Below are 112,763 nucleotides of genomic sequence, written 5' to 3'. Positions count from 1 at the left end.
TGTTGTTCCTCCTGATAGACCTCGGGGATGCGCTCATATCCACCATGAACTTGCGGTCGCTTGTACTGATTTCTCGTGGGCCAGGTGATAGTTGGGGAGGGACCGCGCTCTCAGGGGGCACCCCGAGCATCCTCCCAGCCTTCTGCTGAGGGCTTCCTTTGGAAGCTGTCAGAGGGCTCTGCAGACTCCCTTCTTCAAGAAGGCATTCGACCTCATCCATTTCATCGTCGCCTTCCTCTCCCAACGCAGAGTCTCCTGAATCCTCAGGAATCACCATGTTCAAGGCAGCACTTTCCTTCAACCAACAGACTTTGTCTTACCCTTGGAGAAGTTGCCCTGGTCTTTCGGCTTCCTGCCTCTCACAGTCTTTTTAATCTTTTTACTCCTTTGGAAGTTCTCCTTACACACCTCCCCAGTCTCCTCTTTCATGCTCTCTTCATCTGGACCTAATTTCCTACTCAGGATGGGTGTTTTCCCATGACCTCTTGGTTTTGCAGTCTGGCGATGTCTCTGTACCCCTGGAGGGCATAACATAAACCCTTAAAAGCATAACATGCATGCAGAAAATCATGCGCTTCATAAGTGTGCTGGCAAGACGAATTTTCACAAAGAAAGTACAACAAGGTAAGCAGCGACCAGAGGTCACATCGGAGCTATAGCTGCTGGCCTAGGCCACAGCCACAGCAACTCAGGATCCAAGCCGAATCTGCAACCCACACCACAGCTCATGGCAGGGCCAGATCCTTCACGCAATGATCAACGCCCGGCATTGAACCTGCAACCTCGTGGTTCCTAGGGTTTCTGATGTGCCACAATGCAAACGCCCAGAACAGTTTTTCTCCTTTTTTTTTTTTTTTGTTGTTGTTGTTGTCTTTTTAGGGCCGCACCTGCAGCACATGGAAATTCCCAGGCTAGGGCACGGCAATGCTTGGTCCTTAACCCACTGAGCAAGGCCAGGATGGAACCCGCATCCCCATGGATAGTAGTTGGGTTCATTTACCACTGAGCCAGGATGAGAACTCTGGGAACTGCTTTTTTTTTTTTTAAAATAAACTTTTGTGTGTGTGTGTGTCTTTTTAGGGCTGCATCCACAGCATATATCCACAGCATATAGAAGTTTCCAGGCTAGGGGTTAAATCAGAGCTGTAGCTGCTGGCCTTCAGCAATGCCACGGCAACACTGGATCGTTAACACCCTTGAGCTAGTTGGGGGATTGAACCTTCGTCCTCATGGATACCAGTCAGATTCATTTCTGTTGAGGCCTGACAACAACTCCTCAAGTGTGTGTTCTGATCGGGACTTTCTTCTTGACCAAACGTGAGTCAGCCTCCTCTGAGGCCTGCAGGGGAGCAAAATTGGCCACCCCAATAGGTGCCTCTTAGGCATGGGGATTATTTTGAGCTGAAAACAGCCCAGGCCCAAAAGACTCAGGGAGCACTTTCCTTCAACCAACAGACTTTGTCTTACCCTTGGAGAAGTTCTCAGGGAGAACCTTTGAACTTCTCCCCCTAACTGCCTACAGAGTGTAGCTTGGGGGTCTGTGGTAACAGCAAAATATTAGAAACAATCCATCTGTCAGGGCCTAAATACATGATTCTGAGTCGTAGACCCACTGGAAGGGATGCAACTCTATTGAAAAAGTGAGGATGCTCTTTCTGATTTGGAGAAATTTCCAGGATTCACTGTTGGGAGAACAAAATGATGCGGGTGGTACAAATCCAAGGAACACAGGCGACAATGCATTGTGACTGCAGGACCCCCTGTTTGTATGGGTGGTGAGGACACAATGACTGGGGGGAAAGAACCAAGGGCAGGGCGTTCCCTGGTGGTTCAGCAGGTGAAGGAGCTGGCATCACTGCCGTGGCACAGGTTCCCTGGCCCTGGGAACTTTCCTCAGCTCAGAGAAAGATAGTGAAAGAAGGAAGGCAGGGGAAAAATAGGAAAGATAGAAAGAGGAGTTCCCATGGTGGCCCAGCAGTAACAAACCCGCCTAGTATGCCTGAGGATTCAGGTTCGATCCCTGGCCTTGCTCAGTGGGTTAAGGATCTGAGAAATGCTGAGGGCTGTGGTGTAGGTTGCAGTTTTGGCTTGGATCTGGGGTTGCTGTGGCTGTGGTGTAGGCCGGTGGCTGTAGCTCTGATTCAACCAACCAGCCTGGGAATCTACCCATGAGGTTGCGGGTTTGATTCCTATGCCTTGGGTGTGGCCCACAAAAGCCAAAAAAGGAAAGAGAGAAAGGTAGGTAGGTGGGTGGGAGTGAGGCCTGTCAAACTTGTATATTTTTTTTGGCAGCACCCATGGCATAATGGAAGTTCCTGGGTCAGGGATCGAATCCCAGCCACAGTTGTGGCAATGCCCCATCCTTAACCCACTGGGCCTCGAGAGAACTCCCCTGTCAACTTTTACCTTTTAAAAATTATCTAGGAGTTCCCGTCGTGGCTCAGTGGTTAACGAATCTGACTAGGAACCATGAGGTTGCAGGTTTGATCCCTGGTCTTGCTCAGGGGGTCAAGGATCCGGTGTTGCCATGAGCTGTGGTGTAGGTTGCAGACGCGGCTCAGATTCTGCGTTGCTGTGGCGCTGGCGTAGGCCAGCGGCTACAGCTCTGACTGGACCCCTAGACTGGGAACCTCCATATGCCGCGGGAGAGACCCAAGAAACGGCAAAGAGAGAAAAAAAAAAAGTTTTATTGAAGTGTAGTTGATTTAAAATGTGATACTTTCTGCTGTACAACAAAGTGATTCAGTTATACAGGTAGACACATTAGCTTTTTTTCTGGATCCTTTTCCCATCAAAACCATGGCAGAATATTGGGTGAGTGTCCTGTGCCAGGCGGCAGGTCCCCTGTGGCCAGTTGTTCCATACACCACCGTGGGCATCTGCCAACCCCAAACCCCCACTCCATCCCCTCCCCCTCCCCTGGGGTAACCCTGTGTTTTCAAAGCCTGTGGGTCTATATAACTTATTTATTGTGATGCGTATCAGTCTGTATTTAATTTTATTATTCTTATTTATTTGGCTGTGCCCATGGCATGTGGAAGTTCCTGGGCCAGAACATGAACCCGTGCCACCTCATTGACCCAAGCAGAGTGGCAGTCCAAGCCACTGCAGTGACAATGCCAGGTCCCTAACCCTCTGTGCCAGCAGAGCACTCCCAGTCTCTATTTCATTTAATGATGCATTTCTGTATCCTACTGGGGGACCCTAAGATCCTTTTGACAGATGTTATTCTTTTTTTTCTTTCTTTTTTTTTTGGCTTTTTTTGGCTTTTTTTTAGGGCCGCACCCATGGCATATGGAAGTTCCCAGGCTAGGGGTCTAGTTAGAGCTCCAGCTGCCAGCCTGTGCCACAGCCACAGCAACATGGGATCCAAGTCACGTCTTTGACCTACACCACAGCTCATGGCAACACTGGATCCCCAACCCACTGAGCGAGGCCAGGGATCGAACCTGCATCCTCGTGGATACTAGTCAGATGTGTTTCCACTGCACCCCACTGGGAACTCCAATGCTGTTTTTGAATTCACCCATCCAAAGAGCAGTTCAGTGTTTGGCAGGGGCTACTGCTCAAAAACAGTTTTCTCAATCAGTTCACTAAAAAAATGAATGATGAGGTTTCTTTTTTTTTTGGTCTTTTTGCTATTTCTTGGGCTGCTCCCGAGGCATATGGAGATTCCCAGGCTAGGGGTCCAATCGGAGCTGTAGCCACCGGCCTACGCCAGAGCCACAGCAACGCAGGATCCGAGCCGCGTCTGCAACCTACACCACAGCTCACGGCAACGCCGGATCGTTAACCCACTGAGCAAGGGCAGGGATCGAACCCGCAAACTCATGGTTCCTAGTCGGATTCGTTAACCACTGCGCCACGACGGGAACTCCTGATGGGGTTTCTTATGGGAGACTAAGCTCCATCTGACCACAGCAACAAAGGCAGGGAGGAGTTCCCTTGTGGCTCAGTGGGTTAAGGACCTGGCATTGTCACTGCTGTGGATCAGGGGGTTTGATCCCTGGCCCAGGAACTTCTGCAAGTAGCGGGCACCGCCAAACAAACAAACAAACAAACAAAAACCAAAAAACAAAGGCAGGGAGACAGTTCTGCCAGACAAAGGCACTCACAGACAGACCACTGGGCAGTGGAAATAAATGCCCGGATAAAAAATCCACGATGCCCAGTTACATTAGACCTTCAAGGAAGCAATGGATCATCTTGGACTCAAAGAATCCTTATATGGTAGAGGCTCAAACAGTGAATAATTTCCGCAGTTCATTCTGAACGCGAGGTAAAACCGAGGTCCAAAGAATCCATCAACATAATGCAACATGTTCACCAATAAAAGGAAACAAAGCAGGCACAGGATCACCTTGTCACTGAATTGATCCCCTGGACCCACGCCCGGGGCCCGACCCAGGGGCTGACTCCTTGTCTCAGCCAGGCAGGTTCTATTTTTTTTTTTTTAATTAAAATATAGTGGATGGACAACGTTGTGCCAACTTCTGCTGTACAGCAAAGTGACCCAGTCATATATATAAATTCTTTTTCTCGTATTATCTTCCATTAGCTTCTATCCCCAGAAACTGGATCAAGTTCCCTGCAGGGAGATCCTTTTCCCACTTGGATTTGAGCCTATAAGGAAGCAGTGCTGAGACTGGAACAGCACAAATTTCATTCAACGGCCAGAGAAGGGAGAAGCAGGAACTTAATTTGCCAATCAGCCTCTCAACCCAATTCAGGTGGAGACTCTAATTCTGGCGGAGACACTGGGTATCTAGGAGGGTGGAGGGGAAAGGGAGGGGATTGGGAAGAGAGGGAGGGATAGTCATCGCTTCTCTGATGTGGTTTGGACCCCAAAGGGAGGCACCTCTCCTTTCCAGTCCTTGTAAGGGCTTGTTCTGGTGGTCGTCATGGCAACCATCCCGGGTCAGGGCGCCGGTGGGTGTGTCGCTTAGCAGCATCCTCATGTGTTATCATGAGTGCATATGAGCTCCAGGTCTACTGGAGGTCAAATCACAGGCTAGCTTGTTCTCATCAGTTCTTGTTTTCTCTTTGCAGCCTCCTCCGGAAACTTCCGTAGGAGCAATTGGTTTCTGTTGAAGAGAGGGGCAGGGGTGTCCCTCTGGGGCACCAGCCTTGGTAAAAACCTCCGTATGCCTGGTATAAGCATCTGTCCTAAAAAACCCCCCAAATGTGGTCACAGTGAAACCAAAACGCCTCAGCCTCAAAGGCAGCCTAAACCCAGCTTGGGAGCTGAACCCACAGATTTTGTTGTTTTGGCTTTCTAGGGCGGCACCTGCGACACAGGGAGCTCCCCAGGCTAGAGGTCAAATTGGCACTGCAGCTGCCAGCCTACACCACAGCCACAGCAACACAGGATCCGAGCCACGACTGCGACCTACACCACAGCTCAGGGCAACGTTGGATCCTTACCAGGGATCAAACCCACCACCTCATGGTTCGTAATCGGACTTGTTTTCACTGTGCCACAACGGGAACTCCCTGGACCCATGGTGTTTTTTTTTGTTTTTGTTTTTTTTTAATTCGAATCACTCACCTGATGTCTGGACCTACTGAAGCTGGACCTACTGAAGCTCAGGTTCTTTGTGTCTCCGCACAGAAGGAATTGAGTGAGAGACCAAGGGATAGGCAAGAAATCGATTTATGAAGACAGGATGCTTGTGAGGGATACAGGCGGGCAGGCAAGGGGGCTCTGGCCCGAGGATCGGGTGGGCTACAGTTTTATGATCCAAGGAACATGGGGGAGAGGGAAAGTCCACCTTCCTCACTCTTCGGGTAGAAGGCAGAGGTCAGGCTTACAACACCAGCTCCTTCTTCGTTTTGGGTAAGAACATACTTGACCTTGTGAGGTGCAACGAGGACGGTCGTGGTGCTGGTTCCAATCAGCAGAGGGGTGGTAACTTGTGCTAGATTATGTTGCATCATCTCGGGGTTCCCTATAAGGAGGGGCTCCTCCTCTGGAAGGTCCGCTTTCCCTTTCCTTCCTGTCCCGGGTCCTAAGGATGAGTATCTTGCTGAACTTGAAGACGGGCCTCATTTTATCTGTCCCTGGACACCTGAGGCCTTTTTGGTTTTATAGTCAGGCAAGCTGCTTCATTCCACAACATTCTCCTGGCTGTCGTGAGGCGTTAGGAGGATGATGATGGCTTTAGGGCAGCACCCATGGCATGTGGAGGGTCCCAGGGGAGGGGTTGAATCAGAGCTGTAGCTGCCAGGCTACACCCCAGCCACAGCCACAGCCACGCAGGATCTGAGCCTCGTCTGCACCCTACACGTGGCCATGGCCGTGGCTGCGGCATAGGCCAGTGGCTACAGCTCTGATTGGACCCCTAGCCTGGGAACCTCCATATGCCACGGGGGCGGCACCCCCCCAAAAAAGACCAAAAAAAAGAGCCTGACCATCAGAGATCTTTAATCACAAAATGCAGCAGGCAGCAGACAGCAGCCAGTCCTTGAACCTCCTCTCTGGTGGCTGCCTTCCGTCTTATCCATTTGCCTCCTGCCCACCATGCTGTTAGGTCCTTTTTTTCCCTAAGCAAATGTGATCTTCCTTCTCTTCTAAAGGTTCAGGCTCCCCACACAAGTGTTATCTTGGGAGCCCAGCCAGGTTTGCACTGCAACACCCTTTCCAGCTCACAGGGCACATCTTGTTACCTTCCTTTCCACAGCAGTTCTGTGCTTTTAGCTTCGCGTCCCCATGCCAGGCTATGCTCTGAGGATTTTCCTGGATATCTGCATCAGCGGGGAAATCGATGCTAAGCGGATGTAACAAAGAATCCCCACGTCCCAGGGGCGGGATAAGATAGACCTTTCTTTCTGGGCTTGCAGGGCAAGTGTGTGGTTGATGCCCGGCCTGCAGGGGGCTCTGTTCCGCAAGCACTTCCAGGGACGCAGGCTGGTGGGGTGTCTGCTCTCCACAACCGCTAACACCCCTTGTCCCAAGGTGGCCACGACCGTTGTCAGGCACCCCAGGCAGCAAGAAGATGGAAGGAAAAACATGGAGAGGATGCAGTTTTCCTAGGAGATCACAACCCATAAATCACAGCGATCATTCCACTGACACCCCATCCTCTAAACGTGGTCATGTGCCCACAGCAGCTGCAAGGGAGGGTGATGGAAATTGTCCCTCCGTGGCCCCCACGTGCCCAGGGAAAATTCAGAGTGTGCTGCCACTCACCTAGAGACCGGAGGAGAGTGGCTGGCAGTCTCCATGGTTACTGCCAAAAGGCGGTGTTTTCCTGAGCAAAAGAGCTGTTGAGGCCACGGTTTGTGGGCCTAGAAGGCAGAACTAACCCCAATCAGCTTTCAAACTAGCAAACGTGTTCTCCCTGCTCAAGGAGGGAAAAAAAGGCCTTCCCTGGGGGCAACATGGATGAAATAACAGGCAGCCCTCCTGGAAGGCTCCTGCCTGGAGCTTCTTGGCAAGAAACCTTCCCGCCTTGATCAGCAGGTCCCTGCTCGCTTTGTGGACCAGCTCACTCCTCAGGCAGGAGATGAAGGGGTTCAGCGGGGCCCACACGATGGTGCTGAAGAAAGCAAGCCCCTTGGTGAGCTTCCACCGCCCTGCCTGGGCGGGGCTCAGGACCAGGAGGAGGCAGCTCCCGAGGCTGAGGGAGGCCCGAGGCTGTGGGAGGAGCAGGTGGAGGAGGCCTTGGGGCGGCCCCCTGGCGGAGGCGGGCGGCCGATGGTGCAGCTGCTGATGCGGCCTTGGGACAGGCGGGTGACCGCCAGGGCGCCGGCCAGGGGGCGCACGGCCGCCAGGAAGGACCGGAGCTGCAGGGGCCTGGTGTCTGCACACACCAGCTGCAGCAAGGGCGTGCTGTCACAGAAGACGTGTCACAGGAGCAGCTGGGGCCCCAGAAGGGCAGGGAGAACAGCCAGGCGCTGGGCTCCGCGAGGACGCGGAGGCGGCCGACCCAGCAGCGCATCCGAGGCCGGGGCAGAGCCGGGGGCTCAGGAGGGCCGGGGACCGCAGGGGCCGGCGGCTGGCCAGGTGGTGGTCCGCGGACATGACCGCCCGCAGCAGGGACTCGGCGGTGCCCAGGACGAAGGAGAGCTCCGTCTGGGCGAAGCATCTGGCTCTGGAGATGGTCCCTTGTCCGGTGACCAGGGGGACGCGCACCTGCGGGGCGATGGCGGAGGTGAAGCCCACCTCCAGCCGCCAGAAGTGGGGAGGAAGGAATCCATCGGGGAGGCGAGGCGGCGGTCAGCCAGGGTCAAGGTGACCACGAGCAGGTTGCCCAGGAGAGTCAGCAGGTAAGTGACCCGAGCTCAGCGCAGAGCAGGAGCTGGGGTGCCCGCAGGCGGGTGACCCCCAAGAGCACAAACGCCAGCAGTGCGGTGCGGTTGGCGGCGCAGCCTGGCCCGGGGGTCCCGTCTGGGAAGGCAGCCGAGCGTGGGGGTTCGGTGTGCCCACTCGGGAGTCAGGGCAACCTGCTTTGGTCCTGGCTCTGCGGCTTGGCCTGGCTGGGGCTCAGCACTTCATCAGGAAGGCAGGGATGCTAAGAGGACCCATCCCTTGGGGTGGTGGTGAAGAAGAAATGAATGACAACCTGGAACAGGGCCTGGCGGATGATAACTCCCTCCCGGATGCTGGCTATTATCTGTATATAATGGACAAAGCATCGTTTCCTTGCATCAGAAAAATTTTCCTCTTGCCCCTACCCAGTTTGCCGGGTAAATTCTTTGATAATCCGCTGAGGGGTGAGTCCTGTTCTTTGGTGGGCTGTTATTTTGGATTGAACGAGTTACTACAGGTGGGAACCAGGAACGAGTAATAGAGAGAATTGGGGGTTTGCTTGTATTTATGAATTGTAAGATAACATCCATTTCCAGACGTGCATATGTCATCCCTGAACATTCAGTGCCTTTTCTCAAATGGAACAGACAATTGCCACCAGCACCCGGATCGAGACACAGAATAGGACCTCATGCCCCTTCTTGGCAGAATGCCCTCTCCCAAAGGTGTGCACAGGGAAGGGATAGGGGAGGGGAGAGACGAGGGGGTGTTGGGCAGCTGGAAGAGTCTTGACAGTTCTGAGCTCCCAGGAACTACTGTATCACATCGATACTCTCAGCCTCCCATGGCTGCTCGATGCCTCCTCTGTCCTCACCTGAAACACACTCACGCCTAGACCAGCTCTGGCCCAGGAGCGAGATAACCTGCATCACAAACCCAAGCCCCAGGTGTCCTTTCAGATTTTCTAGGAGTCACATGAATAGACTGAAGAAACAGAAACAGGTGCAGGGGATGTGAGGAACAGGTTTTATCTGACCCCGTGGGTATAAGCGTTATCATTTCCACCTGCCATCACTGTGAAAAGGCCGTAGGTGAACTGTGTTACATTCCTGTTTATTTGTTTGCTTATGTGTTTGTGGTCTCTGTGTTCAGACTCTGGTGTGAGTTCACACTCACAGCCCAGACCCTTGCAGAGCAGGCACGGTTCGAGGGCCCAGTGTCGGCAGGCGGCTCAGGGCTCCCGCATGGGGACCGCTGTGGCTTCCATCCCCCCACCACCTCCTTCAGGCTGCAGTCAAACTCTATTTCTCTTAGAACCAGGAAGCGCTCCCCTGACCTCAGTTCCTTCTCCAAAGCCTCTTCAGCATCCCCTCGTGCTCTGTCCCCAATTTCCCAGAAGATGGTGGGACTGGCATCCAGACGACAGGCAGTGAGGTTTTTACCTGGCATTTACAGTCGTCTTTGTCACAAAGGGTCCACGTCTGTATCTAGAATTTTCTTGGAGAGGCATATGGCATGAAGCAGAGATAAAGGAGAAGGTGACCCACACAATGAGCCAAAGCGACAGAGACAAGGACAGGCCCTGGAGAGGAAAAGAGAGAAACACAGTCAATGCAGACAGATGCTGAAGGAAGGAGAAAGGCAGGGAGGGTCCAGGTTGGGGCAGAGAAGCCGATGAAGACCAGGAAAGACAGAGAACTGGAGACGAAGGAAAGAAAGAGCTAGGAGCTGACAGATAGAGCAAGAAAAAGAAGGTGCAGAGAGAGAACGGAAAAGAAAAAACACGTAGAATGAGTCAGGGATCAGAGAGAGCCCATGAGCAAAAAAGATTTTGAAAACCTAAGGGGTTCTTGGATGGCGCTGGTAAGAACGCGGCTCCCTTGGTCCCCTCGGGTCACTGTCATTTCAGATACGGGGTCACAGCTCAGATGGGACATGTGAGGAAGGCTTTGTCCTCCCCAGTTCTTACCCGGGGAGTTCCCAAGAGGTAGGTGGGTCAGGCCTCTGGGACCCAGGAAACTCTGCAAACTTCAAATCATTCTTTTTTTTTTTTTTTTTTTTTGCCATTTCTAGGGCCGCTCCTGGGGCATATGGAGGTTCCCAGGCTAGGTGTCTAATCGGAGCTGTAGCCATCAGCCTACACCAGAGCCACAGCAACCTGTGACCCAAGCCGCATCTGCAACCTACACCACAGCTCATGGCAACGCCGGATCCTTAACCCCCCAAGCAAGGCCAGGGATCAAACTGAAACCTCATGGTTCCTAGTTGGACTTGTTTCCGCTGAGCCACGGCGGGGACTCCTCCACCAGTTCATTTTCTGTCCTTCCTCTTCCTCTTGAGCAGCGAAGCAAGAATCAGCCCCACTGGACTCACGCAGTTGATGACTGTTCATTCCTGGTGTCCCCAGGTTTAGCCCTGTCATAGTCACCGTCATGCTGACATTTGTGAAGTATCTGCTCTAGTGGGTCTCGGTGAATTTGTTTCCTGCCGGGATCCCCCTTCTTTTGCTGAGAAGATCTCAGCCATCTCTTTGTGAAGTTTCTCTGGCTAGTGTGTGAGAAACCCCTGGCCGTCTCGGTCATTCCCTCCTTTCTCCAGGATGCTCCATTTTAGCTGCTAAAGGATGCTAAGGTCTGATGTTTGTGTTTGGGAAACAGAGATGGAAAAGCCAGAGGTGTTCCAGACAAAAAGTCACACAAGGTGTAAATTGTATGGACGCGTTCATCCAGTCCTGGTGTTGAATTCTCGTTGGTCTTTGGTCAGCAGGGACACAAAGCGACCAGGTTTTCCGTGAGAGTCCTAGAATTTCTTACCCAGCCCGCTGGTATGGTCCAAAAGGTATCAGAAACCTCTCAGTCCAGAACGTCAAGTCCTTTCTATGAATCTTCTTGAAGATAAAGCTTTTTTTTTGGGGGGGGGGGTGGCCACGTTTGTGGCACATGTGGGACTTCCCAGGCCAGGGATGGAACCTGTGCCACAGCGGTGACCTGAGTCATAGCATTGACAATGCCAGATCCTTAACCCCCTAGACCATGTGGAAACTCCAAAGATGAAGCATGTTTGCAAAAGCACAAATGACAGAAGACTTCAAGTGCCATGATTAAATATCTGATTGCAGGAGTTCCCGTCATGCTGCAGCAGAAATGAATCCGTCTAGGAACCATGAGGTTGCAGGTTTGATCCCTGGCCTCGCTCAGTGGGTTAAGGATCCGGCATTGTCGTGAGCTGTGGTGTAGTTTACCGATGTGGCTCAGATCTGGCCTTGCTGGGTCTGTGGTGTAGGCCCACAGCTACAGCTCTGATTGGATCCCTAGCCTGGAAACTTCCATATGGCACAGGTGCGGCCCTAAAAAGCAAAAAAAAAAGAAAAAAGAAAAAAGAAAAATGTTCATGTAAGAGTCAGCTACTACATGTAAGTCCCTTTTGATAGTTTGTGCTCAGTGTCACTTGATGCGTGTCATGGTCTTGTCACCCCTTCACCACCACCTGCCATTCCCCTGCCGCCACCACCACCCTGCCCCTCTCCCCTTCCTGCTCCTGGGCTTCCTTCCCTGAGGAGCGGGGCTCCTCTGCTCTGACATCCAGGTCCCCTGCTCTGCCTGTGTGCTCAGCTCTCCAGCAAACAGAGCTGCTTGGAGAAGGGGCCCAGGTCACCCTCCCCTTTGTCTCCTCCCTCCCTTCCTGCAAGGCTGGGTGCAGGCAGGATGCTTGTTGAATGCTTTTGTTGCCTGACTTCACAGCAGAGGTTTTAAGCTCCCCTTCTCCTGGGTGGGGTGCAGCTGGGCTTGGGGGTTGCCCACCCTGGAGCGTCTCAGGCCACGTGCAGACTGTGGAGAGTTGAGTAGAGTAAGAAGACTGGGAGGGAGCCGGGTTGTGAGCTGGGTCCCTGGTCTTGCAGCCCCCACTTCTCAGGGTCCTTGCTGATCAAAGGAACTCAAGTGTCCACAGAAATAATCGATAAACAATCTGTCATAAGAATAGGAAAGAGGGAGCTCCTGGTGTGGCGCAGCAGAAATGAATCTGACTAGTATCCATGAGGATGCAGGTTCGATCCCTGGCCTCTCTCAAAGGGTTAAGGATCTGGCATGGCTGTCAGCCGGCCATGGGGTAAGTCGCAGAGACAGCTCAGGTCCTGTGTTGGCTGTGGCTGTGGTGTAGGCTGGCAGCTGTAGCTCTGATTGGACCCCTAGCCTGGGAACCTCCATGTGCTGTGGGTGCAGCCCTGAAAAAAAAATAAAGAAATAAAAAGGAAAAAAGAACAGGAAAGCGTTGGAGTTCTCTTGTGACCAAGTGGGCTAAGGATCTGGCATTTTCACCACTGTGTCATGGTGTTGGATCCTGGCCTGGGAACTTCCACATGCCAGGAGTGCAGCCAAACAAACAAACATAGGAAAGAGTTTCCTTTGAGCCAAACTGAGGACCATAGCAGGGGAGACAGCCTTCCAGTAGCTCTGAGGACCTGCTCCATGGAAGCATCGTTTTCAGCATAATCTTCTACCTTGTTAAAATATAGGTTAGACATCAACCATGACCGGGTAGTTTCCTTCAGGATTTCAAAAAAGACAGACTTAGTCCTCAGACAGCGAGACAGCGGGACCCTCGGGTCCGGGTGGGAAGGAAACCTTATCGTTTAGTGAGTGTTGCCATGGAGCCCATAAGCCGGGAGTTGTTCATCCTCATCCTCCAAACAGACCTCCTTGACCTCAGTGGTGAGAGCAGATGTGCCGTGAGGGTCTGACCGGCTGTCGTAGCTGCACACAACGTTCAGGCTGAAGCCTGTACCAGCCACCCTGACGTCCCCACACCTCAGTATGTGAACACCTTCTCCATCACGAGCACTGGCAAGTCTTAGAGCCATGTGACCCAGCAATTCCTCTGCTGAGGATCTTCCTGAAAGCCCTGAAAGCACACCCTGGAAGAGACACTTGTCTCTTCACGTTTAGAGTAGTGTAAGTCACGTGAGATAAAATGTGGAGCAGCCCACGTGCCCACTGACCAAAGAATGGATAAGCCAAACGTCGTATGTGTAAATGACAGAGCATCATTCAGCATCAACAAGGCAGGGAATCTCACACACGCTACAACGTGGAGAAACCCAGTGGACACTTTACTAACTGAAACAGCCCTGACGGGAAAGGATGAATATTGAAGGATTTCCTTCAGTGCAGCACCGGGAGGGGTCAGATTCATGGAGACAGAGTGTAGGGTGGAATTGCCAGAAACAGGGAAAGGAGAAGGGGCATTGTGGGCAAGTGGGTACAGAGGTTCCGTTTTGCAAGATGCAGAAAGTCCTGGAGTTTGGTGGCACAAAAGGTGAGCATACTTAACAGGACTGAACTGCCTACTTGAAGATGATGAAAATGGCCACTTTTGAGTTCCTGTCGTGGCCCAGTGGTTAACAAATCTGACTAGGGACCATGAGGTTGGAGGTTCCATCCCTGGCCTTGCTCAGTGAGTTGAGATCCAGCGTTGCCGTGAGCTGCGGTGTAGGTCGCAGACGTGGCTCTGATCCCACATTGCTGTGGCTGTGGTGTAGACCGGCAGCTACAGCTCGGATTCCACCCCTAGCCTGGGAACCTCCTTATGCCCCAGGAGTAGCCCTAGAAAAGGCAAAAAGCCAAAAATAAATAAATAAATAAATAAATAAACAAACAAACAAATAAATAAATAATAAAATAAAGTGGCCACTTTTATGTACTGTGTATTTTAGCCCAGTACAAAGAAATCTCAGAACCCATCCTCTGAGAGTAACCACAGACATGTCAAGGGCTGATAGCAACACTCCAGATGCTCCCACCCACCCAGCCCCAGCCCCAGCCCCACCCCCACCCCAACAACCCAGGGGTTAAGCCTTGTCCTTGGGGCTCAGGGACTCCCTGCTTCCCTCTTTGGAGATGTGTCAGCTCCAGCCCCACACAACTTAACCTCAGCTTCCCTGAGAGATCCCTGCTCCAGGCTCTGCTCCAAGGATCCAGTAAGTCTTGGGTATGCCCTCTCTTGGAGGAGACTGTGCGTGGGCTTCAGCGTCTCCTAAAGAGACTGCCATCGCAGGATGCAGCTGGGTCAGTCTGGCTCAGCCTGAGGGTGGGAAGACCCATTGTGCACATGAAAGTAGAAGGAGCTGGGAGCTGTTGTGTTTGTGTGAGAAGTGGAGGGAGTTGGCTCAGTGTCTGGATTCTAAGACTCGTTTTTTTGGACCTGTGCTCAAACAGCGGTAAAAATGACCCTTATATAGGGTTTATGACATGAGAACCACTGACTTCAGTTTCCTGTGTACAGTTGGAGGTCTGTGGTTTCCACCTCTGCGGATTCCCGGAACACTGTAACTGAGGGACTGACCTGAGCATCTGTGGCTTTTAGTATCTGTGGAGGGGGGCTGATGGTGATGCATACGAAATCAACACTGGGCTTGCTCACACCATGATGCTGGCTCAGAGAACACATTACTGGTATTAATTGAACATATGGTGGTAGGAGTTGCTGTTGTGGCTCAGCAGAAAGGAATCTTACTAGCATCCATGAGGTTCCAGGTTCGCTCCCTGGCCTCACTCAGTGGGGTAAGGATCCGGTGTTGCCGTGAGCTGTGGTGTAGGTACCAGACGTGGCTTGGATCCCTGGTTGCTCTGGTTGCATAAAATTAACCGTCTCCACCATTGTAGGTGTACAGTTCTGTACCATTAAGTACATTTCCATTGTCCTGCGACCAGTCTCAGAACCCTTCTCTTCTTGTGCTCATTTAACAATAACTCCCCGTTGCCCCCTCACCTCAGCTCCTGGCAAACCACCGATTGACTTTTCTGTCTATGAATTTGATTCTCTGGGTATCTCATAGAAGTGGAATCATGCACTGTCTGTCTTTGTGTGACTGGCTCATGTCACTTAGCACATTGTCCTCAAGGGTCCTCCATGGTGTAGCAGGGGTCAGCCATTGCTGTTTTCTCAGGCTGAATCATATTCCACTGTCTGTATGGAGCACATTGTGTCTGTCCATTCCTTTGGGGATGGACATAGGACATGCTTCCATGTCTGAGCTACTGTGAATAGTATTGGTATAAACATGGACGTCCAGTTATCACTTTGAGATGCTGTTTTGAGTTCCTTTGGGTCTATGCCCAGAAGTTGAATTGCTGGACCATAGGGTAAATCCATTTTCAATATTTGAGGAATGACCATATTTTATGCATAGTATCTCCTCCCTTCTCCATTTTGCTTTCCTACTCACAGTGCCCAAGGGCTCGTCCGTAGTATCTGAACCAGAAGAACACAGACACCCAGAGAATGAAATGACTTCTCCAAGGGCACAGAGGTATTGGTGGAGCCAAGATTCTTTTTTAAAACTCTTTAATTTTTAAATGTTTTCTTAGTCTTTTTAGGGCCGTATCCACAGCATGTGGAGGGTCCCAGGCTAGGGGTCGAATCAGAAGTGTAGTTGCCAGCCTACACCACAGCCACATCAAAGCAGGATCCAAGCCACATCTGCGACCTATACCAGAACTCAGGGCCATGCCGGATCCTTAACCCACCAAGTGATTCTGAGGGTTGAACCTGCATCCTCACGGATGCTATTCAGATTCGTTTCCAGTGAGCACGGAAGCTCTGAACCAAGATTTTTTTTTTTTTGTCTTTTTGCCATTTCTTGGGCCACTCCAGCAGCATATGGAGGTTCCCAGGCTAGGTGTCTAATCAGACCTGTAGCCACCGGCCTATGCCAGAGCCACAGCAACACAGGATCCGAGCTGCGTCTATAACCTACACCACAGCTCACGGCAACGCCGGATCTTTTAACCCACTGATCAAGGCCAGGGATCGAACCTGCAACCTCATGGTTCCTAGTCGGATTCGTTAACCACTGAGCCACAACAGGAACTCCTGAACCAAGATTTTAACCAGAGTTCCCTGGTTCTTTGAATATTTGCTCATAACCAAAGTGCTAATCATGGACTTTGGAGTGTCATGGGCAGAGGCTTCCTGAAGATGAAGAATGAAGGGTTGTTCCTTTTCCTGCAGGCAGTTGGGAGACAGACCAGCGTGGTTTGATGCCTTGACTGAGCTGGGCTGGAGTCTGTCCCATGTCATTCTGCCTGAACTCACAGTTCCAACTCCATGTCACTCTGCAAGCAGTGACTCAGAAAGCGGTCCGTTTTCAGGATCCTTGGTGTAGAAAGATGTGGAGTCTTAAGTTCTCTGATCACCCAGCCCCTTAGAAGTCACTTCATACATAACATGGAGGGAATGGAATAATGATGAAAATTTCCCCAGTTTTAAAACTAGAAAATAGAAGGACAAACCAGACAAGCTAATGCATAGCAGAGGTAGATTTGAACTAGAAGAGCTGGTTGATCTCAATTCTAGAATCATCAATTCTAAGGGAGCTCCCCTTGTGGCTCAGTGGAAATGAACCTAACTAGCATCCATGGGGACGCAGGTTCGATCCCTGGCCTCACTTGTTGGATTAAGGATCCGGCGTTGCTGTGGCTGTGGTGTAGGCCAGCAGTGTAGCTCAGATTCTACCCCTAGCCTGGGACCCTCCATATGCCGTGGGTGTGGCCCTAAAAAGACAACGGAGAAAGAAAAATAAAAATAATAGAATCTTCAATTCTCAAATCAGCACCTTATACCAATTAAGCAGCTGCTGTGTGTGCCAGGCACTGTATCAGAAGCTTTTACAGCTTTCCCACTGTGCCTCAGCAGGTTAAGATCCCAGCCAGTGTCTGTGAGGATGTGGGTTGGATCCCTGGCCTTGAGATGAGGGTTAAAAATCTGGCATTGCCATGAGCTGTGGTGTAGGCTGCAGTATCAGCTCTGATCTGCTGTTGCTGTGGCTGTGGTGTAGGCAGGCAGCCACAGCCCTGATTGGAACCTTAGCCTGGGAACTTAACTATATATGCCCTGGGTACAGCCCTAAAGAACACAAAAAAAGAAGCTTTTGTTTCTGAAGGGACAGAAATCTTTTCTCTCTTTTGCTTCTGAAGCTTTTGCTCTCACTTTTTTTCCTTTTTTCTTTCTTTTTTTTTGCCTTTTGACGTTTTAGGGCCGAACCTTCGGCCTATGGAGATTTCTAGGCTAGGGGTCTAATCAGAGCTGTAGCTGCCAGCCTATGCCAGAGCCACAGCAAAGCCAGATCCGAGCCGTGTCCATGGCCTACCACAGCCCACGGCAATGCCAGATCCTGAATCCACTGAGTGAGGCCAGGGATGGAACCCACAACCTCATGGTTCCCAGTCGGATTTCTTTCCATTGCGCCACAACAGGAACTCCTGCTTTTGCTTCTGAAGGGACAGAAAACTTTTCTTTGCCTGGTCTAATAATTACATTTCCCTAAGAGATGGACAAATGTAGTCTGGTATCTAGAGGAGGCCCATAAAAACTCTGAGGCTCAAAGGCAGTCGGGCACCTGGGGTTTATATGCTACCCAGAGCCAAGGAGAAAGGGTGGAGTTCTAGGGGTTCAAAGGGGAGGGAGACAGCGCCTAGGAGGATGGGAGGAGCAAAGCTTTGCTGCTCCGGGAAGTCTTTCCAAAATAACAAGTTATCTCTGATAATAGCTCTCTTCTTGGCATTGGCTCCGATCGGCCCCCTAGCCTCGGAACTTTCATATGTTGCAGGTGCCTAAAAGGAAAAACAAATAAAGAAACAACAAAAAAACCCCCAAAAACCTTGCACTGAGGGTAACCACAGTGCAACACTGCAGGTGATCCTGCTCACCCAGCCCCACCCCCAGCCCCACCCCCAGCCCCATGCCAACAACCCAAGGTTAATTGAGTCTAGTCTTTTGTGCTCGGTAATTTCCTGCTTTCGTTTTTGGAGATGTGTCAGCTCCAGGCCCGCACAGCTTAACCTCAGCCTCCCTGTGTAATCCAGTGCTCCAGGCTCTGCTCCAAGAATCCGGTGAGTCTTGGCATCCCCTTCTTCTGGAGGAGACTGGGTGCTCGGTTCAGCTTCTCCTGGATATTTTTTGTTCTTGTCTCTTTGGGGCCGCACCTGCGGCATAGGGACGTTCCCAGGCTAGGGGTGGAATCTGAACTGCAACTACCAGCCTTTTGCCATAGCCACAGCACCGCCGGATCCTAAACCCACTGAGCAAGGCCAGGGATCAAACCCCCATCCTCCTGGATACCAGTTGGGTGCGTTGCCGCCTAGCCACAGTGGAACTCCTTAGCTCTTCCTAAAGAGACCTCTGCCATCCCAGGGTGCAGCTGGGTCAGCCTGGCTCAGCCTGAGGGTGGAAAGACCCATTTTGCACACGAGAACGTAAGGAGCTGGCAGGTGTGAGGGTTTGTGTGGGAAGAGGTGGGGGTGGGGAGATTACATCCGTGTCCAGAGGCTCTAAGACTAGTGTTTAGGTTTGTGTTCCGACAACAGGAAAAATTGCCCTTATGTAAGGTGTATGACCTGGGGACCACTGACTTCAGACTCCTGTCTACTATCTGGCGCACTGTGTCTGCAGATACAAGGATGACGTGAGGGACTTGGAAGCATCCTGGATTTGGTATCCGTGAAGGATGACTGTGTGGTGATTTATATTAAATCCCCTTGGGGTTTGTTACAGCCAGTAACTCTGTGAAGCTGGCTCTATTGTTTATCATTGGCAGTGGCAATTTTAAAATTGGTGATAAAATACACAACAAAATCTATTTAACTATTTAAAAATTTTTCAAGTTTTATGGAAGTATAGGTGATTTCCTTCCTTCTTTCCTTTCTTTCATTTGTTCTTTTGCTTTCTAGTGCCACATCCGCCGCATATGGAAGTTCCCCCACTAGGGGTCAAATCAGAGCTACAGCTGCCAGCCTACACCACAGCCACAGCAGCGTGGGATCCAAGCTCACAGCAATGCCAGATCCCTAACCCACTGAGCGAGGCCGAGGCCAGGGATGGAGCCCACATCCTCATGGATGTTAGTCAGATTCGTTTCCCCTGCACCTCAGCGGGAATCCCCAATGATAGCTGATTTTCAGTGTTGTGATCATTTCTGCTTTACAGCAAAGGGGTTCAGGTATAAGACCATGGAATGCTTCATGACTGTGTGTGTCATCCTGGCGCAGGGGCCATGCTAATCTTCTTTGCAAGATTCCAGTTTTAGCAGAGGTGCTGCTGAGGCCAGCACCCATGCTAAGCAGTTTTAAGTGTGCAGGTCACTAAGTTGACGTACGTTTACATATTTGCTGAGCAGCCAATCTCCAGACGCTTTTCATCCTGTAAACCTGAAACCGTGTCCCCATTGGACAAGGGCTTCTCATTGTCTCCTCACCCCAGCTCCGTTTGACTTTGCGTCTCTAAGGATCTAACTCCTTTGGGTACTTCATGGCGGTGGAAACACACAGTATTTGTCTTTTGGTGCCAGGCTCCTGTCACTTGGCACAATGTCCTCAAGCTTCCTCCAGGTTGTAGCACAGGTCAGATATTGCTGTCTTTGTGTTCCCTTCATGGCCCAGTGGTTAACGAACCTGAGTAGGATCCATGAGGATTCGGGTTCAAGTCCCTGGCTTTGCTTGGTGGGTTAAGGATCAGGTGTTGCCATGAGCTTTGGTGTAGGTCACGCATGTGGCTTGGATCCCTGTTGCTGTGGCTGTGGTGTAGGCTTGTGGCTGCAGCTCTGATTCCATCCCGAGCCTGGCAACCTCCATTGCTGAGGGTGCAGCCCCAAAAAGTAAAAAAAAAAGAAAAAAATAAAAAGGAAATGGTGTCTTTTGAAGGCTGACTACTTTCCCACTGTCTTTTTTAAAAAAATTTTTTATTACTCAAATGTATTTATCACATCTGTGGTTGTATAATGGTCATTACAATCCAGTTTCACAGGATTTCCATCCCACAACCCAAGCACATCCCTCCACCTCCCAAACTGTCTCCTCCGGAAGACCATAAGTTTTTCAATGTCTGTGAGTCAGCATCTGTTCAGCAAAGAGGTTCAGTCTGTCCTTTTTTTCAGATTCCACATGTCAGTGAAAGCATTTGATGTTGGTATCTCATTGTATGGCTGACTTCACTTAGCATGATAATTTCTAGGTCCATCCATGTTGCAAAAAATGCCAGTATTTCATTCCTTTTAATGGCTGAATAATATTCCATTGTGTATATGTACCACATCTTCTTGATCCACTCCTCTGTTGATGGACACTTAGGTTGTTTCCATGTCTTGGCTATTGCAAATAGTGCTGCAGTGAACAGAGTACATGTGTCTTTGCGAGTCCTGGTTTTCTCTGGACAGATGCCCAGGAGTGGGATTGCTGGATCAAATGGTCGTTCTCTGTTTAGTTTTCTGAGGAATCTCCATACCGCTTTCCACAGTGGTTGCACCCATTTACAATGCCACCACCAGTGTACTAGGGTTCCTTTCTCTCCACACCCTCTCCAGCCCTTATTGTTTGTCGACTTTTGGATGATGGCCATTCTGGCTGGTGTAAGGTGGTACCTCATCGTGGTTTTGATTTGCATTTCTCTAATAATGAGTGATGTTGAACACCTTTGCATATGTTTTTTGGCCATCTGTATGTCTTCTTTGGAGAACTGTCTGTTTAGCTCTTCTGCCTATTTTTTTGATAGGCTTGTTTGTTGTTTTGGTATGGAGCTACAGAAGGTGTTCATAAATTTTGGAGATGAATCCCTTGTCAGTTGATTCATTTGCAGACATATTCTCCCATTCTGTGGGTTGTCTTTTTGTTTTGTTTAGGGTTTCCTTTGCTGTGTAGAAACTTGAAGTTTGATTAGGTCCCATTTGTTTATTTTAGTTTTTATTGTCGATACTCTAATAAGAGGTGGATCTGAGAAGATGTTGCTGTCGTTTATGTGGGAGAGTTTTTGGCCTATGTTTTCCTCTAAGAGTTTTATAGTGTGTGGTCTTATATCTAGATCTTTAATCCATTTGGAGTTTATGTTTGTGGATGGTGTTAGGGAGTGTTCTAATCTCATTCTTTTCCACATGGCTGTCCAGTTTTCCCAGCAGCACTTATTGAACAAGCTGTCCTTTCTCCATTGTATATCCTTGCCTCCTTTGTCCTAGATGAGTTGGCTGTAGGTGCGTGGGTTGAATTCTGGGCTTTCTATCCTGTTGCACTGATCTCTATGTCTGTCTTTGTGCCAGTACCATGCGGATTTGATGATTGTTGCTTTGTAGTATAGCCTGAAGTCCGGGAGCCTGATTCCTCCAGCCCCATTTTTCTTTCTCAGGATGTCTTTGGCTCTTCTGGGTCTTTTGTGCTTCCAAAGAAACTTTAAAATATTTTGTTTGAGTTCTGTGAAAAATGTCCTTGGTACTTTGATAGCGATTGAATCTGTAGACTGCCTTAGATAGTATAGTCATTTTGCTAATATTAACTGTTCCAAACCAAGAGCATGGTATACCTTTCCATCTATTTGCATCATCTTTGATTTCTTTCATCAGTGGCTTATAGTTTTCAGAGTATAGGTCTTTTGTCTCCTAGGTATTTTATTCTTTTGGATGTGATGGTAATGGGATTGCTTCCCTAATTTCTTTTTCTGCTCTTTCATTGTTAGTGTATAGAAATGCCGTCGATTTCTGTGGATTAATTTTGTATCCTGTGACCTTGCCAGATTCATGGATGAGCTCTAACAGTTTTCTGGTAGCGTCTTTGGGATTCTCTAGGTATAGTATCATGTCATCTGCAAATAGTGATAGTTTTTTGGATTTCTTTCGAATTTGGATGCCTTTTACTCCAATTTGGATTCCTTTTATTTCTTTTACTTCTCTGATTGCTGTGGCTAGGACTTCCAGAACTATGTTGAAGAGTAGTGGCGAGAGCGGACATCCTTGTCTTGTTCCTGATCTCAGTGGCTATCCCACTGTCTTTCTCCTTTCCTTTATGGATGGACATCTGAGTTGCTTCCGTGTTTCAGCATTTGTGACTAATGCTACTGTGAACAGGGGTGTCCACGGCTCTCTGAGACCATCTTTTCCGTTATTGGAGGGTATCCCCAGAGGGGGAGTGTTGGATTATATGGGAAAGCATTTTTAGTTTTGGAGGAACCCCCGTCTTTTCTCCACAGAAGCTGCTCCATTTACACTCATCCTAACAGTGCACGAGATTGGTCAGAAGCATTTGAAAAAGAGGCAAACGGGGGTGCTGAGCAGTACATGACGTGTTCAAAGGCACAGGTGTGGGGGCGGAGCCGAGATGCGAATCAGCGTTTCCTGGCTCTTGGAAAGCTTGCTCTTCACCACTGGGCTGAGCTTGGGCTTTGGAGGCTCCGTGGGCGGGAGCTTCCTGAAGATGACTGTGTTCACTGGGTCAGCCTGGCCCTCAGAGCTGGGTAGTGGGGAGACATTGTGTGCCCCAAAGATTAGGAGACAGAATCCTGTCACTTCTGATTGAGAGTGAAGGTGGGACCCTTTCCTGCAGGCAGCTGGGAGACAGACCAGTGTGGTTTGATGCCTTGACTGAGCTGGGCTAGAGTCTGTCCCATCTCCTTCTGCCTGAACTCACAGTTCCAACTCCATGTCACTCTGCAAGCAGTGACACAGAAAGTGGTGTAGAAACCTGTGGAGTCTTATGTTCTCTGATCACCCAGCCCCTTAAAAGTCACTTTGCACATAGCAAGGAAGGGAGGGGATAAGGATGGTAACAATTTCCCCTGTTTTACGGTGGAAAGGAGGACGAAGATGGCACATAGTTTGTACACAATCAGACAAGCTGATGCACAGCAGAGCTGAATTGGAACCAGCAAATCTGGTTGACTTCAGTTCTAAAATCATCATTCTTAGCCACTCAGCTTAGGCGAATTAAGCAGTGGCTGTGTGTGCCAGGCACTGTTTTAGAAGCTTTTGCTCCTGAAGGGGCAGGAATCTTGGCTTTCTAGATTCTTTGTCTGGTCTGATCATGACATTTACTTAGCAGATGACCAAATTTAGTTTGTTAGGTACAGGAGGCCCATAGAAACTCAGAGGCTCAAAGACAGTCAGGCACCTGAGGCTTATATGCTCACTTCCTGAGCTTAAGGAGAAGGGGGTGGGCATCTGGGGGTTCACAGGCGAGGGAGACAGCCCCCAGGAAGCTGGGAGGAGAAATGCTTGGGAAGCAGATGTTTGCCCATTTATTTAGAGATGTTTTTCTGAGACAAACGTTTATCTCCAGAAACAGCTCTCTTCCTGGCATGGGCTGTCTGTCGAAGTTATTGAGCAGTTTAAGGGAGAGGCAAGAGCTGTTCCTGAGTCTTCTGGGTCTTCATTGCCTTCAGCTCCAAACAGTGCACATGTGAAGTGGTGCATTTTGGGGGAGACATAATTCTCTCCCCCCACTGCTCCCCAAGGAGCCCTTCCCGTAACTTTGAACCATGTGGAAGATCTTCCTTAGATTTGAAGAAACCAAAGCTCAGAGATGGAGGACGTGTCCCGTGTACCCCTTTATCTGCTGATCCCATAACCCCGTTTCCCCATGGAGTCAGACTCCCAGGGTCAAGTGTGAATGGACATTCCTGTGGACTTTGGGTCTTATTTCTCTGCAGATTGGTACCTCCTCAACTCTGTCCGGGATGCTGGGTCAGCATGTTCACCCATTTGGTGAGAAACTGGTCCAAAGGCGGCCACTGGAGCCCAGGGACGAGTCTGAGATTCCCACATCTCATCCCAACAGCTTTGACCTAGTGGTCTTTGGTGTGAACACCTAGAGGGGTGGTGTGTACATCCTGGCAGGCGTAGCAGGCGTGTATGTAGCTGGACCTGCAATCATCATCTCCTTCTTGGTCGTTGCCTTATTTGCCGTGTTGTCTGGATTCTGCTTTGCTGAGTTTGGGGCCCGGGTACCCCGCTCTGGTTCTGAGTATTTCTACAGCTATGTGACAATGGGACAACTGTATGCCTTCATCACTGGCTGGACCCTCATACTGCATTTCGTTCTTGGTGAGATGCCGGGAGCGGGGCATGCTGTGGGCTTAAGACCAGGGACCTGGGAGAGAGAACCGGGGTCTTCACTCATTCATCAGCCCTTTGTCATTGACCTTGTAGAGGGAGTCAGGTGGTTGTGGCAGAATCCCCCCCACCTGCATTCTCCTTGGCTCTATCCTGTTGTCCTAAAATGACTGGACCCAAAACCTAGAAGCGGGGGGGAAGTGTAGGGAGTGGGTGCGAGGGAGGCACATCCCACAGGCTCACCTCTCAGCATTTAAAGGCTTTGCTCAGCTGTTGTCTTCCTGGGATTTCCCTGTACCAGTCGAGTGGGATTTCAGCCCTCATCTCCCAGCCCTGTTGGTCCTACTTTCCTGTGCTTTTTTTCATTTCTTTACTTTTTTTTCCCTTTTCCTGGGCCGGACGCACGGCATATGGAGGTTCCGAGGCTAGGGGTCAAATCAGAGCTGTAGCCACAGGAAAGCGGGATCCAAGCTGAGTCTGCAATCTATACCACAGCTCATGGCAACCCTGGATCCTTTACCCACTGAGTGAGGCCAGGGATCCAACCCGAAAGCTCAAGGTTCCTAGTTGGTTTTGCTAACCACTGAGCCACAACAGGAAATCCCCCTGTTTTCTTTTCTTGCATAACTTCCATCTCCTCCTAACATATTACATAGCCCATTTAGTCACCCGGTTCAGCTCCCCTGAGCCCATGAAGAGAAACTTTGAGACGGGGCATTTTGTCTGTTTCTTTTCCCCTCAAATCCACTCCAGGGTGTTCGTAGGGGTTCAGTTACTGTCTCTCTCTCTCTCTCTTTTTTTTTTGTCTTTTTGCTATTTCTTTGGGCCGCTCCTGCGGCATATGGAGGTTCCCAGGCTAGGGGTTGAATCGGACCATAGCCACTGGCCTACGCCAGAGCCACAGCAACGCGGGATCCGAGCCGCGTCTGCAACCTACGCCACAGCTCACGGCAACGCCGGATCGTTAACCCACTGAGCAAGGGCAGGGACCGAACCCGCAACCTCATGGTTCCTAGTCGGATTCGTTAACCACTGCGCCACGATGGGAACTCCAAGTTACTGTCTCTTCATCAATCTTCCTTCTGCCACTGCAGCCACCGCCTACTTGACCAGGGCCTGGAGCTACAACTTTGACAGCCTGATCGGGAACCACATCTCACAGGTGTTAGAGGGAACTTTCTCTGAGCATATGCCCTGTTCCTGGCCCCATACCCAGACTTTGTTGCGCTGGTGCTGGTGCTGCTGATGGCTGGTAAGAAGGGGTCAGAGCTAAGCTGGGGAGCATGGACTGTGAATGGGGAAGCTGGGGTGGGAAGGGCTTGTGTCCCAGGATGGTTGGGGGATTAGGACTGTAGAGAAACGGGACAGGAAAGCAAAAGCTTAGACCTTTCTTTTAGACCTTTGCAGCACTGATGTTTGCCCATGGGTGGGGGCTGTCCTGTGCTCCCCAAATTGCATTTTTCTTTTTCGTTCTTTCTTTCTTTCTTTTTTTTTTTTTAGCACAGCTGCATGGGTGACATATGGAAGTTCCTGAGGCTAGGATTTGAATCCAAGGCACATGTATGACCTACACCACAGCTCGTGGCAACACTGGATCCTGAACCCGCTGAATGAGGCCAGGGATCCAACCTGCATCCTCCAGAGGCAAGGCTGGGTACTTCACCTGCTGATCCATAATGGGAACTCCTTTAAAATCATTGTTGGATGTTGACTAGCATCCCTAGAGTTTGCTCCCAACTGTGACAGTCAGAATGTATCCAGATATGGGCACATCTCCCTCAGGGGACAAAATCTCCCCAGCTCAGAATCACTGATAAAATGACAAGTTTCCTCAGCTATATTGAGAACAAGGATATTCTTTGAAAGAAAAGGAGATTCTCAGAGGAAGAACTAATGTGCTATTTGTCTCAGCTTTATTGAAATATCATTCACATACCACATTCTCTTAGTTTATGTTATACAGCATGACTATTTGATAGATGTATGTATTGTGAGATGATTGCCACGATAAGAAATGAACCCTCTTGGAGTGTACAAATCCGTGGCACTTAGGACATTCATAGTGTTGCACAACTGACATCTCCCTCTACTTCCAAATATTTTCATCTCCCACAAAGGCAGCCCTACACCCACTGAGCATCACTGTCCATCCCAGACCCCACCTCAGGTCCCCAACCCTAAGCCCTTGACCACCGCTAGTCCACTTTCAGTCTCTGCAGATTTAATTATTTCGGAGGTTTCACACTTTCCATCTTTCCCACAGGGCTACTGATTCTGGGAGTTCAGGTGACAGAACTGGTTGCCAATGTGTCCATAGGCTTCAATGTTTTCTTGCTCAGGTTCATGATCCTCTCTGGCTTCATTAAGGGAGACCTGCACAACTGGCAGCTCACAGAACAGGACTACAAACTGGCTGCATCTGGATCCAATGACACCTCTAGGTTAGGAGGGTCCTTTTGCCCCTAGTCCTGCTTAGAGGGGGCTGCAGATCTGGGAATACAGTGGGAACGGAAGAGACCTGGCCTGATGGATCCAGAAGATGGGGTCCTGGAGCCCAGGTCCTGGGGCATTAACAAAGGAGTCCAGTAGAGATGTCTGAACAGCCTCCCCCATGCTCTTCCTCATCCTTTCTCTCACCACAGCCTGGGCCCTCTGGGTTCTGGAGGGTTTGTGCCCTTTGGCTTCGAAGGGATTCTCCGAGGAGCAGCAATGCCTTTCTACTCATACTTTGGTCTTAATGCCATCATCACTACAGGTAACATGGTCATTTGGGCTGCCCTTGAGCAATGGGGTTGGCAGTTGACGAGGCTGCTTTTGGAGGTGGGAGGGGGAAGAATATTGAATGATTTCACAGCTGTGTGTTTTCCTGACCTGATGCTCCCACCATCCTGCAGGGAGAGAAACCCCCAACCCTCAGCGTTCCATCCCTTGGAGCATAGGGATCTTCATCTCCATCTGCTTTTTGGCCTATTCTGGTGTCTCAGCAGCTCTCACCCTCATGGTGCCCTACTACCAGATTCATCCTTACAGTCCGTTGCCACAGGCTTTTCACCATGTTGGCTGGGCTCCTGCCGGATACTTTGTGGCTGTTGTCATCCTGTGTGCTCTTTTTTACAGGTCAGTGTCAAAGCTTTCTCTCCATGTACCGTCAGATGCTCAGGCATCCTCTTTCTTGGGATTGAGGGAGGAGAGGGAAAGACACCTCACCCCATGTGGGACCAGGAAGCAGAAACCAGAGCTGTCCTGCTTCTCTACATCCTCACACGTGTTCCCATTATTGTCTTTTCCAGCCTCCTGCTTGTCATGTTGAGCATGTCTCGGTTGATTTGTGAAATGGCAGAGGATGGGCTCCTTTTCCGGGGACTTGGCAAAATCTATACCCGAAGAGGCACCCCCATCGTGGCCATCCTGGTTTCTGCAACTCTTTCAGGTCCATAAACACAACCCAGTCCTTCTTCGATCAATTTCTTTAGCTTGGATATATCCAGTGGCTTCTCACTCCCACCCCAAACCCTTGTTCTAGGGATCCTGGCAGTACTTTTCGAAATCTTTCATCTTGTGGAACTCCTGTCAGTTGGGGCCCTGTTTGTTTACTTCCTGGTGACTTTTTCTGTCCTGGTCCTCAGGTGAGACTCCACTACACCTTGACTGGGGGTCTTGGACTCATGGAGGTTGACAGTATGATCCCCTCCTGCTGCTTCCTAAATGTCCTGCTGGGCTTGAGTCAGGAAAGCAGTGGACTAGGCTGTCTGATGCTGGATGAATAGGCGCAGCTGTTCATATTACCTTTATACCTCTAATGCAGGTACCAGCCAGACCAGAACTTCAGCAAGAAGGAGAAAGTAGAGGATGAAACTGAGATGGAGCCTATAGTTGGAGCAAGTCCTTTGGAATCTGTGCCTGAAGCAGGAACCTCAAACCCTCTAAAGAGTCTGTGGGACCCTGTCAGCACCATCCCAACTCTGAAATCTGGCCAGATTGTCTATGGATGCGCCTTCCTGCTGGGTGAGCACGGGGACTTCTCTTTGGTCACCTTCTGAGATGGACAGGATGGGCAGGGAGTGGGCGGGCTGGCAGCTGAGGAGTCTTGCAGATGTGATGGCCCTTCCTGGGGTGGGCAGTGTGGGGGAGGGGTGACCCGAGGTCTTGACCCATTTGGCCTCTGGAGTTGAGCCTGCTGTCCTCCCCCTTGACCCTTGCAGTTCTCCTGCTGACCATCCTGAGCCTGCTTCTGGCCCTGTGGCCCAGCCAAGTGTTCTCTGGAGACCCCGGGTTCACAGCAGGGGCTGTGCTGCTGCTGCTGCTCATTGCGGGGATCACTGCCATCATTTGGAGGCAGCCCCAGAACCCCTCTCCTCTTCCCTTCAGGGTAGGTGACCTTATGTGCCCAGCTGTCCAGGCTGAGGGGGTGAAGTCAGCATGCTTTGAGGTGAAGCCTCCTTTGCTGGACCAGGGAAGAGGGGACTTGCTCAAACCCATGGACCTTCCCTGGTCCCACCCAGTGCTTCCCCCACACCCCTCAGTCTCAGTGGGCCCTGCATGCACAGCCTGAGGAGGACTGGGGTCTCCCTGCCCACGTGGGGAAGGGGCCTCCCTCTCTGACGTGGGTGCTGTGTTCAGGGATTCACTGGCTTTGCCCCCAGGTCCCTGCTCTGCCCGTGCTCCCAGTGCTGAGCATCTTTGTGAATGTCTACCTGATGATGCAGCTGTCCTCTGTGATTTGGGCCCAGTTTGGCATCTGGAATGCCATGGGTGAGTGGCTTTCTGGGATGAAGAAGCCTCTAGAGTGACTGAACCCAATACCCTTCCTAATGACCTCTCCCAACAAAGTGTGTCAGATGCCATAATAGGGGACCTTCTGGGCATTTGTAAGCGGGGAGAGGGCCTACTTTGCTTCTCATGGTCTCATTTCCCTGCTAGGACTGGCCATATACTTTGGATATGGGATCTGACACAGCCTGGAGGAGAAGAGGGATCCACAGCCACCAGCCTCCAGCTCCCAGACTCTGCATGAACACACCCCTGCTGCTGAATCCTCTTAACCACAGGGAATAGATGATGTATGTTTCTCTCCAAATACTGCATCTGTTTTCTTGTTCAAGCGACACCGTTATCCTCTATGGGGTATGAGTGGATTGCATTTAGAGCCCTGTTTCATTGAGCCCCGTTTTCACTTTAGTATTGTATAATTTTTTTCTTGGTCTTTTGCCTTTTCTAGGGCCATTTCCCGCGGCATGTGGAGGTTCCCAGGCTAGGAGTAGAATCAGAGCTGTAATCTCCAGCCTATGCCAGAGCCACAGCAACGCGGGATCCGAGCCATGTCTGCAACCTACACCACAGCTCATGGCAATGCCCGATCCTTAACCCACTGAGCAAGGCCAGGGATCAACACGGCAACCTCATGGTTCCTAGTTGGATTTGTTAACCACTGCGCCACCTCGGGAACTCCTATTCGTGTTTATTCCTATTGCCTTGGGAGACAACCTAATAAAACATTTGTGTGTTTCATGTCAGAGAATATTTTTCCTAGGTTGTCTTCTAGGAGTTTTATGTTGCCTTGTCTTATTGTTGAAGTCTTTAAGTTATTTTGAGTTTCTTCTTGTGCATGGTATGAGGGTGTGTTCTAGTGTCATTGATTTACATGCAGCTGTCTAGTTTTCCCTGTACCACTTGCTGAAAAGACTGTCTTTACCCCTTTTTATTGTATTTTCAATTGAAAACTGAGGGTTTTTTTTTAGCTTTTTAGAGCCACACCTGCAGCATATGGAGGTTCCTAGGCTAGAGGTCGAATCAGAGCTACAACTGCCGGCCTATGCCACAGCCAGAGCAACTCGGGGCCCGAGGCATGTCTGAGACCTACACCACAGCTCACACTCCGCCAGATCCCTGACCCACTGAGTGAGGCCATGTATGGAACCCTCATCTCTCCTGGATCCCAGTTGGATCTGTCTCCGCTGAGCCACAACAGGAATTCCTAGAGCAAGATGTTGAGTGTTGGGATAGTGCCGACACAATACACAGTGGGTCTGTGGGCACTCCTTTTTCCCGTTTTATATTCTTGCCTCCTTTGTTGAAGATCAGTTGACCTTAGGAGTCTGAGGCCCTAAAAAGGAAAAAAAAAAGGAAAACCCCCAATCATCTTGGATAACACAGGGTTGCCTCAAATCTTCAATTTGCAAAAAAAAAGAAAGAAAGAAAGAAAGAAATGCAGTGTCTTCCAAGCCCAGTAAAGCAAGGTATGCCTGTACACATATATGTTCATGTGTTTATGTGTAATTAATACCCATCAAATAGGTACATGCAATTTAAGTACTAAAAAGACACGTGTTACTCTTCCCTGTTCATCTGGAATTCACTGTATCGCGGCATCGTGTGTGTTTCTTTGCTGTGTCTCTCACCCCTCGGTCTCTGTGTATGCTCTCTGCATTCTCATTTCCTCTTAGAGAGACATTGAGTGCATTGGGTTAGGGGTTATCCCAATGACCTGCTTGTCCTGAATTCCCCCTTTAAGGGCCTGTCTCCAAATACAGACACACTCTGAGGTATGAGGGTTCAGTTTGCAGAACAAAGGACCCTAAATGCCCAAGTGCCCAGCTGGATTGGAGGGAAGACAGGATGCTGGGAAATCGGGGTGGGGAAAGAAGGGCCTGAGGGAAAACTAGGAACAAACACATGTGGGCAGAACACATCCCAGGTTTTGCCTTGATGAACTATATCCGAGAGAAAGTGCCTTACACCAAACACGTGAAACTGGCATGTCATCACTGCTCTTCTAAAGCTTTGGCCAGTTGCCCTGAGCTGCTTCCCTGTCTGGATCCCGAACAGTTATCAGCCCCTTGGGGACAGAATCCTGAGTCTCCACCATGGCCTGGTGTCAATTCCGTCACTCAGGAAGGTTCAACCAATATTTGCAAGGGATCGACTATATAGGAGACTCCTACAGAGGAAGTGGAGGACGCTTAGGACCTGGACTTGCTTCAAGCTTACAAGGTTCTTTCTCTCACTTACAGATGTGACTCTGAAGCTTAGCGAGAGCCTCCATGGGTTGCCCCATAGAGAGGGGGTCAGTCCGGGCAGTGTACCTCCAGAACCAGAGCCCTTCTCTCTACTCTTAAACGACCCTTCCCTTCCTTCCTGTGGGTCTTCCACGCCCTCGTCCAGTGCCTAGACATCACCTAATAGCCAGAAGAAGGACAGAAAAACTCCCTGAGGGATCGTTGGCTTGGATGAAGAGCTCAGATTCCTTTCTCACTCAGAACTCCTTCTAGTGGCTCAGATTGAAACCTTTGCATGATAGGAGTTCCCCTTATGATGCAGTTATTAACTATATTAAATATTTTACAATTGAAAATAAAATGCAATACCACTAGACATGCTCTAGAAGAGCTAGAATGAAAACGATGGGGGAAAAAAACAAAAGAAACAAGTGTTGGTTTGGAATGTGGAGTGTGGATATTCTGCTGTTGGAAATAGAAAGGGGTGTCACCTCTTCTAGGTATGTTCCCAACACAGTTTGACCCAAATATGCACGACGACACATCTACTAGAGGTTCATCTCAGTTCTCCTTGTGGCGGCTCCCCACTGGAGCCGACCTAAAAGCCCATGGAGACTGGACGGGGTCAGTTCTTTGTGAGGGATGGACGTGATTTCTTCCAGCTTCGATGGGATACAAGTGCCCAAAACCCTGGGTAATTTTTAGGTGGAGACTGTGATGAGCTGAAGTTATACCTGCCTGCAGGGAGTCTGGGCCCTCTCAGTTCCCTGCAACAGCCCTACAGAGGGACCTGCAAACCCAAGATACGTGAAAGAGGCCAGACCCCGCGTCCATCTACACTGGGTCCATTTACAGAGCACCCGACGTGAGACAACATCAATTTCTGCTGCTGGATCAGGACGGAGGTCCTCCTAGGAGGAGTGGGGACTGGATTGGCAGTGGGGGGAGGGGAGGTTCCAGGGTGGGGGCAGTATTTCTGCTTGGCTTCTTTTTTGTGTGTGTGTGGTCTTTTTAGGGCCACACCCTCACATACGGAGGTTCCCAGGGTAGGGAGTCTAATCAGAGCCTCAGGGGCCGGCCTACGCCACAGCCACAGCAAGGCCAGATCCGAGCCGCATCTGCGACTACACCACAGCTGAAGGTCATGCTGGATCCTTACTGCACTGAGCAAGGCCAGGATGGAACCCGCAACCTCGTGGTTCCTGGTTGGATTCGTTTCCATTTCGCCATGATGGGAACTCCTTCCCTGCTTGTCCTAATGTGAGTACATTCATTTGGGAAAATTCATCAACCTCTATCCTATGACATGTGCATTTGTCTTTGTATGTTCTAGTCAAAAAAACTTCATTTAGATTTTTTTTTGACTACACCTGTGACATGCAGAAGTTCCTGGGTCAGGGATCAGTCCTAAGTCATAGCTGTGACAATGCTGGACCCTTAACCACTAGGCCACCAGGGGACTCCCTAGATTTATTTCTCATTGAGGTGAGATATATTTTTTTATCTTTTAAATATATGTCTTTTCAAACTTTTATTTTAATTTTTTTTTACTGTGCAAATGAAATTTTATTTATTTATTTATTTATTTTTTGCTATTTGTTTTTATTTGCCTTATGCTTTTTGTTCCCCACTTCTTGCACTATAGTCTTATTTTGGGTTATTTTAATTTTTTGATTTCATTTTTATCATATAATTGATTTATAGTTTTTCAAGTGTACAGCAAAAATTCAGTTAAATATATACACACAGATATATAGGTCTTCTATGTATACAATATATGTGTGTATGTATACACACATATGTGGATGTGTATATATTTATATACATACATATATTTTTATATTTGAGCCAAACTGAGGACTATAGCAGGGGAGATATCGTTCAAATGGCTCTGAGGAACTGTTCCCCTGAGGCATGGTTTTGAGCACATTCTCACACCTCCTCTGACCTAAGGATATACATCAAACTTGGCAGGATATACTCCTTCAGGGTTTGAAAGAGACAGGTTTTGTATATATACAGCAGCACAGCAGGAGCATGGTGTCTGGGAAGGGAATGTTACCACTCCTTATCTTTGTGGTTTTGTGGTTTTCTTCTTAGGACCTCCCCTGGTGCACATGGAAGCTTCCAGGCTAGGGGCTGAATGGGAGCTGCACCTGCCAGCCTACCCTACAGACCCAGCAAGGCCAGATCCCAGCCAGACCTGTGACCTAAGCTGCAGATTTTGGCAATGCTGGATCCTTAACCCACTGAGTTAAGGCAGGGATGGAACTTGCCTCCTCATGGACACAATGTCTTGTTCTTAACCCACTGAGCCACACTGGGAACTCAACACCCCTTATCTGTGAGAGAGGGTTAACCTGGAACCATAAAGAGGGAGGGATTCATCCTTATTTATGAAAAAGATATTCTTGGGGGGAGGAGGAGGGAGTGGGATGGCCTGGGCATGTGGGGTTACTCTTGCATTTGGAATGGATAAGCAATGAGATGCTGCTGTGTAGCCCTGGGCACTCCATCTGGTCACTTGTGACAGAGCATGATGGAGGATAATGTGAGAAAAAGAATGAATACATACACAGACACATGTGCGTGTGTGTGCGTGCGTGTGTGTGTGTGTGTGTGTGTGTGTGAATGGGTCTCTGCTATTTGGAAAACTGACAGAGCACTGTAACCAGTTATAATAGAAAAGATGAAAATCATTATTTAAAAAAAAGGCATTCTTTACTTCAATGCTTAAAGCAGATCTGCCAGGAGGGTTGGCAGGATGAGTTCCCACAAAGTTCAGGCAGAAACACGTATGAGCCAAAATGACGTCTCCACCCTTGAGTGGTGAACGTTGTCTCCACTGCAAACGCATGATACTCTCCAACCCATCAGGTCCAGCAATTCTCCTTCTGAGGACTCACCCAGAAAAACCGAAGGCACCCTCCAGAAGAATTCTCTGTACAGCCTTGTTCATGGCAGCGTTGCTCACGAGAGCTAGAACACGCAGCACCCAAGTGCGCACGGACCAACGAAGGGCTGTGAGAGGTCGTGTGTACACACAGCAGCGTGTTGTTCAGCGTTAAGAAGGAAGGGAATGCTAACACATGCCGCACTGTGTGTCTACCTTACAGACGTCCTGCTAAGTAAGGTGAGCATTCCTGCAAAGGAGAACTTGGAATGACTCCACTTAAGTATTGTAAGAGGCACTTGGAGCGGTCAGATGCCTAGAGACAAAAAGTGGTAGGGAGATTGCGAGGAACCGGGAGAGGAGATGGGGGTTGTTGGTGAGTGGGTAAAGTTTCAGTTGTGCAAGAGGCAAAACCTTCTGGAGTTTGGTGGCAGAAAATGTGAACACAGTTTATTTTTTTAGGCTTTTTTTTTTTTTTTGCCATTTCTTGGGCCGCTCCTGCGGCATATGGAGCCTCCCAGGCTAGGGGTCTAATCGTAACTGAAGCTGCCAGCCTTTGCCAGGGCCACAGCAAGGCGGGATCCTAGCCACATCTGCCACTACACCACAGCTCACCGCAATGCCGGATCCTTAACGCACTGAGCAAGGCCAGGGATCGAACCCGCAACCTCATGGTTCCTAGTCGGATTCATTAACCACTGCGCCACGACAGGAACTCCCTGCACATACTTTAATATGACTGTACCGGACACCTAAAGTGGATGAAATCTTCATTATATTTTACAACTGGAGAAACTGTCTCAGAACCATGCCCCCCTGAGGGCAACCACAGACATGTCAAGGGCTGACAGCAACACTCCAGATGCTCCCACCCACCCAGTACCAGCCCCAGCCCCACCCCCACCCAACAACCCAGGGGTTAAGCCTAGTCCTTGGTGCTCAGGGACTCCCTCCTTCCCTCTTTGGAGATGTGGCAGCTCCAGCCCCACAGAGCTTAACCTCAGCTTCCCTGACGGATCCCTGCTCCAGGTTCTGCTCCATGGGTCCAGTAAGTCTTGGGTATTCCCTCTCCTGGAAGAGTCTGGGTGCTGGGTTCATCGGCTCCTAAAGAGACTCTGCCATCGCAGGGTGCAGCTGGGTCAGCCTGGCTCAGCCTGAGGGTGGGAAGACCCATTGTACACTTGAAAGCAGAAGGGGCTGGGAGCTGCTGTGTTTGTCAAGAAAGAGGTGGGGCTTGGCTCAGTGCCTGGATTCTAAGACTCATTTTTTGGACCTGTGCTCAAACAGTGGTAAACATGACCCTTATACAGGGTTTATGACATGAGAACCACTGACCTCGGCTTCCTGTGTACAGTTGGAAGTCTGGGTTTCCACCTCTGCGGATTCCCAGAACACTGTAACTGAGGGAACTGACTTGAGCACCTGTGGCTTTTGGTATCTGTGGAGGAGGGCTTGTGGTGATGCATATGAATCAACAAAGGGCTTGCTGACACTGTGACGCTGGCTCAGAGGACACATTACTGGTATTAATTGAAAACATGGTGGTGGGAGATCCTGTCGTGGCTCAGCAGAAAGGAATCTGAGTAGCATCCCTGAGGACCCAGGTTTGATTCCTGGCCTCACTCAGTGGGTTAAGGATCCAGTGTTGCTATGAGCTATGGTGCAGGTTTCAGAAGTGCCTTGGATCCTGAGTTGCTGTGGCTGTGGCATAGGCCAGCAGCTACAGCTGCAATTCCACCCCTAGCCTGGGAACCTCCATATGCTGCGGGTACATCCCTAAAAAACCAAAAAATGAAAATAAAATAAAAATAAAATATGGTGGTAAAATACATATAGCATAAAATTAACCATCTCCACCATTGTAGGTGTACAGTTCTGTACCATTAAGTACATTTCCATTGTCCTGCGACCAGTCTCAGAACCCTTCTCTTCCTGTGCCCATTTAACAATAACTCCCCTTTGCCTCCTCACCTCAGCTCCTGGCAAACCACCGATTGACTTTTCTGTCTATGAATTTCTGTCTGGGTATCTCATAGAAGTGGAATCATGCACTGTCTGTCTTTGTGTGACTGGCTCATGTCACTTAGCACAGTGTCCTCAAGGGTCCTCCATGTTGTAGCAGGGGTCAGCCATTGCTGTTTTCTCAGGCTGAATCATATTCCACTGTCTGTATGGAGCACATTGTGTCTGTCCATTCCTTTGGGGATGGACATAGGACATGCTTCCATGTCTGAGCTACTGTGAATAGTATTGGTATAACCGTGGACGTCCGGTTATCTCTTTGAGACGCTGTTTTGAGTTCCTTTGGGTCTATACCCAGAAGTTGAATTGCTGGATCATAGGGTAAATCCATTTTCAATATTTGAGGAATGACCATATTTTATGCATAGTATCTCCTCCCTTCTCCATTTTGCTTTCCTACTCACAGTGCCCAAGGGCTCCTCCGTAGTATCTGAACCAGAAGAACACAGACTCCCAGAGAATGAAATGACTTCTCCGAGCACACAGAGATGTTGGTAGAGCCAAGATTCTTTTTTTAAAATTTTTATATTTTTGGTCTTTTAGGGCTGCACCCAAGAAATATGGAGTTTCCCAGGTTAGGGGTGGAAACGGAGCAACAGCCACAGCGATGCCAGGTCCGAGCTGCATCTGCCACCTAAAGACAGTTCATGGAAACAGCAGTTCCTTAACACAGTGGGCGAGGCCAGGGGTTGAACCTGTGCCTTAATGGATGCTAGTCAGATTCGTTTCCACTGAGCATAGAAATTCTGAGCCGAGATTTTAATCAGAGTTTGCTGGCTCTTCGAATGCTTGCTCTTCACCACTGGGCTGAGCTTGGACTTTGCAGGATCCATGGGCAGGAGCTTCCTGAAGATGACTGTGTTCCCTGGGTCAGCCTGGCCCTCAGAGCTGGGTAGTGGGGAGACATTGTGTGCCCCAAAGATTAGGAGACAGAATCCTGTCACTTCTGATTGAGAGTGAAGGTGGGACCCTTTCCTGCAGGCAGCTGGGAGACAGACCAGTGTGGTTTGATGCCTTGACTGAGCTGGGCTGGAGTCTGTCCCATGTCATTCTGCCTGAACTCGCAGTTCCAACTCCATGTCACTCTGCAAGCAGTGACACAGAAAGTGGTCCGTTTTCAGGAACCTTGGTGTAGAAAGATGTGGAGTCTCAGTTCTCTGATCACCCAGCCCCTTAAAAGTCACTTCACACATAATATGGCGGGGATGGAATAATGATGAAAATTTCCCCAGTTTTAAAACTAGAAAATAGTGGAGTTCCCGTCATGTCGCAGTGGTTAACGAATCCAACTAGGAACCATGAGGTTTCAGGTTCGATCCCTGCCCTTGCTCAGTGGGTTAAGGATCCAATGTTGCCGTGAGCTGTGGTGTAGGTTGCAGACGCGGCTTGGATCCCGCGTTGCTGTGGCTCTGGTGTAAGCCGGTGGCTACAGCTCCGATTGGACCCCTAGCCTGGGAACCTCCATATGCTGCGGTAGCGGCCCAAGAAATAGCAACAAGACAAAAAAATAAATAAATAAAACTAGAAAATAGAAGGACAAACCAGACAAGCTAATGCATAGCAGAGGTAGATTTGAACTAGCAGAGCTGGTTGATTTCAATTCTAGAATCATCAATTCTAGGGGAGCTCCCCTTGTCGCTCAGTGGAAACAAATCTGACCTGACTAGCATCCATGAGGACACAGGTTCATGAGTGTATTGAGGATCCGGCGTTGCTGTGGCTGTGGTGTAGGCGGACAGCTGTAACTCGGATTCTACCCCTAGCCTGGGAACCGCCATATGCTGTGGGTGTGGCCCTAAATAGACAAAAGACAAAAGACAAAAAAAATCAAAAATAGAATCATAAATTCTAAAATCAGCACCTTATACCAATTAAGCTGCTGCTGTGTGTCCCAGGCACTGTATTGGAAGCTTTTACAGCTTTCCCACTGTGCCTCATCAGGTTAAGATCCCAACTAGTATCTATGAGGATGTGGGTTGAATCCCTGGCCATGCTCTGTGAGTTAAAAATCTGACATTGCCGTGAGCTGTGGTGTAGGCTGCAGTATCAGCTCTGATCTGCTGTTGCTGTGGCTGGGATGTAAGCCTGCAGCTGTAGCCCCGCTAGGAAACCTAGCCTGAGAACTTCCACATGCCCTGGGTACAGCCCTAAAAAAAAACAAAGAAGCAGCAGCTCTTGTTTCTTTCTTTTTGTTATTATTAATGTTTTTCTGTTTTATTGATGTATAATTCTTTTTATGTTTTTTAAAGAATCAAATACATATATTTAAACACAATTACATTCACACAGATTATTATATCATGGATCTTAAGAAACAGATTAAGTTACTCCCTTTCGAGAAGTGGAATGGAAAATATGCTGAGACAAATAGGAAATTTATTCTATACTTTATCCCATTTTCTATGGCTTTCCTCTTTACTATTTAGAATTATCTATTATATTTCAATTTCTCTTTAAAAATTAGCATTATATTAAAATTGTGTATATTATGCAACTAAAATTTATAAAGAAGAAAGACTTATAAACCATTAAATATTTCATATAGCATAATAAAAAGAACAACTTAACTGGTCAGAATAACAGAAATAATACACCCTCAGAGAATAAGTAAAATATAAAATGCATAAATTGGTTAAAAAACAATGTAACTATATAAATATGTCCTCACAATTTGTTACATCTATTGATTCTTCAATATAGGCATTACGCCATTCTAGGTGATGTGCTGAACAAGACATTATAGACCTTACATTGTACCATGGAAATGGTTATTAATAATACAATTGTAGAACTGTATTAGTTAATTGTACAGTGGCATTATTTAATTATAATTATCATCAATTCTTTGATGGAGAGGAAATCAGAATCAGATCTAAGAAGACTTCATCATTCCAAGAATGATGTCAAATGACCCTCTTCACGGTGGATTATGCACTTATTGACTATGAGCTGTGTTTCTTCTCCAGAGATTCCCTGTTTGTGTATCAATTGTAGATTTTTGGTTTGCAGTTATTCTGAAGTTTTGATAGAAGAGTCTATATGTATGTGAGATTGTTTTAAGTTGTTGTTCTCTTAATTGCAAGTTCATCTCCAGTGTCCTGCATTTGTACCACCTCTTCTCATGATTTATGATTTTGGTGGTATAATTGTGCATGGATGATTTCATACCTTTACTGTATCTATACCTTTCCTGGTGAGCCTTGTCATTTGTGGCATTTTTGTTTCCTGTTGCTGTCTTTTCTCTTCTGCCTAGAGAAGTTCCTTTAGTATTTGTTGTAAAGCTGGTGTAGTGTTGCTGAATTCTCTCAACATTTGCTTATCTGTGAAGGTTTTGATTTCTCCTTCAAATCTGAAGGAGAGCCTTGCTGGGTAGAGTATTCTTGGTTGGAGGTGTTTTCCTTTCATCACGTCAAGTATATCATGCCACGCCCTTCTGGCCTGCAGAGTTTCTGCTGAAAAATCTGCAGATAACCTTATTGGGGTTCCCTTGTATGCTGCTTGTTTCTTTTCCCTAGCTGCTTTCAAGATTTTCTCTTTGTCTTTAATCTTGGTCAGTGTGATTAATATGTGCCTTGGGGTATATCCTCCTTGGGTTTATTTTATGTGGTACTTGTTGTGCTTCCTGGATTTGAGTGAGTAGTTCCTTTCCCGTGTTAGGGAAGTTTTTGGCTGTTATCTCTTGGAATATTTTTTCTGTCCCCTTCTCTCTCTCTTCTCCTTCTGGCACCCCTATAATACGGATGTTGGTGCGTTTCACATTGTCCCAGAGTTCTCTGAGACTCTCTTCATTTGTTTTCAATCTTTTTTCTCTTTTCTGTTCTGCATCCGTGATTTCCACTAATCTGTCCTCCGCCTCGCTTATTCGTTCTTCTGCCTCCTGTATTCTGCTGTTAGCTGCCTCTAGTGAACTTTTTATTTCCGTTATTGTATTTTGCATCTCTTCTTGTTTAAGTTTTGTAGCTTGTATCTCTTTGCTCAGTGTTTCCTGTAAGTTATCCACCTTTGCCTCCAGTTTATTTCCAAAGTCTTGCCTCATCTTCAGCATCAACAATCTAAAGTCTTTTTCCTGGAGGCTGAGAATCTCCTGATCACTTAGCTGATTTTCTGGGGTTTTTTCTTTCTCCCTCATCTGAGCTATAGTTCTCTGTCTTTTCATTTTGATAGGTTTTTGGTGTGGTGACCTTTTGACAGATACTAGAGTTGTAGCCTCTCTTACTTCTGGTGTCTGCCCCCCTTGTGGCTGAAGTTGGTACAGGGGCTTGCTGTAGGCTTCCTGATGGGAGGGACTGATGCCTGCCCACTGGTAGGTGGAGCTGATTCTAATCCCTCTGGTGGGTGGGGCTTAGTCTCTGGATGGGACTAGAGGCAACTGTGTGCCTGAGGGGTCTTTAGGTGGCCTGTTTAGTGAGGGATGGGGCTGTGATCCCACCTGGATTGTTGTTTGCCCTGGGGCTTTTCAGCTCTGACTGAAAATGGCCCCCTCCAGAGAAAGGCACTGCTGCTGAATATTCCTGAGAGAGCTTTGCCTTCAATGTCCTTCCCCCACAACAAGCCACATTCACCCCTGTTTTCCCAGGATGTCCTCCAAGAACTGCAGTCAGCATTGACCCAGATGCCTATGGAGACCTCGCTCTGCCCTGGGACCCAGTGCACGTGAAAGTCTGTGTGTGCCTTTTAAGAATGGGGTCTCTGTTTCCCCCAGTCCTGTGGATCTCCTGCTCACAAGCCCCACTGGCCTTCAATGCCAGATGCTCCAGGGACTCTTTCTCCCACATGTGAGGGTTTGATGTGGGGCTCTGAACTCTCACTCCTGTAGGTGAGTCTCTGTGACCCAGTTAGTTTCCAGTCTGTGGAGCTCCCCACCCGGGAGGGATGGGGTTGTTTATATCATGTAATCGCCCCTCCTCCCTCTTGTGTCCTCTTTTTCTTCTGGAGTAGGATGTCTTTTTTAAGGTTTCCAGTCCATTTGGGTGGAGATTGCTCAGCCTTTAGGTGTGACTTTTGTTCTTTTTAGGAGAGAAGTTGAGCTCCAGTCCTTTTCTTCTGCCGTCTTAATCCTCTCTCAAGCAGCTCTAGTTTCTGAAGGGACAGAAAACATTTCTTTGCCTGGTCGAATAATTACATTTCCCTAGCAGATTGACGAATGTCGTTTGGTATCTAGAGGAGGCCTGTAAAAACTCTGAGGCTCAAAGACAGTCAGACACTTGGAGTTTATATGCTACCCAAGACCAAGGAGAAGGGGGTGGGGACCCAGGGTTTAAAGAGGAGGCAGACAGTGCCCAGGAGGAAGGGGGAGAGCAAAGGTTTGCCACTCCATGAAGTCAAGTCATTCCGAGATTAAAAGTTTTTATAAATAGCTCTCTTCCTGGCACTGGCTCCGATTAGACCCCTAGCCTTGAACTTTGATATGCTGAAGGTGCCTAAAAGACAAAAAGACACCAAAAACCAAACAAAAACTAAAAAACCTTGCCTTGAGGGGTAACCACAGAAGAATCACTGGCAGATTCTAACACTACAGGTGATCTCGCTCTCCCAGCCCCACCCCCACCCCACCCCACACCCAGCCAGCAACCCAGGGTTAAGCTTGTCTTTTGTGCTCAGTAATTTCCTGCTTTCGTTTTTTGGAGATTTCCTTTTTTTCAGCCCCACACAGCTTAACCTCCGCCTCCCTGCGTGTTCCAGTGCTCCAGGCTCTGCTCCATGAATCCAGTAAGTCTTGGTATCCCCTTCATGTGGCAGAGACTGGGCGCTGGGTTCAGCTACTCCTGGATATTTTTTTGTTGTCGTTGTCTCTTTGGGGCCGCACCCGCGGCATAGGGAAGTTCCCAGGCTAGGGGTGGAATCTGAACTGCAACTACCGGCCTCATGCCACAGCCATGGGGATGCTGGATCCTAAACCCACTGAGTGACACCAGGGATCAAGTTTGCCTCCTCATGGATACCAGTTGGGTGCATTGCTGCTGAGCCACGGCAGAATTCCTTGGCTCTTCCTAAAGAGACCTCTGCCATCCCAGGGGTGCAGCTGGGTCAGCCTGGCTCAGCCTGAGGGTGGAAAGACCCATCCTGCACAGGAAAGCAGGAGCTGGCAGGTGTGAGGGTTTGTGTGGGAAAAGGTGGGGGTGGGGAGATTACATCTGTGTCCAGAGGCTCTAAGACTAGTGCTTAGGTTTGTGTTCAGACAACAGGAAAAATTGCCCTTATGTAAGGTGTATGACCTGGGGACCACTGACTTCAGGCTCCTGTCTACTACCTGGCGCACTGTGTCTGCAGGTACAAGGATGACGTGAGGGACTTGGAAGCATCCTGGATTTGGTATCCATGAAGAATGACTGTGTGGTGATTTATATTAAATCCCCTTGGGGTTTGTTTCAGCCAGGAACTCTGTGAAGTTGTCTCTGCTATTTATCATTGGCAGCAATTTTAAAATTGGTGATAAAATACACAACAAAATCCATTTAACTATTTTAAAAATTTTAAGGTTTTATGGATGTGTAGTTGATCTTTCTTTCTCATTCTTTCTCTCTCAAACTCTCTCTCTCTTCCTTTCTCTCTTTTTTTCTTTTGCTTTTTAGGGCCACATGTGTGCATATGGAAGTTCCCCAGCCAGGGGTCAAATCAGAGCTACAGCTGCCGGTCTACACCACAGCCACAGCAATGTGGGATCCAAGCTCACAGCAACGCCAGATCCCTAACCCACTGAGCGAGGCCGAGGCCAGGGATGGAGCCCACATCCTCATGGATGTTAGTCAGATTCGTTTCCCCTGCACCTCAATGGGAACCCCCGATGATGGCTGATTTTCAGTGTTGTGATCATTTCTGCTTTACAGCAAAGGGGTTCAGGTAAAGACCATGGAATGCTTCATGACTGTGTGTGTCATCCTGGCGCAGGGGCCATGCTAATCTTCTTTGCAAGATTCCAGTTTTAGCAGAGGTGCTGCTGAGGCAGGCACCCTTGCTAAGCAGTTTTAAGTGTGCAGGTCACTAAGTTGACGTACGTTTACATATTTGCTGAGCAGCCAATCTCCAGACGCTTTTCATCCTGTAAACCTGAAACCGTGTCCCCATTGGACAAGGGCTTCTCATTGTCCCCTCACCCCAGCTCTCTTTGACTTTGCGTCTCTAAGGATCTGACTCCTTTGGGTACTTCATGGCGGTGGAAACACACAGTATTTGTCTTTTGGTGCCAGGCTCCTGTCACTTGGCACAATGTCCTCAAGCTTCCTCCAGGTTGTAGCACAGGTCCAGATATTGCTGTCTTTGTGTTCCCTTCATGGCCCAGTGGTTAACGAACCTGAGTAGGATCCATGAGGATTCGGGTTCAGTCCCTGGCTTTGCTTGGTGGGTTAAGGATCTGGTGTTGCCATGAGCTTTGGTGTAGGTCACACACATGGCTTGGATCCCTGTTGCTGTGGCTGTGGTGTAGGCTTGTGGCTGCAGCTCTGATTCCACCCCGAGCCCAGGAACCTCCATTGCTGAGGGTGCAGCCCCAAAAAGCAAAAGACAAAAAAAAAAGAAAAAAGAAAACAAGAAATGCTGTCTTTTGAAGGCTGTCTGTATCCTATGCCACTGTCTGTATAGACCACACTGTGTTGGCCTTTCGTTCATGGATGGACACGGGAGCTGCTTCCGTGTGTCAGCTTTGGTGACTAATGCTGCTGTGAACAGGGGTGTCCACAGCTCTCTGAGACCGTCTTTTCCGTTATTGGAGGGTATCCCCAGAGGGGGAGTGTTGGATTATATGGGAAAGCATTTTTAGTTTTTGGAGGAACCCCCGTCTTTTCTCCACAGAAGCTGCTCCTTTTCCACTCATCCTAACAGTGCACGAGATTGGTCAGAAGCATTTGAAAAAGAGGCAAACGGGGGTGCTGAGCAGTACATGACGTGTTCAAAGGCACAGGTGTGGGGGCGGAGCCGAGATGCGAATCAGCGTTTCCTGGCTCTTGGAAATGCTTGCTCTTCACCACTGGGCTGAGCTTGGACTTTGCAGGATCCATGGGTGGAAGCTTCCTGAAGATGACTGTGTTCCCTGGGTCAGCCTGGCCCTCAGAGCTGGGTAGTGGGGAGACATTGTGTGCCCCAAAGATTAGGAGACAGAATCCTGTCACTTCTGATTGAGAGTGAAGGTGGGACCCTTTCCTGCAGGCAGCTGGGAGACAGACCAGTGTGGTTTGATGCCTTGACTGAGCTGGGCTGGAGTCTGTCCCATGTCATTCTGCCTGAACTCACAGTTCCAACTCCATGTCACTCTGCAAGCAGTGACACAGAAAGTGGTCCGTTTTCAGGAACCTTGGTGTAGAAAGATGTGGAGTCTCAGTTCTCTGATCACCCAGGTCTTAGAGTCACTTCAGGAGTTCCCGTTGTGGCTCAGCAGAAAGGAATCCGACTAGGAAGCATGAGGTTGGGGGTTCAATCCCTTCTTGCTCCATGGGTTAAGGACCCAGCGTTGCCGTGAGCTATTGCATAGGTCGGCAGCTACAGCTCAGATTAGATCCCTAACCTGGGAACCTCCATATGCCTTGGGTGCAGCCCTGAAAAGACAGAAAGACAAAAACAAAAACAAAAAGGTCACTTCACGCATGAGAAGGAAGGAAAGGAATAAGGATGGCAACAATTTCCCGTGTTTTATGGAGGAAAGGAGGACGAAGATTGCACATAGTTTGTACACAATCAGACAAGCTGATGCACAGCAGAGCTGAATTGGAACCAGCAAATCTGGTTGACTTCAGTTCTAAAATCATCATTCTTAGCCACTCAGCTTATACCAATTAAGAGGCTGCTGTGTGTGCCAGGCACTGTTTTAGAAGCTTTTGCTTCTGAAGGGGCCAAAATCTTGGCTTTCTAGATTCTTTGACTGGTCTCATAATGACATTTACATAGCAGATGAACAAATTTAGATTGTTAGGTACAGGAGGCCCATAGAAACTCAGAGGCTCAAAGACAGTCAGGCACCTGAGGCTTATATGCTCACACCCTGAGCTTAAGGAGAAGGGGGTGGGCATCTGGGGGTTCACAGGGGAGGGAGACAGCCCCCAGGAAGCTGGGAGGAGAAATGCTTGGGAAGCAGATGTTTGCCCATTTATTTAGAGACGTCTTTCTGATAAAAGGTTATCTCCAGAAACAGCTCTCTTCTTGGCATGGGCTGTCTGTCGAAGTTATTGAGCAGTTAAGGGAGAGGCAAGAGCTGTTCCTGAGTCTGCTGGGTCTTCATTGCCTTCAGCTCCAAACAGTGCACATGTGAAGTGGTGCATTTTGGGGGAGACATAATTCTCTCCCCTCCCTTCTCTGCAAGCAGCCCTTCCAGTAACTTTGAACCATGTGGAAAGTCTTCCTTAGATTTGAAGAAACCAAAGCTCAGAGATGGAGGACGTGTCCCATGTACCCCTTTACCCGCTGTTCCCATGACCCCATTGCTTTGTGGAGTCAGACTCCCAGGGTCAAGTGTGGATGGACATTCTTGGTGACTTTGGGTCTTGTTTTCTCTTCAGGGCGGAGCCTCCTCAACTCTGTCTAGGATGTTGGGTCAGCGTGTTCGCCAGTTTGGTGAGAAACTGGTCCGAAGGCGGCCACTGGAGCCGAGGAACGAGTCTGAGATTCCCACACCTCATCTAAACAGCTTCAGCCTAGTGGTCTTTGGTGTGAACAGAACCCTGAGGGTTGGTGTGTACATCCTGGCTGGTTCAGTGGCCGTGTATGTAGCTGGACCTGGGATCATCGTCTCCCTCGTGGTGGCTGGCTTATTTGCCCTGTTGTCTGGATTCTACTTTGCTGAGTTTGGGGCCCGGGTACCCTGCTGTGGTTCTGTGTATCTCTTCAGCTATGTGACAATGGGACAACTGTATGCCTTCATCACTGGCTGGACCCTCATACTGCATTTCGTCCTTGGTGAGATGCCAGGAGTGGCGCATGCTGTGGGCTTAAGACCAGGGACCTGGGAGAGAGAACTGGGGTCTTCCCTCGTTCATCAGCCCTTTGTCATTGACCTTGTAGAGGGAGTCAGGTCATCGTGGCAGAATCCCCTCCACCTGCATTCTCCTCAGATCTAACCTGTCGTCATAAAATGACTGGAAACCTAGAAGGAGGGGGAAGTGTAGGGAGTGGGTGCGAGGGAGGCACATCCCACAGGCCCATCCCTCAGCATTTGAAAGGCTTTGCTCAGCTGTTGTCTTCCTGGGATTTCCCTGTACCAGTCAAGGGAGATTTCAGCCCTCATCTCCCAGCCCTGCTGGTCCTACTTCCCTGTGTTCTTTTCTTGCATAACCTCCATCTCCTCCTAACATATCACATAGCCCTTTAGTCACCTGTATCAGCTCCCCCCCAGCCCATGAAGAGAAACTTTGAGACAGGATATTTTGTCTGTTTCTTCCCCCCCAAATCCACTCCAGGGAGTTCCTAGGGGTTCAGTTACTGTCCTTTCATGAATCTTCCTTCTGCCACTGCAGCCACTGCCTACTTGACCAGGGCCTGGAGCTACACCTTTGACAGCCTGATCGGGAACCACATCTCACAAAAGTTAGAGGGAACGTTCTCTGAGCATATGCCCTCGTTCCTGGCCCCATACCCAGACTTTGTTGCGCTGGCCCTGGTGCTGCTGATGGCTGGTAAGAAGGGGTCAGAGCAAAGCTGGGGAGCATGGACTGTGAATGGGGGCGCTGGGGTGGGAAGGGCTTGGGTCCCAGACTGGTCGGGAGATTAGGACTGGAGAGAAAGGGGCAGGAAGGCAAAGCTGAGCCCATTGTTTTCCACCTTTGGAGCACTGACGTTTGCCCATGGGTGGGGGCTCTCCTTGCTCCCCAAATTACATTTTTATTTTTTCTTTCTTTTTTTTAATACATGTGTACTGGTGGCATATGGAAGTGCCTGAGGCTAGGATTTGAATCCAAGGCACCCCTGTGACCTACACCACAGCTCATGGCAGCACTGGATCCCGAACCCAGTGAGTGAGGCCAGGTATCCAACCTGCATCCTCCAGAGGCAACAGTGGGTACCTAACCTGCTGATCCATAGTAGGAACTGCTGTAAAATCACTGTTGGATGTTGACCAGCATCCCTGGCCTTTGCTTCCCCATGTGACACATGCCAGTCAGAATGTTTCCACATATGGCCACACCTCTATCAGGGGACAAAATCAGCCCAGCTCAGAATCACTGACAGACTCACAAGTTTCCTTGTGTATATTGACGACAGGGCTATTCTTTAATTTGTTTAATTAATTAATTAGTTAAATTATTTATTTATTTTTTGTCTTTTGTAGGGCGTCACCCACGGACGGCATATGGAGGTTCTCAGGCTAGGGGTCTAATCTGAGCTGTTGCTGCCGGCCTACACCACTGCCACAGCAATGTCAGATCCAAGCTGTGGCTGAAACCTACACCACAGCTCACGGAAATGCTGGATCCTTAACCCAAGGGATTGAACCTGCAACCTCATGGTTCCTAGTTGGATTCGTTAACCACTGAGCAACAACGGGAACTCCAAGGATATTCTTTTAAAGGAAAGGAGATTCTCAGAGCAAGAACTAATGTACTATTTGTGTCAGCTTTACTGAAATATCATTCACATACAACATTCTGTAAGATTATGACAGTGTGATTATTTGATAGATATATATATTGTGAGATGATTGCCACGATAAGAAATGAACCATCTTGGAGTGTACAAATCCGAGGCACTTAGGACATTCACAGTGTTGCACAACCGACATCTCCCTCTACTTCCAAACATTTTCATCTCCCCCAAAGGCAGCCCTGTACCCACTGAGCATCACTGTCCATCCCCCACCCCACCTCAGGTCCCCAACCCTAATCTCTTGACCACCGCCAGTCCACTTTCTGTCTCTGTGGATTTAATTATTTTGGAGGTTTCACACTTTCCATCTTTCCCACAGGGCTACTGATTCTGGGAGTTCATGACTCAGCCCTGGTTAGCAAAGTGTCCACAGGCGTCAATGTTTTGTTGCTCAGCTTCATGATCCTCTCTGGCTTCATTAAGGGAGACCTGCACAACTGGCAGCTCACAGAACAGGACTACAAACTGGCTGCATCTGGATCCAATGACACCTCTAGGTTAGGAGGGTCCTCTTACCCCTGGTCCTGCTTAGAGGGGGCTGCAGATCTGGGAATACAGTGGGAATGGAAGAGACCTGGCCTGATGGATCCAGAAGATGGGGTCCTGGAGCCCAGGTCCTGGGGCATTAACAAAGGAGTCCAGTAGAGATGTCTGAACAGCCTCCCCCATGCTCTTCCTCATCCCTTCTCTCACCACAGCCTGGGCCCTCTGGGTTCTGGAGGGTTTGTGCCCTTTGGCTTCGAAGGGATTCTCCGAGGAGCAGCAATGCCTTTCTACTCATACTTTGGTCTCAATGCCATTATCACTACAGGTAACATGGTCATTTGGGCTGCCCTTGAGCAATGGGGTTGGAAGTTGACGAGGCTGCTTTTGGAGGTGGGAGGGGGAAGAATATTGAATGATTTCACAGCTGTGTGTTTTCCTGACCTGATGCTCCCACCATCCTGCAGGGAGAGAAACCCCCAACCCTCAGCGTTCCATCCCTTGGAGCATAGGGATCATCATCTCCATCTGCTTTTTGGCCTATTCTGGTGTCTCAGCAGCTCTCACCCTCATGGTGCCCTACTACCAGATGCATCCTTACAGTCCGTTGCCACAGGCTTTTCACCATGTTGGCTGGGCTCCTGCCGGATACTTTGTGGCTGTTGTCATCCTGTGTGCTCTTTTTTACAGGTCAGTGTCAAAGCTTTCTCTCCATGTACCGTCAGATGCTCAGGCATCCTCTCTCCTGGGATTGAGGGAGGAGAGGGAAAGACACCTCACCCCATGTGGGACCAGGAAGCAGAAACCAGAGCTGTCCTGCTTCTCTACATCCTCACACGTGTTCCCATTATTGTCTTTTCCAGCCTCCTGCTTGTCAAGTTGAGCATGTCTCGGTTGATTTGTGCAATGGCAGAGGATGGGCTCCTTTTCCGGGGACTTGGCAAAATCTATGCCCGAAGAGGCACCCCCATCGTGGCCATCCTGGTTTCTGCAACTCTTTCAGGTCCATAAACACAACCCAGTCCTTCTTCGATCAATTTCTTTAGCTTGGATATATCCAGTGGCTTCTCACTCCCTCCCCCAACCCTCGTTCTAGGGATCACAGCATTGCTTTTCGAGATCTTTCGTGTTGTGGAACTCATGTCAGTTGGGGCCCTGTTTGTTTACTTCCTGGTGACTTTTTCTGTCCTGGTCCTCAGGTGAGACTCCACTACACCTTGACTGGGGGTCTTGGACTCATGGAGGTTGACAGTATGATCCCCCCATGCTGCTTCCTAAATGTCCTGCTGGGCTTGAGTCAGGGAAAGCAGTGGACTAGGCTGTCTGATGCTGGATGAATAGGCGCAGCTGTTCATATTACCTTTATACCTCTAATGCAGGTACCAGCCAGACCAGAGCTTCAGCAAGAAGGAGAAAGTAGAGGAGGAAATTGAGATGGAGCCTATAGTTGAAGGAAATCCTTCCCCATCTGTACCTGAAGCAGGAACCTCAAACCCTCTAAAGAGTCTGTGGGACCCTGTCAGCACCATCCCAACTCTGAAATCTGGCCAGATTGTCTATGGATGCGCCTTCCTGCTGGGTGAGCACGGGGACTTCTCTTTGGTCACCTTCTGAGATGGACAGGATGGGCAGGGAGTGGGCGGGCTGGCAGCTGAGGAGTCTTGCAGATGTGATGGCCCTTCCTGGGGTGGGCAGTGTGGGGGAGGGGTGACCCGAGGTCTTGACCCATTTGGCCTCTGGAGTTGAGCCTGCTGTCCTCCCCCTTGACCCTTGCAGTTCTCCTGCTGACCATCCTGAGCCTGCTTCTGGCCCTGTGGCCCAGCCAAGTGTTCTCTGGAGACCCCGGGTTCACAGCAGGGGCTGTGCTGCTGCTGCTGCTCATTGCGGGGATCACTGCCATCATTTGGAGGCAGCCCCAGAACCCCTCTCCTCTTCCCTTCAGGGTAGGTGACCTTATGTGCCCAGCTGTCCAGGCTGAGTGTCTGAAGTCGGCATGCTTTGAGGTGAAGCCTCCTTTGCTGGACCAGGGAAGGGGGGACTTGCTCAAACCAATGGACCTTCCCTGGTCCCACACAGTCTCAGTGGGCCCTGCATGCACAGCCTGAGTAGGAGTGGCGTCTCCCTGCCCACGTGGGTGCTGTGTTCAGGGATTCACTGGCTTTGCCCCCAGGTCCCTGCTCTGCCCGTGCTCCCAGTGCTGAGCATCTTTGTGAATGTCTACCTGATGATGCAGATGTACTCTGTGACCTGGGCCCAGTTTGGCATCTGGAATATCGTGGGTAAGTGGCTTTCTGGGATAAAGCACTCTAGATTCATTGAACCCAACCCCCTTCCTAATGACCTCTCCCCACAAAGTGTGTCAGATGCCATAATAGGGGACCTTCTGGGCATTTGTAAGCGGGGAGAGGGCCTACTTTGCTTCTCATGGTCTCATTTCCCTGCTAGGACTGGCCACATACTTTGAATATGGGATCCGACATAGCTTGGAGTTGAAGAGGGATCCACAGCCACCTACCTTCACCTCCCAGACTCAGGATGAACACACCCTTGGTGCTGAATCCTCTTAACCACAGGGAATAGATTATGTACGGTTCTCTCCAAATACTGCATCTGTTTTCTTGCTCAAGCGACACCGTGATCCTCTATGGGGTATGAGTGGATTGCATTTAGAGCCCTGTTTTCATTGACAGAGGACTGAATCACTTTAATATCGTACAATTTTTTTTGTCTTTTTGCCATTTTCTTGGGCCGCTCCCGTGGCATATGGAGGTTCCCAGGCTAGGGGTTGAATCGGAGCTGTAGCCAACCAGCCTACGCCAGAGCCACAGCAACGCCGGTTCCGAGCCACGTCTGTGACCTACACCACAGCTCATGGCAACGCCCGATCCTTAACCCACTGTGCAAGGCCATGGATCGAACCGGAAACCCCACAGTTCCTAGTCGGATTCATTAACCACTGGACCACAACAGGAACTCCAATATTGCATAATTTTTAACTAAGCTTTTCTTTCTTTCTTTCTTTTTCTCTTTCTTTCTTAAGGGCCACACCTGAGGGATATGGTGGTTCCTAGGCTAGGGGTGGAATTGGAGCTGTAGCTGCCAAACTACACCACAGCCACAGAAAAGCCAGATAGGACCCACATCTGCCACCTGCACTGCGGCTCATGGCAACACTGGATCCATAACTCTTGTGTGAGGCCAGGGATTGAACCTGTGTCTTCATTGAATCTAGTCAGATTTGTTTCTGCTGAGCCCGGACAGGGACTCCTGTATATTTATTAATGATGGCCATTCTGACTGATTTGAGGTGGTACCTCACTGTAGTTTTTCTTTGCATTTCTCTAATAATTAGTGAAGAGTTGAGCATTTTTTCATGTGCCTGTTGGAAATCCCTATGTTTTCTTTGGAGAACTGTCTATTTAGGTCTTCTGCCCATTTTTTAAATTGGGTTGTTTGCTTTTTTTGCTATTGAGGTGTATGAGTTTTTTGTCCATTTTGGAGAAGAAGCCCTTGTTAGCGGCATTGTTTGCAACTCTTTTCTTCCATTCTGTACATTGTCTTCTTTTTTTAATGGTTTCCTTTGCTGTGCAAAAGCTTGTAATTTTACTTAGACCCCATTGGCTTATATTTGTGTTTATTTCTATTGCCTTGGAAGACAACCTTAGAAACCATTTGTGGGGTTGATGTCAGAGAATGTTTGCCTAGGTTGTCTTCTAGGAGTTTTATGTTGCCTTGTCTTATTGTTGAAGTCTTTAAGTTATTTTGAGTTTCTTTTTGTGCATGGTGTGAGGGTATGTTCTAGTATCATCGATTTACATGCAGCTGTCTAGTTTTCCCTGTACCACTTGCTGAAAAGACTGTCTTTACCCCTTTTTATTGTATTTTCAATTGAAAACTGAGGTTTTTTTTTTAGCTTTTTAGAGCCACACCTGCAGCATATGGAGGTTCCTAGGCTAGAGGTCGAATCAGAGCTACAACTGCCGGCCTATGCCACAGCCAGAGCAACTCGGGGCCCGAGGCATGTCTGAGACCTACACCACAGCTCACACTCCGCCAGATCCCTGACCCACTGAGTGAGGCCATGTATGGAACCCTCATCTCTCCTGGATCCCAGTTGGATCTGTCTCCGCTGAGCCACAACAGGAATTCCTAGAGCAAGATGTTGAGTGTTGGGATAGTGCCGACACAATACACAGTGGGTCTGTGGGCACTCCTTTTTCCCGTTTTATATTCTTGCCTCCTTTGTTGAAGATCAGTTGACCTTAGGAGTCTGAGGCCCTAAAAAGGAAAAAAAAAAGGAAAACCCCCAATCATCTTGGATAACACAGGGTTGCCTCAAATCTTCAATTTGCAAAAAAAAAGAAAGAAAGAAAGAAAGAAATGCAGTGTCTTCCAAGCCCAGTAAAGCAAGGTATGCCTGTACACATATATGTTCATGTGTTTATGTGTAATTAATACCCATCAAATAGGTACATGCAATTTAAGTACTAAAAAGACACGTGTTACTCTTCCCTGTTCATCTGGAATTCACTGTATCGCGGCATCGTGTGTGTTTCTTTGCTGTGTCTCTCACCCCTCGGTCTCTGTGTATGCTCTCTGCATTCTCATTTCCTCTTAGAGAGACATTGAGTGCATTGGGTTAGGGGTTATCCCAATGACCTGCTTGTCCTGAATTCCCCCTTTAAGGGCCTGTCTCCAAATACAGACACACTCTGAGGTATGAGGGTTCAGTTTGCAGAACAAAGGACCCTAAATGCCCAAGTGCCCAGCTGGATTGGAGGGAAGACAGGATGCTGGGAAATCGGGGTGGGGAAAGAAGGGCCTGAGGGAAAACTAGGAACAAACACATGTGGGCAGAACACATCCCAGGTTTTGCCTTGATGAACTATATCCGAGAGAAAGTGCCTTACACCAAACACGTGAAACTGGCATGTCATCACTGCTCTTCTAAAGCTTTGGCCAGTTGCCCTGAGCTGCTTCCCTGTCTGGATCCCGAACAGTTATCAGCCCCTTGGGGACAGAATCCTGAGTCTCCACCATGGCCTGGTGTCAATTCCGTCACTCAGGAAGGTTCAACCAATATTTGCAAGGGATCGACTATATAGGAGACTCCTACAGAGGAAGTGGAGGACGCTTAGGACCTGGACTTGCTTCAAGCTTACAAGGTTCTTTCTCTCACTTACAGATGTGACTCTGAAGCTTAGCGAGAGCCTCCATGGGTTGCCCCATAGAGAGGGGGTCAGTCCGGGCAGTGTACCTCCAGAACCAGAGCCCTTCTCTCTACTCTTAAACGACCCTTCCCTTCCTTCCTGTGGGTCTTCCACGCCCTCGTCCAGTGCCTAGACATCACCTAATAGCCAGAAGAAGGACAGAAAAACTCCCTGAGGGATCGTTGGCTTGGATGAAGAGCTCAGATTCCTTTCTCACTCAGAACTCCTTCTAGTGGCTCAGATTGAAACCTTTGCATGATAGGAGTTCCCCTTATGATGCAGTTATTAACTATATTAAATATTTTACAATTGAAAATAAAATGCAATACCACTAGACATGCTCCAGAAGAGCTAGAATGAAAACGATGGGGGAAAAAAACAAAAGAAACAAGTGTTGGTTTGGAATGTGGAGTGTGGATATTCTGCTGTTGGAAATAGAAAGGGGTGTCACCTCTTCTAGGTATGTTCCCAACACAGTTTGACCCAAATATGCACGACGACACATCTACTAGAGGTTCATCTCAGTTCTCCTTGTGGCGGCTCCCCACTGGAGCCGACCTAAAAGCCCATGGAGACTGGACGGGGTCAGTTCTTTGTGAGGGATGGACGTGATTTCTTCCAGCTTCGATGGGATACAAGTGCCCAAAACCCTGGGTAATTTTTAGGTGGAGACTGTGATGAGCTGAAGTTATACCTGCCTGCAGGGAGTCTGGGCCCTCTCAGTTCCCTGCAACAGCCCTACAGAGGGACCTGCAAACCCAAGATACGTGAAAGAGGCCAGACCCCGCGTCCATCTACACTGGGTCCATTTACAGAGCACCCGACGTGAGACAACATCAATTTCTGCTGCTGGATCAGGACGGAGGTCCTCCTAGGAGGAGTGGGGACTGGATTGGCAGTGGGGGGAGGGGAGGTTCCAGGGTGCGGGCAGTACTTCTGCTTGGCTTCTTTTTTGTGTGTGTGTGGTCTTTTTAGGGCCACACCCTCACATACGGAGGTTCCCAGGGTAGGGAGTCTAATCAGAGCCTCAGGGGCCGGCCTACGCCACAGCCACAGCAATGCCAGATCCGAGCCTCATCTGCGACTACACCACAGCTGAAGGTCATGCTGGATCCTTAACTCACTGAGCGAGGCCAGGGATGGAACCCGCAACCTCGTGGTTCCTAGTTGGATTTGTTAACCACTGAGCCAGGATAATGAGGATAATGTGAGAAAAACAATGAATAAATACACATAAGTGTGTGTGTGTGAGTGACTGGGTCTCTTTGCTATTCAGAAAATTGACAGAACACTATAACCAAGTATAATAGAAAACATGAAAATCATTATTTTAAAAAAAGGCATTCTTTACCTCAATGGTTAAAGCAGATCTGCCAGGAGGGGTTTGACAGGATGAGTTCCCACAAAGTTCAGGCAGAAACACGTATGAGCCAAAATGACGTCTCCACCCTTGAGCGGTGAACGTTGTCTCCACTGCAAACGCATGATACTCTCCGACCCATTAGGTCCAGGAATTCTCCTTCTGAGGACTCACCCAGAAAAACCGAAGGCACCCTCCAGAAGAATTCTCTGTACAGCCTTGTTCATGGCAGCGTTGCTCACGAGAGCTAGAACACGCAGCACCCCAAGTGCCCACGGACCAACGAAGGGCTGTGAGAGGTCGTGTGTACACACAGCAGTGTGTTGTTCAGCATTAAGAAGGAAGGGAATGCTAACACATGCCGCACCGTGTGTCTACCTTACAGACGTCCTGCTAAGTAAGGTGAGCTTTCCTGCAAAGGAGAACTTGGAATGACTCCACTTAAGTATTGTAAGAGGCACCTGGAGCGGTCAGGTGCCGAGAGACAGAAAGTGGTAGGGAGGTTGCGAGGAACCGGGAGAAGAGATGGGGGTTGTTGGTGCGTGGGTAAAGTTTCAGTTGTGCAAGAGGCAAAACGTTCTGGAGTTTGGTAGCACAAAATGTGAACATAGTTTATCGTGACTGAACCGGACACTTAAAGTGGCTGAAGTGTTAATTATATTTTAAAACTGTAAAAACTGACTCAGAACCATGCCCCCCTGAGGGTAACCACAGAGAAGTCAAGGGCTGACAGCAACACTCCAGATGCTCCCACCCACCCAGCACCAGCCTCACCCAACAACCCAGGGGTTAAGCCTTGCTCTTGGGGCTCAGGGACTCTCCACTTACTTCTTTGGAGATGTGTCATCTCTAGCCCCACAGAGCTTAACCTCAGCCTCCCTGCGTGTTCCAGTGCTCCAAGCTCTGCTCCAAGGATCCAGTAAGTCTTGGGTATCCCCTCTCCTGGAAGAGTCTGGGTGCTGGGTTCATCGGCTCCTAAAGAGACTCTGCCATCCCAGGGTGCAGCTGGGCCAGCCTGGCTCAGCCTGAGGGTGGAAAGACCCATTGTACACTTGAAAGCAGAAGGGGCTGGGAGCTGCTGTGTTTGTCAAGAAAGAGGTGGGGCTTGGCTCAGTGCCTGGATTCTAAGACTCGTTTTTTTGGACCTGTGCTCAAACAGTGGTAAAGATGACCCTTATCTAGGGTTTATGACATGAGAACCACTGACCTCGGCTTCCTGTGTACAGTTGGAAGTCTGGGTTTCCACCTCTGCGGATTCCCAGAACACTGTAACTGAGGGAACTGACTTGAGCACCTGTGGCTTTTGGTATCTGTGGAGGAGGGCTGATGGTGATGCATATGAATCAACACTGGGCTTGCTGACACTGTGACGCTGGCTCAGAGGACACATTACTGGTATTAATTGAAAACATGGTGGTGGGAGATCCTGTCGTGGCTCAGCAGAAAGGAATCTGAGTAGCATCCCTGAGGACCCAGGTTTGATTCCTGGCCTCACTCAGTGGGTTAAGGATCCAGTGTTGCTATGAGCTATGGTGCAGGTTTCAGAAGTGCCTTGGATCCTGAGTTGCTGTGGCTGTGGCATAGGCCAGCAGCTACAGCTGCAATTCCACCCCTAGCCTGGGAACCTCCATATGCTGCGGGTACATCCCTAAAAAACCAAAAAATGAAAATAAAATAAAAATAAAATATGGTGGTAAAATACATATAGCATAAAATTAACCATCTCCACCATTGTAGGTGTACAGTTCTGTACCATTAAGTACATTTCCATTGTCCTGCGACCAGTCTCAGAACCCTTCTCTTCCTGTGCCCATTTAACAATAACTCCCCTTTGCCTCCTCACCTCAGCTCCTGGCAAACCACCGATTGACTTTTCTGTCTATGAATTTCTGTCTGGGTATCTCATAGAAGTGGAATCATGCACTGTCTGTCTTTGTGTGACTGGCTCATGTCACTTAGCACAGTGTCCTCAAGGGTCCTCCATGTTGTAGCAGGGGTCAGCCATTGCTGTTTTCTCAGGCTGAATCATATTCCACTGTCTGTATGGAGCACATTGTGTCTGTCCATTCCTTTGGGGATGGACATAGGACATGCTTCCATGTCTGAGCTACTGTGAATAGTATTGGTATAACCGTGGACGTCCGGTTATCTCTTTGAGACGCTGTTTTGAGTTCCTTTGGGTCTATACCCAGAAGTTGAATTGCTGGATCATAGGGTAAATCCATTTTCAATATTTGAGGAATGACCATATTTTATGCATAGTATCTCCTCCCTTCTCCATTTTGCTTTCCTACTCACAGTGCCCAAGGGCTCCTCCGTAGTATCTGAACCAGAAGAACACAGACTCCCAGAGAATGAAATGACTTCTCCGAGCACACAGAGATGTTGGTAGAGCCAAGATTCTTTTTTTAAAATTTTTATATTTTTGGTCTTTTAGGGCTGCACCCAAGAAATATGGAGTTTCCCAGGTTAGGGGTGGAAACGGAGCAACAGCCACAGCGATGCCAGGTCCGAGCTGCATCTGCCACCTAAAGACAGTTCATGGAAACAGCAGTTCCTTAACACAGTGGGCGAGGCCAGGTGTTGAACCTGTGCCTTAATGGATGCTAGTCAGATTCGTTTCCACTGAGCATAGAAATTCTGAGCCGAGATTTTAATCAGAGTTTGCTGGCTCTTCGGAATGCTTGCTCTTCACCACTGGGCTGAGCTTGGACTTTGCAGGATCCATGGGTAGGAGCTTCCTGAAGATGACTGTGTTCCCTGGGTCAGCCTGGCCCTCAGAGCTGGGTAGTGGGGAGACATTGTGTGCCCCAAAGATTAGGAGACAGAATCCTGTCACTTCTGATTGAGAGTGAAGGTGGGACCCTTTCCTGCAGGCAGCTGGGAGACAGACCAGTGTGGTTTGATGCCTTGACTGAGCTGGGCTGGAGTCTGTCCCATGTCATTCTGCCTGAACTCGCAGTTCCAACTCCATGTCACTCTGCAAGCAGTGACACAGAAAGTGGTCCGTTTTCAGGAACCTTGGTGTAGAAAGATGTGGAGTCTCAGTTCTCTGATCACCCAGCCCCTTAAAAGTCACTTCACACATAATATGGCGGGGATGGAATAATGATGAAAATTTCCCCAGTTTTAAAACTAGAAAATAGAAGGACAAACCAGACAAGCTAATGCATAGCAGAGGTAGATTTGAACTAGCAGAGCTGGTTGATTTCAATTCTAGAATCATCAATTCTAGGGGAGCTCCCCTTGTCGCTCAGTGGAAATGAACCTGACCTGATTAGCATCCATGAGGACGCAGGTTCAATCCCTGGCCTCACTTGGTGGATTAAGGATCCAGAGTTGCTGTGGCTGTGGTGTAGGTGGACAGCTGTAACTCGGATTCTACCCCTAGCCTGGGAACCGCCATATGCTGTGGGTGTGGCCCTAAAGAGACAAAAGGCAAAAGACAAACAAAAAAGAGTCAAAAATAGAATCATCAATTCTAAAATCAGCACCTTATACCAATTAAGCTGCTGCTGTGTGTGCCAGGCGCTGTATCAGAAGCTTTTACAGCTTTCCCACCGTGCCTCATCAGGTTAAGATCCCAACTGGTATGTATGAGGATGTGGGTTGAATCCCTGGCCTTTTTGTGTGGGTTAAAAATCAGGCATTGCTGTGAGATGTGGTGTAGGCTGCAGTATCAGCTCTGATCTGCTGTTGCTGTGGCTGGGATGTAAGCCTGCAGCTGTAGCCCCGCTAGGAACCCTAGCCTGGGAACTTCCACATTCCCTTAGGTACAGCCCTAAAAAAAAAAAAAAAAAAAAAAGAGAGAGAGAGAGAGAGAAGAAGCTTTTGTTTCTGAAGGGACAGAAATCTTTTCTTTCTTTTGCTTCTGAAGCTTTTGCTTTCGCTTCTGAAGGGATAGAAAACTTTTCTTTGCCTGGTCTAATAATTACATTTCCCTAACAGATTGACGAATGTAGTTTGGTATCTAAAGAAGACCCATAAAAACTCTGAGGCTCAAAGATAGTCAGGCACTTGGGGTTTATATGCTACCCAGAGCCAAGGAGAAGGGGTGGGGTTCTGGGGTTTCAAAGGGGAGGGAGACAGTGCCTAGGAGGATGGGAGGAGCAAAGGTTTGCCACTCCGTGAAGTCAAGTCATTCCGAGATTAAAAGTTTTTATAAATAGCTCTCTTGCTGGCATTGGCTCCGATTAGGCCCCTAGCCTTGGAACTTTGATATGCTGCAGGTGCCTAAAAGGAGAAAACAAACAGGAGTCCAAACAAAATCTAAAAAACCTTGCACTGAGCGGTAACCACAGAGGAGTCACTGGCTGATTGCAACACTACAGGTGATCCCGCTCACCCAGCCCCCCCACCCCCACCCCCATGCCAGCAACCCAGGATTAAGCCTTGTCTTTTGTGCTCAGTAATTTCCTGCTTTCGCTTTTGGAGATGTGTCAGCTCCAGCCCCACACAGCTTAACCTCAGCCTCCCTGCGTGTTCCAGTGCTTCAGGCTCTGCTCCAAGAACCTGGTGAGTCTTGGTATCCCCTCTTCTGGAGGAGACTGGGTGCTGGGTTCAGCTACTCCTGGATATTTTTTGTTGTTGTTGTCTCTTTGGGGCCGCACCCGCGGCATAGGGAAGTTCCCAGGCTAGGGGTTGAATCTGAACCGCAACTACCAGCCTTATGCCATAGCCACAGCTACACTGGATCCTAAACCCACTGAGGAAGGCCAGGGATTGAATCCATGTCGTCACGGACACCAGTTGGAGTTGCTGCTGCTGAGCCACAGTGGAACTCCTTGGCTCTTCCTAAAGAGACCTCTGCCATCCCAGGGTGCAGCTGGGTCAGCCTGGCTCAGCCTGAGGGTGGAAAGACCCATTTTGCACAGGAAAGCAGGAGCTGGCAGGTGTAAGGGTTTGTGTGAGAAGAGGTGGGGGTGGGGAGATTACATCCGTGTCCAGAGGCTCTAAGACTAGTGTTTAGGTTTGTGTTCAGACAACAGGAAAAATTGCCCTTATATAAGGTGTATGACCTGGGGACCACTGACTTCAGGACTCCTGTCTACTATCTGGCGCACTGTGTCTGCAGGTACAAGGATGACGTGAGGGACTTGGAAGCATCCTGGATTTGGTATCCATGAAGAATGACTGTGTGGTGATTTATATCAAATCCCCTTGGGGGGTTTGTTACAGCCAGTAACTCTGTGAAGCTGGCTCTCTTATTGGCAGCAAATTAAAAATGGTAATAAAATACACAAAAAAATCCATTTAACTATTTTAAAAATTTTAAGGTTTTATTGACGTATGGTTGATTTTCTTTTTCTTTCTCTCTCCTTTCTTCTTCTTTCTTTCTCTTTCTTTCTTCTTTCTTTCTTTCTTTCTTTTCTTTCTTTCTTTCTTCTTCTTTCTTTCTTTCTCCCTCTCTCTCTCCCTCTCTTTCTTTGCTTTCTAGTGCCACATCCGCCCCATATGGAAGTTCCCCAGCCAGGGGTCAAATCAGAGCTACAGCTGCCGGTCTACACCACAGCCACAGCAACGTGGGATCCAAGCTCACAGCAACGCCAGATCCCTAACCCACTGAGCGAGGCCGAGGCCAGGGATGGAGCCCACATCCTCATGGATGTTAGTCAGATTCGTTTCCCCTGCACCTCAATGGGAACCCCCGATGATGGCTGATTTTCAGTGTTGTGATCATTTCTGCTTTACAGCAAAGGGGTTCAGGTAAAGACCATGGAATGCTTCATGACTGTGTGTGTCATCCTGGCGCAGGGGCCATGCTAATCTTCTTTGCAAGATTCCAGTTTTAGCAGAGGTGCTGCTGAGGCAGGCACCCTTGCTAAGCAGTTTTAAGTGTGCAGGTCACTAAGTTGACGTACGTTTACATATTTGCTGAGCAGCCAATCTCCAGACGCTTTTCATCCTGTAAACCTGAAACCGTGTCCCCATTGGACAAGGGCTTCTCATTGTCCCCTCACCCCAGCTCTCTTTGACTTTGCGTCTCTAAGGATCTGACTCCTTTGGGTACTTCATGGCGGTGGAAACACACAGTATTTGTCTTTTGGTGCCAGGCTCCTGTCACTTGGCACAATGTCCTCAAGCTTCCTCCAGGTTGTAGCACAGGCCAGATATTGCTGTCTTTGTGTTCCCTTCATGGCCCAGTGGTTAACGAACCTGAGTAGGATCCATGAGGATTCGGGTTCAGTCCCTGGCTTTGCTTGGTGGGTTAAGGATCTGGTGTTGCCATGAGCTTTGGTGTAGGTCACACACATGGCTTGGATCCCTGTTGCTGTGGCTGTGGTGTAGGCTTGTGGCTGCAGCTCTGATTCCACCCCGAGCCCAGGAACCTCCATTGCTGAGGGTGCAGCCCCAAAAAGCAAAAGACAAAAAAAAAAGAAAAAAGAAAACAAGAAATGCTGTCTTTTGAAGGCTGTCTGTATCCTATGCCACTGTCTGTATAGACCACACTGTGTTGGCCTTTCGTTCATGGATGGACACGGGAGCTGCTTCCGTGTGTCAGCTTTGGTGACTAATGCTGCTGTGAACAGGGGTGTCCACAGCTCTCTGAGACCGTCTTTTCCGTTATTGGAGGGTATCCCCAGAGGAGGAGCGTTGGATTATATGGGAAAGCACTTTTAGTTTTTGGAGGAACCCCCGTCTTTTCTCCACAGAAGCTGCTCCTTTTCCACTCATCCTAACAGTGCACGAGATTGGTCAGAAGCATTTGAAAAAGAGGCAAACGGGGGTGCTGAGCAGTACATGACGTGTTCAAAGGCACAGGTGTGGGGGCGGAGCCGAGATGCGAATCAGCGTTTCCTGGCTCTTGGAATGCTTGCTCTTCACCACTGGGCTGAGCTTGGACTTTGCAGGATCCATGGGTGGAAGCTTCCTGAAGATGACTGTGTTCCCTGGGTCAGCCTGGCCCTCAGAGCTGGGTAGTGGGGAGACATTGTGTGCCCCAAAGATTAGGAGACAGAATCCTGTCACTTCTGATTGAGAGTGAAGGTGGGACCCTTTCCTGCAGGCAGCTGGGAGACAGACCAGTGTGGTTTGATGCCTTGACTGAGCTGGGCTGGAGTCTGTCCCATGTCATTCTGCCTGAACTCGCAGTTCCAACTCCATGTCACTCTGCAAGCAGTGACACAGAAAGTGGTCCGTTTTCAGGAACCTTGGTGTAGAAAGATGTGGAGTCTCAGTTCTCTGATCACCCAGCCCCTTAAAAGTCACTTCACACATAATATGGCGGGGATGGAATAATGATGAAAATTTCCCCAGTTTTAAAACTAGAAAATAGAAGGACAAACCAGACAAGCTAATGCATAGCAGAGGTAGATTTGAACTAGCAGAGCTGGTTGATTTCAATTCTAGAATCATCAATTCTAGGGGAGCTCCCCTTGTCGCTCAGTGGAAATGAACCTGACCTGATTAGCATCCATGAGGACGCAGGTTCAATCCCTGGCCTCACTTGGTGGATTAAGGATCCAGAGTTGCTGTGGCTGTGGTGTAGGTGGACAGCTGTAACTCGGATTCTACCCCTAGCCTGGGAACCGCCATATGCTGTGGGTGTGGCCCTAAAGAGACAAAAGGCAAAAGACAAACAAAAAAGAGTCAAAAATAGAATCATCAATTCTAAAATCAGCACCTTATACCAATTAAGCTGCTGCTGTGTGTGCCAGGCGCTGTATCAGAAGCTTTTACAGCTTTCCCACCGTGCCTCATCAGGTTAAGATCCCAACTGGTATGTATGAGGATGTGGGTTGAATCCCTGGCCTTTTTGTGTGGGTTAAAAATCAGGCATTGCTGTGAGATGTGGTGTAGGCTGCAGTATCAGCTCTGATCTGCTGTTGCTGTGGCTGGGATGTAAGCCTGCAGCTGTAGCCCCGCTAGGAACCCTAGCCTGGGAACTTCCACATTCCCTTAGGTACAGCCCTAAAAAAAAAAAAAAAAAAAAAAGAGAGAGAGAGAGAGAGAAGAAGCTTTTGTTTCTGAAGGGACAGAAATCTTTTCTTTCTTTTGCTTCTGAAGCTTTTGCTTTCGCTTCTGAAGGGATAGAAAACTTTTCTTTGCCTGGTCTAATAATTACATTTCCCTAACAGATTGACGAATGTAGTTTGGTATCTAAAGAAGACCCATAAAAACTCTGAGGCTCAAGATAGTCAGGCACTTGGGGTTTATATGCTACCCAGAGCCAAGGAGAAGGGGTGGGGTTCTGGGGTTTCAAAGGGGAGGGAGACAGTGCCTAGGAGGATGGGAGGAGCAAAGGTTTGCCACTCCGTGAAGTCAAGTCATTCCGAGATTAAAAGTTTTTATAAATAGCTCTCTTGCTGGCATTGGCTCCGATTAGGCCCCTAGCCTTGGAACTTTGATATGCTGCAGGTGCCTAAAAGGAGAAAACAAACAGGAGTCCAAACAAAATCTAAAAACCTTGCACTGAGCGGTAACCACAGAGGAGTCACTGGCTGATTGCAACACTACAGGTGATCCCGCTCACCCAGCCCCCCCACCCCCACCCCCATGCCAGCAACCCAGGATTAAGCCTTGTCTTTTGTGCTCAGTAATTTCCTGCTTTCGCTTTTGGAGATGTGTCAGCTCCAGCCCCACACAGCTTAACCTCAGCCTCCCTGCGTGTTCCAGTGCTTCAGGCTCTGCTCCAAGAACCTGGTGAGTCTTGGTATCCCCTCTTCTGGAGGAGACTGGGTGCTGGGTTCAGCTACTCCTGGATATTTTTTGTTGTTGTTGTCTCTTTGGGGCCGCACCCGCGGCATAGGGAAGTTCCCAGGCTAGGGGTTGAATCTGAACCGCAACTACCAGCCTTATGCCATAGCCACAGCTACACTGGATCCTAAACCCACTGAGGAAGGCCAGGGATTGAATCCATGTCGTCACGGACACCAGTTGGAGTTGCTGCTGCTGAGCCACAGTGGAACTCCTTGGCTCTTCCTAAAGAGACCTCTGCCATCCCAGGGTGCAGCTGGGTCAGCCTGGCTCAGCCTGAGGGTGGAAAGACCCATTTTGCACAGGAAAGCAGGAGCTGGCAGGTGTAAGGGTTTGTGTGAGAAGAGGTGGGGGTGGGGAGATTACATCCGTGTCCAGAGGCTCTAAGACTAGTGTTTAGGTTTGTGTTCAGACAACAGGAAAAATTGCCCTTATATAAGGTGTATGACCTGGGGACCACTGACTTCAGGCTCCTGTCTACTATCTGGCGCACTGTGTCTGCAGGTACAAGGATGACGTGAGGGACTTGGAAGCATCCTGGATTTGGTATCCATGAAGAATGACTGTGTGGTGATTTATATCAAATCCCCTTGGGGGGTTTGTTACAGCCAGTAACTCTGTGAAGCTGGCTCTCTTATTGGCAGCAAATTAAAAAATGGTAATAAAATACACAAAAAAATCCATTTAACTATTTTAAAAATTTTAAGGTTTTATTGACGTATGGTTGATTTTCTTTTTCTTTCTCTCCTTCCTTTCTTTCTTTCTTTCTTTCTTTCTTTCTTTCTTTCTTTCTTTCTTCTTTCTTCTTTCTCCCTCTCTCTCTCCCTCTCTTTCTTTTGCTTTCTAGTGCCACATCCGCCCCATATGGAAGTTCCCCAGCCAGGGGTCAAATCAGAGCTACAGCTGCCGGTCTACACCACAGCCACAGCAACGTGGGATCCAAGCTCACAGCAACGCCAGATCCCTAACCCACTGAGCGAGGGCCGAGGCCAGGGATGGAGCCCACATCCTCATGGATGTTAGTCAGATTCGTTTCCCCTGCACCTCAATGGGAACCCCCGATGATGGCTGATTTTCAGTGTTGTGATCATTTCTGCTTTACAGCAAAGGGGTTCAGGTAAAGACCATGGAATGCTTCATGACTGTGTGTGTCATCCTGGCGCAGGGGCCATGCTAATCTTCTTTGCAAGATTCCAGTTTTAGCAGAGGTGCTGCTGAGGCAGGCACCCTTGCTAAGCAGTTTTAAGTGTGCAGGTCACTAAGTTGACGTACGTTTACATATTTGCTGAGCAGCCAATCTCCAGACGCTTTTCATCCTGTAAACCTGAAACCGTGTCCCCATTGGACAAGGGCTTCTCATTGTCCCCTCACCCCAGCTCTCTTTGACTTTGCGTCTCTAAGGATCTGACTCCTTTGGGTACTTCATGGCGGTGGAAACACACAGTATTTGTCTTTTGGTGCCAGGCTCCTGTCACTTGGCACAATGTCCTCAAGCTTCCTCCAGGTTGTAGCACAGGCCAGATATTGCTGTCTTTGTGTTCCCTTCATGGCCCAGTGGTTAACGAACCTGAGTAGGATCCATGAGGATTCGGGTTCAGTCCCTGGCTTTGCTTGGTGGGTTAAGGATCTGGTGTTGCCATGAGCTTTGGTGTAGGTCACACACATGGCTTGGATCCCTGTTGCTGTGGCTGTGGTGTAGGCTTGTGGCTGCAGCTCTGATTCCACCCCGAGCCCAGGAACCTCCATTGCTGAGGGTGCAGCCCCAAAAAGCAAAAGACAAAAAAAAAAGAAAAAAGAAACAAGAAATGCTGTCTTTTGAAGGCTGTCTGTATCCTATGCCACTGTCTGTATAGACCACACTGTGTTGGCCTTTCGTTCATGGATGGACACGGGAGCTGCTTCCGTGTGTCAGCTTTGGTGACTAATGCTGCTGTGAACAGGGGTGTCCACAGCTCTCTGAGACCGTCTTTTCCGTTATTGGAGGGTATCCCCAGAGGAGGAGCGTTGGATTATATGGGAAAGCACTTTTAGTTTTTGGAGGAACCCCCGTCTTTTCTCCACAGAAGCTGCTCCTTTTCCACTCATCCTAACAGTGCACGAGATTGGTCAGAAGCATTTGAAAAAGAGGCAAACGGGGGTGCTGAGCAGTACATGACGTGTTCAAAGGCACAGGTGTGGGGGCGGAGCCGAGATGCGAATCAGCGTTTCCTGGCTCTTGGAATGCTTGCTCTTCACCACTGGGCTGAGCTTGGACTTTGCAGGATCCATGGGTGGAAGCTTCCTGAAGATGACTGTGTTCCCTGGGTCAGCCTGGCCCTCAGAGCTGGGTAGTGGGGAGACATTGTGTGCCCAAAGATTAGGAGACAGAATCCTGTCACTTCTGATTGAGAGTGAAGGTGGGACCCTTTCCTGCAGGCAGCTGGGAGACAGACCAGTGTGGTTTGATGCCTTGACTGAGCTGGGCTGGAGTCTGTCCCATGTCATTCTGCCTGAACTCGCAGTTCCAACTCCATGTCACTCTGCAAGCAGTGACACAGAAAGTGGTCCGTTTTCAGGAACCTTGGTGTAGAAAGATGTGGAGTCTCAGTTCTCTGATCACCCAGCCCCTTAAAAGTCACTTCACACATAATATGGCGGGGATGGAATAATGATGAAAATTTCCCCAGTTTTAAAACTAGAAAATAGAAGGACAAACCAGACAAGCTAATGCATAGCAGAGGTAGATTTGAACTAGCAGAGCTGGTTGATTTCAATTCTAGAATCATCAATTCTAGGGGAGCTCCCCTTGTCGCTCAGTGGAAATGAACCTGACCTGATTAGCATCCATGAGGACGCAGGTTCAATCCCTGGCCTCACTTGGTGGATTAAGGATCCAGAGTTGCTGTGGCTGTGGTGTAGGTGGACAGCTGTAACTCGGATTCTACCCCTAGCCTGGGAACCGCCATATGCTGTGGGTGTGGCCCTAAAGAGACAAAAGGCAAAAGACAAACAAAAAAGAGTCAAAAATAGAATCATCAATTCTAAAATCAGCACCTTATACCAATTAAGCTGCTGCTGTGTGTGCCAGGCGCTGTATCAGAAGCTTTTACAGCTTTCCCACCGTGCCTCATCAGGTTAAGATCCCAACTGGTATGTATGAGGATGTGGGTTGAATCCCTGGCCTTTTGTGTGGGTTAAAAATCAGGCATTGCTGTGAGATGTGGTGTAGGCTGCAGTATCAGCTCTGATCTGCTGTTGCTGTGGCTGGGATGTAAGCCTGCAGCTGTAGCCCCGCTAGGAACCCTAGCCTGGGAACTTCCACATTCCCTTAGGTACAGCCCTAAAAAAAAAAAAAAAAAAAAGAGAGAGAGAGAGAGAGAAGAAGCTTTGTTTCTGAAGGGACAGAAATCTTTTCTTTCTTTTGCTTCTGAAGCTTTTGCTTTCGCTTCTGAAGGGATAGAAAACTTTTCTTTGCCTGGTCTAATAATTACATTTCCCTAACAGATTGACGAATGTAGTTTGGTATCTAAAGAAGACCCATAAAAACTCTGAGGCTCAAAGATAGTCAGGCACTTGGGGTTTATATGCTACCCAGAGCCAAGGAGAAGGGGTGGGGTTCTGGGGTTTCAAAGGGGAGGGAGACAGTGCCTAGGAGGATGGGAGGAGCAAAGGTTTGCCACTCCGTGAAGTCAAGTCATTCCGAGATTAAAAGTTTTTATAAATAGCTCTCTTGCTGGCATTGGCTCCGATTAGGCCCCTAGCCTTGGAACTTTGATATGCTGCAGGTGCCTAAAAGGAGAAAACAAACAGGAGTCCAAACAAAATCTAAAAAACCTTGCACTGAGCGGTAACCACAGAGGAGTCACTGGCTGATTGCAACACTACAGGTGATCCCGCTCACCCAGCCCCCCCACCCCCACCCCCATGCCAGCAACCCAGGATTAAGCCTTGTCTTTTGTGCTCAGTAATTTCCTGCTTTCGCTTTTGGAGATGTGTCAGCTCCAGCCCCACACAGCTTAACCTCAGCCTCCCTGCGTGTTCCAGTGCTTCAGGCTCTGCTCCAAGAACCTGGTGAGTCTTGGTATCCCCTCTTCTGGAGGAGACTGGGTGCTGGGTTCAGCTACTCCTGGATATTTTTTGTTGTTGTTGTCTCTTTGGGGCCGCACCCGCGGCATAGGGAAGTTCCCAGGCTAGGGGTTGAATCTGAACCGCAACTACCAGCCTTATGCCATAGCCACAGCTACACTGGATCCTAAACCCACTGAGGAAGGCCAGGGATTGAATCCATGTCGTCACGGACACCAGTTGGAGTTGCTGCTGCTGAGCCACAGTGGAACTCCTTGGCTCTTCCTAAAGAGACCTCTGCCATCCCAGGGTGCAGCTGGGTCAGCCTGGCTCAGCCTGAGGGTGGAAAGACCCATTTTGCACAGGAAAGCAGGAGCTGGCAGGTGTAAGGGTTTGTGTGAGAAGAGGTGGGGGTGGGGAGATTACATCCGTGTCCAGAGGCTCTAAGACTAGTGTTTAGGTTTGTGTTCAGACAACAGGAAAAATTGCCCTTATATAAGGTGTATGACCTGGGGACCACTGACTTCAGGCTCCTGTCTACTATCTGGCGCACTGTGTCTGCAGGTACAAGGATGACGTGAGGGACTTGGAAGCATCCTGGATTTGGTATCCATGAAGAATGACTGTGTGGTGATTTATATCAAATCCCCTTGGGGGGTTTGTTACAGCCAGTAACTCTGTGAAGCTGGCTCTCTTATTGGCAGCAAATTAAAAAATGGTAATAAAATACACAAAAAAATCCATTTAACTATTTTAAAAATTTTAAGGTTTTATTGACGTATGGTTGATTTTCTTTTTCTTTCTCTCCTTTCTTTCTTTCTTTCTTTCTTTCTTTCTTTCTTTCTTTCTTTCTTTCTCCCTCTCTCTCTCCCTCTCTTTCTTTTGCTTTCTAGTGCCACATCCGCCCCATATGGAAGTTCCCCAGCCAGGGGTCAAATCAGAGCTACAGCTGCCGGTCTACACCACAGCCACAGCAACGTGGGATCCAAGCTCACAGCAACGCCAGATCCCTAACCCACTGAGCGAGGCCGAGGCCAGGGATGGAGCCCACATCCTCATGGATGTTAGTCAGATTCGTTTCCCCTGCACCTCAATGGGAACCCCCGATGATGGCTGATTTTCAGTGTTGTGATCATTTCTGCTTTACAGCAAAGGGGTTCAGGTAAAGACCATGGAATGCTTCATGACTGTGTGTGTCATCCTGGCGCAGGGGCCATGCTAATCTTCTTTGCAAGATTCCAGTTTTAGCAGAGGTGCTGCTGAGGCAGGCACCCTTGCTAAGCAGTTTTAAGTGTGCAGGTCACTAAGTTGACGTACGTTTACATATTTGCTGAGCAGCCAATCTCCAGACGCTTTTCATCCTGTAAACCTGAAACCGTGTCCCCATTGGACAAGGGCTTCTCATTGTCCCCTCACCCCAGCTCTCTTTGACTTTGCGTCTCTAAGGATCTGACTCCTTTGGGTACTTCATGGCGGTGGAAACACACAGTATTTGTCTTTTGGTGCCAGGCTCCTGTCACTTGGCACAATGTCCTCAAGCTTCCTCCAGGTTGTAGCACAGGCCAGATATTGCTGTCTTTGTGTTCCCTTCATGGCCCAGTGGTTAACGAACCTGAGTAGGATCCATGAGGATTCGGGTTCAGTCCCTGGCTTTGCTTGGTGGGTTAAGGATCTGGTGTTGCCATGAGCTTTGGTGTAGGTCACACACATGGCTTGGATCCCTGTTGCTGTGGCTGTGGTGTAGGCTTGTGGCTGCAGCTCTGATTCCACCCCGAGCCCAGGAACCTCCATTGCTGAGGGTGCAGCCCCAAAAAGCAAAAGACAAAAAAAAAAGAAAAAAGAAAACAAGAAATGCTGTCTTTTGAAGGCTGTCTGTATCCTATGCCACTGTCTGTATAGACCACACTGTGTTGGCCTTTCGTTCATGGATGGACACGGGAGCTGCTTCCGTGTGTCAGCTTTGGTGACTAATGCTGCTGTGAACAGGGGTGTCCACAGCTCTCTGAGACCGTCTTTTCCGTTATTGGAGGGTATCCCCAGAGGAGGAGCGTTGGATTATATGGGAAAGCACTTTTAGTTTTTGGAGGAACCCCCGTCTTTTCTCCACAGAAGCTGCTCCTTTTCCACTCATCCTAACAGTGCACGAGATTGGTCAGAAGCATTTGAAAAAGAGGCAAACGGGGGTGCTGAGCAGTACATGACGTGTTCAAAGGCACAGGTGTGGGGGCGGAGCCGAGATGCGAATCAGCGTTTCCTGGCTCTTGGAATGCTTGCTCTTCACCACTGGGCTGAGCTTGGACTTTGCAGGATCCATGGGTGGAAGCTTCCTGAAGATGACTGTGTTCCCTGGGTCAGCCTGGCCCTCAGAGCTGGGTAGTGGGGAGACATTGTGTGCCCCAAAGATTAGGAGACAGAATCCTGTCACTTCTGATTGAGAGTGAAGGTGGGACCCTTTCCTGCAGGCAGCTGGGAGACAGACCAGTGTGGTTTGATGCCTTGACTGAGCTGGGCTGGAGTCTGTCCCATGTCATTCTGCCTGAACTCGCAGTTCCAACTCCATGTCACTCTGCAAGCAGTGACACAGAAAGTGGTCCGTTTTCAGGAACCTTGGTGTAGAAAGATGTGGAGTCTCAGTTCTCTGATCACCCAGCCCCTTAAAAGTCACTTCACACATAATATGGCGGGGATGGAATAATGATGAAAATTTCCCCAGTTTTAAAACTAGAAAATAGAAGGACAAACCAGACAAGCTAATGCATAGCAGAGGTAGATTTGAACTAGCAGAGCTGGTTGATTTCAATTCTAGAATCATCAATTCTAGGGGAGCTCCCCTTGTCGCTCAGTGGAAATGAACCTGACCTGATTAGCATCCATGAGGACGCAGGTTCAATCCCTGGCCTCACTTGGTGGATTAAGGATCCAGAGTTGCTGTGGCTGTGGTGTAGGTGGACAGCTGTAACTCGGATTCTACCCCTAGCCTGGGAACCGCCATATGCTGTGGGTGTGGCCCTAAAGAGACAAAAGGCAAAAGACAAACAAAAAAGAGTCAAAAATAGAATCATCAATTCTAAAATCAGCACCTTATACCAATTAAGCTGCTGCTGTGTGTGCCAGGCGCTGTATCAGAAGCTTTTACAGCTTTCCCACCGTGCCTCATCAGGTTAAGATCCCAACTGGTATGTATGAGGATGTGGGTTGAATCCCTGGCCTTTTTGTGTGGGTTAAAAATCAGGCATTGCTGTGAGATGTGGTGTAGGCTGCAGTATCAGCTCTGATCTGCTGTTGCTGTGGCTGGGATGTAAGCCTGCAGCTGTAGCCCCGCTAGGAACCCTAGCCTGGGAACTTCCACATTCCCTTAGGTACAGCCCTAAAAAAAAAAAAAAAAAAAAAAGAGAGAGAGAGAGAGAGAAGAAGCTTTTGTTTCTGAAGGGACAGAAATCTTTTCTTTCTTTTGCTTCTGAAGCTTTTGCTTTCGCTTCTGAAGGGATAGAAAACTTTTCTTTGCCTGGTCTAATAATTACATTTCCCTAACAGATTGACGAATGTAGTTTGGTATCTAAAGAAGACCCATAAAAACTCTGAGGCTCAAAGATAGTCAGGCACTTGGGGTTTATATGCTACCCAGAGCCAAGGAGAAGGGGTGGGGTTCTGGGGTTTCAAAGGGGAGGGAGACAGTGCCTAGGAGGATGGGAGGAGCAAAGGTTTGCCACTCCGTGAAGTCAAGTCATTCCGAGATTAAAAGTTTTTATAAATAGCTCTCTTGCTGGCATTGGCTCCGATTAGGCCCCTAGCCTTGGAACTTTGATATGCTGCAGGTGCCTAAAAGGAGAAAACAAACAGGAGTCCAAACAAAATCTAAAAAACCTTGCACTGAGCGGTAACCACAGAGGAGTCACTGGCTGATTGCAACACTACAGGTGATCCCGCTCACCCAGCCCCCCCACCCCCACCCCCATGCCAGCAACCCAGGATTAAGCCTTGTCTTTTGTGCTCAGTAATTTCCTGCTTTCGCTTTTGGAGATGTGTCAGCTCCAGCCCCACACAGCTTAACCTCAGCCTCCCTGCGTGTTCCAGTGCTTCAGGCTCTGCTCCAAGAACCTGGTGAGTCTTGGTATCCCCTCTTCTGGAGGAGACTGGGTGCTGGGTTCAGCTACTCCTGGATATTTTTTGTTGTTGTTGTCTCTTTGGGGCCGCACCCGCGGCATAGGGAAGTTCCCAGGCTAGGGGTTGAATCTGAACCGCAACTACCAGCCTTATGCCATAGCCACAGCTACACTGGATCCTAAACCCACTGAGGAAGGCCAGGGATTGAATCCATGTCGTCACGGACACCAGTTGGAGTTGCTGCTGCTGAGCCACAGTGGAACTCCTTGGCTCTTCCTAAAGAGACCTCTGCCATCCCAGGGTGCAGCTGGGTCAGCCTGGCTCAGCCTGAGGGTGGAAAGACCCATTTTGCACAGGAAAGCAGGAGCTGGCAGGTGTAAGGGTTTGTGTGAGAAGAGGTGGGGGTGGGGAGATTACATCCGTGTCCAGAGGCTCTAAGACTAGTGTTTAGGTTTGTGTTCAGACAACAGGAAAAATTGCCCTTATATAAGGTGTATGACCTGGGGACCACTGACTTCAGGCTCCTGTCTACTATCTGGCGCACTGTGTCTGCAGGTACAAGGATGACGTGAGGGACTTGGAAGCATCCTGGATTTGGTATCCATGAAGAATGACTGTGTGGTGATTTATATCAAATCCCCTTGGGGGGTTTGTTACAGCCAGTAACTCTGTGAAGCTGGCTCTCTTATTGGCAGCAAATTAAAAAATGGTAATAAAATACACAAAAAAATCCATTTAACTATTTTAAAAATTTTAAGGTTTTATTGACGTATGGTTGATTTTCTTTTTCTTTCTCTCCTTCCTTTCTTTCTTTCTTTCTTTCTTTCTTTCTTTCTTTCTTTCTTTCTTTCTTTCTTTCTCCCTCTCTCTCTCCCTCTCTTTCTTTTGCTTTCTAGTGCCACATCCGCCCCATATGGAAGTTCCCCAGCCAGGGGTCAAATCAGAGCTACAGCTGCCGGTCTACACCACAGCCACAGCAACGTGGGATCCAAGCTCACAGCAACGCCAGATCCCTAACCCACTGAGCGAGGCCGAGGCCAGGGATGGAGCCCACATCCTCATGGATGTTAGTCAGATTCGTTTCCCCTGCACCTCAATGGGAACCCCCGATGATGGCTGATTTTCAGTGTTGTGATCATTTCTGCTTTACAGCAAAGGGGTTCAGGTAAAGACCATGGAATGCTTCATGACTGTGTGTGTCATCCTGGCGCAGGGGCCATGCTAATCTTCTTTGCAAGATTCCAGTTTTAGCAGAGGTGCTGCTGAGGCAGGCACCCTTGCTAAGCAGTTTTAAGTGTGCAGGTCACTAAGTTGACGTACGTTTACATATTTGCTGAGCAGCCAATCTCCAGACGCTTTTCATCCTGTAAACCTGAAACCGTGTCCCCATTGGACAAGGGCTTCTCATTGTCCCCTCACCCCAGCTCTCTTTGACTTTGCGTCTCTAAGGATCTGACTCCTTTGGGTACTTCATGGCGGTGGAAACACACAGTATTTGTCTTTTGGTGCCAGGCTCCTGTCACTTGGCACAATGTCCTCAAGCTTCCTCCAGGTTGTAGCACAGGTCAGATATTGCTGTCTTTGTGTTCCCTTCATGGCCCAGTGGTTAACGAACCTGAGTAGGATCCATGAGGATTCGGGTTCAGTCCCTGGCTTTGCTTGGTGGGTTAAGGATCTGGTGTTGCCATGAGCTTTGGTGTAGGTCACACACATGGCTTGGATCCCTGTTGCTGTGGCTGTGGTGTAGGCTTGTGGCTGCAGCTCTGATTCCACCCCGAGCCCAGGAACCTCCATTGCTGAGGGTGCAGCCCCAAAAAGCAAAAGACAAAAAAAAAAGAAAAAAGAAAACAAGAAATGCTGTCTTTTGAAGGCTGTCTGTATCCTATGCCACTGTCTGTATAGACCACACTGTGTTGGCCTTTCGTTCATGGATGGACACGGGAGCTGCTTCCGTGTGTCAGCTTTGGTGACTAATGCTGCTGTGAACAGGGGTGTCCACAGCTCTCTGAGACCGTCTTTTCCGTTATTGGAGGGTATCCCCAGAGGAGGAGCGTTGGATTATATGGGAAAGCACTTTTAGTTTTTGGAGGAACCCCCGTCTTTTCTCCACAGAAGCTGCTCCTTTTCCACTCATCCTAACAGTGCACGAGATTGGTCAGAAGCATTTGAAAAAGAGGCAAACGGGGGTGCTGAGCAGTACATGACGTGTTCAAAGGCACAGGTGTGGGGGCGGAGCCGAGATGCGAATCAGCGTTTCCTGGCTCTTGGAATGCTTGCTCTTCACCACTGGGCTGAGCTTGGACTTTGCAGGATCCATGGGTGGAAGCTTCCTGAAGATGACTGTGTTCCCTGGGTCAGCCTGGCCCTCAGAGCTGGGTAGTGGGGAGACATTGTGTGCCCCAAAGATTAGGAGACAGAATCCTGTCACTTCTGATTGAGAGTGAAGGTGGGACCCTTTCCTGCAGGCAGCTGGGAGACAGACCAGTGTGGTTTGATGCCTTGACTGAGCTGGGCTGGAGTCTGTCCCATGTCATTCTGCCTGAACTCGCAGTTCCAACTCCATGTCACTCTGCAAGCAGTGACACAGAAAGTGGTCCGTTTTCAGGAACCTTGGTGTAGAAAGATGTGGAGTCTCAGTTCTCTGATCACCCAGCCCCTTAAAAGTCACTTCACACATAATATGGCGGGGATGGAATAATGATGAAAATTTCCCCAGTTTTAAAACTAGAAAATAGAAGGACAAACCAGACAAGCTAATGCATAGCAGAGGTAGATTTGAACTAGCAGAGCTGGTTGATTTCAATTCTAGAATCATCAATTCTAGGGGAGCTCCCCTTGTCGCTCAGTGGAAATGAACCTGACCTGATTAGCATCCATGAGGACGCAGGTTCAATCCCTGGCCTCACTTGGTGGATTAAGGATCCAGAGTTGCTGTGGCTGTGGTGTAGGTGGACAGCTGTAACTCGGATTCTACCCCTAGCCTGGGAACCGCCATATGCTGTGGGTGTGGCCCTAAAGAGACAAAAGGCAAAAGACAAACAAAAAAGAGTCAAAAATAGAATCATCAATTCTAAAATCAGCACCTTATACCAATTAAGCTGCTGCTGTGTGTGCCAGGCGCTGTATCAGAAGCTTTTACAGCTTTCCCACCGTGCCTCATCAGGTTAAGATCCCAACTGGTATGTATGAGGATGTGGGTTGAATCCCTGGCCTTTTTGTGTGGGTTAAAAATCAGGCATTGCTGTGAGATGTGGTGTAGGCTGCAGTATCAGCTCTGATCTGCTGTTGCTGTGGCTGGGATGTAAGCCTGCAGCTGTAGCCCCGCTAGGAACCCTAGCCTGGGAACTTCCACATTCCCTTAGGTACAGCCCTAAAAAAAAAAAAAAAAAAAAAAAGAGAGAGAGAGAGAGAGAAGAAGCTTTTGTTTCTGAAGGGACAGAAATCTTTTCTTTCTTTTGCTTCTGAAGCTTTTGCTTTCGCTTCTGAAGGGATAGAAAACTTTTCTTTGCCTGGTCTAATAATTACATTTCCCTAACAGATTGACGAATGTAGTTTGGTATCTAAAGAAGACCCATAAAAACTCTGAGGCTCAAAGATAGTCAGGCACTTGGGGTTTATATGCTACCCAGAGCCAAGGAGAAGGGGTGGGGTTCTGGGGTTTCAAAGGGGAGGGAGACAGTGCCTAGGAGGATGGGAGGAGCAAAGGTTTGCCACTCCGTGAAGTCAAGTCATTCCGAGATTAAAAGTTTTTATAAATAGCTCTCTTGCTGGCATTGGCTCCGATTAGGCCCCTAGCCTTGGAACTTTGATATGCTGCAGGTGCCTAAAAGGAGAAAACAAACAGGAGTCCAAACAAAATCTAAAAAACCTTGCACTGAGCGGTAACCACAGAGGAGTCACTGGCTGATTGCAACACTACAGGTGATCCCGCTCACCCAGCCCCCCCACCCCCACCCCCATGCCAGCAACCCAGGATTAAGCCTTGTCTTTTGTGCTCAGTAATTTCCTGCTTTCGCTTTTGGAGATGTGTCAGCTCCAGCCCCACACAGCTTAACCTCAGCCTCCCTGCGTGTTCCAGTGCTTCAGGCTCTGCTCCAAGAACCTGGTGAGTCTTGGTATCCCCTCTTCTGGAGGAGACTGGGTGCTGGGTTCAGCTACTCCTGGATATTTTTTGTTGTTGTTGTCTCTTTGGGGCCGCACCCGCGGCATAGGGAAGTTCCCAGGCTAGGGGTTGAATCTGAACCGCAACTACCAGCCTTATGCCATAGCCACAGCTACACTGGATCCTAAACCCACTGAGGAAGGCCAGGGATTGAATCCATGTCGTCACGGACACCAGTTGGAGTTGCTGCTGCTGAGCCACAGTGGAACTCCTTGGCTCTTCCTAAAGAGACCTCTGCCATCCCAGGGTGCAGCTGGGTCAGCCTGGCTCAGCCTGAGGGTGGAAAGACCCATTTTGCACAGGAAAGCAGGAGCTGGCAGGTGTAAGGGTTTGTGTGAGAAGAGGTGGGGGTGGGGAGATTACATCCGTGTCCAGAGGCTCTAAGACTAGTGTTTAGGTTTGTGTTCAGACAACAGGAAAAATTGCCCTTATATAAGGTGTATGACCTGGGGACCACTGACTTCAGGCTCCTGTCTACTATCTGGCGCACTGTGTCTGCAGGTACAAGGATGACGTGAGGGACTTGGAAGCATCCTGGATTTGGTATCCATGAAGAATGACTGTGTGGTGATTTATATCAAATCCCCTTGGGGGGTTTGTTACAGCCAGTAACTCTGTGAAGCTGGCTCTCTTATTGGCAGCAAATTAAAAAATGGTAATAAAATACACAAAAAAATCCATTTAACTATTTTAAAAATTTTAAGGTTTTATTGACGTATGGTTGATTTTCTTTTTCTTTCTCTCTCCTTCCTTTCTTTCTTTCTTTCTTTCTTTCTTTCTTTCTTTCTTTCTTTCTTTCTTTCTTTCTTTCTTTCTCCCTCTCTCTCTCCCTCTCTTTCTTTTGCTTTCTAGTGCCACATCCGCCCCATATGGAAGTTCCCCAGCCAGGGGTCAAATCAGAGCTACAGCTGCCGGTCTACACCACAGCCACAGCAACGTGGGATCCAAGCTCACAGCAACGCCAGATCCCTAACCCACTGAGCGAGGCCGAGGCCAGGGATGGAGCCCACATCCTCATGGATGTTAGTCAGATTCGTTTCCCCTGCACCTCAATGGGAACCCCCGATGATGGCTGATTTTCAGTGTTGTGATCATTTCTGCTTTACAGCAAAGGGGTTCAGGTAAAGACCATGGAATGCTTCATGACTGTGTGTGTCATCCTGGCGCAGGGGCCATGCTAATCTTCTTTGCAAGATTCCAGTTTTAGCAGAGGTGCTGCTGAGGCAGGCACCCTTGCTAAGCAGTTTTAAGTGTGCAGGTCACTAAGTTGACGTACGTTTACATATTTGCTGAGCAGCCAATCTCCAGACGCTTTTCATCCTGTAAACCTGAAACCGTGTCCCCATTGGACAAGGGCTTCTCATTGTCCCCTCACCCCAGCTCTCTTTGACTTTGCGTCTCTAAGGATCTGACTCCTTTGGGTACTTCATGGCGGTGGAAACACACAGTATTTGTCTTTTGGTGCCAGGCTCCTGTCACTTGGCACAATGTCCTCAAGCTTCCTCCAGGTTGTAGCACAGGTCAGATATTGCTGTCTTTGTGTTCCCTTCATGGCCCAGTGGTTAACGAACCTGAGTAGGATCCATGAGGATTCGGGTTCAGTCCCTGGCTTTGCTTGGTGGGTTAAGGATCTGGTGTTGCCATGAGCTTTGGTGTAGGTCACACACATGGCTTGGATCCCTGTTGCTGTGGCTGTGGTGTAGGCTTGTGGCTGCAGCTCTGATTCCACCCCGAGCCCAGGAACCTCCATTGCTGAGGGTGCAGCCCCAAAAAGCAAAAGACAAAAAAAAAGAAAAAAGAAAACAAGAAATGCTGTCTTTTGAAGGCTGTCTGTATCCTATGCCACTGTCTGTATAGACCACACTGTGTTGGCCTTTCGTTCATGGATGGACACGGGAGCTGCTTCCGTGTGTCAGCTTTGGTGACTAATGCTGCTGTGAACAGGGGTGTCCACAGCTCTCTGAGACCGTCTTTTCCGTTATTGGAGGGTATCCCCAGAGGAGGAGCGTTGGATTATATGGGAAAGCACTTTTAGTTTTTGGAGGAACCCCCGTCTTTTCTCCACAGAAGCTGCTCCTTTTCCACTCATCCTAACAGTGCACGAGATTGGTCAGAAGCATTTGAAAAAGAGGCAAACGGGGGTGCTGAGCAGTACATGACGTGTTCAAAGGCACAGGTGTGGGGGCGGAGCCGAGATGCGAATCAGCGTTTCCTGGCTCTTGGAATGCTTGCTCTTCACCACTGGGCTGAGCTTGGACTTTGCAGGATCCATGGGTGGAAGCTTCCTGAAGATGACTGTGTTCCCTGGGTCAGCCTGGCCCTCAGAGCTGGGTAGTGGGGAGACATTGTGTGCCCCAAAGATTAGGAGACAGAATCCTGTCACTTCTGATTGAGAGTGAAGGTGGGACCCTTTCCTGCAGGCAGCTGGGAGACAGACCAGTGTGGTTTGATGCCTTGACTGAGCTGGGCTGGAGTCTGTCCCATGTCATTCTGCCTGAACTCGCAGTTCCAACTCCATGTCACTCTGCAAGCAGTGACACAGAAAGTGGTCCGTTTTCAGGAACCTTGGTGTAGAAAGATGTGGAGTCTTAAGTTCTCTGATCACCCAGCCCCTCAAAAGTCTCTTCTCATATAACAAGGAAGGGAGGGAATAATGATGGTAACAATTTCCCGTGTTTTATGGTGGAAAGGAGGACGAAGATGGCACATAGTTTGTACACAATCAGACAAGCTGATGCACAGCAGAGCTGAATTTGAACCAGCAGATCTGGTTGACTTCAGTTCTAAAATCATCATTCTTAGCCACTCAGCTTAGGCCAATTAAGCAGCGGCTATTTGTGCCAGGCACTGTTTTAGACGATTTGCTCCTGAAGGGGCTGAAATCTTGGCTTTCTAGATTCTTTGTCTGGTCTGATCATGACATTTACATAGCAGATGAACAAATTTAGATTGTTAGGTACAGGAGGCCCATAGAAACTCAGAGGCTCAAAGACAGTCAGGCACCTGAGGCTTATATGCTCACACCCTGAGCTTAAGGAGAAGGGGGTGGGCATCTGGGGGTTCACAGGCGAGGGAGACAGCCCCCAGGAAGCTGGGAGGAGAAATGCTTGGAAAGCCAATATTTGCCCATTTATTTAGAGACATTTTTCTGAGATAAAAGGTTATCTCCAGAAACAGCTCTCTTCCTGGCATGGGCTGTCTGTCAAAGTTATTGAGCAGTTAAGGGAGAGGCAAGAGCTGTTCCTGAGTCTGCTGGGTCTTCATTGCCTTCAGCTCCAAACAGTGCACATGTGAAGTGGTGCATTTTGGGGGAGACATAATTCTCTCCCCTCCCTTCTCTGCAAGCAGCCCTTCCAGTAACTTTGAACCATGTGGAAAGTCTTCCTTAGATTTGAAGAAACCAAAGCTCAGAGATGGAGGACGTGTCCCATGTACCCCTTTACCCGCTGTTCCCATGACCCCATTGCTTTGTGGAGTCAGACTCCCAGGGTCAAGTGTGGATGGACATCCTTGGTGACTTTGGGTCTTGTTTTCTCTGCAGGGCGGAGCCTCCTCAACTATTTTTGTGATGCTGGGTCAGCGTGTTCGCCAGTTTGGTGAGAAACTGGTCCGAAGGCGGCCACTGGAGCCGAGGAACGAGTCTGAGATTCCCACACCTCATCTAAACACCTTCGACCTAGTGGTCTTTGGTGTGAACAGAACCCTGAGGGCTGGTGTGTACATCCTAGCTGGTGCCGTGGCTGTGTATGTAGCTGGACCTGCGATCATTATCTCCTTCTTGGTGGCTGGCTTATTTGCCCTGTTGTCTGGATTCTACTTTGCTGAGTTTGGGGCCCGGGTACCCTGCTGTGGTTCTGTGTATCTCTACAGCTATGTGACAATGGGACAACTGTATGCCTTCATCACTGGCTGGAACATCATACTGCATTTCGTTCTTGGTGAGATGACGGGAGTGGCGCATGCTGTGGGCTTAAGACCAGGGACCTGGGAGAGAGAACTGGGGTCTTCCCTTGTTCATCAGCCCTTTGTCATTGACCTTGTAGAGGGAGTCAGGTCATCGTGGCAGAATCCCCTCCACCTGCATTCTCCTCAGATCTAACCTGTCGTCATAAAATGACTGGAAACCTAGAAGGAGGGGGAAGTGTAGGGAGTGGGTACGAGGGAGGCACGTCCCACAGGCCCATCCCTCAGCATTTGAAAGGCTTTGCTCAGCTGTTGTCTTCCTGGGATTTCCCTGTACCAGTCGAGTGGGATTTCAGCCCTCATCTCCCAGCCCTGCTGGTCCTACTTCCCTGTGTTCTTTTCTTGCATAACCTCCATCTCCTCCTAACATATCACATAGCTGATTTAGTCACCTGGCCCTGCCCCCCAGCCCATGAAGAGAAACTTTGAGACAGGATATTTTGTCTGTTTCTTCCCCCCCAAATCCACTCCAGGGAGTTCCTAGGGGTTCAGTTACTGTCCTTTCATGAATCTTCCTTCTGCCACTGCAGCCACTGCCTACTTGACCAGGGCCTGGAGCTACACCTTTGACAGCCTGATCGGGAACCACATCTCACAAAAGTTAGAGGGAACGTTCTCTGAGCATATGCCCTCGTTCCTGGCCCCATACCCAGACTTTGTTGCGCTGGCCCTGGTGCTGCTGATGGCTGGTAAGAAGGGGTCAGAGCAAAGCTGGGGAGCATGGACTGTGAATGGGGGCGCTGGGGTGGGAAGGGCTTGGGTCCCAGAATGGTCGGGGGATTAGGACTGGAGAGAAAGGGGCAGGAAGGCAAAGCTGAGCCCATTGTTTTCCACCTTTGCAGCACTGACGTTTGCCCACGGGTGGGGGCTGTCCTGTGCTCCACATTGCATGTTTTCTATTTTCCTTTATTTTTTCTGGTTTTTGTTTGTTTGTTTGTTTTTTAATACATGTGTACTGGTGGCATATGGAAGTTCCTGAGGCTAGGATCTGAATCCAAGGCACATCTGTGACCTACTCCATAGCTCATGGCAACATTGGTTCCTGAACCCACAGAGTGAGGCCAGGGATCTAACCTGAATCCTCTCAGAGGCAAGGCTGGGTACTTCACCTGCTGATCCATAATGGGAACTCCTGTAAAATCACTGCTGGATGTTGACTAGCATCCCTGGTCTTTGCTCCCTCATATGACACATGACAGTCAGAATGTCTGCAGATGTGGCCACATCTCCATCACGGGACAAAATACTCCAGCTCAGAATCACTGATAAAATGACAAATTTCCTCCTCTATATTGAGAACAGGGATATTCCTCTAAAGAAAAGGAGATTCTCAGAGGAGGAACTAATGTACTATTTGTCTCAGCTTTACTGAAATATCATTCATATACCACATTCTCTTAGTTTATGTTATACATCATGATTATTCAATAGACGTATGTATTGTGAGATGATTGCCCGATAAGAAATGAACCATCTCGGAGTGTACAATTCTGTGGCACTTAGGACATTCATAGTGTTGCACAACCAACATCTCCCTCTACTTCCAAACATTTTCATCTCCCCCAAAGGAAGCCCTGTACCCACTGAGCATCGCTGTCCCTCCCCGACCCCACTTCTGGTCCCCAACCCTAAGCCCTTGACCACCTCCAGTCCACTTTCTGTCTCTGTGGATTTAATTATTTTGGAGGTTTCACACTTTCCATCTTTCCCACAGGGCTACTGATTCTGGGCGTTCATGTGACAGCTCGGGTTACCAAAGTGTCCACAGGTATCAATGCTTTGGTTCTCAGCTTCATCATCATCTCTGGCTTCATTAAGGGAGACCTGCACAACTGGCAGCTCACAGAACAGGACTACAAACTGGCCGCATCTGACAGCTATAGGTCAGGAGGGTCCTTTTGCCCTTAGTCCTGCTTAGAGGGGGCTGCAGATCTGGGAATACGGTGGGAACGGAAGAGACCTGGCCTGATGGATCCAGAAGATGGGGTCCTGGAGCCCAGGTCCTGGGGCTTAAACGGAGGAGTCCAGTAGAGATGTCTGAACAGCCTCCCCCACGCTCTTCCTCATCCCTTCTCTCACCACAGCCTGGGCCCTCTGGGTTCTGGAGGGTTTGTGCCCTTTGGCTTTGAAGGGATTCTCCAGGGAGCAGCTGTGCCTTTCTACTCATTCTTTGGTCTCAATGCCATTGTCACTACAGGTAACATGGTCTTCATGTGTCCTTTCAGGCTTTGCCCAGTTTGGGCTGCCCTTGAGCAATGGGGTTGGCAGTTGATGAGGCTGCTTTTGGAGGTGGAAGGGGGAAGAATATTGAATGATTTCACAGCTGTGTGTTTTCCTGACCTGATGCTCCCACCATCCTGCAGGGAAAGAAACCCCCAACCCTCAGCGTTCCATCCCTTGGAGCATAGGGATCTTCATCTCCATCTGCTTTTTGGTCTACTCTGGTGTCTCAGCAGCTCTCACCCTCATGGTGCCCTACTACCAGATTCATCCTTACAACCCCTTGCCGCAGTCGTTTCACCATGTTGGCTGGGCTCCTGCCGGATACTTTGTGGCTGTTGTCATCCTGTGTGCTCTTTTTTACAGGTCAGTGTCAAAGCTTTCTCTCCATGTACCGTCAGATGCTCAGGCATCCTCTCTCCTGGGATTGAGGGAGGAGAGGGAAAGACACCTCACCCCATGTGGGACCAGGAAGCAGAAAGCAGGTCTGTCCTGCTTCTCTGCATCCTCACACGTGTTCCCATTATTGTCTTTTCTAGCCTCCTGGTTGTCATGTTGACCATGTCTCGGTTGATTTGTGCAATGGCAGAGGATGGGCTCCTTTTCCGGGGACTTGGCAAAATCTATGCCCGAAGAGGCACCCCCATCGTGGCCATCCTGGTTTCTGCAACTCTTTCAGGTCCATAAACACAACCCAGTCCTTCTTCGATCAATTTCTTTAGCTTGGATATATCCAGTGGCTTCTCACTCCCTCCCCCAACCCTTGTTCTAGGGATCATGGCAGTACTTTTCGAGATCCATCATCTTGTTGAACTCCTGTCAGTTGGGGTCTTGCTTGCTTACTTCCTAGTGGCTTTTTCTGTCCTGGTCCTCAGGTGAGACTCCACTACACCTTGACTGGGGGTCTTGGGCTCATGGAGGTTGACAGTATGATCCCCTCCTGCTGCTTCCTAAATGTCCTGCTGGGCTTGAGTCAGGGAAGCAGTGGACTAGGCTGTCTGATGCTGGATGAATAGGCGCAGCTGTTCATATTACCTTTATACCTCTAATTCAGGTACCAGCCAGACCAGAGCTTCAGCAAGGAGAAAGTAGAGGAGGAAATTGAGATGGAGCCTATAGTTGAAGGAAATCCTTCCCCATCTGTACCTGAAGCAGGAACCTCAAACCCTCTAAAGAGTCTGTGTAACCCTATCAGCACCACCCCCACTCTGAAATCTGGCCAGATTGTCTATGGATGTGCCTTCCTGCTGGGTGAGCCCGGGGACTCCTCTTTGGTGATCTTCTGAGATGGACAGGATGGGCAGGGAGTGGGTGTGCTGGCAGCTGAGGAGTCTTGCAGATGTGATGGCCCTTCCTGGGGTGGGCAGTGTGGGGGAGGGGTGACCCGAGGTCTTGACCCATTTGGCCTCTGGAGTTGAGCCTGCTGTCCTCCCCTTGACACTTGCAGTTCTCCTGCTGACCATCCTGAGCCTGCTTCTGGCCCTGTGGCCCAGCCACGTGTTCTCTGGAGACCCCGGGTTCACAGCAGGGGCTGTGCTGCTGCTGCTGCTCATTGTGGGGATCACTGCCATCATTTGGAGGCAGCCCCAGAACCCCTCTCCTCTTCACTTTAGGGTAGGTGACCTTATGTGCCCAGCTGTCCAGGCTGAGGGGGTGAAGTCAGCATGCTTTGAGGTGAAGCCTCCTTTGCTGGACCAGGGAAGGGGGGACTTGCTCAAGCCAATGGACCTTCCCTGGTCCCACCCAGTGCTTCCCCCACCCCCAGTCTCAGTGGGCCCTGAATGCACAGCCTGAGGAGGACTGGGGTCTCCCTGCCCACGTGGGGTGGGGCCTCCCTCTCTGACGTGGTTGCTGTGTTCAGGAAGTCACTGGCTTTGCCTGCAGGTACTTTCTTTGCCTGTCTTCCCACTGATCAGCATCTTTGTGAACATTTACTTGATAATACAGATGACTACTGGGACTTGGGCCCAATTTGGCATCTGGAATGCTGTTGGTAAGTGACCTTCTGGGATAAAGAGGCCTCTTGCATGTGTGAACCTAACCTTCTTCGTAACATCCCCCCCAAACTGTGTCAGACGCTCTAGTAGGAGTCCTCTTGGGCATTTCTAATGGGGGAGAGGGCCTGCTTTTCCTTCTCATGGTCTCATTTCCCTGCTAGGATTTGCCATATACTTTGGATATGGGATCCGACACAGCTTGGAGGAGAAGAGTGATCAAAACCCACCAGCTTCCAACTTCCATACTTTTGATGAACACACCTCTAGTGCTAAATACTGTTAACTTCAGCAAATAGATGCTGTGTGGTCCTCTCCAAAAGGGGAAATGTCTTCTGATTCAAGGGACTTTTTGAGCCTCTATGGAGTGTGACGTTGGGATGCATGTAGAGCCTTCTATTTATTGCCACTGGACAGGATGACTTTTATGTATAATTTAAAGTAAACTTTTAAAAGTATAACATGCATACAGAAACGTGTATGCTTCATAAGTGTGTGCTCGCAAGATGACTTTTCACAATTAAGTACAACAATGTAACCAACAACAGAGGAAGAAATGAACTGTTACCTTGCACATAAGAAGCATTTCTTGGAGTCCCCGTCGTGGCTCAGCCAAAATGACTCTGACTAGTATCCATGAGGACGCAGGTTCGATCCCTGGTCTCACTCACTGGGTTAAGGATTGGCTTTGGCTGTGGTGTAGGCTGGCAGCTGCGGCTCTGATTCAACCTACAGTGTGGGAACTTCCACATGCCATGGGTGAGGCGCTAAAAAGCAAGCAAAAAAAAAAAAAAAGAAGCAGCACTCCAGGAAAAACCCAAAGATTGCCACAAGAGAAGAAAATGCAAGTAAGTCAATGCTGTGTCAAGAGGTGTATTTGAAATATTAGCACACAAATATGTTGAAGTAAAAGGAAGAGAAAAAATTGTGCAAACAGTAACATGAGAATGTTACATAGCTATCTTAATTCCAGATAGCTGGAATTTAAAGTAGAGTTTAAGTAAAAAAAATAATAACATTTTAAGTGGGCCATTTCATAGTGATAAAGCCACATGACCATTTTTATCATTTCTTCTAGATTTGTTGACATACAGTGTAACATTATGTAAATAATTATTTTTCTTTACTTTTCTGTTACAGACTATTGAGTTACAGAATAGAGTTGTTGAGGAAAAATTATTAATTGGAAAAAACAAAAACAAAAACCCCAAACCCCCAGATCCTGTCTTGCCAGAGGTTAGGGGAAGGTAATGATAAGTCATGGTTGGTTGATAAAGAGTTATGGTTGTGTGCACCTGACAAATAGGAAGTGAAACTGAAAGTCAGGATGAAAAGTTGTTGCCGCAGAACTAAAGGCTTGGAATGGAGACGATGGACATTGAAGATGTTGGCAATAGTGGAGTTTGGGACAGTCCATGGGAATGAACAGCTGAAGCAGAGTGAAGGATGGATGGAGGTCAAGTTACTGAGCACCGGAGTGATGAGAAGAATTAGAAAAAAATAGATGGAGGAGGATGAACAGAATTAGGAAGATCACTACCTTGCAAGCTCTAAGGAAATCATGGTTTTAGGAAGCAATGAATGGAAACTGAAATTATTGATGGAAACAGTGGCTGTCTCCCAATTATCATTCTTCCCTTGCTAATGTGGGACAGACAGATCTCATGTGCTGCCCACTGTGCTGTCACCGGCAATGCAGAACCCTATCCCCAAAACAGTCTGAAGGAAGTTGAACCAGAATGTAATCCAGCCTCTAGATCAACTACCAGCTTATGTAGATCTAAGGGGTAGATTCACATTTCAACTGAAAACACGATTAGCCAAAGCCAGAATGTGGGCAATTCTCCAGGAAAGAAGATGGTGCATTGTCTATAACAATTAAAAGATATGACCCAACCTGGAGAGCTAATATAGGCATACCTCCGAGCTATTGCTGGCAATTGAGATTATGGCCATAAAGGGAGCCACACATTTTTTAAATTTTCCAGTGTACATAAAAGTTATATTTAGGAGTTCCCTGGTGGCTAAGTGGTTTAAGGACCTGGTGCTCTCACGTCTGTGGAACGAGCTTGAACCCTGGCCTGGGCATTTCTGATTGCTGCAGTTTTAATTTTAAAGAAAGTTGTGTTTAAAAGAAAAGTTATGAAGTTCCCATTGTAGCTCAGCAGGTTAAGGACCCAACTAGTATCCATGAGGATGTGAATTTAATCCCTGGCCTCCATAAGTGGCTTGGGGATCCGGCATTGCCTTGAGCTGTGGTGTAGGTCACACGTGTGGATTGGATCCTGTGTTGCTGTGGCTGTGGTGTAGGCCGGCAGCTGCAGTTCCAATTTGACCCCTAGCCTGGGAACCTACATATACCACAGGGTGGGCCCTAAAAAGAAAAAAAAATTATGTTTGCACTATACTGTAGTCTAAAGCATTCTTTCTAAAAAAACAAACAAACAAACAAAAAACCCCATGTGTATACCTTAACTTAAAAATATTTTATTGCTAAAAAATGCTATCCATCATCTGACAACACAGACTTGCCACAAACCTCAATTTGTAAGAAATACAATATGTGAAGAACAATAACACAAGCTATGCCTGTTTATATGTATGTATGGATATGTATTAAAATTTGTTTACATATAGTTAGTATGCACATAATATGTATATATGTATAAAATGTATGTTAAAGTTTATCTGAAATTCACTGTATCTAATTATCGTGTATCATATTCGCTCAATTTGACAGTGTTGGTCAGTTGCTTACCCATGACACACTTCTGGACCTGAGTCACTTTAGCTAATTATTAACTTCTCAGGGAGTTCCCAGTGCAGCTCTGTGGTTAATGAGCCTGACTAATATCCATGAGGACATGGGTTCGATCCCTGGCTTTGCTCAGAGGTTAAGGATCCTGTGTTGCCGTGAGCTGTGGTGGAGGTTGCAGACGCATCTCGGATCTGGCGTTGCTGTGACTGTGGCATAGGCCAGTGGCTACGGCTCTAGTTTAAGCCCTAGCCTGGGAAGCTCCATCTGCTGAGGGTGCGGCCCTAAAAAGACAAAACAAAAAAACAAAACAAAACAAAACAAAAAACAAAAACAAACAAACAAAAAAGACAAAACAAAACAAAATACTTCTCAGGCTCTGGAATGAGCTCATGGTGGGTGAAGGGCCAGACACCACTACGGATGACTCATTATTTTCTCATCCTGCCACTAAAATGTCAGCTACTTGAGGGCAGAGGTTTTGCAGACTTGGTCACAGTTGTATCCCCATCTTTAGAGGAACGTGTGGTGCTTGGCACATTAGTAGGTGTATCATTGATACGCGTCTAGGCAATGAATTATTTTAGTGATGTTATTGCAACTAGAATAAATTATCAATGATAGCGATGATGCTTTTCTTTGCTTTAGAACAAAACAAACCACAGCCTGCAGACCCACGCTAGCTCAATTTTTGTTTTCAGAAGCAAACTTTTACTGGAACAAGGTCACTAATCTATATGTGTTCATTCTTTTTTTTTTTTCTTTTTTAAGCTGTGCCCATGGCGTATGGAAGTTCCTGGGCCAGGGATGGAATCCAAGCTGCAGGTGCAACCTGTGCTTAATGCCAGCCACCATAATGCCAGATCCTTAACCCACTGTGCCAGGCTGAGGATTGAACCCTCGCCACCTCAGAGACAATGCTGGGTCCTTAGCCCACTGTGCCACAAGGGAACTCCTATTCAGATGTTTTCCATTTTGTTCCCAGCAGAGCTTCAGAGTTAAATAGTTGTAACAGAGGTAGTATGACCCACAATCCTAAAATACTCTCTGGCCATTTATAGAAACAATGTGCAGACCCTGGCAAAGAAGAATAATAAACATTAGGGAAAAGAATTGCAGCTGCACAATATCCTGGGCAGGACCTCATTTCACCTTCTCGGCATCAGGGTCACAGCCCACACCTGCCCTGGTTGGACCAGCCCTTATTCTTCTCTCCATCCTTCCTGGTCCTGCTCACACTGAATACTTCCTCGGGGAATTTCTCCTGTCTACCTGCCCTAAGAAGATGACTTCTCTGGAGCCACCCTTTTTTGTTTGTGCTCTGACCCCTGTTTGAATACATTTGTCTCAAGTATCCGCATGGGACTAGTCCCAGGACCTCTGTGGGTACCAAAATTGGAGGATGCTCAATGCTTTATATATAAAGTGGCATAGTACCAGTGGTACCTGCTCTGTCACTTGACACTCCTGCGGGGCTCTGATTCTTTCATCAAGCACAGTTTTGTGCTTCAGCTTGGAGACAGAGCAAGATGGACTTTGAGTTTACAGGTTCATAGTCTGGTAAGAGCCAGAAAAATGAGACCCAGCAAATGCTCGATGAGAAGAATTATGGAGCGGGTGGGGGATGACATGCTAGGTGGGGAAGGAAGACTGGGTCTGGAAATGGGGAGATGAAATCTACATGCCTGCGACCTACACCCCAGCCACAGCAACACTGAATCATTAACCCACTGAGCGAGGCCAGGGATCAAACCTGCAACCTCATGGTTCCTAGTCAGATTCATTTCCACTGTGCCACAACAGGAACTCCTGGGAACACATTTTTGTCGTTTTAGGGCCACACCTACAGCACATGGAAGTTCCCAGAGCTGCGTTGCCAGCCCATGCCACAGCTTGACCAATGCCATATCCTTAACCGACTGAGCGAGGCCAGGGATCACACTTGTATCTTCACAGACACTACGTCAGGTTCTTAACCTGCTGAGCCACAACAGGAACTCCCGGGAAAATACATTTTATAAAAACATGTATGGTAGAGAAAGTATTGGAGTTCCCTTGTGGCACAGCTAAGAGGTTAAGGATCTGGCACTGTGGCTTGGGGGTGGTCACTCTTGTGGTGTGGGTTCAATCCCTGGCCTCTCTGGGCTGTGACATGGAGCCTGAGGTCAAAGTCCTGCACTCACCTCCGCTGGCTCCAGCCCTCAGCCCCCTCCACACCCCTGACCCTGTCCCTCCTGCTCACCCTGAGGAATTCCCCTTTTCTCTGAAAGTGTAGCTCTCTGGAAGATTCCAGCTTGGGTCGCTGTCTTTGAGCTTTGACCCTTGTTTAGATACAATCCTGGGTAAAACTGTGCCTCCTCTGAAGAACAAACACTGCCTCCATTCCTGGAATCAGGTTTTTGAAAACTCTCCAGATGTTTCTTATCATCTTATCAGCACCCTGCACTGACAGGTGGTGAGAAGGGAGTCAGAATTTGATGTAAGGGCTCTTATCCTAAGGCTCTAGAAAGCAACTCATGGAATCAACCAACCTCTCTCTTTTTGTTTTTCTCTCAAAATCGCAAGGGAGTTCCCCTTGAGGCTCAGCCAGTTAAGTATCCATGAGGACTCAAATTCGATCCCTGGCCTTGCTCAGTGGGTTGAGGATCTGGTGTTGCTGTGAGCTGTGGTGTAGGTCGCAGATGTGGCTTGGATCTGTGTGGCTGTGGCTGTGGTGCAGGCTGGCAGGTGCAGCTCTGATTAGACCCCTGGCCTGGGAACTTCCATATGCTGCAGGAGCGGCCTTAAAAAAAAAAAAATTAAAAATGGCAGTATGTTTCACATTGTAAATCAACTCTAATAAAAAAAAAACAGCATTATTTTTTGGAGTTCTGTGGTGGGCTAGCAGTTAAAGATCCAGCATTGTCACTGCTGTGGCTCAGGTCCACTGCTATGGGATGGGTTCAATCATTGGCCTGGGAACTTCTGCATGCCACGGGTGTGGCAAAAAACAAAATAAAATAAATAAAGCAATATTTTTGGCATCAGTCTCAAAAGAAATAAGAACAAAAATAAACAAGGGGGACCTAATTAAACTTAAAAGCTCTTTTACAGCAAAGGAAATCATCGACAAGAAAAAAAAATAGCATTTGCCCGACTTCAAGACTAAAGAAAGACCCCAGAGTCAGCAAGAGAGACATCAGTGGTTTAACGGATGGAGGGAGCTACACGTCTGAAGCAAGGTCCTGGAGCGACTCCCCACCGTGTGTGGCTGGTGGAGGGGAGTGGGGGTCTTCGCGTGCCACCTCCCACCTCCCCCCCGTGGGGCAGGTGGGGGGGGGATATGGCCAATTACAGGGGGAATTGATGTCTGCTTGGTTCATTAGTTACCAGGGAAACTAGCAGAGGGGCTTCTGGGAAGGTACCATAAATGGCATAGGTGAACACCTGCTATAAAAAGCAAACACAATGTGGCGGCTCTTGAGACAGGTTAGCGTGGGTGTCTCCAGTGGGGAAGAGAATGAGGGGAAGAAGAAACTGAAATCCTGTTAGGCCACCTCTACCCCTGTAGTATGACAGCTGACGAAGAGGGGACTTGGTGGTGGGGAGAGTACACTGAGAAGAGGGCTGGCCAGTGGGGAGGAAATGGCTTCCGGACCACCATGAAGCCCAGCGACTGTTCTGAAGCTCCCAGGTGGAGCAGAGGTGCCAGAACCTCAGCACAAGTCAGCAGCTACACAAGGCTGGGGTGCCTTTTTCTTTTCTTTGTTCTGCTTTTTAGGGCCTCACCTGCGGCATATGGAGGTTCCCAGGCTAGGGGTTGAATCAGAGCCACACCTGTCGACCTCCACCACAGCCACAATAGATCCGAGCTGTGCCTACGACCTCCACCACAGCTCACGGCAACGCGGGATCCTGAACCCACTGAAGGCCAGAGATAGGACCCGCAACCTCATGGCTCCTAGTCGGATTCGTTTCCATGACGGTAACTCCCTGTTTTTTCCTTTTACTGCTGCGAAGTATTTCCTTGAATGGGAATCATTGCACATCACAGTACGATGTGACTTTCTGTGTCTAGCGTCTCTGAGTTCTTTGTGATGACAAAAGGCCAAGAGAATTAGAACAGAAGCTTGTGGAGGGAGCTTGGGATTCCGAAATGGGAGAGAGGCAGTATATGTTAGGGTCTTGGCAGCAGCCGAAATGCACCATTTTGTGGCCAAGAGGTTGGTGTGTGAGAGTCTTAAAACTGGTCCATACGCTGAGTTGGAAGGAAGGTCGTGGATGATCTGTATAGACTAGAGATGCTGGAGAGGCAGCATGAGGGTTTCTGGGAGTTGTAGTCGTTTGTCCCCTGGAGGAGCTGATCCGGACTCTGGCCTCAGCTAATGGCCTTTGTTGAGCTTCTCGTTGAGCTTCGTGTGCTGGCTGAAAATCCTTGCATTTGGCTTTCTCGAGTTTCACTCTACGGTTCTTAAACCAAACCTGATGATAAAAGAGAGGAACAGTGGGTGGATGACTTGGGTGGGGCTCCAGAGGAGTTTTCATTTTACCCAAGAGCATGGATACTTCTGGGTGAGAACAGCTAGTTCCACCCCTCTGCCCCTTATATCCTATTTGTGGTGCCCCTATGCCAACGTAGGTCTAGGAAGGAGCAGAAATGAGAGGCTGTGGGGATAGAAAGTAAGGCCAGGATCAGAGCAGCCGCAGTAAGATTAAGGAGAGCCAAGTGGCAACCTCCAGGGGGCGCCCTAGGGCTGGGGGTGCACACTAGGCTCCTGGGCCAAATCCGATTGATGCATCAGCTCTTATTGTATGGCCCATGAGCTGAGAGGTTTTAAATTTTTTTTTTGTCTATTTTTGCTATTTCTTGGGCCGCTTCCGCGGCATATGGAGGTTCCCAGGCTAGGGGTCTAATCGGAGCTGTAGCCACCGGCCTACGCCAGAGCCACAGCAACGCGGGATCCGAGCCGCGTCTGCAACCTACACCACAGCTCACAGCAACGCCGGATCGTTAACCCACTGAGCAAGGGCAGGGATTGAACCCGCAACCTCATGGTTCCTAGTCGGATTCGTTAACCACTGCGCCACGACGGGAACTCCAGGTTTTAAATTTTGAAGTGGCTGGGAAAAAGCAAAAACCCAACAGAGGAGTTCCCTGGTGGCTCAGTGGGTTAAGGACCTGGCATTTTCACTGCTGTGGTGCTGGTTCAATCCCCAGCCTGGAAACTTCCCCATGTCCCGGGTGCAGCCACCCCCCCCGCAAAAGAAACCAAAAGCGAAACACAATAAGAATAATACCTTGTGACACACCAATATTCTATGAACTTCAAACATGTGTCCATAAAATTTTATGGAACCACAGACACACCTGTTTATCTGCACACTGTCACAGCTGCTTTACGTTATCACGGCAGAGACAGAATGGCTGACAAATATTTACCATGAGGTCCTTTACAGAAAGAGTTTGCTGACCCTTGCTCTAGGGGTTAGGAGGGAGGGTAAGAGGGTAGGGTTGGGGTCTGGGTCTTTGGAGTGTCGGGAAGAGGAGTGGTATCAAGCTTCAGGAATTATTCTGGGGTCCTTCCAGGGGGTGGCTCCGTGAGAGGGGCCTGATTTTCTGACCTTCAGGGCTCTTGGATGCATTTCCATTTTTGAGGCCATTTCTCTCTGAAGGCTGGGCGTGGGGTATGGGTTTGTATTGAAAAATAAGTTCATATCCGCCAATTGTTTCTTCGTGAACACAGTTCGTTTCCTGTGTGGATGGCTCTGGCACTTTTCTAGGAAGGAGAGACAGGCACAAATGAGATGCTAAGACAATTCCATTCTCAAAACCCTGAGCTTCCCCTCCCTCTCCACAGAGGTCAAGTTTACCTGTCAAGTGACTGAGAGTCCCAGATATTTACAGGCAGTGTGGATGACTTGGCTGCTGGTTTCCTTAAAGCCTTGTCTTTTTTTTTTTTTCAATTTCAATTTTTATTTTTTTATGGCTGCACCCATGGTATATGGAAGTTCCTGGGCTGGGGATTGAGTCTGTGACTTACGATGTGGCTCTGGCAATGCCAGATACTTTAACCCATTGTGCTGGGCTGGGGATCGAACCTGTACCTCCACAGCAACCCGAGCTGCTGCAGTTAGGTTCTTAACCCACTGCTCCACAGAGGGAACTCCCCTATCAAGCCTCGTCTTGTCAGTTTCTACTCCATATACCCACCATAGGAAAAGGTTGTTTATTTATTTATTTTGGCCACACCTGAGGCATGCAGAAGTTCCTGGGCCGGGGATCGAACCCACGCCACAGCAGTCGTCACACCAGGTTCTTAACTGCTAGGCCATCAGGGAACTCCTAGGAGAGGGTTGTTTATCTATGGATCCCCTAAGTGTCAACACTTGATTCTGTTTTTGTGTGTGGAAGATAGTCAACTCAATCCAATGTGAGATGGATGTGATTTTATCCTTGTCATTCATTCAACCAAATAACCTTTTTTTTTTTTTTTTTCACTTTTTAGGGCCGCACCTGTGGCACACGGAGGTTGCCAGGCTAGGGGTCAAATTGGAGCTGTCGCTGCCAACCTACACCACGACCACAGCAATGCCAGATCTGAGCCACGTCTATAGTGGCTCATGGCAACGCCAGATCCTTAACCCACTGAGCAAGGTCAGGGATCGAACCCGCGTCCTCATGGATACTAGTTGGGTTTTGTTAACTGCTGAATCATGAAGGGAACTCCCACCAAATAACTTTTATTGAGTATAGATGGGTATTTTTTTAGGAACACAGTGATGAAATAGAAAAATAAAATCTCTGCTCTCTCAAACTCATAGAATGTGCAACACCAGAATGAACCCTGATGTAAGCTGTGGATTTGGGGTGATAGTGACCTACCAATATCGGGTCACCAGTGGTAAGCCATCTAGTGTGGGGGCTGTTCCTGGGAGCAGCTTTGCTTGTGCGGGGCAGGAGGTGTAAGTGAGACAGCAGTGAGTGATGGCTTGAAGCGAGATCTTAATTCTCTGCTTAGGAATTGAACCTGGGCAGCCTGGGTGAAAACCAGAAATCTTAGCCTCTAGACTAGCTAGAGGCTAAAAGCAGAATGGCCCTGATTCTTGCCCCCTGTTGAAAGAAAGAATATTTCAAGGAGGCAAATACTGTAAAAACAGGTATAAAGCTTATTGTTAGAAACACAGTACAACACGTGGGCGAGCACACAGAGAAGTCGTCTATTGATCTAAGGCAGAAGCAAAGCAATAACAGTCCCCCAAAGGAATGCAGGTGTGGATGCCTCCCTGAATGAAGAGAGATGGTTTAAACCTGCCCTTAGATAGGGAAGATCTTCCAGGTCTTTGTCTCCCTCTGGCCAATTATCTTGTTTTATCTTTCACACCTGACCAGACCCGGGACCCCTCCCCTACCCGCGTGCACATCTTTTGGCCAAGACGGAATCCAAAGCAAGGCATGGTGGGAAGGTTAGCCAGACTTATTATGGCCAGGCGCCCCCTCCCTTTCTGACCCAGTGGTGTCTGTCTGCGCAGGTGTAGTTGGGGGTCTCCCTGACTCCAAGGACAGGATGTATGTGACCTCTTGGTCTTTCGTCCAAGCAGGGCTTAGCCCCTCTTTTGGTCCTGTTATTACCTTTGTTTAAGAGTTCACAGAAGACAAGTAAGTTATTTGTCTTGTGCCTGTAGTTATTTCTATCCTGAAGTATAGAGAGATGGCTGCGTGTAAATATTTATTCCAGAGCCCACCTATTTGCTGCCTCGGGAAGTGTGGACAGGAGGCAGGCTGTAAATGTCTATCCTGGACCTCACTATCGACCAATAAGAATCATGTATGAGCTGACCACAGACCCTGGGATGCCCCTCCCTCACCTGGCCTTTAAAAATGCTTTGCTGGAGTTCCTGTCATGGCTCAGTGGAAACAAATCTGATTAGCATCCATGAGGATGTGGGTTCAATCCCTAGCCTCGCTCAGTGGGTTAAGGATCCGGCATTGCCCTGAGCTGTGGTCTAGGTCACAGATGCGGGCTGGGAGGGATCCAGCATTGCTGTGGCTCTGGTGTAGACCACTGGCTACAGCTCCGATGCCACCCTTAGCCTTGGAACCTCCATATGTTGTGGGTGCAGGTCCTAAAAAAGGCTTTGCTAAGGAAATTGAACCTGGGCAGCCTGGGTGAAAACTGTGGCGCAGTGGGTTAAGAAGCCGACTGTCTCACATTGCTGCAGAGGCACGGAGGTTCTCTCTCTGGCCTGGGAACTTCCATATGCTGTGGGTGCAGCCATAACGAATAAAATGCTTTGCTGAAACCCACCAAGGAGTTCAGGCTTTTTGGGCTCTCGCCGTCCTGGATTTCTTATACAGAGCCTTACAATAAACACTTGCCCGCAACTGGGTGTGAGAGAGGGCAAACAGACCCGGGTTTGGTTCGCTAACACTAAGTAATTTCTAGAAGGAAAAAAAATAGGGAAGGGGGTGGGAATTTGAGCAGGGGGTTTTAGTTTTAATACCTGATGAGTAAAGCTCTGATTGAATGGAGTGAGCAAGGCCTACACATTTGGAAAAACATATTAAACTGTGTATGTAAGATGGGTAGACTTTATTGTAAATAAATTACACATCCACAAAGTGGATTTTTTTTTGGGGGGTGCGCACCTGCGGCATATGGATGTTCCAGGTCTAGGGGTTGAATCGGAGATACAGCTGCTGGCCTACACTGCAGCCACAGCCACACAGGATCCAAGCGTGTCTTCGACCTACACCATAGCTCACAGCAATGCTGGATCCTTAACCCACAGAGCGAGCCAGGGATCGAACCCACATCCTCATGGATTCTAGTCGGGTTCGTTAATCCCTGAGCCAAAGGGAACTCAGGGATTTTTTTTTTAAGCTGAAAAAGAAAATCTTAGCAGATTAGGGAGTAAAGCATCTTGCCTTACTTTGTTAAAGTTACATCCCCCATCCCTCTGGGAAACACTCAATGGAAAAACATTATGTGCGTGTCACTTGGAATCAGGAACATGGAAAGGATGTTTACAAGCATGGTGACAAACGTAATCTTGTTCTGCTCTAAGGGAAGAAAAAAAATGTGTCAGATCAGAAGGGAAAAAATAAAACTGATTGATTCTTTTTTTTTTTAAATTTTACGGCATATGGAAATTCCCAAGACAGGGGTTGAATCTGAGCTGCAGCTGTGGCAACGCCAGTTCATTTAACCCACTGTGCTGGGCTGGGGATTGATCCCGCACCTCCCCAGCAGCTTGAGGCCCTGCAGTTGGGTTCTTAACCCACCCACAGTGGAACTCCTAAAACTGATTCTGCGTGGATGGTAAGGTTATTTCCTCTACTAGCCATATTCAGCTAGAAATAAAATTGAAAAAAAAAAAAAAAAGAAGAGACATTTACCAAAGCAACCCAAACTCCAAGATAACTCTGCATTAAGTTCATTAGGAATATTAGACCTTGGGGACATAACGAGAAAGCCACAACTTAAAACTATTAGAGGACGTTTTTTGGGAAATATCTTTATGACACCTGAGGGGCAGGATTTTGAAATTAAGATATAGCCTGAGCAAACCCTTAAATATGGATACATTTGACTACATTATAATTTCATTATTTAATATTATCAAAAGACTCTTTAAAGGAATAAAAAAAAAAACCTTAAATTCATTGAGTAATATTAAAAAAAAAAGTTAGAACTCAAAGCCTCTGCCCAAGAATTATCAAACCCTTATCATCGCCCCACCCATCTCACTGTAACGCCTCCCCCCCCCACCTTGAGCAACCTGGCCCACTCCTTCCTGACCCCTATTAGGAAAGCCATGTGGCCCTCTCCTCACTTCCCTCCTATAGGGGACATACAGGCCCCGGAACAAACAGGAAGCTTATCTGAAGAACCCATTTTTCCCCAACCAATCAGCAGGTCAGCAGACCTCTGACCTCTCCTCTCTTCCTGGGTTATAAAAACAGAGACAGGACGTGGGGCCAGGGTCATCTCTCCCTAATTTATCAGAAAGTTGTCCCTTGTTGCACTAGCAGCAGCTTTTTTTTTTTTTTTTTTGTCTTTTGTCTTTTTTGTTGTTGCTATTTCTTGGGCCGATGCCTCGGCATATGGAGGTTCCCAGGCTAGGGGTCGAATCGGAGCTGTAGCCACCGGCCTACGCCAGAGCCACAGCAACGTGGGATCCGAGCTGCATCTACAACCTACACCACAGCTCACGGCAACGCCGGATCGTTAACCCACTGAGCAAGGGCAGGGACCGAACCCGCAACCTCATGGTTCCTAGTCAGATTCGTTAACCGCTGCGCCACGACGGGAACTCCAGCAGCAGCTTTTATCTCAATAAACTTTCTTTTGAAAAACAAACAAACCCTTAAAATGCATAGATTTTATTGTAAACAATGTAATCTGTAAAACAGAGACTTCTAATCATTACCACTTCAAAAGATCTTAATGGTTGAATCAGATAATGCCTGAAAGTGGTTTAGCACAAGCCCTGAAATCAAGAAAAATATTCCATAAAATGATGAGCTTTCTAAATTTCCAGAAATCCCAACAGATTTCTTGGTTGAGCCTACATTCTATTACTTAATCATCCTAACAAGGACCAGAGCCCCCACTCTCAAGGAGCAGAGGAATGATGACAATTAGCAAGGGGAAGATTTAGAATTCAAACCCAGACTTGGGGTTTCCTTTGATTGGGTTTGGCTTCAGATGACAGCTACTAAGCAGCATCTACAGCATCATTATCAGCTGCTCTCCACTTCTCACTCTTTTCCATCCATGCCCACTGCCCTGGCTTACCTTTTGAAAGGTCCCCTGGGTTTGACATCCTGTCACCTAGCTCTGCTTCTATGCTCTGGTCCAGTGACAGAACCAGTCGAGGTGGCCTAGAGACTTAAATACCTCTCTTGAAGCCACACCCTAGACCCACCCACTCCAGTCTTTCATCATCAGTCCACTAATCTGATCCTTGAGCCTTCTGGATCTTTTCCCATATCTGTCATTAACGTGGTATTTATTGAGTATAGACTGGCTTTCCTTTTCAAGGTGGAATCCACAAACCAGCCTTATGGCATCCATCACCTGGAAGCTTGTTAAAATGCAGAGCTTCCAGAGTTCCCATTGTGGCTCAGTAGTTGACGAATCCGACTGGCATTCATGAGGATGCAGGTTCGATCCCTGGCCTTGCTCAGTGGGTTGGGTGTCTGGCGCTGCTGTGGCTGCAGTGTAGGCCAGCAGCTGCAGCTCTGATTTGACCCCTAGCCTCCATACGCTGCTGGTGTGGCCCTGAAAGGACAAAAGCCAAAAAAAAAAAAAAAAAAAACAGAACTTCTGCATACTGCTCAAAGAGCACACACTTTCAGCTTTAAGCTTAACAAGTTCTGTGGATGTTATATACAGCCATGAAGATTGTGGCCAATGATTATAGCCAATGATACCAGGGCTGACAGAGTTAAGGCAGCCCTGGTGATCCAGTACCCAATATGGCTTAATCTCTTTGCCCTGACTTTCACCATTGTGGCTCAGGAACATGCCTGGCACTGTGGAAGATTTGACTACTTGTTGAATGGGAGGAACAGAAGGACCTAAATTCTATCTATCTGTCTGTCTGTCTGACTGTCTATCTCTCTACTTATAATCTATCATTTGTCTAATTATCTTTTATCTATCTATCTACCTACCTATTTTCTATCTATCTATCATCTATTTTTATGGCTGCACCCTTGGCATATGGAAGTTCCTGGGCCAGTGATTGAATCCAAGACAAAGCTGCAACTTGGGAGTTCCTGTCGTGGCTCAGTGGTTAATGACTCTGACTAGGAACCATGAGGTTGAAGGCTTGCCATAAGCTTTGGTGGAGGTCGTAGATGTGGCTCAGATCCCAGAGCTGTGGCTCTGGCGTAGGCTGGCAGCTGTAGCTCCGATTTGACCCCTAGCCTGGGAACCTCCATATGCCATGGGTGCAGCCCTAGAAAATACAAAAATACCAAAAAAAAAAAAAAAGCTGCAACCTGTGCCACACCTATGCTGGGCTGAGGATCAAACCCACAACTCTGCAGCAACCTGAGCCACTGCAGTCGGATTCTTAACACATTGCACCACAGTGGGAACTTTAGGATCTAGACTTTAAAATTAAATATCCCAGATGTGCCTACCTAAGTCTGAAAAAGCCCACCTCAAGGATAAGCCTGAGAGAAAAAGAAGAAGACATGAATGAATGTGTGTCTTAGTGGTGGTTTAAAACCATCTCTGAATATTATGATCCTCAGGGGAGTTTTTTTTTTTTTTTGTCTTTTGTCTTTTTTGTTGTTGTTGTTGTTGTTGCTATTTCTTGGGCCGATGCCTCGGCATATGGAGGTTCCCAGGCTAGGGGTCGAATCGGAGCTGTAGCCACCGGCCTACACCAGAGCCACAGCAACACGGGATCCGAGCCGCGTCTGCAACCTACACCACAGCTCACGGCAACGCCGGATCCTTAACCCACTGAGCAAGGGCAGGGACTGAACCCGCAACCTCATGGTTCCTAGTCGGATTCGTTAACCACTGCGGCCACGACGGGAACTCCCTTAGGGGAGTTTTTAAAAAAATGCCTGGGACTCCACCCCAGAGTCATCAGTTCTGTGGGTGTGGCCCAGGCATAAGGATTTGAACACAATCCTCAGGTGATTCTAGAATCGTATGTTGATAACTAGCTAGCTTTATCACCATCTTTAGAAGGATCAAATTGGTATACCCCTGTAGAGTACAGGGATTTTAATCAATATTTTGTAATAACCTATAAGGGAAAAGTATCTGAAAAAAAAATAGGTAAGAGACATATGTATAACTGAATCACTTTGCAGTACACTTGAAACTAACCTAACATTGTAAATGAACTATCCTGCAATTAAAGAAAGATGGCATAGACGGCATCTACGGTCCATTTTGGGTGAAGGAGGGTTTACACAATGTTAAATCTTCTGAAATAGAATGTCCATTTGTTCAAAGCTTCTTTAACTTTGCATAGCATTTTTTTTTTTTTAACATCTGAACTTGTGGCACATAGAAGTCCCCAGGCTAGGGGTCAAATTGGAGTTGCAGCTGAGGCCTCTGGCACAGCCACAGCCACACCAGATCCAAGCAGCATCTGTGACCTATGCTGCAACTGGCAGCAATGCACCCATCCATCTCCATCCCTTTGCACTGCCTTATCTTTCTTCAGCATATTTATCACTTCTTGGGATTCAGTGATATATCTCTCTGTTGTCTTTTCCTAGAATGTAAGGCCTATGAAGTCAGGGTCCTTTTTTTCCCCATTGAATTCACTTGTTTATTCAACAAATACTAAGTGACTAACGATACTAGTCACTCTTACTAAAGAAGACAAACACATGAGTTTATAGTGCAGGGAGATTACATCATTTTTATGGTGGAATGAAACTAAGGGGCACTGAAATGTTTTATGCTGACTCAAGCAATCCATCAATGCTCTCATTCTTTTGATCTTCAGTAATACAGAAGTTCCTGCATCAGGGGTCAAATCCAAGCCGAAATTGTGACCTCAGCCACAGCTGCACAAATACCAGATCCGTAACTCACTGCACCATAGCAGGAACTCCATATTGAGCTGCTTATGTCTAGTGTCTGGGGATATAGGGATGAACCCAAATCACTGCTCTCATGGAGGCTGTTTTTCCCCTGGAGGGGCAAACTACAAATAAGTTAGTAAGCATGTGCATATTAATATTTTTCAACAGTGAGGCATGATGAAGAGCGCAAAGCAGAACAAAGTGAGGAATGTCTAGTAGGCAGTTTGGGTCAGGGCAGTATTCTGGTTATGCTGATGAAGGAGTGATTCACAGGAGAAATTAGAACATGGAGAATGAGTTCCTGCACTACAGACTAGGTCCTAACCTTTCCCCAAATAACTGGTACCCAAGAGACCACCTAAGATGACTCCACTTGGGAAGTTTCCCCTAATTCATTTATTGGGTGCCCTGAGGGCTGCTGGTGTTGAGTGGACCCAGAGCAAGATCAAGCCATGCAGCATGGGGAGGCTGGTGGTACCAGCCCCCTGACACTTGGAACATATTCCAGCAGTTCCCGTGGTGTCTAGTGGTATCTGTGGTGATGAGGATGCTCTGAAGAGTTTCTAGCAAGCTGAGTCACAGGGCAAATTCCAGAGTTCTGGGGTATAGCCATGCCTTCTGTGACAGAGGACTACTTGCTCTTCCAAAAGAACTGGCATGCTACTGAATCCTATAGCACTTGAGCACTTGAACATGGGACATCAAGGGACCATGCAGGCAGATATGTCCATCATGATTTTGGTGATCCTCCAAAGATACTATTGGATGGGGGCAGCAGGAATTTAGTACACAATGAAAGAAGTACATTCAGGAATAGCACTAAGCAAGTCCAGAGGGCACATGGAAGTGACCTGAAGAGTTGGCATCAGACCCCATGCCATCTCCTACATTTGCTTTGATGTTGCTTCTTCAGCTCACACTTGTGGTTATAAGGATAAAACTCCAGCCTGGCTCACAGATGGGTCCAGTCAACATGTTGGCGATAGTTGAAGGTTAACTGCAGTTGCATCACAGCCCTTCTCAGAGGTGGCCTATGGTCATTAGCAATAGGATATTATCTCAGTGTCCAGGGCTGTGAGCAGTATCCATTGTTTCCCACTTTGTCTTCTGAGAGATGTGGCATGATGGTGAATAGGAAATTGCAAAACTACAGGCCAATAAAAGCAGAGTGAAATATCACCAAGGGAGATAGTGAAAGAAGGACTCAGGAGTATCAGAAATTTTTGATACCCGGTATCAAATTTTATTAGTAATTCTGAGGATACAGAAAATTGCAAGACACAGGCAGAGCACCATGAAGTCTGAGACAACCATCACAATTCCTCAAGCTCTTCCTGTTACATTAGAATGATCCTTGGGCCTGATTTAAAATATGAGGTCTTCATTTAAGTGATGAATGTGGGGGCCTCACTTAAACCAAGAGAGTTTCCTTTGATCAATAACTTGCTCTCCCCTCTTCCCCCTCCATCATTCTCTGGTCATTAAATAACCGATACTGACATTTCACAGTGCTTCCTGCTCCATAAATCCATAAATTCCAGCTTCGTTAAATATAAACCATCCTGAAAGTCCAGGCATATCCTGTTACAAGCATTTCAGAGATAAGGATGTCTCATAAATAGTGTGAGGTGATCTGATTGGTACATTCATAAAGAGGTTTGGCCAAGTCATTGCCGTCAGGTATCACCAGGATAAGAAGGATGAATTATAGATCATCTACTACCTCTTTCCTTTTTTAGCAACCTAGGATTCAGATCTCTCAGAAATGACAGCCTGAGTCACTCCACCAGACAAATGACTTTGGTCAAATACAGTCCTGCTCCCTCCTGGGAGAATCTGGAAGGTATGATGGTCTTGAGACCAAGTAGCAGTGGGGACTGTGGCTTAATCTACTAACCATATTGCATTAAGAGGTTTATAGAGATTGTGGCTGGGTCCCTCCTTAAAGACTCAGTGGTGGAGTTCCCACGGTGGCTCAGTGGGAAGGAATGTGACTAGTATCCATGAGGGTCCGTGTTTGATCCCTGGCCTCGCTCAGTGGGTTAAGGATCCAACGTTGCTGTGAGCTGTGGTGTAGGTCGCACATGCAACTTGGATTTCACATTGCTGTGGTTGTGGTGTAGGCCGGCAGATGTGGCTCCAATTTGACCCCAAGCCTGGGAACTTGCATATGCTTCAGGTGTGGCCCTAAGAAGCAAAAAAAAAAAAAAAAAAAAAAAGAAAAGACTCAATGGCTAGGTGGACTTACTGTAGACATGTAAGAAGTGTGAAAATTGTGCGGTAGCAGGTGTCAAGATCACATCCCTTTGGAACACTGCTAATTTCAGTCTGAGCTTCAGTGTACAATCTCATGCAAACACAGATTCCCTTAATCTGCCTTAATCCTATTTCAAGCAGGTGCCGTGTATCCTGCATTCTACCCCAGAGTTTTTTCTGATGTTGTTCACCGCATATAAAATAACCCAGAATTTTAGGAAGTCAATGTCTCTGATGGAAACCCCCAGGAAACAGAGGGTGAAATTTGGTACAAAAATGCCCCAGCTCCGCATCTTTCTGGCAGGGGATTATAGGAGGCATCATATGTGCTCGTTGGTGGATTTCAAAGGAATCAGCACTCCACAGTTTTTTTTTTTATTATTCAAATGAATTTATCACATCTGTGGTTGTATAATGATCATCACAATCCAATTTCACAGGATTTCCATCCCACAACCCAAGCACATCCCTCCACCCCCCAAACTGTCTCCTCTGGGGACCATAAGTTTTTCAGTGTCTGTGAGTCAGCATCTGTTCAGCAAAGAGGTTCAGTCTGTCCTTTTTTCAGATTCCACATGTCAGTGAAAGCATTTGATGTTGGTATGTCATTATATGGCTGACTTCACTTAGCATTATTATTTCTAGGTCCATCCATGTTGCTAAAAATGCCGGTATTTCATTCCTTTTAACGGCTGAGTAATATTCCATCGTGTATATGTACCACACCTTCTTGATCCACTCCTCTGTTGATGGACACTTAGGTTGTTTCCATGTCTTGGCTATTGCAAATAGTGCTGCAATGAACATTGGAGTACATGTGTCTTTGCGAGTCCTGGTTTTCTCTGGATAGATGCCCAGGAATGGGATTGCTGGATCAATACTGCTTTCTACAGTGGTTGCACCCATTTACAATCCCACCAACAGTGTATAGGGTTCCTTTTTCTCCACACCCTCTCCAGCACTTATTGTTTGTTGATTTTGGATGATGGCCATTCTGGCTGGTGTAAGGTGGTACCTCAGAGTGGTTTTGATTTGCATTTCTCTAATAATGAGTGATATTGAACATCTTTTCATGTGTTTTGTGGCCATCTCTATGTCTTCTTTGGAGAACTGTCTGTTTAGATCTTCTGCTCATTTTTGTATAGGCTTGTTTGTTGTTTTGGTATGGAGCTGCAGAAGGTGTTTATAAATTTTGGAGATGAATCCCTTGTCAGTTGATTCACTTGCAAAGATTTTCTCCCATTCTGTGGGTTGTCTTTTTGTTTTGTTTAGGGTTTCCTTTACTGTGCAGAAATCTTTGTTTGATTAGGTCCCATTTGTTTATTTTAGTTTTTATTGTCGATACTCTAATAAGAGGTGGATCTGAGAAGATGTTGCTGTTGTTTATGTGGGAGAGTGTTTGGCCTATGTTTTCCTCTAAGAGTTTTATAGTGTGTGGTCTTATATCTAGATCTTTAATCCATTTGGAGTTTATTTTTGTGTATGGTATTAGGGAGTGTCCTAATTTCATTCTTTTCCACATGGCTGTCCTGTTTTCCCAGCACCACTTATTGAACAAGCGGTCCTTTCTCCATTGTATATTCTTGCCTCCTTTGTCCTAGATGAGTTGGCTGTAGGTGCATGGGTTGAATTCTGGGCTTTCTAGCCTGTTCCACTGATCTATATTTCTGTCTTTGTGCCAGTACCATATGGTTTTATGACTGTAACTTTGTAGTATAGCCTGAAGTCTGGGAGCCTGATTCCTCTAGCTCCATTTTTCTTTCTCAGGATGTCTTTGGCTCTTCTGGGTCTTTTGTGCTTCCAAAGAAACTTTAAAATATTTTGTTTGAGATCTGTGAAAAATGTCCTTGGTACTTTGATAGGGATTGCATTGAATCTGTGGATTGCCTTAGGTAGTATAGTCATTTTGATAATATTAACTCTTCCAATCCAAGAGCATGGTATGTCTTTCCATCTATTTATGTCATCTTTGATTTCTTTCATCGGTGTTTTCAGAGTACAGGTCTTTTGTCTCTTTAGGTAAGTTTATTCCTAGATATTTTATTCTTTCAGATGCAACAGTAAATGGGATTGCTTCATTACTTTCTCTTTCTGATCTTACATTGTTAGTGTATAGAAATGCCTTTGATTTCTGTGTATTAATTTTGTATCCTGCGACTTTGCCAGATTCATGAATGAGCTCTAACAGTTTTCTGGTAGAGTCTTTCGGATTCTCTAGGTATAGTATCATGTCACCTGCAAATAGTGATAGTTTTACTTCTTCCTTTCCAATTTGGATTCCTTTTATTTCTTTTATTTCTCTGATCGCCATGGCTAGGACTTCCAAAACTGTGTTGAAGAGTAGTGGCAAGAGTGGACATCTTTGTCTTGTTCCTGATCTCAGCAGGAATTCTTTCAGCTTTTCACCATTGAGAATGATGTTTGCTGTGGGTTTGTCATATGTGGCCTTTATTATGTTGAGGTAGGTTCCTGCTATGCCCACTTTCTGAAGGGTTTTTATCAGAAATGGGTGTTGGATTTTGTCAAAGGCTTTTTCTGCATCTATGGAGAGGATCATGGTTTTTATTCTTCAGTTTGTTAATGTGGTGTATCACACTGATGGATTTGTGGATATTGAAGAATCCTTGCATCCCTGGGATAAATAACACTTGATCATGATGTACAATCTTTTTAATGTATTGTTGGATGCAGTTTGCTAGTATTTTCTTGAAGATTTTTGCGGCAATGTTCATCAGTGAAATTGGCCTGTAGTTTTCTTTTTTTTTTTGTGTGTGGTATCTTTGTCTGGTTTTGGTATCAGGGTGATGGTGGCCTCATAGAATGAGTTTGGGAGTATCCCTTCCTCTGCAATTTTTTTGGAATAGTTTCAGAAGGATAGGCGTTAGCTCTTCTCTAAATGTTTGATAGAATTCACCTGTGAAGCCATCTGGTCCTGGACTTTTGTTTGTTGGAAGTTTTTTAATCACAGTTTCAATTTCAGTTCGTGTGATTGGTCCATTCATCTTTTCTATTTCATCTTGGCTTAGTCTTGGAAGATTGTACTTTTTAAGAATTTGTCCATTTCTTCTAGGTTTTCTGTTTTATTGGCATATAGTTGCATATAGTAGTCTCTTATGATCCTTTGTATTTCTGTGATGTCTGTTGTTATGTCTCCTTTTTCATTTCTAATTTTAGTGATTTGAGTCCTCCCTCTTTTTTTCTTGGTAAGTCTGGCTAAGGGTTTATCAATTGTGTTCATCTTTTCAAAGAACCAGTTTTTTGTTTCATTGATCTTTTCTATGGTTTTCTATGTTTCCATTCCACTGATTTCTGCTCTAATCTTTATGTTTTCTTTCCTTCTACTAACTTTAGTCTTGTCTGTTCTTCTGTCTCGAGCTGCTTTAGATGTAAAGTTAGCTTGTTGATTTGAGCTTTTTCTTGTTTTCTGAGGTGGGCTTGTATTGCTATAAACTTTCCTCTTAGAACAGCTTTTGCTGCATCCCATAGGTTTTGGAGTGTTGTATCTTTGTTGTCATTTGCTTCTATTTATTTTTTAATTTCCTCTTTGATTTCTTCAGTGATCCATTGGTTGTTTAGTAGCATGTTGTGGAGTTTCCACGTGTTCGTGTTTTTTGCAGTTTTTTTTCTTGTTGTTGATTTCCAGTCATATAGCATTGTGGTCAGAAAAGATGCTTGATATGATTTCAATTTTCTTAAAGTTACTGAGGTTGGATTTGTAGCCCAGGATGTGATCAATCTTAGAGAATATTTCATGTGCACTTGAGAAGAAGGTGTATTCTGTTGCTTTTGGATGGAATGTCCTATAAATATTAAGTCTATCTGGTCTAATGGTTCTTTCAGGGCCGTGTTTCCTTATGGATTTTCTGTCTGGATGATCTGTCCATTGCTGTAAGTGGTGTTAAAGTCCCCCACTATGATTGTGTTATTGTCGATTTGTCCTTTTAAGGTTGTTAGCAGTTGCCTTATATATTGTGGTGATCCAGTGTTGGGTGCATAGATATTTAAAATTGTTATATCTTCTTCTTGGATTGATCCTTTGATCATTATGTAATGACCTTCTTTGTCCCTTAAAATATTCTTCAGTTTAAAGTCTATTTTGTCTGATATGAGTGTTGCTACTCCAGCTTTCTTTTGATCCCCGTTTGCATGAAATATTTTCTTCCATCCTCTCCCTTTCAAATTGTATGTGTCCCTAGAAGTGAAGTGGGTCTCTTGAAGACACCATATATAGGTCTTGTTTTTGTATCCATTCAGCCAGTCTATGTCTTTTGGTTGGGGCATTTAGTCCATTAACATTTAAGGTAATTATTAATATGTATGTTATTATTGCCATTTTATTAATTGCTTTGGATTTGTTTTTGTTGCTCTTTTTTCTTCCCTTCTTGTTCTCTCCTCTTCTGGTTTGATGACTGTCTTTAGTGTTGTATTTGAGTTGATTTTTCTTTGTTTGTGTATCAGTTGTAGATTTTTGGTTTGCAGTTATTCTGAAGTTTTGATAGAAGAGTCTATATGTATGTGAGATTGTTTTAAGTTATTGTCCTCTTAATTACAAGTTCATCTCCAGTGTCCTGCATTTGTACCACCTCTTCTCATGATTTCTGATTTTGGTGGCATAATTGTGCATGGATGATTTCGTACCTTTACTGTATCTATACCTTTCCTGGTGAGCCTTGTCATTTGTGGCATTTTTGTTTCCTGTTGCTGTCTTTTCTCTTCTGCCTAGAGAAGTTCCTTTAGTATTTGTTGTAAAGCTGGTGTAGTGTTGCTGAATTCTCTCAACATTTGCTTATCTGTGAAGGTTTTGATTTCTCCTTCAAATCTGAAGGAGAGCCTTGCTGGGTAGAGTATTCTTGGTTGGAGGTGTTTTCCTTTCATCACGTCAAGTATATCATGCCACGCCCTTCTGGCCTGCAGAGTTTCTGCTGAAAAATCTGCAGATAACCTTATTGGGGTTCCCTTGTATGCTGCTTGTTTCTTTTCCCTAGCTGCTTTCAAGATTTTCTCTTTGTCTTTAATCTTGGTCAGTGTGATTAATATGTGCCTTGGGGTATATCCTCCTTGGGTTTATTTTATGTGGTACTTGTTGTGCTTCCTGGATTTGAGTGAGTAGTTCCTTTCCCGTGTTAGGGAAGTTTTTGGCTGTTATCTCTTGGAATATTTTTTCTGTCCCCTTCTCTCTCTCTTCTCCTTCTGGCACCCCTATAATACGGATGTTGGTGCGTTTCACATTGTCCCAGAGTTCTCTGAGACTCTCTTCATTTGTTTTCAATCTTTTTTTCTCTTTTCTGTTCTGCATCCGTGATTTCCACTAATCTGTCCTCCGCCTCGCTTATTCGTTCTTCTGCCTCCTGTATTCTGCTGTTAGCTGCCTCTAGTGAACTTTTTATTTCCGTTATTGTATTTTGCATCTCTTCTTGTTTAAGTTTTGTAGCTTGTATCTCTTTGCTCAGTGTTTCCTGTAAGTTATCCACCTTTGCCTCCAGTTTATTTCCAAAGTCTTGCCTCATCTTCAGCATCAACAATCTAAAGTCTTTTTCCTGGAGGCTGAGAATCTCCTGATCACTTAGCTGATTTTCTGGGGTTTTTTCTTTCTCCCTCATCTGAGCTATAGTTCTCTGTCTTTTCATTTTGATAGGTTTTTGGTGTGGTGACCTTTTGACAGATACTAGAGTTGTAGCCTCTCTTACTTCTGGTGTCTGCCCCCCTTGTGGCTGAAGTTGGTACAGGGGCTTGCTGTAGGCTTCCTGATGGGAGGGACTGATGCCTGCCCACTGGTAGGTGGAGCTGATTCTAATCCCTCTGGTGGGTGGGGCTTAGTCTCTGGATGGGACTAGAGGCAACTGTGTGCCTGAGGGGTCTTTAGGTGGCCTGTTTAGTGAGGGATGGGGCTGTGATCCCACCTGGATTGTTGTTTGCCCTGGGGCTTTTCAGCTCTGACTGAAAATGGCCCCCTCCAGAGAAAGGCACTGCTGCTGAATATTCCTGAGAGAGCTTTGCCTTCAATGTCCTTCCCCCACAACAAGCCACATTCACCCCTGTTTTCCCAGGATGTCCTCCAAGAACTGCAGTCAGCATTGACCCAGATGCCTATGGAGACCTCGCTCTGCCCTGGGACCCAGTGCACGTGAAAGTCCATGTGTGCCTTTTAAGAATGGGGTCTCTGTTTCCCCCAGTCCTGTGGATCTCCTGCTCACAAGCCCCACTGGCCTTCAATGCCAGATGCTCCAGGGACTCTTTCTCCCAGTGCCAGATCCCCACATGTGAGGGTTTGATGTGGGGCTCTGAACTCTCACTCCTGTAGGTGAGTCTCTGTGACCCAGTTAGTTTCCAGTCTGTGGAGCTCCCCACCCGGGAGGGATGGGGTTGTTTATATCATGTAATCGCCCCTCCTACCTCTTGATGTGTCCTCCTCTTCTTCTTCTGGAGTAGGGTATCTTTTTTAAGGTTTCCAGTCCATTTGGGTGGAGATTGCTCAGCCTTTAGTTGTTAATTTTGTTCTTTTTAGGAGAGAAGTTGAGCTTCAGTCCTTCTATTCCACCATCCCCTCTGTGGTTTTTTATAAACTTCAATCACCTATCTTTATGTTGGCTTCCCTTTTTTCTCTGTCTTCTTCTCCCTGCTATTTTCCTCTTGATTTTTGGGACCATTTTCCAAATAAGCATCTTGAACTCAAATCCTTGTATCAGCCTCTGATTGGGGGAGCCCAAATTAAGACAGGTTCTTCTGATAAACAGAATGGGGAATAGATGCAAGGAACAGAGACAGAAGTGAAAGATCTCCATCCCCTTGAAAAGTCAGTTACAGAGATAAAATAGCCAGAGGAAAATAACCAGGGACAGAAACATGGGAAGAACAGAGAGCAGGTGCAATTGGTTTTTTCCATACATTTCTTTCTCCTCAATTGTTTATACTGTCTCTGAATTCTTACACTTCATTAATTTCATTATTTTTTTTGTTTTTGTTCATTTAAAATAATTCTTAGAATTCCTATTGTGGCTCAGCAGAAACGAATCTGACTGGCATCCATGAGGACGCAGATTCGATCCCCGACCTTGCTCAGTGGGTTAAGGCTCTGGTGTTGCCATGAGCAGTGGTGTAGGGCACAGATATGGTTCGGATCCTGCATTGCTGTGGCTGTGGTGTAGACCAGCAGCTACAGCTCTGATTTGACCCCTAGCCTGGGAATTTCCTTATGCTGCTGGTGTGCCCTAAACCGCCCCCCAAAAAAGTGCATTCGATACACCCAGAGTGAGGATAGTTTCTTCTTTTTTTTTTTTGGCTATGTCCATGGCATGTGGAAGTTCCTGGGCCAGGCGTTGAACCCACGCTACAGCAGTGACAGCGTCAGATCCTTAACCTGCTAAGCCATCAGGGAACGCCTTCGCCTTCTTTTTAAACAATGAAGTAGACATCTCTTCAGGGATAAAAGCCCTTTTGTGGGTGTTGTAGGATCGAGCACCATATGCCAAGGAAACTGGAAGGAGTCTCACCTATCTGTGCATGAGGCCAATCAATCTAGCAGCAACCTCTTCAAAGGAAAAAAAAATGTGGTGAGTGCCCTGCTATCCTCATTAAGCAAGACAGCAGTGGAGATGGCTCTTTCAATGGGAAGGGTACTAATGTGATTCCTCTCAACAGAGTCCACTTACAAGCCTCTGGGAGTCCCACACCCAGGGATCTCCCTACTGGGTCCACAACCCGCCCCCCACTTCAGTGCTCCTAGTAGTGCTAGACCTATACCTCCCCCCAAGTCTCCTGGGGCTCCTTGTATGAGCTTACACAGGCAGCTACCCTGGGAGCTCCAATAGACAGGAAGTAGACTCAGAAAACTGGCCATCTGCTATTGGCAAGGATGTCTGCAAACTTGATCTATGGTGCCACCTTCTGGAAAATCAGAGAGAGTAGTTTCCAGGAGCCAGCCTGGTACATTGTAAGACAAGACGGACAAGCTTAAGAATTCTCCCACCAAAAAAAAAAAAAAAAAGGAGTTCCCGTCATGGCGCAGTGGTTAACGAATCCGACTAGGAACCATGAGGTTGCGGGTTCGGTCCCTGCCCTTGCTCAGTGGGTTAACAATCTGGCGTTGCCGTGAGCTGTGGTGTAGGTTGCAGACGTGGCTCGGATCCTGCGTTGCTGTGGCTCTGGCGTAGGCTGGCGGCCACAGCTCCGATTCAACCCCTAGCCTGGGAACCTCCATATGCCGCAGGAGCGGCCCAAGAAATAGCAAAAAGACAAAAAAAAAAAGAAAAAAAAAAAGAATTCTCCCACCAGAGGGAGCAAGAAAAGTGGACCAGGTATAGATAGAGACAGAAAAGCCCAGATAAACAACACCACCACCAAAGAGAATACCCCATCTGAAGGTAACCACCAAAGATTTAAGGAGGTGTCTGCTACTTCAAATGTGAAAGCACCAATGCAAGACTACATGGAACATGAAAAATCAAGGAAACGTGTCATCACAAACAGAAAATGATACTTTCAACCAATCTTAAAGGCACAGAACTTTGTGATCTAGCAAATAAGTCAAAATTGCTATTTTGAAGAAACTCAATGAGCTACAAGAAGACTCAGAAAGAAAATCCAATGAAATCTCAAAAAAAAAAAAAAAGATGAAAATGGGATTTCTATCAGGGAGATACACATCTGGAGTTCCTGTCCTGGTGCAGTGGAAACAAATCTAACTAGGACCCATGAGGACAAAAGTTTGATCCCTGGCCTTGCTCAGTGGGTTAAGGATCTGGTGTTGCCTTAAGCTGTGGTGTAGGTTGCAGATGTGGCTTGGATCTGGAGTGGCTGTGGCTGTGGCTGTGGCCAGCAGCTATAGCTCTGATGCAACCCCTTGCTTGGGAACTTCCATATGCCTCGAGTGTGGCCCCTAAAAAAAAAAAAGGAAGGTAATTCTAACACATGCTATGACATGGATTAATCCTATAGACATTCTTCTAAGTGAAATAAGCCTGACAAGAAATGACAAATGTTGTGCAATTCCACTTCAGTGAAGTACCTAGAGTGATCAGATTCCCAGAGACAGAAAGTAGAATGGTGGTTGCCAGGAACTGGTGGAGGAGAAAGAGGGAACTGTTATTTTAATAATTTTTATTTAGGGTCACATTCCATATAGCGTAAGGAAGTTCCCCAGGGATCGAAGCAAGACAGAGTTTCAGTTTTGCCAGATGAAGAAAGTTCTGGAGTTTGGCTGCACAAAATGTGAATGTACTTAACACAACTAAACTGCACACTTAAAAATGGTTAAGATGGAAAGTTTGATGTTATTTGCATTTTATAGGACAGCCACAAAAATCTCAGGACTGCCCCCTGAGGGTAATCAGGCAATCCCACCTGCTGATTGCATCAGGGCTGATTTGCCGCACCCATTCCTGCCCCTCCCCACCCATCCCCACCTAGGGGTTAAGAGTTGTCTTTTGTTGTACAAGGGCTCCCAGGTTTGCTTTATAGAGATCTACAGCTCCAATCAAGTATACAGATTAAACCGAACCTCACCGACTCTGATCCCTGCTCCAGGCTCCTCTCCAAGAATCCAGTAAGTCTTGGGTATCCCCTCTCCTGGAGGAGACTGGGTGCTGGGTTCAGCTGCTTCTAAAGAGAGACCTCTGCCATCCCAGTGTGCAGCTGGGTCAGGCTGGCTCCAGCCTGAGGGTGAAAAGACCCATTTTCCAGAGGAAAGTAGAAGGTGCTGAGAGCTCTTTGTGTCGGTATGTGAGAAGAGGTGGGGGAAGGGAGATTATATCCGTGTTGGAGGCTCCAAGACACGTTTTTTTGATCTGGTGTTCAGACAATAGTAAAGATCACCCTTGTATAGGGTTTTGATGTGGGCCACTGACTTCAGTCTCCTGTATATTGTTGGCCCTCTGTGTCTGTGTGCTCCTCCTCTGGGGATACAGGAGGGACTAAATGGCTTGAGCATCTGTGGATTTTGATCTCCCTGGAGGAGCACTGCATGGTACTTTACATTCAGTCACTTTTGGGTTCCTTATACCCAGCAACTCTGTGAATCTGACTCTATTATTTATCATTGGCAGGCTTTTTCTTGAATGGGGGTAAAATACACATAACATAAAATTTACCTTCTCGACCATTTTTAAGGGTACAGCTCAGTAATGCTAAGTATAATTACATTGTTTTGCAGTCTGTCTCCAGAACTCTTTCCATCTTGTAAAACTGAAGCTGTTCTCCCCTAACAATAACTCCCCATTTCCTTCTCACCCCAGCTCCATTCTGCTTTCTGTCTCTATGAATGTGACTACTCTAGGTACTTCACAAGTGGAATCATACAGTATTTATCTTTTTGTGACTGGTTTATGTCACTTAGCATAGCATCCTCAAGGTTCCTCCATGTTGTAGCATGGGTCAGAAATTGCTGTCT

At 47.9% G+C, this 112,763-nt stretch overlaps 4 protein-coding genes, 7 non-coding genes and 1 pseudogene across 55 annotated transcripts; 3 read left to right on the top strand and 9 right to left on the bottom strand.

Moving 5' to 3' along the window:
- Window positions 1–7,185: 7,185 nt before the first annotated feature.
- On the bottom strand, window positions 7,186–10,685 carry LOC125133263 (olfactory receptor 49-like; annotated as a pseudogene).
- A 7,339-nt stretch (window positions 10,686–18,024) lies between these two features.
- Window positions 18,025–50,670, top strand: LOC125132683 (cationic amino acid transporter 3-like). 5 transcript variants are annotated; one of them, XM_047790261.1, is made up of 12 exons: window positions 18,025–18,138; window positions 45,506–45,902; window positions 46,460–46,618; window positions 47,905–48,082; window positions 48,284–48,396; window positions 48,536–48,758; window positions 48,932–49,071; window positions 49,165–49,267; window positions 49,448–49,647; window positions 49,845–50,011; window positions 50,239–50,347; window positions 50,514–50,670. In XM_047790261.1, exons 2-12 carry the CDS (start codon window positions 45,533–45,535, stop codon window positions 50,633–50,635), a joined length of 1,884 nt encoding a protein of 627 aa, XP_047646217.1. In that variant the 5' UTR covers window positions 18,025–18,138; window positions 45,506–45,532; the 3' UTR covers window positions 50,636–50,670. The 5 variants fall into 5 exon arrangements, with proteins under 5 accessions (XP_047646217.1, XP_047646218.1, XP_047646214.1 ...); XM_047790258.1 differs by lacking the exon at window positions 18,025–18,138 and adding an exon at window positions 33,866–34,238; XM_047790260.1 differs by lacking the exon at window positions 18,025–18,138 and adding an exon at window positions 41,588–41,729.
- LOC125134725 (U6 spliceosomal RNA) lies at window positions 19,249–19,355 on the bottom strand. The gene has a single exon (XR_007136737.1). It is a non-coding gene; the product is annotated as a U6 spliceosomal RNA (small nuclear RNA).
- LOC125132687 (cationic amino acid transporter 3-like) lies at window positions 23,527–29,187 on the top strand. Its single transcript, XM_047790318.1, is given in 12 exon segments — window positions 23,527–24,101; window positions 25,205–25,303; window positions 25,306–25,362; window positions 26,374–26,551; window positions 26,753–26,865; window positions 27,005–27,227; window positions 27,401–27,540; window positions 27,634–27,736; window positions 27,916–28,115; window positions 28,313–28,479; window positions 28,754–28,862; window positions 29,031–29,187. Coding segments are annotated over 12 exon segments (1,878 nt in total). The 5' UTR covers window positions 23,527–23,734; the 3' UTR covers window positions 29,153–29,187.
- On the bottom strand, window positions 42,864–42,970 carry LOC125134735 (U6 spliceosomal RNA). Its single transcript, XR_007136747.1, has one exon. It is a non-coding gene; the product is annotated as a U6 spliceosomal RNA (small nuclear RNA).
- Window positions 50,671–58,039: 7,369 nt separating the features above from the next.
- LOC125132686 (cationic amino acid transporter 3-like) lies at window positions 58,040–84,600 on the top strand. Of its 41 annotated transcripts, none has more exons than XM_047790291.1 (26): window positions 58,040–58,228; window positions 58,868–58,969; window positions 59,048–59,153; window positions 63,201–63,281; window positions 63,840–63,993; window positions 67,100–67,201; window positions 67,280–67,385; window positions 67,944–68,097; window positions 71,195–71,296; window positions 71,375–71,480; window positions 72,039–72,192; window positions 75,303–75,404; window positions 75,483–75,588; window positions 76,147–76,300; window positions 77,713–77,821; window positions 79,187–79,583; window positions 80,139–80,297; window positions 81,323–81,491; window positions 81,693–81,805; window positions 81,972–82,194; window positions 82,368–82,507; window positions 82,601–82,703; window positions 82,883–83,079; window positions 83,276–83,442; window positions 83,713–83,821; window positions 83,987–84,600. In XM_047790291.1, the coding sequence occupies exons 15-26, from the start codon at window positions 77,801–77,803 to the stop codon at window positions 84,106–84,108; spliced, it is 1,920 nt and encodes a 639-aa protein (XP_047646247.1). In that variant the 5' UTR covers window positions 58,040–58,228; window positions 58,868–58,969; window positions 59,048–59,153; window positions 63,201–63,281; window positions 63,840–63,993; window positions 67,100–67,201; window positions 67,280–67,385; window positions 67,944–68,097; window positions 71,195–71,296; window positions 71,375–71,480; window positions 72,039–72,192; window positions 75,303–75,404; window positions 75,483–75,588; window positions 76,147–76,300; window positions 77,713–77,800; the 3' UTR covers window positions 84,109–84,600. The 41 variants fall into 41 exon arrangements, with proteins under 41 accessions (XP_047646247.1, XP_047646239.1, XP_047646263.1 ...); XM_047790283.1 differs by having other exon boundaries at window positions 63,176–63,281; XM_047790307.1 differs by lacking the exons at window positions 63,840–63,993; window positions 67,100–67,201.
- On the bottom strand, window positions 60,348–60,454 carry LOC125134734 (U6 spliceosomal RNA). The gene has a single exon (XR_007136746.1). It is a non-coding gene; the product is annotated as a U6 spliceosomal RNA (small nuclear RNA).
- LOC125134733 (U6 spliceosomal RNA) lies at window positions 64,456–64,562 on the bottom strand. Its single transcript, XR_007136745.1, has one exon. It is a non-coding gene; the product is annotated as a U6 spliceosomal RNA (small nuclear RNA).
- Window positions 68,545–68,651, bottom strand: LOC125134732 (U6 spliceosomal RNA). Its single transcript, XR_007136744.1, has one exon. It is a non-coding gene; the product is annotated as a U6 spliceosomal RNA (small nuclear RNA).
- LOC125134731 (U6 spliceosomal RNA) lies at window positions 72,652–72,758 on the bottom strand. Its single transcript, XR_007136743.1, has one exon. It is a non-coding gene; the product is annotated as a U6 spliceosomal RNA (small nuclear RNA).
- Window positions 76,770–76,876, bottom strand: LOC125134730 (U6 spliceosomal RNA). Its single transcript, XR_007136742.1, has one exon. It is a non-coding gene; the product is annotated as a U6 spliceosomal RNA (small nuclear RNA).
- A 5,955-nt stretch (window positions 84,601–90,555) lies between the features above and the next one.
- DPRX (divergent-paired related homeobox) lies at window positions 90,556–97,406 on the bottom strand. The gene is made up of 3 exons (XM_047790371.1): window positions 97,356–97,406; window positions 92,179–92,333; window positions 90,556–91,038 (listed from the first exon to the last, which is right to left on the bottom strand). The coding sequence occupies exons 1-3, from the start codon at window positions 97,381–97,383 to the stop codon at window positions 90,631–90,633; spliced, it is 591 nt and encodes a 196-aa protein (XP_047646327.1). The 5' UTR covers window positions 97,384–97,406; the 3' UTR covers window positions 90,556–90,630.
- Between the last annotated feature and the right edge of the window lie 15,357 nt (window positions 97,407–112,763).

This window comes from Phacochoerus africanus, chromosome 8 (assembly GCF_016906955.1).
Source record: "Phacochoerus africanus isolate WHEZ1 chromosome 8, ROS_Pafr_v1, whole genome shotgun sequence".
NCBI classification, from domain to species: Eukaryota; Metazoa; Chordata; class Mammalia; order Artiodactyla; family Suidae; genus Phacochoerus; species Phacochoerus africanus.
This window is presented reverse-complemented; position numbering and strand designations above follow the sequence as displayed.

What these genes read in the sequence shown, in the direction of transcription:
- LOC125132683 (XM_047790258.1), top strand. Translation starts at nt 34,185, where the DNA reads ATGCTAACACATGCCGCACTGTGTGTCTACCTTACAGACGTCCTGCTA. An exon ending in CCTGGTGCTGCTGATGGCTG is followed by an intron (nt 46,619 to 47,904) that starts GTAAGAAGGGGT and finishes TCTTTCCCACAG; the next exon opens with GGCTACTGATTCTGGGAGTT. An exon ending in TGGCATCTGGAATATCGTGG is followed by an intron (nt 50,348 to 50,513) that starts GTAAGTGGCTTT and finishes TTTCCCTGCTAG; the next exon opens with GACTGGCCACATACTTTGAA.
- LOC125132686 (XM_047790307.1), top strand. Translation starts at nt 77,801, where the DNA reads ATGACGTGTTCAAAGGCACAG. An exon ending in CAATGCCATTGTCACTACAG is followed by an intron (nt 81,806 to 81,971) that starts GTAACATGGTCT and finishes ACCATCCTGCAG; the next exon opens with GGAAAGAAACCCCCAACCCT. An exon ending in TTTTCTGTCCTGGTCCTCAG is followed by an intron (nt 82,704 to 82,882) that starts GTGAGACTCCAC and finishes CCTCTAATTCAG; the next exon opens with GTACCAGCCAGACCAGAGCT.
- DPRX (XM_047790371.1), bottom strand. Translation starts at nt 97,383, where the DNA reads ATGTCAAACCCAGGGGACCTTTCAAAAG. An exon ending in CCCAGGGGACCTTTCAAAAG is followed by an intron (nt 92,334 to 97,355) that starts GTAAGCCAGGGC and finishes TCTCCTTCCTAG; the next exon opens with AAAAGTGCCAGAGCCATCCA. An exon ending in TGCATCCAAGAGCCCTGAAG is followed by an intron (nt 91,039 to 92,178) that starts GTCAGAAAATCA and finishes TTTTATCATCAG; the next exon opens with GTTTGGTTTAAGAACCGTAG.